Here is a 144,179-nt window from a genome sequence, read left to right as displayed (position 1 = left end):
AAGTGTGGACATTTTTTTAAATGCATGTACGCTATGTTACAAAAAAGAAAAAAACAAAATGAAAAACAAATATATACCAAGTAATTTTTAACCTAGAAAAGTGACCCTATGAACATTCAGCGGTTTAACTGTTTGTGCTACTTAGTGCTTACTGCGGCAAGTAGATGATGACTATACTATGAATTCACATTCTGTGTGCACTGAAAAAAGAGGAAACTAAAGTTACAGTGGGTTCGATGAAAAAAGTTCCCGGGCACCACGGTAAACTTGTGGTACCTCGAGGCACATCACAGTATACCGTGGTTATCGTGTGGAGCAGCTGGAAGTGTAAAACCAATACTCTCTGTTTTAAATTAATTTGTTGATAACCCAAATATCAAACAAAGCTTTACAGTGTTAACTGTAGCTATTCCATTGCTCCCTTTTTTTGAAAACCTCACTTGCACAATAAATACGTCCCAAATAGTGTGCTGCTGTCGAATACTGGCTTTGAATCACGTAAAATGTAGATATTCTTAACACATGGATTTAATCTAATCCTCACCATCACTGGGGCATTACATTCCCTGTCATAGCTGGTGGCTATGAAGGCTAAGGATATGATGCAGTCAATAGCTCGGTACAGCCCGTGGATGGAGACAAGCACTCCAGGTAATGACAGGGCAGCAGTGTGGAGTAGTGGTTAGGGCTCTGGACTCTTGACCGGAGGGTTGTGGGTTCAATCCCCAGTGGGGGACACTGCTGTTGTACCCTTGAGCAAGGTACTTTACCTAGATTGCTCCTGTAAAAACCCAACTGTATAAATGGGTAATTGCATGTAAAAATAATGTGATATCTGTATAATGTGAAATAATGTATAATGTGATATGTTGTAACAATTGTAAGTTGCCCTGGATAAGGGCGTCTGCTAAGAAATAAATAATAATAATTGTGGCAAAGTGCCCCGCCCCTGTGTGCATTTGTGTGTTCTGTGTTGTATGTATGGTGCGTATGTTAATGTTGGTGTATAGATTGGTACACGGGATATAAACGGGTCTGTGTTTCACGTGTGTTTAAATTGTATATTTGTATTTAGGCACGGGATTGCACATCACGCACGTGCATTTAAAATATAATATGTGAACACGGGGTTTCACGTAATGAATTCACGTGCTGGGATTCAAGTGAGTAATTAATTAGTAATTGAATTCCAGCACAACAGTATATATAGATGCACGTTTCTGTCACTCGGGGTTGGGTGTTCAGAAGAGGAGAAGGAGAAGGAGAAGGAGAAAGAAAAGCAAAGTAAAAAAGTGTTTGTTCTCACCGTGTTTGTTTGTCTCTCCGTGCACCATTTGTTTAGTGTGAGTCCGTTTTGTCTGTCTGTTTATTTTGGCTACAAGTGCCGTGTCCTGTGTTTTTGTTACAACCTTTTTATTTTCTGTTCTGTTTATTAAATACCAAAACCCCAAGTCTCTCTGTATTCCTTCCTGCTTCTGGTCTGACGCCACCCACTCTGGCCGTCTTTGTGACATAATAATGAACTGCCTGTTTGATATATTCCCCACCACACTCCAGCACAGCATTGCAGCTGCAATTCTTTGAATAGTCACTGCCCTTCCATCAGTCCTCTGCGGCCTTCAGACACATGACCTGCATCGGCATGGTGTTCAGGCCCCCATCGTCCAATGAAAGAGAAGAGCTGCAGTTAGTGTAGGTTCCTAACAGTCTGGCTCCTTATTGTTAAGAATGGAGTGTTTATTGGATTGCTGGAGAGCTGACAGTAGTGTTTTGGGGCTCCGATTTAAGGGTGACTGCACATTGTTAGGCATGGTGATTGCTGTGTATTCAGAAGGTACCATTACCACAATCTTCTATTTTAAATTTTTGGAGTGACATTTGATTAAAACATTCCCCATCACAAGCTTACAGCATTCGAAACAATATGCAACGGTGGTGTTTCCATGAGCGTTTTCTTTTTTAGCTCGAGACATTTGCTTGAGAAGAATGTCTCATGTAAAATGCTTTTTTTGGGTTTCCATTCACTCAGTTTATTTTACTCGAGTAAACCGGGCTTTTCACCCGACGTCATGCAAATGAAGGGGAAAGGTGGGGGTTGATATGTAAATTAGCTATGCATAAAGTACTCGTGCTGTTTTTGAAGATTACTAGTGAAATTTTGTGAAAATGTGGTTTCCATGTGCAGAGAACTGGTACACGAGTGAATCTAAGATGCTGTGGTAAAGCAAAATACCTCGTGCCTGGTTGGTTTAACAATGTGTTTTACTGCTTTTGCCCAAATTGTTTTTCAAATGTCATTAGTGGGGTGTCATGTCGTTAGTAGTGAATACTGTTTCAACTAATTTATCTTACGACTCATTAATTAAAATGAAATTGACCAACAGGTATTGCAGATCACCATGGTTGAAAACCGGTGGAGACATTATATATATTTCCCTTTCATTCAGGCAATACAGCATATAGGGGATCAGGTGATGCTGCGTGTACTACCCTGGCTTAGAAACCCTACCCGTCCGGACGGCTGACAGCTGCTGAGGAAGCATTCAACACCACGCTTGGGCAAATACGGGTAGTGGGCACTTGAGAGGGAGGTGATGGATACCGATGAAACGGACTGAAGTGCATTAGTTTCTTCCCCAAATTGCCACTGCCTGTTGTATCCTGCACAAACTCTTGTCAACAATAAAACAAGGTGTTTAGGAATCAGTGGCTGCCTGTGAGACAGACAGGGAAGGTTACCACTGCCTTTCAAAACAAGCCCAAAACAAGCACAACCTATGTTAGAGTAAGGGTGTTTATACACATTGTTATAAGCAGACTTGGCAACTGTGAAGGGTACCTCAGCCATCAGTTTCAATTGGACAGCAGCGATCTGAGGAGGCTCGTGCTGTCAGAGATTCTCTCCTTTCTTTTAAGTTGTGTTGGATTTCTTGTTGTGTTAAATATTAATCATGCAAACCAAATAAAACACAATCAGGACGTTCATTTGCAATTGTATTTGGTCAGTTCTGAGAGGGCATCAACAACTTGTTGGCATATATGTTGTTGCTCTGTTTTGGGTGATTGAGCTGGCTCATGACATCCATTTCACCTATATTCATTAACATGGAGGGCAGACACTCGTTGCCTTCAGACATAGCTGGGATCAAAAAAAGGACGGGAATTAAATCAGTTAGACTTTTAAGCAGCACACTTGTTCTTTGTGTTTAACTTTAGCGTAGTTTTTATAGCAAGGGTATTCTCAAACAACTGTTTTAATACTATAACAAAGGCATAATGCAGTTCATGGTAAGTTGTTTTATACAGAACTGTAAACCCACAAGATATCTATAACATGACAGGCCAAACACAGCAAAAAACAATAATAAAAAACGTTTTGCTACAATAGAACCATCCTTTAAAATGCCACTGCACGGTTTGAGGGACCACTATGATTGTCTTGCGACATTCTAGAAGGGGTGGTTTAATCTCTGTGAACTCACTGGCTGCTGCGTGAACAAAATACTTAATGCTATAAGTCTCAAATGTGCAGTTTTAAAAGAAACACATGTTATAGCAACATGCTTTCCTTTCAAAACTTGATATCTGGTTCTGCACCAGGTTAAAGAAAATTGTTTTGAAGCCATGCTTTTGACTGTCTTGTACTTCTTGGGTCATTTCACCTGGAGAGTAACATTGTCCCCACCCCTTCAGCGCTTCTTTTCTGACAATAACCAATCACATGCTTCCCCTATTGACTGACAAACCTTTTCAGCCAGTAACATGCTTTGACCCAAAAGACACTGAAAACAGATAACCCAAGAAAAAGGAATAGAAATTGAGAGCTTCCTTAACAAAAAGTAGCACCAGATACCAAGTTATAAAATAAACGTGTGCTATGTCATGTGTTTCGTTTAACTCTGCACACCTGAGATGATGGAAGGTACAAATGGCTATTATTTATGGAATTCATTTGTTAGTTACAATTACTTTAACACAGCACTCCACACTAAAATTCTATGAACTGTTAAAAGAAACTCAATTTAAAATGATGCAGCTACTTTCCTGTACTGATGTCCTATGTATTTTGGATTAAAAAGGAAGGACGCGTTTTAATATAATTCTAATCCATACCTTCTAACACTCCAATCATACATTGTGAAGTAAAACTAAAAAGTCAAACTGTAAGTCTAGTCTAATTTTAGAACCGCATTTCTTTTTCGTTTTGAATATTTTATTATGGATGGAAAATTTGAATAAACATAAACAAACTAAAAAAAAAAAAAGTGTTTACTAAGTGGTGCCTGATTTTCTGCACCTTATCACAACGGAGAGAGTTTCTCCAGGGCAGGGTGTGGTCTCTGTACTTACGAAATATCAGCATTGTCAATTTGGCACCATTCACCAGCACTCAAATCCATCACTTTTATTAAATTCGGCAAATCCAAATATTTTTCACAAACAACTCCATTAGCATCTAGTGCTTGAGTCCATCTCTGTGATGGATCTCTGTAGCCTATTGATTTTAGACACCCTGAAATAAATGTGGTTTGTGACACAAAGGAAGGATATTTCAGGCACTTCATTTGCTTCTTACATATTTTATTCTTGTTGTCTGATATCTATTATTAATTTGATTATTATTGGAAGGGCTCTTCCCTGTACCATGTGCATAACATTGGTACCATCTACAGCAGGGGTCCCCAAGCCTGGTCCTGGAGATCCCCAATCCTGCAGGTTTTATAGGTGTCTTTACATCATCAATGGCTAAAGATCTGGAACTTAATTAGTTAATCTTGACTAATTAAGCCAATAATTGGTTCCATTACATAACTAAGAGGTCATTGAAATGAAAACCAGAAGACACTGTAGCTCTCCAGGACCAGGGTTGGGGACCCCTGATCTATAGCATTGCTGTAGCATTGATGTGCACTGGGGCAATATTCACTTTGGCTATTTTGACACAGTGTTAGCCAAAACCAGCAATAAAACCGAAGTCAATGCGATATGCATGTGGCAGAAGCCATGCTGTTGTAAATAGTGTGTGTGTGGGGGAAAGTAAGGTTGGCAGTGATGGGGTTAAAAACATCCCTGCTGGCAATCACAGGCATGGCCATTCCCCAATTAAGTAATTGGTGTTAACTGGGGAGTGGCCACATGTATAAAAGGATCCAGAAATGCTTTGTTAGGGAGAGGAGTTTATGCTGTGGTTTTTGTATTGTATTTGTAGTGAAGGCTAATGCCCAGCCTATAAGTGATTTATTCTTTTGTTTGAACATTTTATTTCGGCCCTGTGTTTGTGTTTGTTTTGTTAATAAACATGCAATTTGTAAAAAGGTGATAAGCTAACAAATTAGTAACTGTGTGGGTTTGTCATAAACAGAACATTATTGTACCTGTAAAGTGCAGGCATTGTATTTAAATTTCTTTTTATGTGAAATGTACATACATTTTCCAAAAGTGTAGTGTACAGATAAGTGAAGGCGACATTAAAAAAACAATGTCATCAAAACATACATGTAAATTCACATTCTGATGTGAGCGGGGGGAAGCAATTAATAAATACCCTTTTAAAAAAATAACAGAGATATTTTGCATGTTACTTTGTGACAACTGTCCTTCCCTCACTCACCCCTCTTTCTACATCAAACACCATACACCTCCTCCCTAAGTGTGAATCGCTGCTTGATTAAGGCATCATTACTACTGGGGCTCAGCCTTCACCTCGCAGCTTGAGATTGCCCATAATACATTGTGTGCCTGCACTGCCTCAGCTTATCCGTGTTTCTGCTGGGTCTTAGTGCTGACTCTGTACCAATTATACAAATACATTACAGCAGAGTGTCAATCATCCAAACTAATTGGGCCGATAGTAGTTCACATAATCAATTTGTATGGATAATCAAACAGGTATTAATCACAATTACTGCACCTTTAATAACACCGTGTAACAATTATTATTTTTTTGGTTCCTAGGTAGTAAGTGTTATTTCCTAATTGCTTATGCATCAAAAGTATAGAAAATGGCTATTATTCCGCACAAACTTTGCTTTTGTGACCAGGACAGTGATATTTTGAAATTTACCTATTTTCCAGAACATTCCAGATAGATTCAGTGCTTCTAGAACTTTCAGTTCAGTTTCTAGAACTTTCCAGTAATATAAATAGTAGTATAAATACAGGGGCCTTAAGCCCACCAGTTCAGTTTAGTTCCAGCTGCCTAAGTGGATACATATCTGCATTTTTCTGAGATGGCATCAAGAGGCTGCAAGCATCCGGCAGACGCATTTTGCTATGTCTGCGGCCAATTTATCAAGACAAGAACGAAAAAGTACTCCGTGGAAGCATCTGCTAAGATGTGTGAGGCCTACAAGGCATATTTCGGCATGCCTGTCGGGGATCAAGACAAACCCTGGGCACCTCATTTCACCTGCGAGCACTGCAAAAAAACTCTGGCAGGTAAGATGGACAATTGTTGCTCGGAATTTTGTTATAAAATTTGTTAAAATTTTTAAAATTGTAAAAGTTTTTAATTTGAAAATGTTTTACAATTTTCAATGTTATTGAAAAAATATATCATATATGAAAAATGTTGCGCGAATCTCTTACACATTAGTCATGGGTGAAATAAATGTATTTTTGTAGGATGGTACAGAGGGGAAAAGAGAGCCATGAAGTTCGCTATCCCAAGAATTTGGCGGGAACCCACTGACCACTCAAGCAACTGCTACTTCTGCATGGTGGACCCTTCCAAGCGGACTGGGTTCTCTGTGGGGAGGAACAACATCAAGTGGGAGCCACTGGTGGACCCCCGGAAGGTGCTGATGCCACCACTGCACATCAAATTGGGCCTTATGAAACAATTTGTCAGAGCTCTAGATAAGGAGTCGGCAGCCTTCAAGTACCTTCAAGACTTCTTCCCTAAGCTGTCTGAGGCAAAGGTCAAAGCCGGTGTCTTCGTCGGACCACAGATAAAGAAGATCCTGGAGTGCAATGAATTTCCCAAGAAGCTCACTAGTAAGGAGAAAGCGGCTTGGAACAGCTTTGTCGCAGTGGTTCGGGGCTTCCTGGGCAATCACAAGGCCGAAAACTATGTGGAGCTGGTTGAGACTCTGGTGAAGAACTATGGCACAATGGGCTGTAGGATGTCCCTCAAAGTCCATATCCTTGATGCTCATCTTGATAAATTCAAGGAGAACATGGGAGCGTACTCGGAGGAGCAAGGCGAGTGCTTCCACCAGGATATACTGGACTTTGAACGTCGCTACCAAGGACAGTATAACGAGAACATGATGGAAGACTACATTTGGGGGCTGATTCGTGAAAGTGATTTACAGTATAATCGTAAATCTCGAAAAACTACTCACTTCTAAATCTTTTGTAGTCATTTTTGTATTACTTTAGTATAAATACATGTTAATTTGGATTCATATGTTGTTTTTTTCTGACTTTATGTGAACGAAAAGACACTAATTCGCCCGTTTTCTCTTTGGAAATAGGTAAATTTCAAAATATCACTGTCCTGGTCACAAAAGCAAAGTTTGTGGGGAAGTATTTTCTATACTTTTGAGGCATAAGCAAATAGGAAATAACACTTACTACCCAGGAACAAAAATTGTGTTACATAGTGTAATGTATAATACACAGTACTTAGTACACATGGTCACTGAAATCGTGAATCAGCGAAATCTTGGAAATGGATGTAAAAACACTTTTGATTAGGAACTTCCTTTATTTCCTTTATAAAATGCAGTATGTCATGCACGCTTGTGTATGCTGATGTAGTTAAAACTACATTATTTGGTGAACATTCCTTGAATTCTTGTTTTTTTTTGCCACACCTTGTCCGTGAAATGGAATAAGAATTACCATGCCAAAATCGTAGCCTTACTGATGATATATAGCTAGTAACCTATTCTATCACATTAAGCACGCAAAATGCTTTACAAATCATTAAATTAATGCAATTCAGTAAAACATTAACATCTACAGTTAAGGTAATGAAATACTGTAATTAAATGTACTGTAGCGATCCGTGTATTGTGTTTGTGTACTGTATTCCCTCTTGTTTCTACTGTCTGTTAATGCCGCTGTATTGGGTTCCTCTCCCCCCCGTCTGTATTACCTGTAGCTGCGGGGTCGCTCGGTCTCTGTGGCTGTGCGAGCTGTCCCTGTCATTAGCTGGTTGTTGTGTGTGCCTATTGGTCCTGGTGTGCGGCTGGGGACCAATGGGATAGCTGTTCGCTCTGGCACCCGATTAGAATAAAGGGGCGGGGCTAAGGTATAAAAGGGGGCGTTGCATGCTCATTGTGGTCGGTGCAGAGCAAGTGGCTAGAGCAGTTCTGAAAGAGATTCATAAACAAAGCGTTGAACTTGGAAACGGCATGTTGTCTCCTTCTATTCTGCACACTGCGTGAAACGCTACAGGACCATATAGCAAACTTTGAAAATCATCAAAGAATACTGCAACAATTTAAAGCACACAATGCTCCATCTAAGGTTTTGGTGGTCTGGATAATTCTGTAGCTTTCATTTGCCTCAGTCTGCTGGTCTTTTTTTTTGGCAGCTAAATCTCGTAGCTGCAGAAGCTGTGTGCGTAATACACTACACGTAATTCATCACGTGATTACAGTTGCGTTTGGTTGATTAGACAGTAGGGTTGATCAAAGATCGGATAATTGACTGTCTACTGTATTGAGAAATAAAAGTTTTAGTACTGCTGCAATGTGAGGGGGACATTTCCCCGTCATTGAAGAAGTGAGAGGGACATGTCCCCCGTGTAGATTACGCCTGTGGTTAGACTTTACAGTAGACCTGCTCATATTCATCCATGTAAGATAAGAGACCCTTAACCGATGGATCTGGCATGTGTGATTTGCACCACCAACTGAACGGCACTGATGGACACTCAATGCACATTTTTATTATGGGTCTAAAACAGTAAATTCAGCTGTAGGACAGAAAGGATTCAGTTGCAGATAAAAAACAAAAAAGAGGATGTGTTTGAGAATTCAGTTTCACTTTTTACATGATGTCACTTCACGTAACTGCCCAGTTTAACCATGTTAAATAAAATAACATTTTTGCTGGACTGATCATCTCCTGTACGCTTAAAAAAAGGTAGGTGTTTTGTGGGGTGTTTATACTTGTAAGCAATTTTTATACAGCCTGCTGTATTCATTTTAGTTCAATAACTACAACTCCTCCCATTTTGAACGAGCGCCAACAATCAATTGATGCCAGAGCATAACTCCAAACCATGTGGAGTTTAGCTAGGCTCTGACCAAATGCACGATTGTCTTTAAAGCTCAGTGTTTAAGTCTCACTCCTTACTGTTTAATGCATTTTCTGCTCTTTTTTGCCACCAGGTGGCAGAACTAATGAAGTGCAGGTGATACACGTATATCTACATTTTTTAGATATAAGTGTAGATTGGCCATTGCGTTTCGACCTGACTGTTAAAACCTCTTGCTGTAAAGCAGTACAGTTTCAAAGGGCCACTCACCTTCTCCATGCTGACCCATACTGGTAATGAACACACCCTTTTGTCTTCTGTATAGGTAGGGCGTGTGAGTACCGCTCTGCTCCTACCATCTTACTGATCCTGGCACTCACACTTTACGTTCTTTAGTTTAGCGCATGGACGTTTCAATGCCACTTGACACCTACAAGCCTGGCGGTGGATACAATCCCTTCGTCACAGGCTCCCATTCATACACAATCAATTATTCAATTTAACATTCTGTCAAGCCTATCTGATTAGCCTCATTAACAAGCTATGTGAGAATCCAACAATCCATCTCCCATTCCTTGCATTCTCATGTAGACTCAGCTTCACTGGAGAGAGCTCTCAGCTGACTCAAAACACATCCATGTGAGTCAGCTCCACCCTCCCCTGCAGAACCTAATACTCTGAACGTGTTATGTCCCATAAAACTCTATTTGCACCATAAGGCTACTATAAAATCCTGATGTTCTTTTTTTCACCAGCAAGGAATGCTAAAATGAGTTTATTTTTTCTGCGTGGAATTGTAATAAGAATCAAACGTAGTATCAGAAGTACACTGTAAGAAGCCAATGTAGTTTGAATTGAGAATCATGCAGTGGTTGGCACAATGATCTTCATAAACAAAGGAGTTTCCTATGGTGGGTGACTTCAGACTTATCGTTTGACATATTGTGATTTGAACAAAATGCTTTACTAAGATTAAGGGGGCCTGCTTTTCAAAACTTCTGAATAACAAATATGTTTTTTGCATATTTAATTTCAACCGTGTAACTAAAATATAGAATTATCTAAAAACATTCACAACTGACTTGATGGTGCTTTTCTTGTTTTTGTAAACCGTACTGTTTTCGGCATTGTGTCAAAGCATTTTTTTTTTGTTTTAGTTTTAAAAATCCACACTATTATCAGATATTCCTCACACTATCATTTTTACCATTTAAAACAGAAATGTATGTGAATTACACATAGTTGATTAACATACTAGAAAGAAAGCATCAGCATTAATCTTTATTTTTAATAATATCAACCAGTGTTGGAGAATTAGACTTACTAATTTAGTGAAAACGAATGCATTAGAAATGGGATGACAGTCAATCCTATAATGTGTTCTGTAACCAAGATTCATTACAATGGTTTACTTTGGAACAGGAAACAGTTTTGTTCTTTGCTAATTGTCAATTCAGCTACTGTAGCCAGGTGATGGGTAGCATATTTTGTGCTCTTGCCAGGAATGCTGTGTTAATCAAGTACAGTAGATATCTAAACAATAATGGGGTGATGACTGGGTAGTTATAAATGCCAATCAGCTTTTATTGATTGCAGTCGGGATTCATGGCATAGACATCCTCTGCACTTACCTTTCGACCTGAAACACAAATTAACAGAATCAATATGCGTCAACTGTAATTAAAAATGCAAGACTGGTGTTATCTCCAGCTGGCAAAAAGACCAAAGTGCTGGCTTTGTACTATTGTCTTTCCCATAATAAAACACAACATGCTCCTTTGTGATTTAGGGCTAGGCACAGATGTTCAAACAGTATATTAAGCTAATGTGTTGTTTACAAACATTTTTTGGCACTCAGGACCATTGGCTTGCACAGCTGCTCCAGCCCTGACCCAGTCCAACCTTAAATCATGCAGATAGACCTACAGCTCCAGATGACCTAACATCAGGACTGAATTAGACAGCATACATGTGCAGCTCAGTTACAACAAAGCATCTCTCAGTTTTGTTTTTAAAGTACCAGTAATACTGGCCTACTTTTACCTTTTATACATATTGGTATAGTTTAATACCAACAACACCAACTGCCTTTTTCTACGTAATTACTGTACCTGCAACAGACTCACGACATCTATCCTTTCCAAAACCTCATCAAAGTAGGGAGCCATCAATTTTAATAGTACCTCTAGTGGAGCCAGTTTAATGGCAAATGATAATATTGTCTTTTTATTCCAAAGCATTGCATAAGTGAAATAATCTGCATCTGTCAATCTTGGGAGTGATTATCCTTAGCCAGTGCAAACGCTCAAGAAGCTGCTGTTAACTCCCCTTTATAGTATGTCTAAACTACATTTAAATCATGCAACATGAATTCCAAATTAAAGTCCCTTTTGAAAATGTGTTCCTTTCTCGAAGACACAAACACTCATATTCTACAGTCATATATGCACTAAAACAGTTTAATCTAGATGGAGAAGTGATTGCAATCACAGGGCTGAATGGAACTCTTCAATTCCAGTGCACAGGTGTCTCTTTTTTATGTCTACTAAAAATGACGTCTCCAACAGCACTGGTCCTCCAACACCATTGCAGGGGAACTGGTGGAGTCCTACCCAGAGGGAAGAACGTTTTACTATTGAGCCACCAGCACCACTTCATAGACAGTTCTGCAGCACAGTCTAACCTGGATGCCTTGAAGATATCAAATCCATGAACTAGCCAGCCAAGGAGAAAGGGTGTAGTAATTAAGTGATGCACCTACCTAAATCTAAAACCTCCACCCGCTCTGACAGATTTATACTAAAGTAAAATTAATAATAACATCTAAAAACATATTTATTTAAGAGATGCATGCATTGTGATGAAAAGCTAGATGCATTTTATTGTCACTGTTTTGAATGCTATTCTAATTGGGAAGGTTTTGCTGGCAGTGACTAGCAGTGCATGGTAAATTATAGCTGCCGAGGTATATTTCTCAGTGAGTGCCTCAGTAAATTGTCATCTCTATTTAAAATTATTAAATCAGAAGACCCTCTCAAGATAAAATATCTCGTGTTCAAAAGCCTGACAGTAAAGGAGGCTGTGTGGTCCAGTGGTTAAAGAAACTGGCTTATAATCAGGAGGTCCCCGGTTCAAATCCCACCTCAGCCACTGACTCATTGTGTGACCCTGAGCAAGTCACTTAACCTCCTTGTGCTCTGTCTTTTGGGTGAGACGTAGTTGTAAGTGACTCTGCAGCTGATGCAGAGTTCACACACCCTAGTCTCTGTAAGTTGCCTTGGATAAAGGCGTTTGCAAAATAAACAAATAATAATAATAATAATAATAATAATAATAATAATAATAAAGAGTGATCCTTACCAAATACAATAAATCCTTAGGATTCTTTTTTTTTTCAGATAGTAGTTGTTGAGCAGACTGCAGTTGTATGCCATTTTCTTCTTTGACTAAGACACATGTAGAAGGGAAGGTGTAACAAAATTGTAAAGGTACACTTTTCTGTCACTACTTTAGCCTTCCTTACTAAGTAGTTACTAAGTAGTTGCATTGTTATTAATAGTCCTTAAAATCCTGTGCTGATAACTACACCTTACAAAATGTAGCCTCTGTGCATTTCAGATGAATTCTTTGTAATTGTCCCAGATACAATAGGATGGATTCACTGACACTTACTCCAGTGTTGGCACAGGCAGATTGTTTCTTAAAGGGAAAAAAAGAATAATGCTGCAAATTAAGCATGAAATGACCATTGAATTATTTATTGAATGTTTCGCTACATCACCAGTTTGTTTTTCCATTTAGCAAAAAAAGGTGCAAGTGCAGCACCGGAGTAAATGCTTATTGAATTTAGTCCATTGTCTGTTTTGTGTTAGGAATTAAAGCTGTAGTACATAAAACATGTGATAAAATACAGTTAAACATGTAATACAGCCCTGACTCATGTTTAAAAACAAATCCCTACCAACACAAATACAGGATAACATTTTAAAAACACAGTATTTTGTGTACTGGTATTTTGTTACTTCATTTCCAATAAAACTGTCTAATAAAGTGAACACCCTGTTTCTCAGGCCTGTGCACAACCAATACAGTGTTTTTTTGTAGTTTTTTTGTTTTTTAGAAATTTTCTCCAAACTGTTTTATTTGTACATGTTTTTTAAAATCAAAGTGATCCATGAAAAAAAACAAAAAATAAAACCAGTATTTGGTTGCATTTTCTCTTGGTAAAGAGCAAATTGGAATGGTGTCTCCTCAGTAGAGCAAACAAAAAAGGTATACAGAGCCTACCAACAAGCAAACACATCTACTTTTTGGTGAAATGTTGTAATTAATACAATAATAAGTAATATGAAATTGATAGCGAGTCTTTTACCTAAATTCAGAATTCATGTATAATGAATCACCTTCCAAAGGCAACCTAGACAAGGCTAAATGTTTAAACGGATATGAACAATACTGTGCTCTGTACTGGCAATTAAAGTCATTACTGCTACAGCACTCATGGTAAATAATTACCCTACCCTAAATAATGAGACACCTAATTATGGATCCCATCCTTTATGCTCTTTCCCCACTCTTTGTAATAAATGTTTCCTGTTAAGTTTCTAATTAGGTAAATTAGTCAAAGGAGTTTCAGGTTGATCTACTGCATATTGTGAAATACGCTCCTATATTCAAGGACACTGGGCAGATTTTTCATTTTTCCCCTCTACCTTTATTCATGAAAGTTTCATGCAGGAAAAGCACAGATTTTCTCCTCCACCTTTATGAATCGTTGCCTCCCTCCCTTACATTCTATTATTATTATTATTATTATTATTATTATTATTATTATTATTATTATTATTATTATTATTATTATTTCTTAGCAGACGCCCTCACGCAGGGCGACTTACAGTTGTATACAAAAAAAAAATATCAAGAATTACAGTACAATTAAGAGCAAGATACAAAATACAATGACTTCAGTCCTAATAAGAGCAAATACAAAACACAGTACGATTTGATATCAGGGCAGTTCAAGAGCAGATAACAGTGCTGATAGTTACATCAGGGTTAGATACAAGTGCAAGTGAAATACAAGCTGCTACAGATTGGGTTAAGTGCAGGATTAAATACAGTAAAATAGGGAGCAGATAAGTGCAAGTTAAAGTGCATTAAAGGCAGAGTGCTATATAGTCCGGATATAATAATCAGTATCCTAATTAATATATATATATATATATATATATATATATATATATATATATATATATATATATATATATATATATATATATATAATTAATAGCAGAGCATGCTGAAGTGGAAAATGCTGCCAATCTCACTCTTGGGTAGATTTTCTATGGAAGGTTCGCTGCCCAGAATAAAGGAAAGGAGACTATCACTCTCTAAACTAAGAGGGCTATCCTTGCCTGTTCTTGAGAAATATTATTTGGTTGCAAGGCTATATTCAGTGCAATACTGGATTTTCACAAATGTTAATGCCTAATCACATGAAACCATTTTGAAAACAATTTGACTATTCACTTCTCCTAAATGGTCCCCCAAACAATTGTTACGCATTTCAAATAAACAGCTATTTTACACACACTAATTGACTGATGTATTATATATTATTGTATTGGTATTAAAAATGTTAGGATTATTTAAAACTGGAGAATGGATATTTTGTCCACAAAATAGAAAATGCTTGGTATCAACACGCTGGAACATCAAAATGTTAAGGAGGCTTGGTGGTCCAGTGGTTTAAAGAAAAGGTGTTGTTACAGGAGGTTACTGGTTCAATCTCAGCCACTGGCTCACTTTGTGTGACCCTAAGCAAGTAACTTAATCTCCTTCAGCTCCGTCCTTCGGATGAGATGTAACAAAAAACCAAAGGACCTGTTTTATGTGACTTTGCAGCAGCAGTTGTTGATGCATTGTTCGTATCATGGCAAAGGACATTTCAATTACATTTTGTAGCACAAAAACCTGACAGTAATAGAGGTCCCCAACTCTCCCTCAATCTGACCCCTTCTATACGATACCTCACTGTAATACAGACTCAACTTTCACTTAACATGTACTGTACTCCTGTCCCCTCTGTAGCTCATACAACTGAAAACAGACTGAAACCTAATCATCAGCTTCTACATAGGGGAGATTAGTTATTCAGTGTGTTTTACGATAGATTGGGGATTTGTGAATTTTTACAAGGTTAGCTTCATTGTTCACCAGATGACAGCCAATTATCTTAACAAGAATAAAGACATGATCTTTATAGGTAATGAGACCCCCTGCTAAAGATAGTTAACTCAATATTTGTAACATGAATTCTGTAAAGTGAAACATGTGAATGTTTATTAATAAAATACTAAAACACAAGTTTGTAAAGGTATAGAGCTGAATATGGTGTTTTTTGTGCTTTTCATTCAGGTGCTTAGAGCTGGGGAACTGAAACTGAAGTGTTTCTAAACATATGACAAGAATGGAGTGTTTAGTGCTCATTATTACAATGTGCGGTGGAGTGTTTTATCTCCCATTACCATTATAAACCTAATCTCATCTTGTTCCAGTACCTTACTGAAACATTTTTCTATAATTCCCATTATAAATGTCTGGATCTCCATTTTTCCAGGTGAAGGATTAACACCTGCACCTAGATTATTTTGCATTGGCCACTTTGGTAACTTCCTCTATCAGAGTGACTTGTAAATACTGATTCAGTCAGCCTACAATCCAAACTGGGTCTAATGGAGTACCAATTCAGATGGATCTCAGTCTGCGGCAAGTGGAGATGAGCAGGATACATTTGCTCATTATTAAAATCCACAGTGGAAATGTTGCAGAATAGAGAATGCAGTGTATTCATTTTCAGTGACAGTGCTGGAGAACTGTTTATGCAAGTTATCATTCTCACAGTTTTTATTAAAGTGTCATTTTGACAACGTCAAGGGCATTGTAAGCATGTCTCTCGTTTGATTGATTATAATAAATATGACCTAAGCCTCCACTCTAATAGTTGGGTCTCTAAAAGTATACATTTGCAAAGGCTAATTAAATCATTTAATTATACTCATACACTGTTGTGTGATCCTCCAAATATTAAGTGACAGTGTTAGCAAAAAAACCTCTAAAATATCAGCAAATGTAAAGACTGTAAGCTTGAACAAGCGATAGAAACTGTTCACAAAGATTTAAGACATCAGTTTCATCACCGCAGCAACTCCTTAAGAAAACTGAAGGTCAGCTGGCATCCTCTGATCCCGTCGCCAAGGCAATCACTTCCCCAGCGATGATGAGCTTCAAACAACCAGGACACTCCTCTACGCTGCCCTGCACGCCATGTGGTCATGCCTTTACCAGGTGAGCCACTGGGCCCACATCTAGCACAATTTATTTAGTGTTCATTCTTCAAAGTGCACAATACAGGTATTCATCCCATCTCTGTAAATGTTCTAGCTTAAACATTTATGCAAAGGATAATGCCATGTATTGAATTTATACCCCAAAGTGTAATTCCTTCACTATTACTGTATGCAGACATCAAATTGCATTATTTTAACTCTATGCAGTTAATATGTACTACTGGCAATTTATATCATTACAAAGTTACGTAACTTTCTTCTTAATATTATTATACTGAATATACTTGATATAGCACTTAGTCATATTAGCACCCAGTTTTACTGGCCAAAGGTTAATAAGCGTCCATGCTTTCCAACGCACACAATTAAATGAATTAAGTATTTTGCTATGCAAGTCAAGCCTGCAAGCCACCTTTTCTTCTACAGTATGTAAAAAAGTCCATGTTTCAGCTTTCCTGTTTCATAGCTGAAAACAACAGGTGTGAGAAGGTTTAAGCTCAGAAGAAAGAGCATTTGGGGAAAGTAACCCCTACTTTATATATTTTGTGATGATAGCATATGTACAAACACAAGCAAACTGTTATTTCGTGACACAGCGTAATAGTTTTCTATTCAGTTCTCTCTGTTATTCCCCCACTTCCACTGACAAGCTTCTGGCAATGTCCTTAATTTTACCATTACGACAGTGTTTCTAAAAAGCTAAAAAGTACGTCAAAAGCTTTGTGGGGGGAAATCTATTTAAATATTGGACGGAACTAGAGAAAGGACAGAGTCACTTCTCTTGTCTTCAGTCAGGTAGTTTTTCTGCAACTTGTGTTCAGTTACTAAAACATTTTTAGTCCAGTAACCTTTGCTGAAATGTTACAGTGCCGCATTATGACGAATAAGTTATAATGCAATAAATATTCATTTAAAAGGGAGGGTATATAAAGGTTATTTGAAAAAAAACATCAGTATAAACTGTTGAAGAGGTTTGCTAATTTTGTTATGAACATGTGCAACAGAGCAGTTTCCTAATTAAAACATTTTAAAAAAGGTGAAATGTGTTTAAGTGCTTTGCTAGATAAAATAATGATTTAAAATAATGATTTACATTCACCTCCGCTAAGTGCAACTAAGTGCTTCAACTACCCAGTAACCGTGTCCCTCCCGCGGCAGGACTGGTAAAATCACTACATTAAACACAATAGCATTCATGTACAGTACAGGAGGTTTTGAGATAGGTGTGTGGCAAAAATGATATAGATTATAGAACCATTTAGCTTCACAGACTAGGAACAATGCTGTGTGTCTCACCATCCTGTCATGCTTTCATAAAGAAAAAAGGGGTTAAACTGTACAGAGGATACCTGTGTTAAATTGGTCTAATGCTTAATGGTAGTGTTTTTTTCTGCCAAATGCTAAACTATCACGTGGCAGGGCAAAAGCCCTGCAAATGTAAATAGTGTATGGGGAATGTTAGGTTGGCAGGGATGAGGACAACCCCTCCATATACAACTGAGTACAACAATATTTTATATTACTACTGTCACAATTCTATAATGGCTATCACTGTAAACTGAGTTACTGCAGTCAAATAAAAATACATTCAATGTAAGAATTTGAGAGGGATTCAGCAAGACCAGTTCAGCCCTTCCCATGGGACCTGCGTAGCACAGAATTCGAGAAAACCTGGTCTAGACACTCAAGGGTTAACTTGTTCACCCCAGCTTATAAGTAACCATCGCCATTGTCCACAAATAAATCATCCCATCAAAAACTGCAGTGGAATCCCTCGATCACAATCACCAAAGGCATTGAGGAAAATTATGTGAATAGAAAGCTGGTTTTAAAAGAGAAGTATATTCCGATTGTCCAAGGGATTGAGTGAGAGTGCTTTTCATGGTGAATAGTAGTCTTTATATATTTGTATACTAGGACTTCATTACAGGGGAGGCAAGTGATTAACCAATACAATAAATAATGAAATATTGCTAGGCAGGAGATGTTAGGATTTGAGCTCATGTAAATTGTGCATTAGCCTCCCCATATTGATGCAGTGCAGTGCCAAAGACTGGTCACCTATTCGCCCGCCTGCTACAGTTATGTATGTTATATTTCAAAAATCAATATTAACACTTTGAATAAAAACTAGATGATTTAGAAAAACAACCCCCCCATAAATGAACTATGTGACAAAGACTGACTAGAATTGTTTTTTTAGAGTCTTTAATATTAAAACGAGTTTTGGGTTACATACTCACTGTATATCACTGGAGGATGTGTATTCCACATTCATCTGATAAAATGTGAAGGATCTCCTTATGGAACACAGTAAGAGTAATGTGCTTCTGTTGATTTTGCACTTTAAACTTGCAGAGGTGTGCATGGTGATAGAGAGTCTCGTAGGCAAGGAAATACACTTTTTTTACAAGGCAAAGAATAGGATGAGCGTATTGGGCAGCAGTGTGGAGTAGTGGTTAGGGCTCTGGACTCTTGACCAGAGGGTTGTGGGTTCAATCCCAGGTTGGGGACACTGCTGCTGTACTCTTGAGCAAGGTACTTTACCTAGATTGCTCCAGTAAAAACCCAACTGTATAAATGGGTAATTGTATGTAAAACTAATGTGATATCTTGTAGCAATTGTAAGTCGTCCTGGATAAGGGCGTCGGCTAAGAAATAAATAATGATAATTGTAGGTTTAATAATCTTAAGTGGTTAATATTATTTGGTATAGTGGTTTTATTTTGTTAATTCTGAATAAAATTGACTATCTTTATTGCAGAGTCTGATATAAAGTAAGTGCTTTATACACTAATCTTGGATTACCTTACCTAAGGTAACATTAGGTAGTTGAAGATTAGTGCTAATCAGAGTCTGTGAAACCAGCTATGAGAATTATAATATTGAAAGTATATCTGCTAGAGTTCAGATTGTAGGTCTGTCGGATTACTGGGGTGTGGATTACTGCGCTGTCATACATACAGTTTGATTTATTAAACTTTAATATATTGTGTGCTCATACAGAGGAAATCAGGAATCAAGGATGCAGTGCTGTGCATATACTGAGCTATTCACACCACTGCCTAATGCACTTTTGAAGAATGTATTTATACAAAGCCCCCGCCTCCTTCCAAACCTCAAATAAAAACAAACCATCCTTCAATCCACTGATTTCTTGCTACAAGGTGTTTTTCGTTGTGCCTTTAAAGGTTCTCCCCACAGAGCAGATGCAGCCCTGAATAGAATTGTAAGGCTATGCATGTGTGCTGCCTATCATTATGAATAAACAAAGGAATAATTGCACTTTGTGTTTTGTATTTTTTTTTTTAATACATTTATGCAACCCAGTGGCAGTGATTAATTCTGTGTGAGCTAAACCAGAGCCAACAGATTATTTCATCAGAGCATTTAATGAAAGGGTTAGGCCCCCAGAACATGGATACTATTGAAGCATGCATTGTGTATTCAGCTGCATAGGACAACAGTTTTGGCCAATCTGTGAAGGTATCCATCCTCAATAAATAAGTTTGTATTTTGCATACAAATATAGAGATTTGCTTGGACTAGAAACACAAAAAGTGAAATAATAAAATGTGTAGATTTTGCAAAATTCATATAACCTTTTGTGTCAATTTTATTATTTATGATGTAATTACTGAGCTTCTAAAACACTACTAAAGCTGCTCAACTCTTAAACTACTCAACTCACTGCCTTCCACACTGCAGTCCAGCACTTAAAGCACTAAGCTACTCAACTCACTGCCTTCCACACTGCAGTGCAGCACTCAAAGCACTATTCTACTCAACTCATTGCCTTCCACACTACAGTCCAGCACTCAAAGCACTAAGCTACTCAACTCACTGCCTTCCAAATCTACTAATCCACATAGTTTCATGTACATATAACGGTATATGATTAGTAGTGAAGTTTTGGAATTGGTTACCTTAGTCATGTTGATGAGGAATCACAATCAGCTACTAGGAACCAGACAAGCATAGATGGGCTGAATGACTTCCTCTCATTCATACATTTGCATTGGAGGCCAAGGCAGTTGGTTTACTTTGTTCAGTTCTTCATGCACCACTAAAATGCATCTCTGGCAGTGTTCTAATGTTTATTTCTCAATGCTTTTTAATGTTCCTAATGTATAATCGTAAGTCTTACAGTGCTGCAAGACTTACAGAACAAAGTTCCAGAAAGTTACAAACATGCCCGGGTGGATTATCATCTACTGAGGAATGTGTTGAACTTGTATGGACTGCCGGTATACTGGATCCACAAGAACAAAAAATATACAACATTTTACTAGAGAGAGCCTTGCACTGTCCCTGTGGAATTCACATTCAGGCATTTATTATTATTATTATTATTATTATTATTATTATTATTATTATTATTATTATTATTATTATTATTATTATTATTATGTTGTGGGAAATTACATACCTTCAGTAACATCGGTATAGTACAGAGCTGAATTTCAGTACTGGTACCGAGCCATGGGGACCACCATTATTTAAAAAAACTAATTCCATAGGTGGGGTGGTTGATGAACCAATGTCTCCAAGATTGTTATTCTCTCAATAACTTGCACAAAAGAATGTCCTAACTAAGTTCTATCACAATTGATTAATATTGTGTAAAAACTGGTGGTGCCTCCATATACCCCCAAAGAAGACCTAAAGAAGACCTAAAGAAGGTCCTTTGCAAATTTCATCAAAAACAGACAAGCAGTCCTCTAGATGTATGGAAAACTTTAGTGTGACATATGCATTCACTGCATATCTAACACCACTAGATCCCCACTGCTGGAGAGATGAACCTCCAGAGGTTATAAGAAGACCCTGTCTCAGGCTCATAGTTCACAAAACCAGCCTCTGTGCTGTGCTACATTGCCTAACAATAACAGCAGACATCTTGCTTTACAACGTGAGTAATAAAATGGTTCAGGCTTCAGATATCTATAAATCACTCAACCTTAGGTCTTGCATTTCATGATGTCATCTGAAACCACTTGATTTTATTATTGCTGTATGAGGCACTCCACCATGTATTAAAGCTAAAGAATCCTAATTAACAGTCATTACCATGTGGTAGTCGACCAGGGTAGGAAGGTACTAAACAGACAAGGTCAACTACCAAAGTAATTCCCACTGATCTCTGTTTTTACACATCTATTGATTGTACAGGCAAATGAATAGGATGGTATAGGATGGTAATAAATAAACAATTTTTACACCTACAAAATCCTGTTCTTTCCAGGTGGCCAGTTCTTATGTTATAACTTTTTTCATAGTGAAGCTTATTATGTCACTTCCATAAAAGTCTTTTCTTTTTTTATCCCCATGTGATGGGGATATAGTGGAGGCAATTGCACGTAGACACTTCACATTTTTCCGTATATCTGGAGAACCACAATTGTAATGAACTTTATTTAACACAAAGTGATTGAGAATAAGATGGTGGAGGCATAGGAGGGTGGCTGTCCAGGCATTCATCCATCTGTATACCACACATACATTTTTGCATGTACAGTTTCTTGAGAACAACTTATCCAATTGTCATGAAACTTGGTATCAACATAATTTAGAATACTTTATTGACAGTATCAGATTCTGGGAATATATGGAGGTGTCTGTCTCTTCTTACATCCATCTCTCTTATGTTGTACACATTTTTGTTTATATCCAGAGAACTGCTTCTCAAATTTTGATTAAGCATTTTATTGCTGACTCTTATTCTACACTACACTTGATGTAGCCTGATTATCAACATTGTCATCATACTGGTGAGGGGTGTATATTACTAACATATTAATGGGCCTCTTGTAACCTAATGCTTTCAAATCCTGCCTAGTTTGTGATATGGTCTAATGTCCATGTGATCTAAGTCAGAATCAAACTGAGGCCTCCAGAGGTGAAAGGCACGTGAGTCTAGTGAATTAGCCTACAAACTGAGGCTGTGACCTCAAGGAACTAAATACACGAACAGAAAGGACCTCGTTGAATACACAGCAGCACAACTGAGATGGAATCATGCTTTTATTATTTCAAGAACACCCTCCTTCAAACTCAGTTCTACAAAACAGCTTGAAAGCAAGTTTATTTATATAGAAACCTTTTCTTCTTGAGCTCTGAAGGACTTATCTCTTATCCCAGTGCTACCCAGCAGTTATTTTGTTGAACAGAAAAATATACTATTCATAATAAAGCACAAACAGGTCTAAATGTAATCAAAATGTAACCAAAACATATGCAGAGCTAATATCATTCTTTGCTTCTATGCACATTCATTATTGCAGCAAGGGTTCACCTCCCGGGTACTGTACTATCTGAGAGGTGTACCATTGAATTCTGTGGAGACTTGTTTTACACCTGAACATAATAATGGTAACACAAAAATCTGCATCAACACCTTTGAAAGCAAAGAGCGTCTTCAGAAAGTGCATTACTATCTAAGAGGGGAAGACTTGGATTATTTTTTGCATTTTACTTACTAGACAGAAATTGAAGCTCGGAAAAAGAATTCTGTGTGCAGCTCTGATTTCCAAAATGTTCTTATCTTTTCAAGCTTTAAAGGAACTGAAGAAGAACAAAGGCCAAACACTTGTGTCTAACTGAAATATAAGAAACAAATAACACATTTTCCAGGAATCAGTTATTTAATATCTAAGCACATATTTAAAACAACTGCATTCAAATGTTGTTGAATACATTTATGTATGTGGCACATCATCCTTAATAGGCCATGCATTGCATACTCTATCATACCTTGTAGGTTGTTTTCTTGGTTTACCCTCCCCCACTACTGGACAGTCTACCCACCATCTGGATGAAGTTAACGCAATCATGAATCTGTGTGACAATTATAGCAAATGGGTTTTATTTAATTTCATCAGTGTGCCTGTGTTGCCAATTACAGTGGCCATAACATAGTGGCCATATTTACTCTTGCTCTAATGCAACATTGTCCCCATTTGTGGTAATTTTTAAAAAAAGCAGCTTATTTGCTAATTATATTAATGAAACTGTTCTTGTCTAAGGAGTCAATTCAGTAGATCATAATACAGCCAATGCTGAAATCAGTAAAACAGGACCCTACAAATACACAAAATTCATTGATTGTTGTTTGATATGAATAACTTTGATAGATAAAGATTTCTATGTGAATTAGCATTTAGAAACATGGTTTAGATTAATTCAGTTTCATGAATATAAAACTATTTTATTCCTAAAAACAGACTGAAAAAGATTCAAGTAACCGTCAGCTTTTCTAACAGAGACCAGTGTTTGAAAATGAAATAAGGATGTATGAGCCCTTAAACGTTTGAACTGGTTGCAAGGTATTTGTTACTTAGAGATGCTTTGAAGATGATTCTGACTGTATTTAAAACAGTTTGTTAAGTATTCTCATCATCTTACACCCCGATTTGGCTGCCTAACATTGGTAGCTAGTGCAATTTGTGATTAAAATGCTTTGTTTTATTACTAACCTATAAAGCATAAAATGGCATCCCTTCCTCTTATTTGAGGAAGGGATGAATGTACCTAGAACAAGACTGCGCACTCATGGCAATGGACCCTACTATTCACCCAAACTCTTAAACTCCAGTCCTTTTCACACCAGAGACCGTCTCAGTTCAATATTTTTAAACTTGCATATTACTAGCCACTTTTATTGAGTCTTTTATTACAGCTTCATTCAGTGTTATTTGTTTAAGTATCTCTTTTATATCTATTTTTTATTGTTTCATTTGTGGATCGTACAGTAATTGCACCCAAGTTATCGTACTGTGCATTGGCATGGTTCACAATGAAATGTACTATGGGGAAAAGAACACCTAAGAAATGTCCAGGGAATAGGTTGGCAGTAATATAAAATAGTTCACATTCACTTCAAATCAGTCGAGGTCAGTTGCATTCAAGGATGTATTCTACAGCACTGGTTATTTATAGCCTTAGAAACAATGGCTAGCACAGAGCAATAACATCTTCACATGCTGCCTAATACTGTGATTCCACCAGTGAACTCTATGGTGCTAGTCCAGGCTATCTTTACTAGTAACTGACCATTTTTGATTCACCTTTCCAAATGAATGACACAGAATACTGAATGGGATCGTGTACAGGGAGGTGCACTTTAAACTCCACATTTGAATTCAGGTTTTCTATGAAACAGACAGCTGATTAACATCTGTCACCTTCCACAGGCTTTTGCCTCCCTGCCTCTGCAGCATCTGCTGAGTGATTAAAACTGTGAACTGACTGAAAGCAGCTCAGTGCAGCTAACAGTATAGGGGGTTAACTGCTGCACTACAGTATATAACATGTTGTACAATGTTTTTATTTATTTATTTGACTTGCTAATAGTATGCATATAAAATTATGCAGGCATGTGAAATTGTTTAGACCTAAAGTCTCACTCCACCTGCAATCTGATGAATCCATTACTGATCAGTGACTTGCAATAGAGCAATGACTGGTTGTGGTGTGCATCCATGTTATGAAAGCATGATCTGACAATGTAAATGTGTACAAGTTGAACACGGTTTGGCTGGGGGGCAATATAGTAGCAATATAGTAGTGTATAGGGTTATAGTAGTATTGTAATATAGTATGCTTAGGTTAAAAGTGGACATGGAGGGTAATCAGTTTATATGCTATACCTAAATCTGTGGTGAAATGACTGTGCCCTCATATTGCAGCACCTCATGATCCCCAAGTATGATTTTTGTTCCAATTTTCAATTATTTTCTTGGAGCATTGAGAACATTTTCTAACAAATGTATATATTACAGTTTTCATGATATGTTAATATTTGTCCCAAAAATAATTCTCAGGGCAATCATTGCATTAAAATATTTGTGAAATAATGCACAACTCTTTATATTAATAAAAAGGACCCTGCCTGTGAGTTTCTTTAGTAGTACTACTACTACCACTAATAATAATAATAATAATAATAATAATAATAATAATAATAATAATAATAATAATAATGATAATAATAATAATAATAATAATAATAATAATAATAATCTAAAAACGTTTTAATGAAAAAGCTGTTGCGTTAAATGATCTGACCACAGCAAAGAATCTGCTTGAAGTGTTAGCCCTATTAATTAAGAAGTCGCCAGTTTTGGAATATGGCAGTGAAAACAGCAACATACAGTACCCTGCTTATATTGACCCATCCAAGCACCCGGAAAGAAGTTCAAGCTGGCTGGCAGACTTATGGTCCCTGTGCTTCTGTCAGCAATGAATTAGTTGATCGCATAATGCGCTGTGTTTGCTGAGATCTTTGAACGGATTCAACACCAGCGGCACCAGCAAGAATTCCAGAACCAAGGGGCAGTGGACAGCGCCCGCGGACATGTATACAGCAAAGCGAGAAAAGACTGTCCACACAGCGCCTTCACAGACTTAAACTCACATAGTGTGTGTGTGTGCGTGTGTGTGCAGCGGTTACTAGTCACACAGCAGACCGTGATGGTGAGCGAGACGTTAATAATGCACCCTATGTACAGCACGAGTTGACTCGGTGCAGCACAGCTGGTTTCTTTCACGGGCACAGAAGTAAGGTTATTCAAAGGAAGTAACAGGGAGTTCTACCTAGCTTAGCCAGATTCGGAGCAGGTATCATCGTGTATAACATTGTTCGCGCTCATGTAAAAACAAACACGCAATTACTCTATGCAGTACACGATCTTTTCTTGTGTTATCGAATGAAGATGCACCTAACATATATCGATTGACTGTATGGAAATCACCATGAAACTCGCTCTGACATTCTGCGTTCTCCTCCTAACTTTAATAAAAAGTAAGTAGACCCTTTATTTAAATTATTGTCGATCGACTTATTTAATAAACGTGTAACCACTGTGTTGAGGTTATTATATGTTTACATTTATTTTCTCTGTTTTTCTACGATTTGTTTCTAGTTAGGAATCTTTGAAAAGCTTGCAGCGGGCATACGGTGTGTGGGATGATACAGGAATACGGATTTATTTAAACGATTTATGGTTTAAAGCTATACATGTTGTATTTAAACTGAAATCTTTGCTTTCCTTATAGATATAGCCTAAACCATAGCCTAATCTATGTTGCAACAGCGAAGCTGATAACTGCCTTTTTGTACTAAATATTACGCAAGCTAATCTCTGCCACTCCAGTATAGCATGCAGAAAGTAGGTCTGAATGGGAGGGGGTGGGGTTGCTGAGCAAACGAAATAAAATGAATCTGTCTGGAGAACATACATTGACGTCATTAGGAGTGTCAAAGAGACTCTTTAAAACGACTATTAGTCTATATCCTACAAATGCATAACGTTAACATTATGTTATCTAATTATTAAGCTTGCATTTTACTTGTGTATTTGGGTAGGTTAAAGTATGTGAATATCTTTGCCTCCCCACTTTTTATAAAGGAGTTCCTGTATTCAGACCACCAACATGGAATACGAATGTCTTACTTATTTATGGAGGATAATACATTTAAAAAAAAAACTATTTTCTTAACTGTATACACACTGGGATAAATAGATGGGTAGACATGGAAATACATGCATTTGAGCAATAGCACAACAGTCCAACATTTTCATCTGTTTCTATTTGGTTTTATTCAAAGCTTGACAACACATTGTCTGGGCTGTCAAAGCATTCCTAATTGATGGTTTGTAACAGTCCTCATCCGTCAGCCAGAAAGACTTTAGAGCACCATTTGCAAAATTAGCACTAAAATTTGAAGACTAGGGGATTACATGCACACAGAAAGTACTGGTGGGAGAGTAAATCAATATTGATTTTAACATAATGAAAAGCTACAGTGAGCATTAGCTATAGGGAGTTATTACCAGAGGTTTTTTAGATGTGCTTATGGGGCTGTCGGTGACAGAACGTGGTCCTTTCTAACCCTGGGGTCATTATAGGAGTCAGCGGCTCTTTGTGCTATCACCTCTGGGTCATAGTTTTAATTCCAGCCTAGGTCTTGTAGTGAATTAAAATCACTTACAGTACATCTGGTGCTGGTCTGGGTGGCGTTGTTCAGAGTGACATTGGGGGCTCGGATTTGTTTAGCTGAGGGTGAGTGATGCAGTGGATACTGACTGCCTGGTGCCAGGCTTGAAACTGGACAGGTGACTTATAAAAGGATTTAGTTCCAGTCTAAACCTGGGTCTAAATAGCATATTGAAGTACGTTATGAGAAAGCTTTACAGAGCACTTTAAAATAATGACCACCAATTGATTTGAGGTCATTGTGATGTATATGTGTTGTTATGTAGATCTTTCAGCAGCTTTGTGAATCATCTGGGCCGCCACTGGAGAGAAATGTGTTCACAATTGTTTCTATCAGTGGAGGGATGTGAAGTGAGTTATACATAATGTTTGGGAAAGGGAAATGGCACTGAACACAAATAAAATATATGGAAATAGTGTCAAGTATACATTTTTTATAATTTTGTATTTGGTTATTGTTATCCTGAAACAGAAAAGTTCAAAATACATGTAATAGAAAAAGGCACAGCTTTTCTTATCTTCAAGCAGCAAAAATGAAAACACCTACTCTTTAGTTACTTCAAACATCAAATGGTGTATAAGCCCAATGTTCCCACGAGGTAATAACAGTGCAATTACATGGAAAGGGCCTTGTGAACGACACTTGTGTTACCTGATGTAATTACAGGCCATTTCCATGTAATTACTCATGTTTTACACTAGTTATGTAAGAGCAGGGGACGCTGGTAGTTATCCAGTTAGCACTGTTTCATTACATAGTTATGTGTGCCCTGTCAGCTAAAGTGCTACCATTTACACCAATGTCAGCACTTTAACTTGTTTTACTCTGTATAATCAGAATCGATGGCTGGTATATGCAACACTACTTTTTGACAAGCTGTAGATAGTGTTAGTAGTACCTATATAATTAGTAGTGAAAGTAGGATCAAGGGTACTCTTGGAAGTTGAAAGAGGACACACAGTGCAGTCAGGAAGCACCTTATCACGGAGAGGATAATACATTACAGTTCGGAGGCTCAGAATTAGCAAGAAGCAATTATTAGACACCAAGAAGCAAATTTAATGAAGGCAATGGACACAATGAGCAGGTAACACGTGTTCTTGGTCATTCCACTAAGATTGGACAAATGACAGACACCATTACAGATTAATAAATGATTCAGTACCACCAGCCAATCAGCTTACAGCTCTAGCAGGCTTTTATCAGACAGCAGATGCCCACTGTTACGTCACAGTATCAACTGTCAATCAGATTAAAATTAATCTACCAAAGTACCTTAGACTTCCATAATGAAAGCTCTATTGGACAGCAAATACTAAACATAGACACAGTTGGTTCAAATTTATTTTATTATCCATCGGAACCAGACAATTTATACTTTGCAACTATGAAAGCAACCAATCCTGTGCCCGCCACTTCCGCATCAGCTAATCCACAGCCTGTCAGCTCAACTGGAGCTCAGCATCTTTCACAACAAACCGAGGCACGGACAGTTCAGAAATATTGCTCCATTATTAAGACGGGTGGTAGTTTTTCCAGAATGGCTTTGTAGAGAAAGACATACAGGTGCTTCATACTATGAGAGGTCACCTATTGCATTGCCCTTAAATTCATAATTTAAATACCTTTTGCATTTGAATAATATTGATTTGTACATGTGTTCCTAATAATTTATTACTGGTGGATACTTGGCATGTTTAAAAAAGTCACCAGCATTTTGAACTTTCTTTGAGCAAACCTGAGCAAGGTGGATTTCTATAATGAGGCCAGAAAACTAAACAAACCTGACATGTTCTGTAATAATGATTTTTGATATCCTTCTTACAGAACATTTTCTTCATGGTATTTTGGTGGCTGATTTGTCAAGCATAAAAAGTCACAGAGCTTCGAACAAGTGGCTGTGGGGGTTGCTGATGTCGTCATAAATGCAACCAGACCGAAATTTAGAAGGGATAAAAAGTGCCTCAAAGTGCTCAGTGCTCCCAGTGATGTGGTTTTCTAATAGAGACCATTTTGTCAGCTTACTGCTTTTGTCGATAGTTTAGTATGGTATGCATTGCTTATAAAAAAAGAAGACTTTGTTGTCTACATGGTTTAAGGCACAATAAAAAAATAGAGTGGTGTGTTTACCGCAGAAAAAACTGCAAAACAAAAAATGCCTCTATTGAAATTTTACATTCTTTCAGAGACTACCTAAGGTCATCTAAGGAAACCAATTTCAAATAAAAAACAAATCAACACACCCTGTAGTGATAGCTGGTGAAAAGAAGGAGGCATCTCCTCATAGAAGTTATATATTACTGTTTATTTAACCCCCACTGAAAATGAAATCTCTTACAAAGAGGATATGCTGGGGTCATGTCGCACTTCCATTTTTCCATATATATCTGGAGCGCCGTTTATCCAAATGTCATGGAACTTTATATTAATGTTATTTAGCATAAGTTAATAAGAGTATCAAACTCTGAGATACAGTATATGGGGGTGTCTGTCTGTCCGTACATCTCTCCATCTGTATATCCTGCTTATATTTTTGCTTACAGCATATCTGGTGAATCGCTTATCCAATTGTCATGTAACTTTGTATTAATGTTATTTAGCATAAGTTATTGAGAGTATGAGATTATGGAGATATAGGGGGATGTTTGTACATCAGTGTGTATAAGAATTGCTTTTCAAATTGTGATTAAGCATTTCATTGCTGTTTGTATTGTGCATGAGTTTGTGTATAGACCTTTTGTTTTGGCCCTTGTGCCTTTTTATTTGTTAATGTGTTTTGTTTATAGTATATGTTTGTTATTAAACATGCTCGATGGCGCTTCACTGTAGCTTTCTGTGTTCTGTCTCTCTTCCTGCTGGTAACAGCTTGGCTGTGACGCTACCCTGTCACACTGTGGTGTCAGTAGTGGGATAGAGCCCCGTAGAAACTCAGATCCAGACATCAGCCACATTCCCACATGTTTTTGCAGGGAGGAATTTAACCCCCTCCCTGCCAGCCAACATTCCCCACACACCTGTGAACCAGCAGGGCTTTCACCTTGCCACACTGCCACAGTGTTACTAATTAATTTTAATGGTAGTAAGGTAGGTAAAAACAGATACGGAGGAAAACCATGACTAACATAATGCACAGCGATTTTCCAGGTCTTGTTCCATTAAAGGTGGTTGTACCTTGGCTCCCAGCATTCCGATAGTGTGTCAGCTCTTTCTTTTATAGTCAGGTAACCCTAACCCTAACTGTTGGGGTGCGCCCATCTGCTGCTTATGGATCCACAGCTGGCCAAACGCACAACTTTTTGCCACAACCAAACACATCAGGTAGCAAGTTTAAGACGGAGAATCTGACTCTCCTGCAAACATACCCCAGCGGCCAAGAAGCCAGTGACGAGACTCTATTACAATTAGCCCTGAGAAGTAGTCTGATTACTTTGTAATATTATGAAAAGTAATACCTTTCTGTAATAAGTTACTTAAAAAACAATCTGATTACAAGTAACTTGTTACTTTAATGCGTTACATTAAGAACACTTACTATAAGGCAGTGTATTCTAGTGGCTAGGGCCGGGGATTGGGAGGAGAGTGGACAAGATACAGATGAGGGACTGTGATGCAGTTTAGCCTTGTGGTTAGCAGTTTAGCTGTTACTGGGAGACCGTGTGGTTAGATTTGTTAATTCAGATGTATCTGACTTCAAGAGCAGATGGTGCTGTGTCAGCATGTACAATGAAAGTGAAACAGCAATAAAATCCACACTGGTTCGGATGAAATGTCAGGGTTGAAGAGTAGGTTATTACCCTAGTTTTGTTTTGGCTGTTAGTATTTGATATATTGGTGCTGTTCTATCCGAAACTGTCTTCCAAAACAGTATTTCTGGAATATCCTGGGCATTTGTAATAGGGGTGTGTGAATCAGCAGCGAGAGATTGAGAGAGACAGAGAGATTGCGGCTGACAGGTCAGCACAGACGCCCAGGTTTTATTTACAATTTATACAGGAATCGCAATAAAATTGCCGGACTAGCAATGACAATAGCTAAGGCGGGATTTGTTGAGTCCATGTGGCTATACCAACAATGATGTAGCACACAGGCCCAAGTACACAAACAAAGTGTAACAGAAATAATAAACACAAAAATGTAAAACAAAACCCAGTGGCAGAAAAAACACAGCGAACAAAACCAAAGCTGGCCAAAACAGCAGTCGTTTTCTTGAAAGTTGCTGTTATCTTGGTCTACACAAGGTGATAACGAGTAGCTCACCCTGGATAAAACAGTCATGCTTGTTCATAGCCGAGCCATAGACCTTTACCTCCAGCTTGTTTAGACCAAAGGAACTGGCTCCTCTTTTATAGCATGTGACCAGGGTTCATCAGTTAACACCTGGGCACATTCCATGCCCGTCTTATTAGGGAGGGGATTCTAACCCCTGCCCCGCCATATTTTACAAAACCTATCATTTCAACAAACTTAATTTACTAAATAAAAAAATAAAAAAAACACAAATAAACAAATAAACAAATACTGTTTACGTGTGCAGGGCCTCAGCCCTGCCACATCAATATATTACAGAATAGAATAGGATGAACAGTCTATATAACCTATGCTAACAGGTATCTAACCTGTTATCCACTGGTTTGTAACATATTTCCAAAATATTTCCAAAATCGCATATATCTTTTTTTCAATGATAATTTAAAATAAAATACTTAACATTAATCACACCTAGAAATAAAGTCATATATGTACTCTTCCTTTTTTATGCATGTACAGCAAACACTGCCCCAAAAAAAAGGCAGTGGGACAGAACCAGTAAACTGATGAATCTACAGACAAGGCTGGCCGTCATAGCGCTTATACTTTACCTAAAGGCATAGAACATAATGTCGATTAAAAATAAGTTATTTTATTTCTGCCCAGGTACAATAAAGAGTAAGGGTGCTGGTCTTTTGGGATGTTGTACTTCTACCCTTGTACGACTGTGGAGTGTTTTTTTTTTTTAATCATTTTCCTATCAGTGTATTATTGTATCAATTTTTTTTTTTATACCCCAGTATGTTGAAAGGGCTAAATAACATGGTAGACGTGCAACTTTATTTGTATTTTTTTGTCATGCAGAGGTTTTCTTAACAGAACTTGCTCTCTGCTTTTTGCTAGAGATAAGCTGATATATTATGTTACTTTTAGTTTTGTACTTGTCTATAGCGCTACATATTTTGGAACTGAGTGTTTAATACTTATAGACGGCTACAAACACACTCCAGAGAGATGGTATTACATTGTTGCTGTTTGCAGGAAGCAGCTCAGCAGATGCAGAGGAGAGGCTGATGAACAACCTGCTCTCCCAGAAACGATACAACAAGCTGATCCGGCCAGCTATTAACAACACACAGCGGGTCTCCATTCAGCTCCAGGTCTCCCTCGCGCAGCTCATCAGTGTGGTAAGGAGCCCCTATTACTTTTACACTCCATCAAAAATAAACTTTGTTGTGCAGACACATTTGTCAAGCTATTGTCCACATTGGTAAATGTGTGCCTTATTGTTACATCTGTCCTACCCTACAAAATGGGACCCCACTCAAATAAAGACAATTTCTGTGGCTACCTGGGCCAGGAAGTCATTGGTTCAAATACATGCTTTCTGCTACTATTAACAGACAAAGGATTACCTAAACAGCAAAAGCATACACATACACAGGGATGGGATGCTGGTAGGTAGAATTCCAACTTGCGATTGTTATAGAAAGTAAAACATAGACTAGCACTAATATTGCATCAGTGTTTAAAGCAGGTTGTGACAGTTTTTTTTTTTTTTTAATCAAAAGTTTTTTTTTGCCTCCATAGAATGAAAGAGAGCAGATCATGACCACAAATGTCTGGCTTACTCAGGTGAGAGTGCTGAGTGTTGGTTTTAATACTTGCCTAAAAGTGTGTGCCGTACAATAATGTTAATGAGACACACATTTTATCTGTCACATGAAAATGAAGGGACTGATTTTCATCTGTCTGTAAACTGTGTTCAATGCATTTTTATATTGTGACAAAGTCTTGCCTGTGTAGGCGGACTAGAACACAAATCGGTATGGGAGAAAATACAAGAGTCTCACCTTGGAAGCTCTTTTCCAACAGGGCAGTACCTGTATGTTTATTTGGCACTGTTTCCAGTGAGCAGCGTCGTATAAACAGAACACAGTTCTTAAAACGGTCCAAAGTCATACACTAAAAAATATCACCTTTTCTCTTGTAATCTCCCACAACACCAACCTTTTTCTCCTTCTCCTCTATCAACATTTTATCTTTTATCTGGGCTGGCCACACCCAGTGCAGGTGTGCTGACCACACCCTGTGTGCTTATCTTGGGTTCTGGTAATTGTAGTCTTTTTGGATGGCCATTTTGTCTGTTGTAGTCCTTCTCGCGGCCGCCATTTTGTGAGAGGACACAACCCCATTAAAACCTCTGTCCTTAAATACCTCCCATTGATCACACTGCCCCTTGGTTTGTCACAATATTAACAATTGTTTAACTTTATCTTTACATTCAGAGGAGCTTGATCCCAGTCTGTGTTACTGTGAACTGTTTACATTTCTTAACAGAAATGCTCCCTACTTTCGGCTGGACATTAGCAGATCTCTTAGCAGGTCCATTAATGCCTGGACCAAATGTAAAAGAATCAACACCATCTTAATTCTTACCCTGGTTGTATTGGCTGTTTCCACAGGAGTGGGATGATTATCGTCTGAGTTGGGACCCTTCAGAGTATGATGGGATTGACAAATTAAGGATACCTATTCGACACATATGGCTCCCTGATATAGTGCTCTACAACAAGTATGTATGTGTGGAGAGCAACAGGCTCAGTAATCAATTAATCTATCTAGTGATGCATTATTGGAACCTCATATCTGAAGAGGAATATGTATTGGCTATACAGACCTTTAAAATAGATTTATTTTTGTCAATAGAGAACAGTATAGCAGGTCAATTTATATTACCATTGGTTGCATAGTAATATTTTTCTTAGGTGTTTTATTATAGTGGTACACATTAAAAATCTACAAATTCTACAAATGCTGTGATGTGAGATCTATTTTGTAGAAGTGCATGACAGGTATAATTATAGGCAGGTGTTCACATAACAGATAAGCATGTGCATCAATGTTCCATGTTGTTTTTTTAAGACGCAAAGGCGTACCGACAGACCGTTTTTAACAGGAAAGCATATTTCATAAAGACAGAGAGGGTACTTACGCTTGCAAGGTCAAGCATATCATCTGGCTGTGACCCATGCCTGCTTAACCTCCAGATTTTCCCAGGAGACTCAGGGTTTTCTATTCAGTCTCAGGGTTCCAAATTAATTAAAAGTCCTTCCCTGCTAGTGCTATCATTAGCTACGTCAAGTTTTTGTTACAAAATGGAGAACGACAGGTGAAACCACTCCAGTTGATAATATCAATCATTTTCTTTTAATGGGCACTTGAAACAACCAATGATAGCAGGGATCTCTGTTGAACCGTCCATTCAGAGAAACGGGATGCAGTTACGGGGAGTGGCATTGTGAAGCTCTCTGACGCATCACTTCCCAAACTGAACGCAGATGAGAGAAGTTTAAAAGAAATACATTTACTTAAGCATTATACTTAAAATTATATATTTTTTTCCCCTCAGTAAAATACCATTGTGCCAAGCTAGCATGTTCAACAACACTAATAAAGTGACAAAATGTTTTGGTTTTTACTTTTTAATCCCCAGGGTGGGAATATGGTGGTAGGCTATGGAAATAAATAGAGAATGCGGGTGATTTGTTAAAAATTGTATAACCAGCAATACAGATGAGTGCCGTTCATCAGATAATTTTGGTGAGTCCCAAACCATTTCTGCTGGTTCTCACGTGAAAACCTAATGTTACAAGTTATGTGAACCCCTGATTATAGGGTTATTTCATAAGCTGATAACCCTTTAGTAGTCCCACCTAAAAAGAGGTAAAATGGCATTAGGATATGGGTATTAGGTATTAGCTCAAATGCTCTCCTAACCAATAAAAGACTGATGCTTTGTGGCTGTGTAGAGACAGTAATTGCCAGCTGTTGCCCTAGGTCCCCCTTCAAAGCATTTTTTTTCTCTCATAAGGACTAGTCTAGTAAGAACATTTAAAATAAATGAAATAAATAGAAATAATTAAATAAATAAATAGAAACCGTGTTCTCCCTATCTCTGCAGTGCGGACGGCACATACGAGGTGTCCCTCTTCACGAATGCAGTGGTCCAGTTCAATGGCAGTATTTTCTGGCTCCCTCCTGCTATTTACAAGAGCGCCTGCAAGATTGAGGTCAAACACTTCCCGTTTGACCAGCAAAACTGCACCCTCAAGTTCCGCTCTTGGACTTACGACCACATGGAGATTGACCTAGTGCTGAAGAATGAGGTGGCCAGCATGGATGACTTCACCCCAAGTGGGGAGTGGGACATCGTGGCACTTCCTGGACGGAGAATCGTCAATCCTCTGGATCCTACCTATGTAGACGTCACCTATGACTTCATTATTAAGAGGAAGCCCTTGTTTTACACCATCAACCTTATCATCCCTTGTGTGCTCATCACCTCCTTGGCAATTCTGGTCTTCTACCTCCCCTCAGACTGTGGCGAGAAGATGACCCTGTGCATCTCAGTCCTTCTGGCCCTCACTGTCTTCCTGCTTCTGATTTCTAAGATTGTACCGCCCACTTCCTTGGATGTCCCCTTGATCGGGAAATACTTGATGTTCGCAATGGTCTTGGTGACCTTCTCCATTATCACCAGTGTTTGTGTCCTCAATGTCCATCACCGCTCCCCCAGCACCCACACCATGCCATCCTGGGTCAAAGTAATCTTCATGGTGAAGCTGCCTGCCCTCCTATTCATGAAGCGCCCCCAGAACAGCTCAGCCAGACAGAGGCTTCGTCAGCAACAGATCAAGCTTCGCAAGGCTGCACTGGCCTCCCCCCCTCACATTGCCTTCACTTCCATCTGTTCCGCCTCTTCTGGACACTTCTACAAAAATGCCACTTACTTTGTCAACCCTGCCAGGAAAGCAGATATGCCAGATAGCTTTTCAAGCCAGCAGGACTTCCGTCAACGTGGTTCAGCACACTACGGTCCTGAAGTCCTGGAGGCTGTTGAAGGGGTCCAGTTTGTTGCTGATCATATGAGGGGAGATGATGATGACCAAAGTGTAAGTCTGCCTGGGAGGTTAATTCCAAGTGTTGGGCATTCTAACTCAATAGGTCATTTTTTTATTATTTGCATGTCAATGTATTATATTATATAAGTCATTCATGAACTCATATCTATTTAACGGTGTATGTAACTGTAATGGACTATAATTTCAATAACAACTTTACTCCAAGACATTTTGTAAAATCAGCCTCAGCACTGAGGTTACGGAGGTAAAGTCACTGACCATGTCTCTGTTTTCCAGGTGATTGAAGACTGGAAATATGTAGCAATGGTGGTGGATCGGATGTTTCTGTGGATCTTTGTTTTTGTCTGTGTGGTGGGAACTCTTGGACTTTTCCTCCAACCTCTCTTTCAGAATCACACTGTGACGATCGGCCACCCTTAAACTTCAACTGCAAAAAAAAAACAAGCAAAAAAAACAAAACAACTGACAGCCCTCTTTATATACAAAGTGCTTTCAATGACAAGATGTGTCCAACCATTTTGGTAATAGCCCATATTTAATAGCTATGGGTAGTTGGCTGTGGTGTTCTGGTCAGAAGCAATGCTATTGGTGCATAAGCAAAAGTTATCCTTAAGATTATTACTTTACACTGAAATAACATGTTATCATATGATCAATTGGGAAGCTTTATTTTTACAGTTTAATGTTGAGATGTACTTTCTTGTTATCCATGTGTACAAATAAAGGTTGTGCAAATTTCATTTATTATGTTTTCAGGTGAGAATTCAGGTGAGTAAAAAAACAAATTTCATAGCAACACCACTGTTTTTATTTAACATACAACAACCATCATAGTTGGTGTAATACCTACTATAAGGCTCCCTCTGTGTTTTACTCAAACAACAGATGTCAGGCTGGTGCACAAGACAACATACTTTGTAACAATGAATGGAGTCTATAACAGATTAAAGAACTACTGTTGTTGTAATATAAAAACGGGAATTCAATATTTGCCCACAGCTATAGATGCCACTTCCCTATGGTCAAATGAAAAATGGTCTGAAGAACACTAACAATACCTCAGGCTTCTTTATGTATTATTACATTGTGGTTTGAGGTGTGTCACTACATCATGGAAACTTCCTAACTCAGTATCTCAATAGCAGTAATAGGATTTCAGCTCTTGTGTTGTTGTGGATTTTGCAGCAGCAGTAAAAGGCTCCTTTCACAAAAAAATTCTGCTTTAATTAATGTTTAGATTCAAACATATATACTGTATGTATATATGTATATGTTGGGGGGGGGGGTATGTTCCCATTCTCAGTGTCTAATTACATTTCTCAATGTCGAATATATTGCACACTGGAGAGCAAAGGGTTAAACAACATTAACTCAGGATTAAACAATTGCATTTTACTGAAGAAGAAACATAGAAAACAACTTCAGAACCCTACTAAATATTGTTATAAGTCCCCATTAGAAAGCATTAGTAGCAAATACACTGATAACTTTGCAGAGTGTAAATTTTGCACTCAGTCAATGACAAAATACACGTTTAAACCACAACCACTATATAAAGAGATTACCTACATTAGCACAATTAAAAAGGCTTGTCATCTGTTTTTCATTGTGATTTAATAACTTATAATACTTATCAGAAAGACTGGTTCACACTGGGCAAATTATTTGATGAAGGCAAGGGTGTTTTACAGTAGTTTCAGTGACGATTCATGCTGCTCATGAAAGTGCTCAGTTTTTCATTTCTCCAATTTAAAAACATAAAGCCACCATTTTGGACAACGTACTAGAGCAGCAAGGTAGTATTTATTGCTTACCACAGGTCACCACCGCAGCATATAAAAGTTGAGATTAGACAATTCCTATCACCAGCATCATCATGCAATTCTGTGTGGTGTGGGTTAGTAGCATTTGTCCAGTGGGAACCAGCCTTAAAACCTGGATTACTGTTGTATCCACTGGTCTTATTAAAGTGCATTTTAAAAGAAAAACTTATATAATCCATGTTATAATAGCAATTTAGGAATATACTGTAAAGCTGTGTATGTATGTACAGTATACACTTCCCTTTGTGTATATATTAGGGAGTCTCATCTAGAATTTCTTTCAGTACCAAACGGATGCTTTTAGACTGTCTTACTGTTAATGGGTCATTTCACCTGGAGGGTGAAATTGTCTCCACCCCTTCATTGGCTTTGTTCCTGTCAATAACCAATCAGCTACTCCCCCTATTGAGTGACATGATTTCAGCCAGTAACATGCTTTGACCCAGTAAGATACTGCTGGGTGGAATGACCAAGGAAGTAAAGCAGTAACAGACTTCCTGGAATTAGACATATGTCTAGACATATGTAGCAAATGGAGAAGTATTATTATCATTTATTTCTTAGTAGACGCCCTTATCCAGGGCAACTTACAATTGTTACAATATATCACATTATTTTTACATACATTATTTTTTACATACAATTACCCAATTGGGTTTTTACTGGAGCAATCTAGGTAAAGTACCTTGCTCAAGGGTACAGCAGCAGCATCGCCCATCGCCCATCAGGGATTGAACCCACAACCCATTCCAGATTCCAGAGCCCTAACCACTACTCCAAGCATGAGACAAGCATGAGAGCAGCACTTTCATTCCTTATAAGATTGGATGACACCAAGAGAATAGATGGGGGCAGGGGGTGGTTTAAAAGCACACAGCTATTTCTGCTATTCAACCACTTTTATTGCTAATTGGATTAAATAAGGTTACTCATTGTTTCCATATAAGTCATTGAAGGTTTTGTATAAATGCTTCTTACTAAAATGTATTGCTGACTTTTATATATGCTGTAAGATAGCGGGTTGCGTGAGACAGCAGGGAGGGGGTTAAAACCTCCCTGCGAGAGAAACTTGTGTGGAATGCACCTTTTTGTTTGATTGTATTGCTTTATTGTTTCATTTAATTTGCTAATTGTGTTATTGTTTAATTTAATTGTTTGTTAATTGTTTTATTAATAATGATTCCCTGCACCTGGCTATTATTGTAAATTAGAGCCAGGTGCAGGGTATTTAAAGAGAACAGTCAGTGTGCTCGAGGCTGCTGAGTAGAAGGAAGCAGAAGAGAGGTGCTCTGCTTCCGAGCAGTCCAGAACAAAAAAAATAAGTAAATGCTGTGTTAGTGTGTGATGCCAGGTAAATGGCTTAGCCATCCTGCAAGTTAGTCAGGGAAATTACCTGTACAGTTAGCGCTCCAAATCAGAGTTAGGTGTTTGTTTGTATTTTGTTTTGTTTTGTGTTTAATTAAAAGTAGAGCAACCGCGCTGTAAAAATCAAGAAGAGACAGGAGTGGGAGCCAACCGAGTTGGAGCGGTTGATCCAGGTGTGGGAGCAGACTAGCGCAGCTCCGCAGTCTCCCGAGCTAGAGAGGGAGGAGCCGCCGCTTCCGGAGCCCAGAGGGGAGGAGCCACCGCTTCCGGAGCCCAGAGGGGAGAAGCCACCGCTTCCGGAGCCCAGAGGGGAGGAGCCGCCGCTTCCGGAGCCCAGAGGGGAGGAGGTGAAGAGCATACCTCCACCACAGCCCTGACAACCACCCCTACGGTCCAGTCCGGCGTCACTGCGTTCGGTCCCTCGCCCCTTGCTCCTGGACACCCTGTCGGTTGGCCTGCACCTCCCTTCACTAGACCTAGAGCCCAGGAGTCGGCAGAATCGGTCACAGTTCTCCACCTGGTCCCCTGCTCCGCTCCTCCCGGACACTAAGACGTCGCTGATCTGCTCCCAGACGTCGCTTACACTCCCCCTGGTCACTGCTTCACTCCCCCTTGGTGACCGGATGTCGCTACACTGGGTCCCAGCTGCAGACCTCTGCCCGCTGCTGCAGCCTCCAGTGCCCCGGTTGTCGTTCCGGTCGCCCCTGTCAAATGGTTGGGGTCCCTCGTCGCCGGTGTGTGGTCCCTACCTGGCTATTATTGTAAATTAGAGCCAGGTGCAGGGTATTTAAAGAGAACAGCCAGTGTGCTCGAGGCTGCTGAGTAGAAGGAAGCAGAAGAGAGGTGCTCTGCTTCCGAGCAGTCCAGAACAAAAAAATAAGTAAATGCTGTGTTAGTGTGTGATGCCAGGTAAACGGCTTAGCCGTCCTGCAAGTTAGTCAGGGAAATTACCTGTACAGTTAGCGCTCCAAATCAGAGTTAGGTGTTTGTTTGTATTTTGTTTTGTTTTGTGTTTAATTTAAAGTAGCGCAACCGCGCTGTAAAAATCCATTTCTGTTGTACGTGGTCAGTTTTTAAAGGGGCAACGAACCCGTGAGAGGTGAAATCATTTACAATGCATATATCAAAAGAAAAATGGCATAACCTCTATACCACTTTTTAAAAATGATTTCTGTTTATGACAAAATTACATATCTTCCATTTTGTCCCAAACAAGTTATATTAATAATAGATGCTTCCATCTACAGCAATAATCACCAAACTTATTTGGTGTATTAAATGTCAGAAGTAGGCGTTTGGTGCTGTCTGGTGTAATAAAATGATTGCAATAACAAATCTGCAAGGTTGTGTTTTTTATATCCTGGAGACATATATGACCATTCCTCAATGATTAACAAATGGTCCAGAATGGTCCTGTAAAAGGAGAGCGGATTTGCTTCCAATGGTGTTGAGAGAGATGGAGGGTTCTCTTTGCAAAGCTGCTACATTTTTATGGTATTGCACTGCAACAGTACCACAACAGGTAAGTAGCTGGTTTTAGCGAATTAAAGATGAACTATACAAATGTGTGGAGAAGGTTGGCTGCAAGATGACTACCTCACAATCAAAGTACATGTCATGGCTACAAGTGTTTTGCAGCAGGTCTTTTAGAAAAGTTCATTTTAAACTCAGAATTATTATTCATAAGGTTCAGGTTCAGGTAAGAGAGGTGCTATGGCAGGTGTTGAGGCAACGAGCAGCAGCAGCAGCTAAAAGCCAAGGTTTGGAAAATACGATCTGAAATGTTTGCAGTGTGGTTTAATCTGGACTGGCCAGTAAGAGGAACCACAACCTCAGCGTGTGGTGTGTGGGGAGCTACTGGCACAAGAAAGCTTAAAGCCATCGAACATGTACAAACAAAGCACAGTTCTCTTCAGGGACAACCCAACAAAAATGAAGTAGTTTTTGTTGTTGTAAGTGGGTCACAGTCCAAATACGTTTTCACCATATTTCTGTGGATTTCTATGGAGTGCTATATTTCTATATTTTTTTATTATAAATATAGATTTTTTGAGGATTTTTGTAAAATTGATGGATTTCTAAAATGACTATAAAAATACGAGAATGTTTATAAACAAGCTTTCAGAAACAGACAAAAAAAATCCTTAAAATATTTCTTAAACTTTTGAGAACTGTCTCTGGATAAAGACAGCAAGGTGGTACAGTGAAATCAATGCACTACCCTTTGCTCTGCAGTTCTGGGTTTGAAGCCTGGCAACTATGCACTTGCCAAGCTAGGTCCCAGTGTAAAAGAGGCAGGCTTGTTTGTAGAAGCAGAGATTTTATTGTTTTATTTATTGTCTCACTTGCAGGGGTCGATAACACTGGTCACAAATGAAACGTGGTAATCTTAGCTTTCAGTTAACAATAGACCACATCACAAAACAGCCATACAACTCAACACAACTGGGCCCTTGGACAGGAATGGTGACAGAACGGTTTCTTCACCCCACACAACAGAGGTGTGGCAAAGTTTGGTTTGTATCCATGCTCTGTGGACAAGGAGGGGGGGCTTACTTGTGCTGCACTGCAGTGTTTTTAAGTTCAACTCAAGAGAGACAGTAAGAGTGGTAGGTTAGTGAATTACCTTCAGTAGCAATGACTCAGTTGAATGCTGACAGGGACATAAATATAAAAATCTGAAATATGTGGTACCCTGGAGGCAAAAACCATTAGCAGGGAGACTGTTGTATCTGTCACTGCTCGTCTCTTTAGGTTACCTATAATAAAAGTACACCGTGCAAGTAGTGAAATATAACGAAGCGTTATTATAATGCAGAATACCCATTAAATTATATTCAGCTTCTAATCGTAAGTTCTCTTGATTGGTAAGTGGGTTGCAGCGGTAGCCGACTGTGCAAAGTAAAAAAAGACATCCGAAGATTTAGATGGCAATTGTAATGAATTAGCATCTCAGCCTGTTGAGTTCAATGGAAAGACAAGGGCTGGATGCGAACCGTAAAACCACACGGTTCGAAGACGAATGTCCTAACAGTCAATTAAAGAGCAAGCTCTAATCGAGAGGTAGGTAAAGGTCTTAAGGAGGCAGTGTGGTCCAGTGGTTAAAATCCAGAGCTTATAACCAGAAGGTTACCTGTTCAAATCCCACCTCTGCCACTGACTGACTCACTGTGTGACCCTAAGCAAGTCACTTAACCTCCTTGTGCTACATCCTGCGGTTGAGATGTTAAATCAATGTCCTATAATGTTCACTGTCATATAATGCACAGTTCACAGCCTACCTATATAAATATATTATTATTATTATTATTATGCTGATGTTAATATTATTAACTAATCAGCCACATTACAGTAGAACGTACCCTGTTTAAATAACATTAGTCATTCATTAGACACATGCCATTGGTTTAGTAATGACTTCCTAGTGTCAAATAACCTAGAAATGACTATGGGAAATGGCTTTGTTTGGTACTCATTAAACAGGGTTGTAGTTTAAAATGAACTCTTGGTTTCTGATGTAACTGAATGTATTGTGTATTATAAACCCTACTGTAAGACTTGTAAGTGACTTCATGTGTGTTTAAACACTCAAGACCATTCCAGATATCGTCTTGGGCGGGGTGATTTTAATCAGGGTTCAACAATACAGCTGTTCAACATTAACTCACTGACTGCGTACCGATGATATAAACCATTGAGCAAGGTACTTTACCTAGATTGCTCCAGTAAAAACTCAACTGTATAAATGGGTAATGTTGTAAAAAATAATGTGATATCTTGTAACAATTGTAAGTCGCTCTGGATAAGGGCGTCTGCAAATAAATAATAATAATAATAATAATAAAGTATGACACCCCAAAGCGGATTTATCACCCGTAAACCAAAAAGTCAAACGAAACCAATCCTGTAGCCATCTTACTAATGATTTGTAATAAGCCTCCTGTAAACAGCTGGCTTGTAATTATACTAATCCCAGGCTCTGTGGCAGTTCACATGTGCACAGGTCAATTCAAAGCAATGATGCGTCAGGAGTCAGAATATTCGATCATCGTCAGCAGGTTTCTGTTCAGTAAAAGGCAGGATTTTCAATTTAAGTACAAATTGAATGTACTCTTCAAATTGAAAATGACCTCCTGTGCCACAATGCTAACGCAGATCTACATACCTGACGTGTCTTGAATATTGATCTGAATTGAATGGGGCAGATTTTAAATATAACTACTCCTGTTTCAGCGTGAGAGGTCATCTTCTTCTGATACACAGCAGCTCTTACCTGTTCTGAACCTGTGCTGACTATGTGACTCACCCTGCACCCCATGCAGGGGACCCCTGGAGTTTGGTTTTTATTGTACTCTATGAAGTCTATTTTAATGACATAAACAGTGACAGATCTAAATAGTGTTGTATTGTAACATTTTTTCTGCTCCAGAGTTGATTATCCTGCTCTTAACAACACCTAATACAATACAAATACATCCACAGTTTATAAATGGTAAGGCTTGTATATACTGTTAGTGTACTCTTGCATAAAAGACTTCAAAGGAACGATTTTTTGTTAACTCTGTTGCTTATTGATGACTGCCTTTCCTAGATCAAATGCTTATATCATGTCCCCATCTTTATTGAAGATCACCAATCTAAAATAAATTGGGAGAACAATCAATATTGAATCAATATTACATTTCTACTGCAAGGGATGCGAGTTAAAGAGGAGGCTAATGGAACATGTTTGTTCAAGTAATATATATAATCATTCCTTGCAGTAAGCTTCAAACAAATGACTCTGGATGTTAATTGAAGAGTCCCTACATGCAAAGTTATGTCACTTGCTAGATCTACAAGAGCAGTTTGTTTTTACTGTTTGTTTTTTTTACACCATTTTGTTTTAGAAATTATCTGAACTTTTTTTTTTCTCGTACATAATAGTTATTTATTATCCTTAAGCAGATTTATTTAAAACTTGCTGGTTTTTTTTTATTACAGTATTAGCTCCTCACTGCATTTTACTGTATGTAAGCTGTACCTTTATTGCACATCTTGGCTGATTGTCATCTTGGCTGAAGAAATGCAGCTGTTTACAAGGAAAGTAGCATTGAACTTTGTAGAAAATTCTAGGCTGAAACAATACAAAATATGAATTATACTGATTTCTGTACATTAACACATTTCCTGTTCAAATTATACACAATATGAATACCATAGTGCTGAGGTTTTAACCTAATCTTAAAACTGGAGAAACCAGCTTGGTAAATTGAACACATCTATTGCAGGAAAAGAGTAGTTTGTTAATAAGCTAAAGATATAAACACAAATATAAAGACAAAATGAACCCATATCTGTGAACATGGTACTTTGTGTTGTTTTCAGTTTGTACAAAAGTGCTGATTACCGTCCCTATCTAGGAAATGAATGCCTCTCACTGAGTGAGAGGCCCAAGGTAGAAGTCTTACCATTACAAACACCTCAGCTTCCTGGGTTTAAACCATTCATGAATCCGTCTGCATGTACAACCTTGGATACCGCTTTGAGCTTTATGATTAGTCTTTCGTGCTGTCCTTTGCCAAAGTTCAGATATATTATGGGGTCTGTTTTTATTCAGCCTTCAAGTAATCTCTAGAAGTTTAGTCTTAAACAATATAATTTCTTATTATAGCAGTTAGTAGCATTTTTATTTTAACACCAAAGGTGAAATAAAGTTCATTTGGAAATTAAAAACACTGCAGTGTCGATGTCTTTGGTGCCAAGATTTTTTGTTTGCTTGTTTTTACAGTTCAGTCAAGATGTAGTGTTTAATTTATTAAGTGATATAGATATGTTAGCCATGTCAAAACTTTATCAACGTTTGCATTTACTACTACTACTACTGTGGGGCCATGTTCAGGGCCCTAGTCCAGTCCCGGATTAATTTAGAGCATGCCCACGCGGAGTCCGCTGGTGACATGGTCGACCAGTGAGCTCTAGGGGGCGTTCTCTGTACCCCCCCCCCCGTTTGTTTTAAAAATTTAATTTACAGTCCTTTTACTGTTTTCTTTTATTTAAAATTATTTAGTTGCCAGTTTTTGTTAGCACCCCCTTTTGTTTAGGGGGTGCTAAACTGAATTTTTGTCCTCCTGCCATTGGGCAGCCAGTGCACCTGTCTGCCACTGGGTGGGTGGTGTAGTCCCCCTACTGGCACGAAATAGGACTACAACTACTGATACATTTTGTAATTGTTTTTATTGGGATTTGTATTACTGCATTAGTATTATTATTGATTATATTCTTTATATAGCTACCATAGGTTCTCATTAAAGTACCTGTTTGGTTACTGGTATTTTTTGTATATACAGGTATATAATTCAGAAGCTATGTTTTGTTTTTCCATATGTGGTATGTGGTAATTTGATTGATCCCAGTTTTAAAAGTGTATTGATTATTGATGTTCTAAAGTGTAATTGTCTCTGTGTGCCTAGATATTGTCTGTTGCATGGATGAGTTTGGTCCCATTTGAAATTACCCAAAACGTCCCTTTACGTGAATGTGCTGAGACTTTTAAATGACCCCCCTGTGAGTCCACGTATCCCATATTGTAATCTCCAGACAAGTATTGATGACCTTTGTCTTTTGTTTAATTAAATGCCCAGATATCCCCTCGTCTCTCTCTCTCTCTCTCTCTCTCTCTCTCTCTCTCTCTCTCTCTCTCTCTCTCTCTCTCTCTCGCACTCACTCTCTCTCTCTCTCGTTCCTCGGCTCAGTTTTAACTGACGAGTAAATCTTCAGAATTCACTTTCTCCTGCGTTTGAGGATTGGATTTGAGATCCTTCACAGAATTACAATGAAAACCCAGTGTTTTATGGGTTTGCTAACCCTGTTCTTTCTCATATCCCTTCTTTCTGGTGAGTAAAGCAACATATTTGCTGGTATTTTTTTCTGTACCCATACCCATACATGCAGTGAAGTACAATTTTTCAAAGCAGCGAACCTCAGCTAGTTTAGTGAGCTGCGTTTATCAGTAGATTTAGGGAAAGAGACAAGAAAAAATAATAGCTTCTTTACGCCAAATATACGTGACTACTTCTGCATTTCTTTTAAGACGCTGGATAAAGACTGGGCATTTTAGCATAACAAAATGATCTTCTTTGTAACTAGGATCATGTATAATTCAATATGAGATTGGTTTGATTTTACAGTTGTGAAATGTCCACGCAAAACATGCGTCCACTGTAAATTTTAATGTGGATTTTTGAGAATACTCTTCGCAGTGTTCTGAACGTTGAAACTCCCCTGTACCACTATTATCTGAATTATTTTACATTCATATTGTTAAACCGTCTTTTTAATTTACTTCACTTTGTTTTCTTTCCCGAAATGTACTTTTTAAACATGTTTATCATATTCAAACTCATTTACAGCTCAAACACACCCTAACCATACATGCAAAGCATTCCTCCAGTTTTTAATAACTTCTCTTTTCTGTGGTAAACACCTGGTCATTTTACAGTTACCCAAATCGTAATATAATCAGTGGTTCTAATTTGAGATTTTAAACACAGACAAACGCAACATTTTGTGTTCACTTCCCCAGTGTTATGTTGCAGTTTACTGTAATCGTTGAGAGTTACAAGTGCACTGCGATTCCCATCTGTGCTGTCATTTCATTTGAGCCGTTTACTATAACACATCAAAACTCCAGAGCACCACTTATCAGAAAAAAAGGTGTGTCCTTTTTGCTCAAAATTAAAAATAAAAGGGAAAAAAATAAACATAAAAAAACTAAAAATATAATCCAAGGTCTCTTAAACAAGTTGTTTGTTTTTCAATTTTATAACATTGAAGTTACATTTTCTCCTTTAAAAACGTTAAAAGACTGGAATTTAAAATATGGCCCACATTATCTTTGCTGTTAGTTTATTGAAACCAATTACTTATGCTGACCTGACTTCAATAAAAATAAAAATCCCCATAGACCTTCACTTAGATTGTAAGTGAAGTGAAAGTAATACAAAATATATATTTTCCATTTTTATTTGTATTTGACTGTACATGCCACAGGATTGAAATTTGTAATTGTAATTGTAATACTAAGAATAAGTGGACTGAATAAACTATAACCATTCAGTAATATCAAACTATATTCAGCAGCCTACCTGAGCCAAATTAACAAGTAAAAGCATACTGGATTTGTCCATTATGCATAAAAGCAACCTGATTTATTTACTGGGCCTAACACAGGTTTATAAAATGTACTAAAAATATATGACATTTGTGAGCAATCGAATTGCATTGTAAAGCTATGGCCAAAGGTTTTGCATCACCCTATAGAATTACCCAATTTTGCATCATAAAGTCGAATTAAACCTGATGATGTTACGTTAGCATACTGAATAACATACCGCTTTGTAGTTTTCCATATACTTAACGAAAAACTGACAAAAATTGAAAAATGTGTCATTTGGAAATCTAACATGAAATATTGTACTACTATTATGGCTTCTGGTAGACTTTTGTGATAACATCTAGTAGTTTCTTTTATTACATGATGTTAAAAAAATCTTAAACATCTAGGTGAAGCTAAACTTTTGTCCATGTGTAAATGTTTGTTAAGTGAAATGAACAGATTATCTCTCTGGAGCCCCTGTTGTCTTTAGGTACATTACATTAAGGACTTCTAATTTGATCTGTAAGGGTTTTAAATATAACAGGGCTCTTGTCAAGAGCAGATGCCCCTGTATTTAGAAAGCTACTTAGAAAAGGACTGGATACTGCTGATCAAGAGGAAGATTGCGAGTTGCTGAAAAGCATCAGCAAACTGCTACAGGGGAGTGGTGGAGTGTGCTTGGGATCACAGTGATTTATGTAGAAAAACAACCAGATAGTGAAGGTGCTGTACACTGTAGATTGTAGTGGATTCTCTGTTTCTTTTGCAGGTGGCACGTGCTCAGAAGCAGAACACAGGCTATTTTCTGTTATCTTTACCAAGTATAACCAGTATATTCGGCCAGTGGAGAATGTGTCAGACCCCGTCACTGTGCATTTTGAAGTGTCTATGTCACAGCTTGTCAAAGTGGTAAGTTTCAACCTACTTATTATGATCATTTGTGTTCCAGCAGTTAGAGTTGAAGACTAGAAAACAGAGTGGTCAAGTGTTTAGAGTTGGGGTACTTTGAGGCAGTGTCCTTGTGTCTAGAGCTAAGTGTGGTTCTAGTGGTTAGAGCTGAGCTTCAAAAAAGATGGGGTTTCTGTAGTTGAGGTTGTGAGTGCTGGCGAAAATATAACCAAAACCTAAACTCTGACAACACCAGAGGGGATGTCAGAGGAAGAATTCTCAGCTGTGTTAACTTGGCGACCAAGACGTTGTGCCGGAAACAGACATTGATGACGTAAGCGTGCGTGCGGCGCTTGTAACACTGCGGTGTGCTATGGAGCAGCATCCGGATAGAGAGCCGAATTGGGATTTTTCAGAAAACACTGAAAGTTTGCCGTCCATACTTTCAAAAAAATATCGTCCAGATGCATATCACAGAGTTCTTCACTGGAAACAATTTGCAGTAATGTAGCCTACCTGTTCTGCACTTGCATTACTTTTTTGCACGTACTTTTTATTACATTCATAGGTTTTAATCAGAAAAGCTCGCTCCAAGGCTTTTATTTCCCCAGTCCACTCCTCTCCGGTGCTTCTAATTCTGCAGCCAGCTCCACTCACGCTCCCCTCCACTGCTAGTGTAAATTGCTTTCAAAATGTAGAGATGTGCGAACCGGTTCCTTTGAAATCGGGTACCCGGTTCCTGCTTTGGTACCGACGAACCGGACACAAATATCAGGGATCCAGTTCCAGTGAGTACTGTTATGTTTTTAGTAAAACTGATTATTAAAACATTCATTTAAAAAAAAAGGTCTACAAAATATTTATTACAGCAATAATGGGGTTTTTAAAGTTTTTTTTTTTTTTTAATTATATTTATTTCCTTGGAGAATAATTCAGTCTCACTTTTACATGAAGTGATGAAAACGCTTTGGGTAAAGTGAATCTTCTGCACCTCGATGGGATCATTCGCAAGACAACCCCAAGCCGAGCAACATGATTTCAGCAATCTAAAAGAGTAATTAACCACAAACCGATGGAGTCGTATTTCGGCTTGGGGTCCTAACATACACTGACCCTTTTGCACATACCATGTGGGTAAAGATTTTTTTAATTGTATAAGGTTTGTGAAATTTGCAATTAACATGGTTCACATACAGGCACACAATGGCTTTTGCTGTTGTAATAAAACTCTTACTGTGCAAATTGGATGTTATTGATTATTTCGTTAACTTTAATTATACAGGGCGATTTCATAGATTGCACAATACTGTTGGAGCTGCATCGTTTATGAATCATATGTTATATGTACAGTGTCAAATATTTTTCCTTTCAAAAACATCTTTTGGAGCGGGCGTTGGAGCGGGAGCGATGCCAGAGGCTTTTCACCCTCTCACTCCGCTAAGGCACTTTACCCACTCCGCTCCACGCTTCTAGCAAAACGATCCCGCTGCACTCCTCGCTCTGCTCACGCTCCGCTCCACTCAGGCACTTTACCCACTCCGCTCCACACTCCTAGCAAAACGATCCCGCTGCACTCCTCGCTCGACTCGCGCTCCGCTCCACTCAGGCACTTTACCCACTCCGCTCCACACTCCTAGCAAAACGATCCCTCTGCACTCCTCGCTCGACTCGCGCTCCGCTCCACTCAGGCACTTTACCCACTCCGCTCCACACTCCTAGCAAAACGATCCCGCTGCACTCCTCGCTCGACTCGCGCTCCGCTCCACTCAGGCACTTTACCCACTCCGCTCCACGCTCCTAACAAAACGATCCCGCTGCACTCCTCGCTCGACTCGCGCTCCGCTCCGCTCAGGCACTTTACCCACTCCGCTCCACACTCCTAGCAAAACGATCCCGCTGCACTCCTCGCTCGACTCGCGCTCCGCTCCGCTCAGGCACTTTACCCACTCCGCTCCACACTCCTAGCAAAACGATCCCGCTGCACTCCTCGCTCGACTCGCGCTCCGCTCCACTCAGGCACTTTACCCACTCCGCTCCACGCTCCTAACAAAACGATCCCGCTGCACTCCTCGCTCGACTCGCGCTCCGCTCCGCTCAGGCACTTTACCCACTCCGCTCCACACTCCTAACAAAACGATCCCTCTGCACTCCTCGCTCGACTCGCGCTCCGCTCCGCTCAGGCACTTTACCCACTCCGCTCCACGCTCCTAGCAAAACGATCCCGCTGCACTCCTCGCTCGACTCGCGCTCCGCTCCGCTCAGGCACTTTACCCACTCCGCTCCACACTCCTAACAAAACGATCCCTCTGCACTCCTCGCTCGACTCGCGCTCCGCTCCGCTCAGGCACTTTACCCACTCCGCTCCACGCTCCTAACAAAACGATCCCGCTGCACTCCTCGCTCGACTCGCGCTCCGCTCCACTCAGGCACTTTACCCACTCCGCTCCACACTCCTAGCAAAACGATCCCGCTGCACTCCTCGCTCTGCTCATGCTCCGCTCCGCTCAGGCACTTTACCCACTCCGCTCCACGCTCCTAGCAAAACGATCCCTCTGCACTCCTCGCTCGACTCGCGCTCCGCTCCGCTCAGGCACTTTACCCACTCCGCTCCACGCTCCTAACAAAACGATCCCTCTGCACTCCTCGCTCGACTCGCGCTCCGCTCCACTCAGGCATTTTACCCACTCCGCTCCACGCTCCTAGCAAAACGATCCCGCTGCACTCCTCGCTCGACTCGCGCTCCGCTCCGCTCAGGCACTTTACCCACTCCGCTCCACGCTCCTAGCAAAACGATCCCGCTGCACTCCTCGCTCGACTCGCGCTCCGCTCCGCTCAGGCACTTTACCCACTCCGCTCCACACTCCTAACAAAACGATCCCGCTGCACTCCTCGCTCGACTCGCGCTCCGCTCCGCTCAGGCACTTTACCCACTCCGCTCCACACTCCTAACAAAACGATCCCGCTGCACTCCTCGCTCGACTCGCGCTCCGCTCCGCTCAGGCACTTTACCCACTCCGCTCCACACTCCTAACAAAACGATCCCGCTGCACTCCTCGCTCGACTCGCGCTCCGCTCCGCTCAGGCACTTTACCCACTCCGCTCCACGCTCCTAACAAAACGATCCCGCTGCACTCCTCGCTCGACTCGCGCTCCGCTCCGCTCAGGCACTTTACCCACTCCGCTCCACGCTCCTAGCAAAACGATCCCTCTGCACTCCTCGCTCGGCTCGCGCTCCGCTCCACTCAGGCATTTTACCCACTCCGCTCCACGCTCCTAGCAAAACGATCCCGCTGCACTCCTCGCTCGACTCGCGCTCCGCTCCACTCACATGCTTTGGTTTTAATACACCTTTTTTTATTAGTGTAATGATTCTCTTAATAAAGATTTTTAACTGCATACACGTGTGTTTGTTGTGATTACTGTACTGCTGATGGGAGACACTTTGTATGTCAGGTTATTGTGTGGGAGTTTATACCGTCCATTGCTGACTGCGGGTGAATCACGTTAACACAAATGCGCCTGTTCTAAGCAGTGGCGACTGTATATGTCACTATGTCAGTCACTCACTCACACATTTTGATCCCAGGTTAACATTACGATGAAGAGTATGATCAGTTCTGTATCCCTTTTACTTCTATGACAGATTTAGAGTTCACCTCCAGATAAGTGGAGCACTGAAAAATCTAAAGTTTAGCTGCATGGTTTATCAATTTGGCCACATTGGCTCATGACTTGGCTTCAAGCCAGTGATAAATGAAAGTGTTACAGAACTCCCTGCAGTATTTGCAAGAAGCACATTACTTTAACACTGCCTGGGTTGTCCATATCAGAGCAATATTTTTTTCAACAAAAATTGCATATTTCACAGCATTTCAAGATATTTCACAATGAAACATAACATTTATTAAAGCAGAGGAAAATAATGTCATCATTTTCTCTATTTTCTATTATATCAAATGTTCCTAACTATTTAAATGCTTACCTGAAAAACAGTACATGCTAAATTGTGGAATAATTCTTTTTTTATTTCCACCTTTTAAAGACATTGGCCCCTGTGCATAAAACCTACTGTCTGCTCTATCATGCCAGTAATAGTGTTTAACATGACAGTATTTCATCGGGTGATTCATAACAGTCATTTACTGTCAAAAAACATCACTTATCATGACGTAGAATAACATGATCAATTTTCTCATTAACGTATCATATGTCTGATTCATAAATGTGTGTGGTGCCATTAATTGACCCTTACTGGCATTGTAATTGCAGTGGTGTGTCGTGACAAAATATACTGGGGTAGCAGAGTCAACACCGGCCCTCCACCCCCAATAATGCATCATTGCACTTCAGTTTATATTGTAATTTGGGGGGATAGCTAAAGTTTATTTAATATAATGTAATTACTATGTTTAATTTGTTTTTCATTTTGTTTTGCAACATTGTGTTTATGTATAGTGCTTTCATGTAAAAAACTGACCTTCATAAACATTCTGAATCCAAAATGAAACAAGGTTGCTTTGTGAGTAAGCTCAATGGGTAGATGCATTGGGTAGCTTTTTGGATTTGTGCAATTTGCACAATGTAAGGATTTGGAGCTTTATGAATAAACAAATGTAAATTAAAAAGTAAATCACCAGACTACTTGTACGCAAAATCCATTCTGCGTTCTTTCTTCACAAAGTGGTCGATCATTGTAAAATTTGTCTTTCGACTTCAGCAGCAGAAGAAGTTCACGTTCAATTGAAATAATCGCCAAGGATGAAGGCCAATCTTGTTCAGTGGTATTCCTGGATAACTCTTGATCTGTTTGAGGGCGGAAGAATATCTTTTTACCGAAGCCACAGAAACGGGAATGGTCAATATTAGGCAGGTCAGGGTGTACAATTCTGGCATGCTGTCTTTAAGTTCATTGATATGAAGAAATTGGAGCAGGTCACCTGCACGCTTTCCTTGGAAGTCCGTCATTGAATACATGAGAACTCGTTTGTTTTTTAGCTGCACTAGCAGAATGTACAGCGTAATGTACAGCGTCACGTTCAAACTTTTCTTGATTCCCCAGAATGTGAAATTCCAGCGTGTAGGTGCTACCCGTGGAAGGCGTCTTTGGCAGATTTCGTCCAGTAATTGTGTGCGCTTTATGAACCTTGAGAAAAATGCTGCCAATCCTCCAAGATCCTTGTTTGGGACAACACTAAATTAAGTGCATGGTCATAACAATGAACAGAAAGTGCTTGTGGTATAGCTTGTTTCACACAGGCTTGCACGCCATTAAGCTCGGATGACATAACTGAAGCCCCATCACAGCACTGTGCGATTAACTTGCTGGAACAGTCAAATTCCTTCAGAAAGTGACGAAAGTGGCGCACTAAATCTGAGATGTCAGATGCACGTTTATTTTTACATTTTATTTATTTATTTATTTCTTAGCAGACACCCTTATCCTTTACAAAATGTCACATTACAGATAATAGCAGTGCCATCTAACACTGCATCATACCAACGTCACTGCACACACTGCAGCACCTGACATTCATTGGGGTTTCATGTACAGTTTAAACTCTCTTAGCTTCTGAAGTCAGACATCAGATAAGAGTCCAAGGTGATATGGCAGCAAGCCAGTTTCATGCTTACTTTGCATTGATGTGTGCATTAAAAGAGCATTTGACCCTTCCGGTCAATTAAGATTTATAACAGTAAATCTACTGTACTTTGCTGGTTACTGGAATTGAAGCAGCACCACTTAAGTCACAGATAAATGCTCTGATATGTCTGCAAAGCTGGTATGTTCTTTCCGTTTGTAGATTTTTGCTTGCCATTGTAACGGTGTCTGTTTGGCTGTTCTTGTTATTTCTGTATACCCCAAGGTGTCTGATAACAAAAACACCCAAACAGACACAGTTACAATGGCAAGCAAAAATCTACAAACGGAAAGAAAAACACACCGCTCCACTGCCATATCGAAGTTGTGTCATTAACAGTTTCAATTCAGATTTTCCTCAGCAACAATGGTGTAGTGTGTGATAAATGAGAATTTAATGCCCACCCTCGGGGTGGGATGCTTGGATCATTTTTTTCCATGTAGTGATTCTGAAATATGGACTTAATATTTCCTAACAGTCTTCTGTTTTCTCTCAAATTTAATATTTTAATTCCATCCTGTTACGTTATTTACACCACCCAGTGATGCATGCTGCCAAACAACAATATAGGCGAGCCAAAGTAAATTTCTTCTTAAGTGTTTATTGTTTTGTTTGTTTTCCAGGATGAAGTAAACCAGATCATGGAAACAAACTTGTGGCTGAGACATGTAAGTAAATTGTGTTATTCTGGAACAATGTCTTTTTTGGTTTTTAACAGTCCTTGAACACATGGGACCTCACAAATGGTGTCTTCTCAGTCGTGAACATAATTTAATCTGCTTTTCTGCTTGAGTTACATTGAATTGCCCCTAGCTTCCAACAGGGACAGTACTCTTTTACACAACAAATTTCAACATCACCCTCAGATCTCTTTAACCCCGTTCACACTACTGTGCCGGCCCAGGGCCGCCTCGGATTTCGGTCTGCAACCCCGTTCACATTTGCAGTTTAAGGCGCCTTTGCATGTTTACATATGTAATTGAAAAATATATATTTTTTTCAATGCAGCACAGTAGCAATTTTATATATTAAAAAAAAACATATATTATTGACTGTTTTGACGTAATGTTATGGTGTGTAACAGGGTGACGGTCAGAGCTTACCCCCACCCACAAGCACATTATTCTCTCAAGACCAGGGAGGTATTTAGAACGCGGGAAACAGCAACTTGCTAGTGTTAACAGCAAGAAATATTTATTTTTGTAACGGATACTTCACAGATTGCAAATTACTATCATTGACTGACATTCACAAAAGCTCACACCTGTCCACTTAATACTAGTACGTCTGCTCCCTCCTAAGGAAAGACATGGCATTAAATACTGTTAAATACATTACACGTGTTTCTTCTCATTTATACATGTTTGTTTAAGATGCATGAATACTGTTTTTGTTTACAAACACGATCGTTAAACTATTATATTGTTTACTCATTATTATTATTATCTTTGTCATTATTATTCTCTAGTCCCTAAACATTACCAGTAAAGACACTTGCTCAAGAACATGCATGATACATAATAAACCACTGCTCTACCACCAGCAGAATAACATTGGCAATAATAATCACAATAACAGGCATTGAAATATTACCCCCACATGGTGCATCAACAATCTTAGTATGTATGGATGAGAACAATATTTTATGTGTGTGTAAAAGCAAGCAGCTAAAGAAATGATCAGCATTGTAATGTAACGACGCACACTTCTGTAGCTGTGTATATCATTGCATGCAAAATAAACAATGGTGGCTGAATATGCCAAGTCACCACCATTATTGACCATTATTGACAAGCTAAGCATAGTCATGAACGCACCGCAGCTCGTATATTATGTGAAAGAAACAACCTGAACGTTAACCCTCTAGATGTTTTATTTTTATTTAATATTTTTATAATTAAAGTTGTATGGTGTTGAAATAATTACCGTTCAATAATGATCCACTGCCGTCTTGGCTAGCAGAGCATTCAGCTTTCTGTTTACCTTTTGCGCGCGTGAGATATGAAGTGAGCTGTGCAACCACATTGTTCATGTGATACGGAAAGGCTGGCCCTTGTCTGCTTTGTGTTCATACATATGTAACGGCCATCCCTAGTCTCGGATTGCAGGCCCTGGGCCACATAGAAACGGCGGCCCTGAGGCGGCCCTGGACTGCCATAAATTGCAAGTGTGAACGGGGTATTTGTTACTTAAAACATTTCAGAAGTGATCCGAGATGCCTTGCATTATAAATATTTTAAGAATATCATGAGACGCAAAAAGAACGGTGTTGAAGATTCATACAGAAAACAAACAAGGTCATTAGCAAATCGGAACGCCAAATAAAGATGACTTGATTAAACTGAAATAGGCAAATGTAAATGCTTTTGTTCAGCAAATTGAAAATCCTTAGAGCGAAGTGAATGGGTAGGTGAGAAAGGTAAGCATATCCAGATCCAGTGAGAGGAGGCAATCAAATAAGTGTGTTTCAGAACTACAGCCAAGCCTGCTTTGATAAGGTAGGTTCAGGAGCCATGCTGGGACCTGATACAGTGTTCAGAAATTATGCTTCTTAAAAGTGGAGGTGTGTATAACTCTTATAGTTTTTAACTGTTATCTAAAATGTTAAACACATGTGAAGGGCTTTTTGGACAGGGCATTACATATCCATGTCCAAGCCCAGTACCTCCTTTATAAATGTTCACCACAGTAAAACAATAGCAATGTGTAATGAAGCTCATTGAAAGCATGTACTGGAGACCACAGGGCTGTCTCTCGACTACCAATAAGCAGGACATGCCCACTGGCCAATTAATCTAATGATAAAGTGCTTGTTTTCCAGAAACGCATAATCAGAATGAAAAAAATATATTTTAATAAGAAAACATTGTGTGATTTAAACCAAGTAACTGCAGAATCAATACAGTAATCAAACTCTGACTGATTATAAATAACTGCAGAATCAATGCAGTAATCTAACTCTGACTGATTGTAAGTAGATCTACTTAAATTGCGGTAAATTTAAGTATTTTTCCGCAGGTAGGTTGTGGAATAAAATTAGGATTTTGCAGACCTGTTTAAACATTAAATAAACCTAAGTAGACAATATTTCAGAGCACTATAAAAGCCTAAAAATAGTGGTACTTGCTTCCTTACTAGAACAGAGTGCTGTTATTTGTTAAAGGCAAGCGTGCAACATCCCCAGCAGTTGCTGCCGACATTCTCTGTCTGGTGTGGACTTGCCCATACGTTGAGACTGCACGTGTAAAGCAAAGTTTTGCCAAGTTATACAGATGTGGAAATTGATTAAAAACAGTCCAAAACACAATTGGCTGAGCGCTGCCCAGGTAGGGAGGGCTTAGGTCGGCAGGGGAATCCACGGCTCACCGCGCATCAGCGACCCCTGTGGCCGATAGGGCGCCTGTGGTTCTGCAGTGGAGCTGCCAGATCTGTGTTGTCCTCCGGCACTATAGGTCTGGTGGCATTGCTGTGGATCTGCAGTGCGAAAAATGACGGCTTGGCAGGAGCACGTTTCGGAGGACGCGTATTCCAGCTGCCGGGGGGGTTGCGAGCGGTGAGACGAGGATATAGATAATAATTGGGCATACTAAATTGGAGAGAAAACCGTGGTAAAAAATTGATGAAGACTAAATTTATAAAAAAAAAAAAAAATCCAAAAACTCAGTTACCCAAGGGAACCTGGCATATTTTAATAAAGGCAATATATGCAGCACGTTCGTTGCCATGTTATAATTTGTCCCATCCAATAATTTATTTTATTAGTACCGAGTCAAAACAAAGAAAACCTGCCTATTCGTGCTAGATCGTATCTGTAGTACTGATTTGATTTGGCTACAACCGACAGGAATACTTTTTGTCTGCACTGACTTTCCAGTTTGTTTTCTGAAAGCTGTTTATTTTACGTTCTGTTCAGCAGCCTCTGCAATAGCCTTTTGTTGAATGTGTAATTCTGAAGCTAAATAGCGTATCAATCGTATTTTCTCCAAAGACATATTCCATTTACCTCCATCTGCATGTACAGTTTCTTTGGGAAATATCTTGACACGATCATCAGTCGAAATATACTTTGCTTTTTTTGCTTTGTCATCCATTTCTGGTATTTTACCTCCAATGCTGAAAACTAGATCTTGGGAACCTAAATTAAAACAATGCAGCACTGACTTTGTCCCACCCCCTACTGCACAGTACAGGTCACAGAAAAGCCAGTACAGATGCACTGATTAAGGCTGATTAAAACATTGTTGTCATTGAACAGTAAACAAGAACGTTAACTGCTTTGGAGTATTTGTTTGTAAATGTTATTTATCTTAAGGACGTTTCTTTTTGCCTAAGTGCAATGCACAAAGGACAGCGAAGGAATAAAAAAAGCCTATCTGCAGAAGGAAGATACATAGTTTGCATCGCTTGCGTTGTGCAGTAGTTCATTTAAAGTTTCTTTTTTTTCTCTCCATACTTGTCCGGTATACATTGGCCCCTAAAAGAGGTGAATTTCGTGGTGACCCCTCAATTTCCCGATTTCCACAAAATCGCGATTTAGGTAGACCCCTAATTATAAGTAACTGCAAAATCAATACAATAATCAAACTCTGACTGATTGTAAGTAACTGCAGAATCAGTACAGTAATCAAACTCTGACTGATAAGTAAGTGCAGTATCAATACAGTAATCAAACTCTGATTGATTATAAGTAACTGCAGAATCAATACAGTAATCAAACTCTGACTGATTATAACTGCAGAATCAATACAGTAATCAAACTTTGACTGCTTATAGCACACAAACAGTGTGGGCAGCAGTGTGGAGTAGTGGTTAGGGCTCTGGACTCTTGACCGGAGGGTTGTGGGTTCAATCCCCAGTGGGGGACACTGCTGTTGTACCCTTGAGCAAGGTACTTTACCTAGATTGCTCCAGTAAAAACCCAACTGTATAAATGGGTAATTGTATGTAAAAATAATGTGATATCTGTATAATGTATAATGTGATATGTTGTAACAATTGTAAGTCGCCCTGGATAAGGGCGTCTGCTAAGAAATAATAAATAATAAAATAATAATAATAAACAAAAATGACTCACAGAAAAGATTTCTGTGTTCCCAGCAGTTCATTTGTAAATCCTATCAGATTTACCAATCTTGTCCACTTATGTACATGTGACAGCTTGGAGCCAGAATCCAGCAATGTGACAATGAGTTTATTGTTGAAATGAACTTTTTAGCACGAGAAATTCCAGGAAGACATAACCCGCGCATCAGTAGAATGACTGTAGCTCGCCGTCTGCATGAAAATGATTTGCACGCTCGGAGGCCGTTCAGGGTTAACATGTTGACAGCTGAGAGAAGAAATCGCCGTCTTCTGTGAGCCAGAGAACATCTGAGGTGGCTGTAGAGAGAGAGAGTGGTGGTGTTTTATTTGCAGATGAATGCCATTTTGCCCTTGACAGACCTGCCGGAAGACAACGTATGTGGAGATGTCGTGGTGAACGTTATGCTGACTGTTGCGTTGTTCAAACCAACCGGTGGGGTGGTGGAAGTAAGATGATGTGGGGAGGAATCTCCTTTAACACAAGAATGCCTTAGGTGCAGATTGAGAGTAACCTTACTGCTAAGCGATACATTGACGAAGTCCTTGAGGCAACAGTTTTTCCGTTCCTGTAAGCCAATCCGGAAGCGTCTGTTTTCAAGCAAGACAATACAAGACCACACAGTGTTACGATTACAATTGCACGACTTCAAGAAAACAATGTTGAGGTCTTGCCGTGGCCAGCTTTTTCTCCTAACCTGAGTCCAATAGAACATCTGTGGGACCAAATCGCCAGTGCCATCCACAAGAGACAACTGTGACCAGCCAACGTTCACCAGTTGGCTGCAGCTGCACAGGAACAGTGGCGGAACATCCGACAGCAGTCTATCCAGAGGCTGATCAGATCAACGCTGCCAGGATTGTGTTAATGCTCAGGGAGGTCATACCCAATACTAACTTTGTAATGTTTTCATTTTGACAGTGTCTTACGTTTCAGACTGAAAACTTATCATGATTCTTTGATCTTATTTTTGTTCACATTTTCTGTGATTTTGTGTGATCTATGTTTAAAATATTCAATTAAATCCATTAGACCTGAGTGTTGCGTTTCTTTTGTGCATCAATATATATATATATATATATATATATATATATATATATATATATATATATATATATATATATTGCTAATAACAATTTGAAGTAAAAAGCTTTGAGAATCTAGGGCTTGCGTCTATATTGTGAGATTGTAAGTTCAAATATGATAGATCAATCTATCGCAGTCAGTTTTCACTTATTTCTATATTCCAGTCCAATCGTAACAGGTGTCATGTTTCAATGCGACAGGTGGGCTAGCAAATACTACCCCCATTCTACATGCAATTTATCTGAAAATACATGAACCACGCAACACAAGGAAAACATGTATTTTGAATGGTCTGGAAATCATGTTTGCATAATCATTATTCATCTAAAACAGAAACTACAGATGTAACACCCCATTTTCTGTCTGCCCTATAGTGTATCATTTTACATATTCCCATGTAATTTACATGTTTGGAACTGCATCATAAACACAGCATTGTGTTAAATAGATTAATAAAGAAAGCTTTATTAAGACACATTTAATTTTGAACACAATAATTATTCAAATAGTTTGAACACATGCAACACATTTAAAAAACGAAATATAATGAGCCTAATCATTAAGGGAAATTGTGGGTTGTGTTAGGAGACAACATGAACAGGACAATCAATAATGGCATCTGCCCAAGCAGGAGAAAATGAAAGCATTATAGCAGAGCTAGCTTACAGATACCAAAAAAAAAACACCAGCAGTGGAGACATGAGTGTGACAAAACAGGCAGAGGCCACCCTCCCTGGTTCAGTACATACTCTCAGCAGAAGAAGAGAGGGTCATTGGAATAATGGGACTGTCTGTCACATACTCTCCCTCTTCAAACGGTACTTCAATATAATGTCTTGATGAGAAACCATGCCAAAGATGCTGCACACATCTTCTGTTAAAATTTCTATAAGCCGATGCCCTCTGTCGCTGTAGTTGTCTCTGCTTATGTCTTAAATACACAGCATGAATTAGAGAAGCCATGTTTTTCAATGATGGAAATGACTGTGATCCAGGTGGGCAGGTAAGAAGGTGTCAGAGGAATACAACCAAGTAGTGTGAGCAACTTTATATAGAAACGCTACTTCTATAATGTCTTCTGCTCCCCACGTTGTACTAGCCTGAAACGACGTCGTAGTGGTTTATTGAAATAAGCCCTTTGTCCAAAGTGTAATTTACTATGTTGTCTAGAAAACATGCTATTCCTTGATGTTTAGAACTGAGCCTTTCCTCTAACAATTGACTGGAGCTTATATTTGAGGGTGTTGGTCGCTTAGTTTCTATATAGAATTTAAGGCACCGCTGTATAAAGGCGAAACCAATCATCACAAACAAGAGTTTTTCAGGATTTATTGGTGCCACACAAACGTTCAGCAACTTTGACTCAGTTCCTGCAAATGATGGCAAGTGCCACATAAGGTATTAAACATTTTATCTAGTAGACCACAGCATACCACAACCAGGGCTCAGAAAATAACATCCTTTATCCCTTAGGTCAGTGGCTCTCAAACTTTTTTGTTCGCGGACCACCTAGATTTTGTTTTTGGATCTCAGCGGACTACATAATAAAAAGTATAGCTGACTGAAAAATAAACACATAAAAAAAAATCACTATGATACTAAGAATAACCATAGACTTGCCTGTCTTTGTTTTTGTAGCGCAGGTAAGCAAACTTTAATGTTACAGTTGGCATGAGTAACATTTCAGTGACTTACCCAAATCTCATAACTGCAAGGTTGTAACTCCATTCCTTTAACAAATATATCTATACCACAATTCATAATTGACTATTCAGTCCAGCTACATTCAATACAGGAGATGGTGCAATTGCATATCTGTATAATTCACTCTCTCTGTCCAGCTGGTTTCCAGGTCAAGCAAATTATCTTCAGTTGGACTGGCTATGCTGATTTTTTTTTTTCATTGAGGTTGTCTATTTTTAACTTGTAATTTTGCGATTATTTCCCAACCATTATTTCGGTTGTATTTAACAGTCGTTTTTTGTCATAATGTACATGCCATATCTAGGGAGGAGTCCAGCACAAGCAGGGTAGTGGTACGTGTACATTTCTATTTGGGCGTTGTGGTAATTGCATTTACAGTAAGCGTACATAATGTGCCTGTTATTAATGTGCCCCCCTTCTTTTCCAATGTCACTTTTACACCAGGGTTACGCATCTCTCTACTGCCTACAAGAAATGTCAGGGGGGTTGAATGAGGTTACTATTTATGTGAAATGTTCATATAATTATCTCCAGGGACCGGTTTTTTAAAACTTTTATCTGGATCGTTTTGATCGTTTTGATCAGTTTTTTTCAGAAAATGTTACTGCTGGATTACTTTTATCCAGATTACAAATAATTACAATTGCAAAATTCTTTTTTTTTTTTTTTTAAAGGAATATCGATCAGAAAATATAGGGTTAGAAAATCCGGATCACTTTTATCCAGGTTATGTTTTGTAGGTTATTTGTAAAATGTAAAGGACGGTTTTTAGTTATTATTATTTCCTTTAAATCATTTTATTTTTTAATGTGCATGACTGTGTGTCAGGTTGAGTCTTTTGTGAATATAAATGGGTGACCTGAGGCCCAACATAAAAATGGCTGACATACACATTTTCAGTATGATTCAATACATCTACTCACCAACACTCATTTTTCCAAAGTTAACATCAATGAATGACTAGCAATGTGCCAACATCATTCAATGCCTTTGCCATAAGAGTTAAGCAACAAGCAGAAGCTATTGGCATACATAATGACAATGAAACTTGAAGTTATAGACCAGGTCTGAACATGTCTAGAATATATTACCCGATGAGCACTGTAGCATACATCCAGTTTGCAAAATCACTCTCGTTCATATATTAATGAGCCCAGTTCCCTAAAGTTATTTGATCAAATTACATACAGGCATCAGTTTGTACAGTGCCTTGCGAAAGTATTCGGCCCCCTTGAACTTTGCGACCTTTTGCCACATTTCAGGCTTCAAACATAAAGATATGAAACTGTAATTTTTTGTGAAGAATCAACAACAAGTGGGACACAATCATGAAGTGGAACGAAATTTATTGGATATTTCAAACTTTTTTAACAAATAAAAAACTGAAAAATTGGGCGTGCAAAATTATTCAGCCCCCTTAAGTTAATACTTTGTAGCGCCACCTTTTGCTGCGATTACAGCTGTAAGTCGCTTGGGGTATGTCTCTATCAGTTTTGCACATCGAGAGACTGAAATTTTTGCCCATTCCTCCTTGCAAAACAGCTCGAGCTCAGTGAGGTTGGATGGAGAGCATTTGTGAACAGCAGTTTTCAGTTCTTTCCACAGATTCTCGATTGGATTCAGGTCTGGACTTTGACTTGGCCATTCTAACACCTGGATATGTTTATTTGTGAACCATTCCATTGTAGATTTTGCTTTATGTTTTGGATAATTGTCTTGTTGGAAGACAAATCTCCGTCCCAGTCTCAGGTCTTTTGCAGACTCCATCAGGTTTTCTTCCAGAATGGTCCTGTATTTGGCTCCATCCATCTTCCCATCAATTTTAACCATCTTCCCTGTCCCTGCTGGAGAAAAACAGGCCCAAACCATGATGCTGCCACCACCATGTTTGACAGTGGGGATGGTGTGTTCAGGGTGATGAGCTGTGTTGCTTTTACGCCAAACATAACGTTTTGCATTGTTGCCAAAAAGTTTGATTTTGGTTTTATCTGACCAGAGCACCTTCTTCCACATGTTTGGTGTGTCTCCCAGGTGACTTGTGGCAAACTGTAAACGACACTTTTTATGGATATCTTTAAGAAATGGCTTTCTTCTTGCCACTCTTCCATAAAGGCCAGATTTGTGCAGTATACGACTGATTGTTGTCCTATGGACAGAGTCTCCCACCTCAGCTGTAGATCTCTGCAGTTCATCCAGAGTGATCATGGGCCTCTTGGCTGCATCTCTGATCAGTCTTCTCCTTGTATGAGCTGAAAGTTTAGAGGGACGGCCAGGTCTTGGTAGATTTGCAGTGGTCTGATACTCCTTCCATTTCAATATTATCGCTTGCACAGTGCTCCTTGGGATGTTTAAAGTTTGGGAAATCTTTTTGTATCCAAATCCGGCTTTAAACTTCTCCACAACAGTATCTCGGACCTGCCTGGTGTGTTCCTTGTTCTTCATGATGCTCTCTGCGCTTTAAACGGACCTCTGAGACTATCACAGTGCAGGTGCATTTATATGGAGACTTGATTACACACAGGTGGATTCTATTTATCATCATTAGTCATTTAGGTCAACATTGGATCATTCAGAGATCCTCACTGAACTTCTGGAGAGAGTTTGCTGCACTGAAAGTAAAGGGGCTGAATAATTTTGCACGCCCAATTTTTCAGTTTTTTATTTGTTAAAAAAGTTTGAAATATCCAATAAATTTCGTTCCACTTCATGATTGTGTCCCACTTGTTGTTGATTCTTCACAAAAAATTACAGTTTCATATCTTTATGTTTGAAGCCTGAAATGTGGCAAAAGGTCGCAAAGTTCAAGGGGGCCGAATACTTTCGCAAGGCACTGTATCTGATTATGGGATTAGAAAAGAAGAAAGTTCAGTTTTTGTTCATTATGAGGTAGACTAGACAGACACAAGACCTCAGCAGAATGAATACAGATTACCAATTCACTATCAATTGCAAGCAATGTAATGGAGAGCCACACAGTGATCTGACGGCTTGTGTTCTTTAAGCCCCCAGTATGCCCTTATGCCCTCTGATCCCTCCATTCACTCCTTCACATTTAATAGAATATCTCCTTGCTTCTGTGTGGAGATGACATAAGGTCAAAGTAATAAACAGCTCAGTTGATGGGAATGTCAGCACTGAATAAAAATGTCAACTCTTTCCAATCTTTCCGACTGGGGCTAATGATTCATGGCTGGTCGTTTCATTTACGCACGAGCCGATTGTTTCTGGCTCCTTAACCTGTTGCGTTGATGGAGTCTGTCAGGGGAATCCCGGAGAGATTGAGCTCCTTTTCAATTCCACTCCTGACAACAGTGACTTATCCCCTGAAAACCATTCCATTACAACTGTAGAGTAATGGGGTAGCCAGGATTATTAAATAAGGCAATGTTATATTGCAGTTATAGTATACAGTATGTCTTTCCTTTGCACAGGATCAAAGCATTTTACACACACTGTGGGAACAATGGAGTGCAAATCCATTCAACAGTAGTAGTCCTTCCACTGGTCTTAGCTAGATTGGTCAAAGTAGTGGCATAAATTCTCTTCATGCATTATTTTTTTTGGACATCCATTCATTATTTATAAGGCCCTGTGAAAATCGTGGAATTTTTCTTTCAAATTCACAGCAGTGTCACAGGTAAAGTATTGTACTTTGCGGAATGTGCACAGAACTATTTTATAAATTATGTGCACAGGTTATTATGATTTTTTTAAACATCAAATATAGAGATAAATGCACTGACATCAAAATCAATGTCAAAGTTATTCAAGCACTTTACAATAGCTTTTGAAACTGTGTTGTAATTAACAGCCTGTAGGTAAAGTGTATCTGCAAGGACAGATTTCAGTTCTAGTACGTCAGATGCATGTTGACCATTTAGGTATTGCAAAACAAATACAATGTGTAACCTATACTGATCTTGGGCATCAGTTGACTCGTCAGTGACCACTGACAAGCAACCAGACTGTTTTACCAATTCCATAATCTCCTGCTTGTGTTTCATGCTTCACAGTTTTCAGTGGGCTTTTGGAACATGGAAGTCACCGTTTGTTGTTTCTTTGCAAGTAAAGCAGTTGTAGTACTGCTCTGGATTTTTCGCCTTTCTCTTTCGGTGAATACTTGAATCTAAATGCCTGTCAACAGCCAATTCTCTGTAGTTATCTACAGTAACATTGCAGGACATACAGAAGAGCTTCCCTCCATCGCTGTGTAAAACTCCTGCTGGATTTTGCTTTTTGTGATCTACTGCAGACACATTTTTAGCCTTTTAGAGACATCCATTTTCTTGTTTACAGTGTAGTATTTTAATTTCCCGCCTAGATTGCATATAGTCACATGACAATCACTGCACAGCACTATGTGCATGGCGAGTAGTACATGCAGACACACAGCAGAGCTGTACAGTTTCGTTAATGTAATTTTTTTTGTATGAAATACAAATAATAATTATGAAATAATTAATTTGTATTTCTTAAGAATATTGTAAAAAATCGCTCAGACCATGAAATTGCAATTTACACAGGTCCTTAATTATATAGGTCTCAAATGTGCAAACATATATTTTTATTTTAGAATATGATATCTAGTACATGCTTTTAGACAGTCTTGCACTTTCTGGGTCATTTCACCTGGAGGGTGAAAATGTCCCCACCATTTCACTCACTTCTTTCCTGTCAATAACCAATCAGCTGCTTTCCCTATTAACTGACATCATTTCTGCAGCAATATGCTTTGACCCAGAAGGGTGAAATGAACAAGGAAGTCAAGCAGAAACAGTCTTCCTGGAAGGACAAACAAGCTCAGTAGTGTTGTACCAGATACCTTGTTTTAAATTGAAAATACATATTTGCTATAACACGTGTCTTTTTAAAAACTGCACGTGAGACCCATGTAGTTAATGGCGTGCAAAATGGGTACTAATTATTTTGTTAGCTACAATTCATTTAATTGTATAACACTTGGACAAAACAAGTGGAACTGCTACTACTCTTTCCTGCTCGTATTGTACAGCTGTTTTATTTGCCTTTGCTTCAAAGCAGGGCCCTGTCTTTCTATTTTCTCTCACAGGGTTATTTCTATAAGCATTAGCATGCTGGTACATGCACAAGGAAAAGACAGCCTTTGGGTAGGTGGTACAGTATCAACACCCCCTGTGCACTTGTCAAGATCACAAAACCCACCCACAGTTCAGTGCAATAATCACTGCATGAGAGAGGCAAGAGAATAATACATGTTGGAAGTGCCGGCAATCAGAAGGCACGTCCAAAAATACTATTTTTTTTTTATTGAGAAAGTACCCCATTTTAAGTGATATCCTTGAAGAGAATATCCCATTCACATCTGAACTCTGTCCTAGGGGTGGATACATGGCTGTGGTTTACTCTCTACACAACAAATTATAAAATCTACCTCGCCTCACATTAACTCTCTAATCTAAACCTCAAACAAAAAAATGAATGAGATGCATCCTGGATTTAAAAAAAAAGTTTAATTATTTGCTTATCATTTTTCAAAATGTTTATTTATTTTACGATTAAAACAAGTTGTGCCCGAAATCATCCTTACTCCACGCCTTCTCTCCACAGATCTGGAATGACTACAAATTGAAATGGGACCCCCATGAGTTTGGAGGGGTTGAATTTATCAGAGTGCCGTCAAACAGGATTTGGAAGCCAGACATTGTCCTGTACAACAAGTAAGAGAAGCCTGTCAGTGTGTGATCAGCGGTCTGTATAAACATTCACATGCTAATCTGGTACCTGAAATTATTCTACGTCTATGAGGCTGCAGAATCCAAAAGTTGGGTGAATACATTTCCATATCATGATTGGAGTTACTTTAAGTAAGTGTTTCCAATGTTAAAGTATCTGAAAAAAAAATACGCCCCTGAATGAATGTTCATTTGTGTGTGCCAAAGCATAACTACGGTATAATTGCATTACATTAAGTTCCATGGTCAGAAGTAAGATACAAATCAATAATGCCTGAAGATGTCAATGTTTATTCTGCTTTCTATGGACATTTTCAAAGCGACAGACTGTTCGTAATTGTTAGAAAGACTAAGGAAGGAAAACAAGAATCTCAGTAATTTGTGTGCCCTGTAAATGTAAGACAGAAAACAGAAATTGCATTTTGCACAGATGCTGATGCAAGTATATTAGATTATTGTTTGTAATATACAATTATATCTGCACTTATACAGTATGAACTCACCCACTCACTGTAACATAACACCTCATTTGCTAACTTTGAATTAAGGTTCGGCTTCAACACGTTTCAAATGTTTCCAGTTGTTTTCCTGACACCAGCAGTTTTCTGAAAGATCATTTTTTCTTGAATCAACTTGGTTATCTTTAAGAAAAAGCTTTCCCATAACCATACTCTCTCTTCCACTTAACTCTCCCTGACTGTTTTACAACAGGAACTACTATAAATATGAGGGGGGAAGGGGGGAAGAAGAAGAAGAAGGAGAAGCCAATTTCTCGTAATTATCAGCAGTAGCACGGGGTGTTAGAGTGTTGAGATCTAGGAAGAAACACAAGTAGACTTCCATTCAGACAATTGTGGCCATTGTTCAAACTGTTCAGGAGTAACTACTGTCGTCATTTCTTTTAATGTCTTTCTAAATTTACGTATTAAAGGATTTGTCATCATTTGTTATTGAATGATTTTTTAAAAGCCTACAGTGTAATGTGTGTTATCCGAAGCCTCTTTCTGATATTTGCTTATGATTAAGGAAAAAGGTTAGTGTTATGGCAAAAACAATATGTAATAAAATTACTTGAATTAGCAAAACAAGCAAAACACATCGAAGGCTATTTATAATATTTAAGGGCTGATTCAATTCACTTTTTCACTGGGTATCCAAACATTGGAAAATAAAGATTGGAGAAAAAACTGGAGAAAAAATCAAACAGACCAGAACTGAAAGCAAAGTGGACAGTTACAACGTTTTATGATTGCAATCCGTGATCAGTGGGGTCCAAATAATATGGATCTTCACAGTTTCCATTGCATTTTTTAGAGCATTCCGGTTCAGTCATTACAAAGCTACAGCCGTTTGAATCCTTTGCACTTCTGAAGTGCGGCCCATGCCGTGGCATGACATACCAACAGGATACCCTTTTCTTGACAGTTGAAATTGTGCTTTGAAACCACAAAAATCCAAATACTGTTGCAGGTTTTGTCTCAACTGAATCCTTGAATTATTATTCCTGAGGAAGGACAGTTGCTCCTAAAGAGGGACAGTTTGTACTGCTGTAAAGGCAATCCCACATTGATTCATCTCAAACAGATGTCCATGGAGTCCATTGCCCCTGCAGAGTGCCTGCCTGACAGAGGCTCTATAATGTACATCTCCATGAATAGATGGTCAGTGGGGGGGTCAGCAGGCCTAAAGATTTACAGCACATTTCATTCAGGAATTCCAAGCCACATTAATCATCTTCTACACTTAGTCATGCTCTCTCTGGAGGACAATACGATAAGAAATAAACCTCCACTTTGTGTCAGGTTAGGTATTTGTATTGATTAGGCCTCCTTACGGAACTGCCTGCTGACTGATTGTAATTTTTTGCTCATCATTTCAGTTTGTTTTTCTTGACCCTTGCTTTGGGTGCAGGTGGGTTGTGGGCTTTTTTTCCTGGCATACAGGAATTTTGTCTGTGACGTCTTGCTTGAAATATTCCTGAGGTTGCCATTGTTCAAGCTCCCTTTGGACTATCAGAACTGCGCCATGACGTTTGGTTCCTGGACTTACGAGAAGGCCAAGATTGACCTAGTCCTCATTGTGTCCACCATCAATCTCAAAGACTTCTGGGAGAGCGGGGAATGGGTGATCATTGATGCTCCGGGATACAAGCATGACATTAAGTACAACTGTTGTGAATTCTTGCTTGAAATAATACTGAGGTTGCCATTGTTCAAGCTGGGGCTGCAAGCTAGCTCCTAATACAACCACCTTGTATTCTAATACAACCACCTACTTGATATCCTGATGCCTCACACCACTTTCTCTAAGTAAAAGTAAATATCTTCTATGCATACATGCAGTTGACTTACAGCTGTTTGAGCAGCAGTGAGGCTCCATACTGTATTTGGCTGACGTTTTTGGATATGCCCATCTGCCCCTTACCTACCATTATTACCATAGTATAAGCATATATAAGTGTAATAAAATACAATGAAAGCATGGTATAGCATAGGTGAGCATTGTAAAGTCCAGCAAGGTATGGTAAAGCATAGTCTCTTTCTAATAAGTACAGTATACAATACATATTAGAAGCAGGGGACTCAGGGATTGAATTTGAAATCTTATGGTTGCTAAGGGAGTATGTTGCTCATCTGATTAAAAGCACAACTCTTTGAATCTCATTTATAGTTTAATTGTACGTTATCATTATATTCATGATACCCTACCTTGTTTATTATTTGAAGTGTTAATAGGTTACCTACATTCTTAAACATGTATCAATATTTAATTTGTATATATTGAATAAATAATCAAACAATGTTTACGATAACATGTATATAATTGCTTCTATTATGAAAGTACTGTACATTACAAATATTGTATTTTGAGAATGTTCTCTTGAAGTGGTGATACTAACATCAGGCTGGTGAGGTGAGGTCATTATATGAAAATCCTGTTTAAAATACAAATCTTAAAACAAATTATTCCACAAAAGTGATGTAAACCAATTCTGTGCTTGCATTTCTTATCCAAGTGGAATCGTTCAGCAGAGTCGGTTTGCAGAGCAGTTGTAAGAGCTCAGCAGTTTGCCTAGTCTGAGCAGAATGTGCTGTCATCTGGGCAACACCACATTCACTGTTTCTAGAGAGGCCACTTTCTCGGTGCACTAGAAAATGATGTACCAAGTTTTACTACACTGCGAAACTAAATCAATTCATCACAGAATAGGAAAAACACAGATAACAAAAGGAAAGTAAAATGTTTGAATAAACACATTCATGTTTACAAACTATTCCATCAGCAATTCCATTGCCCTTATATTATGTCCCAGGGGGCATTAAAACACCATTTTGATTTTTTTAAGCTTCTGTAGTTTTTCTGTACTTACTGTCAGCCTTTTTGCCTCCCAGCGCTGTAGGAGACTTCCAAGTAGATGACAAGACCAAAGCCTTGCTGCGCTACAATGGGGATGTCACTTGGATCCCACCAGCTATCTTCAAGAGCTCATGTAAGATTGATGTCACCTACTTCCCTTTCGACTATCAGAACTGCACCATGAAGTTTGGTTCCTGGACTTACGATAAGGCCAAGATTGACCTAGTCCTCATCGGGTCCACCATCAATCTCAAAGACTTCTGGGAGAGCGGGGAATGGGTGATCATTGATGCCCCGGGATACAAGCATGACATTAAATACAACTGTTGTGAGGAGATCTACACAGATATTACCTATTCCCTCTACATCCGACGTCTCCCTCTCTTCTATACCATCAACATGATCATCCCCTGCCTCCTCATCTCTTTCCTGACTGTCCTGGTGTTCTACCTGCCTTCAGACTGTGGGGAGAAGATTACTCTGTGCATTTCTGTGCTCCTTTCCCTCACTGTCTTCCTCCTGGTCATTACTGAGACCATCCCTTCCACCTCTCTGGTTATCCCTCTCATTGGAGAGTACCTTCTCTTTACCATGATCTTTGTGACCCTCTCCATTGTTATCACTGTGTTTGTGCTCAATGTTCACTACCGTACTCCTAAGACTCACACCATGCCACGCTGGGTAAGATCTGTGTTCCTCAGCTTGCTGCCCAGAGTGATGTTCATGACCAGGCCAAAGCGAGAAGCAGAAAAGACCGGCCAACATCTTCACCACCAGCACTACCAGCCCGCGACTCACCACCACCAAAACCAGCAGCAGCAGAACACGGCCACACTCCAGAGGCAGAGGCTCTTTGTTAACCCTGAGCTCCCCAACTTCAACAGCGGGGGTGACAGCAAGTGCTCCTCCAAGGAAGGCTTCCCCTGTCCAAATGGGCGCTGTAACTGCTGTGGGAGGCAACGCAACACCAAGCTGCCTGCAGACAATGGGGTGGGGGCTGGTAGCCGGTGCACAGACAGCCCAAGCTCCAGCTCAGAGTCTGTGGATGCCCTGCTATCCCTCTCTGCTCTATCGCCTGAGGTGCATGAGGCCTTAGAGAGTGTCAAGTATATCGCTGAGAACATGAGGTTACAGAACGAGGCCAAGGAGGTAAGCAGATTGGGGTGCTTGATTTGATTTACCTTCTGTAAAAGATGTAGTGTTACTTTTTTTCTTATTGATTTCAGTTGGGTTCATACTAGTGAGACAGACATTAATCCAGTACACAACGTCTTGGAGGATCTTGCCAAAAGGATGTTGTTAAAGAAAATATTTTGCATAAGAGTTTTAAAAACTTAATAATATACAGTAAGAACATGTTCTAATGAGAGAAGGCCAGACCCATCTATGCTTGTCCGTTTCCCAAGTAGCTGACTAAACTCAAAACCTTGTCAAGTTGGGTCTCAAAGCATCCCTGTGATTCAGCATCAACACCCATTACATACCCTCACCACTCTCTATGTCAACTCCATTTTAAAGACTTCAATCAAGTCCCCCCTAATTCTTTTTTGTTCCAGGCTATATAGATTTAGTTATTTCAACCTGTCTTTATAGCTCATTGTTTTAAGCCCTGGGATAGTCTGGTTGCTCCTTGCAAGGAACAGACATGATAAACAGGGAGACCCAATAGGTGTGTTGTGACCTAATTCAGAGAAGTTACTAAAACTTAAAAAAGGTCAACTTTACAAGGATATTGTGATCAGTGACAGTGGAAAATGTATTTGAAAACTGTCTAACATATTTGCCTGTGTCCTGTGCATTGTAGATTCAAGATGACTGGAAGTATGTTGCCATGGTGATTGACCGCATCTTCTTGTGGGTTTTCATCTTGGTTTGTATCCTGGGGACAGCAGGCCTCTTCCTTCAACCCTTACTGCTGGGAGACGACATTTAGGCTGAGAGCGAGGCTTCTTTTTTTTCTTGTTTTTCTCTGTAAATACTGATTTGTACAGAATAAATACCAGATGAGACAGTGTCTTCTGTCCATCTGAAGAGTCAGCCTGTTCCAGGTTCCACATCTTGGGTAAACAGGAATTCAGGCTGTGCTGAAGTCTATGTGACCACACTGGAGAGTAGAACTTGAGTGTGTTAAAGCTTCTTATAAAGATGCAGGGTAGCTGAACTGGAAAGCTGAGAATAAGTGGTTTTAGTGATTATTATTAATGTGCAAAGTCACCGTGCTGGAGAGCTGAGAAAAGGGTATGTTATTGTTAATTTGCAGGAAGAGTTTTAATTGCTCTTCCCATACACATCTCAGCTTATTACAGGAACATATTCCCAGGAGATGCTGCATCTTAAAGCACTGTTATGTTTGTTTGACGACTTCAACACTTCTGTGTCTGCTTCTGTAAACCTTTTTTTCATTAAAGGTTTGTTTTAAATGTATTTGGTGTCTTGCTGTTTTTCTGCTTTTGCACCTCGCCGTAGTTGCCAGTGACACAGCTTTTAAATTATTACAAAGTCTACCCATACATTAAAGGCAGAACTTCCTGTAATATCTCTTTACACCTAGGACAAAGAAAATTGAGTTGTTATAGGAATTTGTAAGTACTTATTCAGAGATTATTTAAGAATGTGACTCATTGATCTATGAATATGCAAGTGACATGATATGGATAGCTACTAAAATCCACAATTTTCTTAAGTATGCAGAAAGACCATTTATAAAAACAAATATATATATATATATATATATATATATATATATATATATATATATATAGTGAGTAAGGTGAGTAATAAAGGCAGAGCCAACTGACCTCTCCTGAGCTGTTGTGGGGATTTTCTGTGATGGAACTTAATTGGACATTCTAAAAGGGGGCGAAAATCAGGGGTAAAATAAGTGGGCACTAAATAAAAATAAATCAGATTGCTAAAAACAACAATAAATCCATTATTGGTTACCAGTGTACAGTTATCCCGTAGGGGGAACTCATTACATTTAGGTGGGCTGCAAGTTAAATCTCTGAACACTGCATACCCACAATCGAGATAACCCTGTGCACTCTATAATATGTGCTAACAAAGGCACACTTAAGCTGTTAAAGTATATTTCTGGTGTGGAATACTCTCTATTGGATTATTTCCAAAGGAACACAATACTGCTTACCATTGAGTAAGTGCATTTGTTATTAATCTTACACAATTTATAAATTGTAAGGTTACGTGATAGTTTCCTGTGTAAATGTATGCACATTAGAAATGGTTATGTAAAGTATTTTTACTTTCAATTATGTTTCTTAAGTAACTACTCTTTCAAGCAACTTGTGGCAAAGTGGTTAGTAAGCGGAACAGGTGTAGCGGTGATGCGGTGCAGGAGTGACAGGCAGACAACGGTAATCCAGTGACAAATGCTTTTATTTATTTTAAATCCTGGTCTAGCGACCGTAAATAATAAGACCCGGCAATACACAACGATGTGTAGAGCGCGGGGATGAAAACACAGGTTAACAGTCCTGAACAAAGTAAACAAAAACACGTTCACCCGTCTCGGGTGCGTGCAGTCGTGCTGGTGGTGAGTGAATACACTTTTTATTCGGTGACAGTTCCGAGTTCGTGAGGTGGTGATCCGGCTTGTGCTGGCCCAAGGCGACAGCTCCGGATGTGCTTTAGCTGTCTGGTGGTTTCAAAAACACAGACAGTTATTTTACAGTAATAAACAAACAAAAACACACTCAACTCTTTACAGAGTAATACAGTACTTCACTCTATACCGTCCTTCTCGGTCCTTGGCTTAACCCAAACGAAGGAAAAGAACAGCGTTACCCTGGCCCCTATATGTAATCCCGCATGGTATCTAGGTAAACGGTTGCAGCTGCCTTATTACTTGCAGCTGCCCCTCGTTTACCTGTCAAATCAATACAGTCTTACAAAAGAGTCTCGCTTCCTTCCAGGCTGACCCACTTCCCGGTCCCGGAAACGAACTGTCAGGCCAGCCCTTCCAGATACTTCTCCTCCCGTTTTAGCGCCCTCACAGGTCGGGAGGAAGATTTATCACCAGAACTCATTGTATTTCTGTCACACAACTACACAATTATTTTCTGTTAAAGACCATTAACATGTAATTGGCTTCTGCAAATTTATACCACATCAGTCACACTTGGTGGAAATGGCACATTAAGTTGTTCACACATTAAATAATAGTAGATCTCCATGTTGTAGTATTATAATTAGTATGTTAATACATACTGAAAACTATGACCTAAATGCATTCAAGGTTTTGTCCCTAGACATTTTAGCTTCTAGTTCCATCAGGTTTATGAGTTTGATGTTACCTAACATTTTTATTCCCTCCACATCCTTGGGGACAAATGTGTATTATGAATTTAAAATTAAAGTTTAAGAGAACAATTCACTTTTAAAATACAAATATTTTTTTCTTACCAGTATACAAAAGGACTGGGATGGGTTACCTGAAATTGATGGTTCATCTGACACAATGGTATCTTCACAGCCACAAACAATTGGGACCTATTGAACGAGCAAGAAGGACAGAATTTCCTTTTTACCAGTCACTGTCCCAGCTCTTCAGCTTTCAGTCATTAGGTCTCATCTGTCTACTTGACTAAAAAGCTTTATTATGTTTTTTTTTTTTTAAATAAAAAGCCACATTTTTCTATAATACTTGATTTTTACCAACATAAGTCACATCATTAGAAAGTATTAATAATAACTACACTTTTAATTGTGTGGTGTCTCACCCTGATTCATTTGATATAAACAGCATCAATCCTGAAGAGGCTGGTAAAGAGGCAGTTGGCTTGGTCGGGGTATTGGAGGACACCCACTGACCCTCTGTACTCCAGGAATTGCTGAGATGAGGGAACATAATTGGGGAGAAAATCGTGGGTAAAATAATTGGGCACTCCAATAAATAAACAGCAAGAATCAAAAACGTTACATAGCCTCTTCAAAATCCTTTCACAAGTATTGTAATAATTATCAACTCTTAACTGTGCACATCATGGCTGACCAACGGATGGCTCTTTGAATTCAAAATGTGACTCTTTTGATTTAGAGGTTTGATAAAGGTAACAAAATAAATGTTTATTTACATTGTTTATATCTTCCACAGTATCTTTTTATGACAGAGCCGACTCATAAGCCTGACACAACGAGTACATGAGAAGCTGTAGCAGGGGAGACCTGTACTGACTATCTGGCACATGCATATTGCTGCAGGTAGAGGGCAGCAGTCTCCTATGATCCGCCTGTCAGTCATGGCGATGACACGGAGAGATGGGGAAGAGTGTGTGTGGGCGTTTCAAATAAAGTACTGTCTCCTGGTGTCAGTGAGTTGCCCACCACCCTCCCACAGAAGCCATTAGAGGTAGCCTCAGAAGACACAAACCTGCATCGAAATCTTTAATGCCAGCAACCATTTACAACAGCCAACACCTGATTTGCGATTCCTGCTAATCTGAAAGATCTTACAAATATATCTCCAGCTCTTTGCCGCTATTGCAGAATGCATTATTAATGAGTCATTATGCATTTTGCACTATTATAATTTACTGTTGCAGCGTCTATCAGATACACAGCAAAGGGCTTGAACAGCAGATTTCTGTTTTATTGATCCAACACAGTAACTGGATCAACTGAAGCTCGGTGGCGCAGCGGATTAATGGACTAGCCTTTTAAAATTGAGGTCTGGATTTGAATTCTAACGTAGGTACCAAGTAGTTACTACAAACCCACTAACTGGCTTAGGAGACGCCCAGTGCTAAATGACAGTATTATTGAGCATACCACGAAGCATTATACAGTGATTGTTTATACCAGTAACTCTACTTTGGACTTGGCCAGCAAAAAATACATTCAACAAAATAATGGTATTTACTAAATGTACTAATCTAAAACAAAATGTGTGGGTCTCATAGAATTAGTCAGCAACTACAAGTACTGGGTTTTTGCCTTGATCGCCTGAGTTTTAAAACACACATTTACACTCTAAAGTTAAACTGTGTTTCTGTTTTAGAATAACATTTTTCTTCTCTTTACAAACAGAAAAATGTTCATTTCTTGAACTTTTATGCCATCAATTGATAAAGGGGACATCATTTAACTTCAGCCTCAATTTTGAAAAAATATAGATCTATTTACCATGGTGCTTAAAGGTATGTTAGTAATTCAAAATATTCTACCCATCACTGGGATCTGTATAAACTGTCTGGCTGGTAATGTAGAATGAAGCACTGCTACATATTTGTCTACAAAGCCATTCCACAATGTTATCTGAATGATTTGTTAACAATTTGCAGTCCCCAAGGTACACACAGAAACTGGTAAACAAGCTTTTAGTTACGTTGTTCCCTGGTCCTGGAACATGTACAGAAAGTGCTTGGTATCCCAGCATGACTTCAAGCACATACATGATGTAATAGAATGCTGTTTTACATCATGTTTGATTGTTTTTAGTAAACTTGGAGATAACTGCCTTGATGATGCAATATGTTTAAATGCATGTTTCTTAGTGTTTGGTGGCTGCCTCTAATCAAGTTGAGAGTGTATTTCTCACACTCTCTTTGCAATGTTAAACAGTACACAATAAATAAGTATAAATATATCATATGCATACATCTGTTCTGTTGTGGTTTACACTCTCAGAGAAATTCAAAGTGTAGTTGCAGCTAATAGGTTCCAATGGGGATGTGACTTATAAAAGGATAATATGCATGTGATATGTGTGTTGATGTTTATTTTCTGTCTTGGTCAGGTCTTGTAAAATGAAATAATTAAGCACATCAGTGACTCAAACCAAGTTAGGATGGAGGTAAATTACTGGGACTGTATATGCATTTCTGAACAGAAGCTTGTTTCATTTTCACCTGTTGACATTGTTAAAAGAAAAATCAATCGAAAGACTTCTCTACATTATTTGCATTTTATTTCAACATAAAACTGGGTTACAGTAGGAGAAAAGAAAAAGAGCCTTCCATTTGCGATGTGAGCTTCTTCAGGAGAAAGTAAAGTACTGTAAAACAGGATATGTTTGCAGCAACTCAATTTCACTATTGGCCTTCAAGGTCCATTTTTGCTGCAATAAATGTATGAATAATATATTTCACGGCATATTAATTTTGCAGATTTTTAATAAACGCGAAATTAGCAAACATTTCTTGCTAGTGAAATGTTCTTGTTTTACAGTATATGATTGGTTTACATACAGAATAAAACGATTTTAGAACAAAGAGAAGAGAAAAACAGAAACAGAACATGGAAACAGCTGAAGAATGTGGGTTTTTTGTAAACCCATGTAATAATTATTTTTCCATCTAAAGTATTAAACCATTTGGTTTCAAACTAGACAGTTACTAAATAAATTCAGTAGTTTTGTTTCTCAGTTTGCTTATGCCATTCATCTCTATGATTGTAAGGGATATAAAAGTTTACCATAGTAAAAGAGTAATAAGACATAGTGATGGTAAGGCATGTAGGTAAGCATTGTAAAACAAAAAGAGGTATGGTAAAGCATATTGAAAACATGGCAAACCATGGCAAACTGGTAAATGCATACTATAACCATAGAAAAAGCTAACTCACTGTTGAGATATAAAAAATAATGAGAGGAAATAAAGGCTGTAAAAATATGATCTACATCTTTCTGTGGGACCCCACAACCAGGAACAATTTGCTTACATTGCATTCCATTTTGTTGAAGAATATAGAATCTAGGGGTATGCATGAAATCTGCAGTTATCACATTTTTTGGTCCACAATTGACCCACAACATGCCTGATCCTTTCATGTGTTTTTGTAGTAGAATCATGGTTATGTTTTTTATGTACAGGGTTTTTCAGTTGTTGATAAACATGTTCTTTAAAATAATGTACCTCCCCTAAATACTTCCTGGTAAACGCCTCTCCTCAAGTTAAACCAGAGGGAGTCAATTACTGTGTTTTTGGTTTCCCGGTACTGAGTTTTAGGACTGTACTGCCACCTGTTGGTAATATTTAAATATATCAAGCTATTAAGGATAGCAGTAGGCATTTCTATATTAAGATTTTGCATTGTGTCCACCATATGAACATTTTATCAGGTGGTTCAGAGAGAACATTTCTAATAAGTACACGTTTTAATTGTGGTCATGCCAGGATTTAACAGGCATTGTGTTCAGACATCTGACCAAGCAAAGAAAGCTATCACAAGAAGATGAGAAGAGAAAAGTTTAGCTTTTTCAAATGGGGGAAAGACAACATGTTTCACACCTAGATGGACAAGAGTCAGCTCGGACTATCCTTGAATTACAGGGCAAAAGGCCACGAGTGCTAACCACATTTTCACATCTGCTGTCCTCACCTGTGTCTTTGAGCTATTCCCACTCTTATTTCCAATGTTTTACTTCGTCACCAAATGCTGTCCAAGAATTTGACTTCTGTACTATAAGCATTATTATTGGAGGACTTGCATTTCAGCACTGAACCATTTCAGATAAAAGTATGTTATTGGTATGTTTTTAAGCAGTCAAATATAAATGACAGTCATGCAGCTCTATAGCATAGATTACAGTATTTCTAAGTGTATGACAAGCATATTATCTGTATATTCCACCTTACAATGTCGTCTATTAGGTTATGTATGTATGTCTGTGTAACAGGGCGAGCAGCCCTGTACATTGATTTGTTTATTTTTAGAACGAGGGTTCCCCCTCCGCTCCTGTGTTATTTTGTGTTTGTTTATTTTGATTGTTGTATGCATGACGGCGAGCGCCGTATGTTTGTTATTGTTTTGTTTAGTTTTAAAACATGTCCTGGCAGAGGCGAGATCGGTGCTCGTCCTCTGCCAGGTGTAATGAAAAATACTCGTGCAGAAGGTGGCCATCTCCCGAATTAAGTGATTAATTTAGTTGCTAATCGGGAGATGGTCACCTGAATATAAAAAGCCTGCAGTTCTCCAGTTCAGGGTGGGTGTTTTAGGTGGGTGATAGAGACGGAGAGCGAGAGAAGGTTTATTTAAAAACGAAACTAAAGCATAGCCTACAGGAACAGTGACAGCGACTGCCCAGCCTGACCTGTATGGTTTATTTATTTTGGATTTTGTGTTCGAGATTTGTTTTTGTTTACACTTTTATTTTGCTCTGTGAGCAAGTGTTCTTTTGTTTAAATATTTATTTTATTTTTGGATTCATTAAATAAAACGGCGCCCGCGCCACTGCACAATACCTTTTTGTTTTTGTTGTCCCTTCTTCTGCCGTGACGTCAGACCACTCAGCCGTTCCTGCCACACGTGGTGTCCTGCGTGGGATCGCAGCGCCTCCAGGACGCAGGCAGAAGAGGGTACTGCAGGTTTTTTCGTTTTTTTTTTTTTTTTTTCGTTTTTGTGTGTGGAGTGAAGAGGAGGAAGGAAGATGGGAGGAAAGAAGTGGGAGGAAGCTTCGTGGTGCCTGCACTTCACGGAGGTGAGGCACTACCGGAGGGAAAGTGCTCCACAGAGGCCACCTCTCCAGAGAAGGATGGAGAGGTATGAGAGCTGGCTGAGGGACACCAGCGCCCCGCTGTGGTTAAAAACAGAGGGGAGACATCTGCTGGGGGACAGCAACCTGGATATCCTCTTGGACTTCGTTAGGCTGGAGCCAGAAGTTCAGGAAAAAGCCATCACCAGAGGATATCCAGGGCTCATAGAGGCCTTGGAGAGGATGACCCAGATGGTCGACTGGGTCTACCAGGAGCGAGAGGGGAGAGAGCGGAAGGTGAGGAGAAGGAGGCAGAGAGGGAACACGGACCTGGAATGGGAGGAGCCCGAATGTCCTGCGCCTGAGTGGGAGGAGCCCGAATGTCCTGCGCCTGAGTGGGAGGAGCCCGAATGTCCTGCGCCTAAAAGGGAGGAGCCCGAACGTCCTGCGCCTAAAAGGGAGGAGCCCGAACATCCTGCGCCCAAGAGGGGGGAGTCGGTGCGTCCACGGCCCAAGAGGGGGGAGTCGGTGCGTCCACGGCCCAAGAGGGGGGGAGTCGGTGCATCCACGGCCCAAGAGGGGGGAGTCGGTGCGTCCACGGCCCAAGAAGGGGAAGGCCGAAGGTCCACAGCCCAGGTACCTGCCAGCAGAGGGGGAATACCTGCTGGTGCCGCCTCCATCTCCATGGGAGGACTGTGAGTCGCTCCCACCACCACCAGCAGAGGGAGAATACCTGCTGGTGCCACCTCCGTCTCCGTGGGAGGACTGTGAGTCACTCCCACCTCCGCCAGCAGAGGGAGCATTCCTGCTGGTTCCACCTCCACCGCCCTGGGAGGACTGTGAGTCGCTCCCACCTCCGCCAGCAGAGGGAGAATACCTGCTGGTTCCCCCTCCACCGCCGTGGGAGGACTGTGAGTCGCTCCCACCTCCGCCAGCAGAGGGAGCATACCTGCTGGTGCCATCTCCACCGCCCTGGGAGGAATGTGAGTCGCTCCCACCTCCGCCAGCAGAGGGAGCATGCCTGCTGGTTCCACCTCCGTCTCCATGGGAGGACTGTGTGTCGCTCCCACCTCCGCCAGCAGAGGGAGCATTCCTGCTGGTTCCACCTCCACCGTCGTGGGAGGACGACGTGTCGCTCCCACCGCCAGCAGAGGGAGCATTCCTGCTGGTTCCACCTCCACCGTCGTGGGAGGACGACGTGTCGCTCCCACCACCAGCAGAGGGAGCATACCTGCTGGTGCCACCTCCGTCTCCGTGGGAGGACGACATGTTGCTCCCACCACCACCACCAGCAGAGGGAGCATGCCTGCTGGTTCCGCTTCCACCACAACCAGCAGAGGGAACATGCCTGCTGGTTTCCCTGTCGCTGCCAGAAGGGGAGGAGCCGCCTTCGCTGCCAGAAGGGGAGGAGCCGCCTTCGCTGCCAGAAGGGGAGGAGCCGCCTTCGCTGCCAGAAGGGGAGGAGCCGCCTTCGCTGCCAGAAGGGGAGGAGCCGCCTTCGCTGCCAGAAGGGGAGGAGCCGCCTTCGCTGCCAGAAGGGGAGGAGCCGCCTTCGCTGCCAGAAGGGGAGGAGCCGCCTTCGCTGCCAGAAGGGGAGGAGCCGCCTTCGCTGCCAGAAGGGGAGGAGCCGCTGCCGCCTTCGCAGCCAGAAGGGGAGGAAGCCCTGCCGCCTTCGGAGCCTGAAGGGGAGGAAGCCCTGCCGCCTTCGCAGCCTGAAGGGGAGGAAGCCCTGCCGCCTTCGCAGCCTGAAGGGGAGGAAGCCCTGCCGCCTTCGCAGCCTGAAGGGGAGGAAGCCCTGCCGCCTTCGGAGCCTGAAGGGGAGGAAGCCCTGCCGCCTTCGGAGCCTGAAGGGGAGGAAGCCCTGCCGCCTTGGCCGCCTGAAGGGGAGGAAGCCCTGCCGCCTTGGCCGCCTGAAGGGGAGGAAGCCCTGCCGCCTTGGCCGCCTGAAGGGGAGGAAGCCCTGCCGCCTTGGCCGCCAGAAGGGGAGGAGCCCCTGCCGCCCTGGCTGCCAGAAGGGGAGAAGCCCCTGCCGCCTTGGCCGCCAGAAGAGGAGGAGCCCCTGCCGCCTTTACTGTCAGGAGGAGAGGAGCAGGAGCTACCTCTACCTCCACCACCACCATTGGGAGAAGTGGAGCTCCTGCTGCCGCCTTCATGGCCAGGGGCTCCCCTCCCGCCGTCGGCATCGCCTAGGGTCGCCTGTGTCTCCCTTGCATCTCCTAGGGTTGCTGCCGGTCCTGCGTTGCCTCCCGAGGGTCCGCTGCCGTCGCCTCCCGAGGGTCCGCTGCCGCTGCCGTCGCCTCCCGAGGGTCCGCTGCCGCTGCCGTCGCCTCCCGAGGGTCCGCTGCCGCTGCCGTCGCCTCCCGAGGGTCCGCTGCCGTCGCCTGGGGTCGCCAGGGATCCTGCTTCACCTGGGGTCCCTACACTGTGGTCGGATCCCCATGGAGGGGAGCTGCCGGCCATCAAGAAAGGGGGGGAGGTCAGGAGACCAGCTCCCCCAGCCGCACTTTCGCGGCCAGAGGTCATGTGGTCGGAGCCCCACGGAGGGGAGCTGCCGGCCATCAAGAAAGGGGGGGAGGTCAGGAGACCAGCTCCCCCAGCCGCACTTTCGCGGCAGGAGTTTGTGTGGTCAGAGCCCCACGGAGGGGAACTGCTGGCCATGAAGAGGAGGGGGAAGGTCAGGAGACCAGCTCCCCCAGCCGCAATTTCGCGGCAGGAGAGAGTGTGGAGGGAGCCCCAGAAGAGGGAGCTGCCGGCCACGAAGAATTGGGGGGTGCCGGAGATTCCACCATGGCCACCCCCCAGAAGCAACTCTCTTCCCCCTCTTCCAGGACTATGAGACTGAGGGGGAAGGTGGCCGTTGGGCCATGTGTGCTTTGCACAAGGGGGGGGATATGTAACAGGGCGAGCAGCCCTGTACATTGATTTGTTTATTTTTAGAACGAGGGTTCCCCCTTCGCTCCTGTGTTATTTTGTGTTTGTTTATTTTGATTGTTGTATGCATGACGGCGAGCGCCGTATGTTTGTTATTGTTTTGTTTAGTTTTAAAACATGTCCTGGCAGAGGCGAGATCGGTGCTCGTCCTCTGCCAGGTGTAATGAAAAATACTCGTGCAGAAGGTGGCCATCTCCCGAATTAAGTGATTAATTTAGTTGCTAATCGGGAGATGGTCACCTGAATATAAAAAGCCTGCAGTTCTCCAGTTCAGGGTGGGTGTTTTAGGTGGGTGATAGAGACGGAGAGCGAGAGAAGGTTTATTTAAAAACGAAACTAAAGCATAGCCTACAGGAACAGTGACAGCGACTGCCCAGCCTGACCTGTATGGTTTATTTATTTTGGATTTTGTGTTCGAGATTTGTTTTTGTTTACACTTTTATTTTGCTCTGTGAGCAAGTGTTCTTTTGTTTAAATATTTATTTTATTTTTGGATTCATTAAATAAAACGGCGCCCGCGCCACTGCACAATACCTTTTTGTTTTTGTTGTCCCTTCTTCTGCCGTGACGTCAGACCACTCAGCCGTTCCTGCCACAGTCTGAGATATGGAAATAGTTAAATTGGCTATCCTTTGTTAGAAAGCATGTAATCTGTATTATGCAATATTTGAACTTATTTGTATTTGATTGATTTACATCAAAACAATAAGCTTGGTAACAAGATACAAAAATGTCTATTTTTTATAAATGTGAAATGCAACTATATAATTGGTTAGGGTAGTCTTTCTGTTAAGTTACTTAGTGCTAAAATAGATTTTGAGACACAAATGGCATTATCAGGTGGTTATTTTTCTAAAACAGTAAAATAAATAGAATAAAAAAGATTGCCACATATTTTTGAAAGTCTGAAGCCACTACCCACTAGAGGGAGCGTCTGCACAGTAATTTCCACGAAGAACAAAACTATTTGTCTATTGATGTATAACTATTCAAGATCACATTTAAGAAAACAAGATACATTGTATTTTTATAGTTGCATTTTCTTAGTAACAAAACTAGCAACAGAGTTATTTTTACCAGGAGTTTTTTAATCTTCTGGCAAAATAACCATTAGACACAAAACTGTTGATACACTGTATGACACTTCATAGATTAGCCCCCCATGCATATCACCCTGCAAATTGCAGAATCCACCCTACAGAAATATTGATGTGCTGCAGAATCCTCATTTTGTTTTTAACCTTGGCAACAAGCTTAACTATACAGAAGAACAGCTTCAAGTTTATGAACATTCCTCAAGGCGGATCTGTGAGCTTGTAAATACCTCTCTGGCTTAACCCGCTCTTTTTGCTAAGCAGTGTCAAAATTAGTTTAAAAAGCTGTTTAATGTGCAAACACCAGCTCAGTATTCAGCCGGAAGTCCATTTTGGCTTTATTGTGGACGCTGAACTTTGAGTTTCAATAGTTAAAAAAATGTAAATGATTACATCAAGTCTACACATTGAATCAGCCTCGTTTCTCCCTCTCCTCCGGTCCTTTTTTGCAATTAGAAACGTTCACAGGCACAGTGGTAAAATCAACCCTATCTAAGCCACTACCTGTAGAGCTTGGGCCATTAAAATTGGAACATTGCTTCACCCTTACAGCACTCCCTGCTGGGAGTTACATCTTAGGCTAAGATGTGTTAGCCAAAGGAGGAAGCGTTATTGATCTTACTAATGATCACCTCTACCGTTCACCTTACAGGTCCTGATTCTCTGCCACAGAAGCAATACTCCATCCCATGGGAGGCTGCACCATACATACAGGAGAAAGTTAACACTGACCTACACTCTCGAGTATACCCACACTGCCATCCTTCTTGGGCCAATTATTCTAGGAAATGTATTCTTAATTCTGCACAAATTGCAGCACCATTGTATGTCCTTCTAAAGAAGGACTTTCTGTGTCAATAGACTGACTCACCAATGGAGCTAAAATACTTGTGAGAAGCATCTGCTCACTACCTTCTGGGTGATTAAACATTTGACCAATCTTACAGGTCTGACCTCACGTCTTACACTCGAGCCATTAACTGACCTCTTTTCTCCTTTCAGACAAGATTAAGGATGGAAATGTCTTGAATACACAGTTGACTCATTGTTTTATTGTTTTATTATTCTCTCGTTTTACATTGTTCTCTCGTTTTACTGCATCCTCCCTGTCTCCAGCAGCCCACAGTCTGCTATATAATGGACCTTCACATGAATGTTCTGCTAACATTCTTGTTCATAATCCACCCCCTTTTGCTCTCTTTCCCTGGCACTCACATAGACATTTCTGAGTGCATACAGGTTTTTACAGATGGGCTGTGCATCTACAAGGATAGAGAACCCCTTTGTGGTTTTCGGCCTGTACATCCACACTCTTCTTTCTGAATGTACCTCCATCTCTCGTTCTTGCAATGTTAAATCGGCACAGTAAGCTGAGCTGGCTGTTGTAGCGCATGCTTTCGAAATGTTCTCCCCAACACCACCTTGACCTCTTATCTGACTCTTCATCACGGGTGTGTAATTCCCTCACTGCATTTCTTCCCTTCTGGCTCTTTCACTCCTTCACCTATTCAGATGGCTCCCTGCTTAAACATACTGACCTCCTCCACTGCACTACACTACACTCCTTGCTTTAACCCTCCCCTCCCCACACTATGTCCTCAAAGTCAAAGCTCACTACAAATCCTCTCTATTTGCTTCCTCTAACGCTACTGCTTGTGAAACAGGGCACTCGAGAAGGGGACCCATGGACATTCCATCGGCCCTCCAGTGAAACCGTCCCTGGTGCTGCGGTTTCTGAATGTATGACATTGGGCACAACCAGACTGGACATAGCAGTCTAAAGATGAACACTTTAAGCAGGCAATTGAAACCGCAAAAGAGAATTAGTGGGAATTTGAAAATGAGAACCCACTGTCTAAATTCAAACAGATCTCATACTCCAAATCCGAACATAACAAAAATAACTGAAAGCAGAGCCAGCCTGGGTGGTACCTAAGTACCGATAAAACAATGTAAAGATTGAAAGCTGCAGGCTGGTGGCCGGAAATGCGAAAGCAAATGCACAATTACTGTGATAACTGTATAAGCATGCACACAAAACAAGTCCACTTCCTACAGGAACAACGCTCCGTTAAGACTGCAGAAATGAACAGGTCCGTGGAACGCTTTACAAATTGATTTTGTTTGACCCTTACCAAATACAAGCTGAGGTAACAAGTATACATTTTGACTGTGACAGATCTCTTTTCAAAATTGATAGAAGTGCTTCCTTATGAAAATTAACACAGCTCTAAATACGGCTAAGATATTAACTGAGCAAGTATTTACAAGATGGGGCCTACCTCTTTCTATTCAATCTGCTAAAGGTCCCCAAGTAATGTAACAATGCCTAAGAATGTTAGGGATAAAACTGAAATTTCACATTCCCTGTCACACACAGTCATCTGGGCAAGTCAAAAGAGCAAATGAGCAAATTAAAACAATGCTCAGAAAATATTGTAGCATTGCGTGTGAAATAAAGCAGACTCCACACAGGTAGGACGATTCAACAAGTTGTTAACACAGTAAACAAATACGGACGACTGTCTGCCTTGGACCACCCCAAAGTAAAATAAAATAATAAAATCTCCTTGTCACTCTCACTCAGGCAACCTCCGGTTCTGTCTTACACTCTGTCTGACACGCTGTCTGTCTGTCTGTCTGACTGACACGCTGTCTGCATGTCTGTCTGTCTGTCTGTCTGTCACTCACTCACTTTCCAACTCTCCTCTCCACGCTCTCTTTCCCTAAACCTTGCCCTCCAACCACCCTCACCAATACCGGGCATGCTATCTGGACTCCAATCTCCCAAGATTGGTGAGCCCGGACTGACAAGCATAAATTCAGCACTGTTGAGTGTTTTATAGTTATAAATGATCAGAATAATTGCAAACACAGAAAACACCACCGGGCGTCAAGACACAAATACTACTGGAACAGCACATCCTTCATATACATGCATATTACACTGGAATCAAGCTGCTTCGTTCCCTCTTAATCCCCCGGGGCAGTACAGTGGCAAAAATCTTCCTGTTAATGAACTGGGATTGCTGTCACAGGCACTTGTCATGATTCAGAGAACTCTTCTGTGGTCTCTTCAAATAATGAACTGTTGGTGAAATGCAGTCTGGAGGCTGAGGACTGTTTGTGCATTTATTGCATTCATTATACATTCTGTTTGCAGTTTTGCCAGTTATTTATCATTTCTTGATTTATTTTATAATCGACATTGATTTTGCAAGAAGAAATACTTTACCAAAATACATAAGATTAGCAGTGGATTATTTCTGCATTCTTTTTTTTTGCAAGAAAATAGTTGATTATTTTATATGCTTTTAACATTTAAATTTAAATGCTGCCACTTTTTAAGTGTTAAAAATAGGACTGAATCTTGCCTTGTACTTGAATTTGAAATACGGCTTTTGATAAAATGCATTAAAAGAATGTGTGTCTGCATATATAACTACTCTGGTAAGCAGCAGGAGCAGTGCTAGTTCAAATCTGGTTGTATGATTATTTATTAACGATGCACAGCCACAGGTGAGTGTGTGTGAAGTTAGAAGGTCTCCTTTCTTTTTTATACTAGGTTTCATTTTCATCTTTTGTGGCTGGATTATGCATGGGTTTTGACTGTGCGTTATTTACTATTATAAAATGTGTATTTTAAATACTCTTTCCTGATTGGTCGAAACAGGTCACATAGGGGTGTTGATGTTACAGCATGCGTCAGCACTTCTTTTTAAAAAGGGGCAAATCACTGGTAGATATCCATACACCACTAGAATTCTGAAAAAAAGGCAGACATACTGGAATTTATCACAATAAACATGACTGACGAGATTTGTGTAATTGTTGACCTTTTGGGAAACTGAAGTGTACATGAGATATTGAATCGGACACCAATGATTAAGTAGTAAAAAAAGCAAAAGTATTCAAATCAATTCAAAACTCGCCATTCTGATCGCTCTCTGCTCCTTCTCCCTGAACTACAGTGTTTCCCTATCCCATTTTGAAATAATAGTTTAAAAAAATATCTTAGAAGGGTCACTCTTAGATGAGACTGGTGGTTAAATGGATGTATTGTTGCCGTTGCTCCCGGTCTGTCCGTTCTCTCCTCTGGTCAGTCTGCCTGCCTGCTGTCACCGGACCCACCCCCTGCGCAGCTGTGTGGTCTGATGCAGAATATTTATAAATGCATCTCGACAATTCCTGCCGTACCTTTCTCTCCACATAAATGTGTCCAGGTACGATGGTATCATCTCTTCTCATGGGCCCAGTAGTTCTCTGCGTTGTTCAGCCGTAAACTGCAAAGTCAGTTTGATAAGTAACCGGATAGTCCATGCAAATGTCTTTCTCGCCACTGTGAAGAGGTAGCACACATCTGGTATGGATATCTCCTGTTACTACCCCGGATAACGAAGGACGATTGAAACAAACAAAAAAATAACCTGCACTCTCACCTGATATTGTTGCAGGTTTTGTGAGGAAAGGTCTGTGTGATTTAAAGGCAGACTCATTTGAGCTGTGTCTTGATGAAAATGGGCTGTAATATTTTACTTTTAAAATGTAATGAACAAACCAAGAATTACAAGAAGTGTAACTAATCAAATTCAGAAAAACTGCACTTTCAATGGCAATGTTCAATTCAACATCTATGAATTGCTTTTTTTTTAATGAATGCATTTTTGGTTTCATTTTTTTTAAAGTTACTGTATATGGAATTATTTTTTTCTCAGCTCAGCTTTAGGCGGAAGGATATTTAATAAAAATAACTTCTTCAATTTAGTTAGTTAACCCATTTTATTAGCGCAATAAGGCACTTCAGGGTGTTTAAGCTTCATTTAAAGTACCGCCATGCTTTAGTCATGCCATTGTCTTTTTATATTTGTTTGATCTTCAGAAGAGGGCAGATTCAGATAAGGACAAAAGTTAGAGACCTCTGATATACAGTAGCCATATAAATGAATATGAAAGAGAAGGTAGGCTTTCTTTTCCCAAGGGGTATGCAAAGCAGTTAGGTACCTTGCAGATGGAAGCTCTTTCTTGATTCAGCGAGGCAGGCTCTGTGCTTGTGATTAAGCCCTTGGCTGTGACTGAAAGAAGAAGCTATAGCGCTAGGGCTGTAGCAGCAGGGAATGGTTGCTGTGGAAGCTGGCTGACTGATGGTTATTTAGGCAGCAAGAGTAGTACCATTCCTTTGGCTCCCAGCTGCATCCCTGAAAGGGTGGGTGTATCTGTGTGTGAGTGTGGAGGGCAGTGGGAGACCGTTTCTTGCTGTTGTCAGAGCACTGCAATTGTTCTCTCTCTCTCAACACCAGCTCGGCTGTTCAAGCTTGTTTAACAAAGCTGCTAGATTCTCTCTTGCTTGTCTGTTTTCTGAGCTGCTAGGCCGGCGAGTGGAAGTAGGATGACGGTTTTACTGCTGATGCTACTCTGTTACTCTGGCTACCTGCGCTTCTCCCTGGGTGAGTAACCACACCGTATCACTTCCCTCCATCTCTCCATCCCTCTATCCACACTCCAGATACAGAGCAGGAGAGTAAGATAGAGCAGAACGATAAATAGATAGAAAGGCAGGCACATGGGCAGATCATTACAAATCCATGTGTAACTTGTATAATATAATATTGTCTTTATCTGAACATCTGTTTCCATTTTGTCTATCACCCCGCTCTCTGTAATGTATATGTATCTGTTTATCTATCTCTCCTCTCTATCAATATTGAATATCTGTCCATGTATGTATCTAACTATCCATCTATCTTGACTGAATATTTATCATTCTTTCATTTTCTGTATCTTTCTGTTTCGTTATGCCTGACCGAGTAATAACTCATGCTTAGCATTGGGATGGGGGGCAGAGTTCAAAGTAGTTTCTCCGACCATTTAGTGCTTTGATATTAAACACCTCAGTGAGTTCAGGACCCTTTAGAATAAACAGGGCTTTAAACCAAAATGCCACACTGTTACAAAACATTTCCATGCTTTAAACCCGTGGTTTTCAACCTTTTTAAAAAACGGTACCCCTTCTGTCTGGAGGTTTCAGCTCAAGTACCCCTTTACAAGTTTCACTCTACTGAATGGTACCACAGTTGCAATAAAAGGTAGAATAATCTGATTAACAATTTTTTGTTTGTTTATTTAATGTATAATTCATGTCACAATAGTTTGGGACTGACAAATGACTGGTTTAGGATACCAAACAATAATTCTTACTTTGTTACTTTTTGATTTATTTGATCTACACGTTTTATGGTGACATTGTGGCAAGGACTGTGCTTAAAGCATGTTATACTTCAATAGATAAAAAGGTGTTGATGCTGGCTTTGTTTTATTGACATGTTTTAACATAATAGCAACTGACTGCATGGCTTCCATCATATACTGAGGTTACAGTTTTGTTCAATGGCTTTCAGCACCCGCACTATAAAAATGGTTCCAGAGCCACTGGTTTCACACAATCAATGGAGCGCTCCTCCAAACAAACAACAAACTTGGGTATGAGTTTATCTTTGTGGCCCACACGTGAAAATCCTAACTGCAGGTAGACATCCGTAGACTCTTTTGTTTTTTCTTCCTTCGTTTTCTTTTGCAAGCGACTCAAGAAACAATGCACAGGATAATCTCTATCAAAGTGTACTCTATCAAACACAGAAAACAATTCAACCAGCCACTATTGCTGTTAATAAAATGCAGCAAAGCCTAATATGAGAGTGGAAACAAACTCATCGAAATCACGCATGCATACAGGTGGATGATAATTGTGCGTCTACTGTATAATCAGACTGTAACCTTTGAGCTGCTTAACAAAAATATAATATTTAATATAAAATATAAAATATCATTAAAAAAATCTATTCAAGGTTATTATTGTCTTTTACTTTCATTTTTATTTGTACATTTCTGAGTCGTCATGTTTAACCCCCCTGTGACCCTTAGAAACCCCCAGGGGTACACCTACCCCCGGTTGAAAACCCCTGCTTTAAACCACAAGCTTGTAGAACTGAAGGTAAAGGAGTTTCAACTGAACAAATGCAGCTTAGGTTACTGTAGATTCAAATCTGTTATTAAAATGAATAGTAATGCTCACACACAGCGGGGGCTGAGTGGACTGGGGGGTACGGATATTATTGGAAATGCACTCTTTGTGTTGCATAGATCTAATCACCAGCTTTACAAGCAAACAGCCTATGTTGTTTTTAATGCCTGTGCTTGTTGTAAAGGGAGCCACAAAGTGGTAAATATATTGTTCCTGGTTTGATCTCTTATAGAAACTTTGTGCTCTTTTTTTCATGGCATTGTGTGCCACAATGTGAGGTCATTTGTTTTATCCCAGTGTCTGCAAAAACCTTGCGGGTTGTCATACTTCACACAAGCACATTTAGGATGTGCTTGTGTGAAGTTTCTAAAGTGTGCAAGGTGCATAGATATGGCATATACAACGAATAACAAACCTTTTCAAAATGTTTGTATACTGGGGTGTGCCAAGTAACGAATACATTTCTGTATCCGAAATGAGTTCTACAACATGCAAAGCAATTTTATTACTAGTATTTTAATGCGCTTCCAGCTCTCAAAATCTAAATCTGAGGGTCAGGAATGTGCTTTTATGTTACTTACGGGTATGAACCGAGTATGACTATGATGGCTCCAAGTAAGATTAATGGGTCATACGCCCACACCTAATACTGGAGATAGATTAGAGGGCTGTAATCATAAAGATTATGTATCGGGTGTTTAACTTTAAACTTTGTTACACTTGTGCACATTTGAGTTAAGCGTTTGATAAATGGGACTCTGTAACAGAGAGAGATTTGGACTGGCCGTCTGACGCAGGCACGATGCTGCAGGAAGGGGGCGGCAGTCCCGTGGGGTCGGCCTGCCAGTCATGGCGGTGACACGGAGAGGTGGGGAAGAGGGTGTGTGCGCTTTCCCCCTCTCTGAGTGGCTGGGAGGCGGGCTTTAATGGGATTGTTTACCCTATAAAATAATACTCTGCTGTTTCCTCAAATCTGCCCTTTTAAAAGACGTACCGGGAAGTACGGGAGCTCGGGTTGAGAGCTGAGAACAGCCGGGACCGAGAGAAAACCGGGACCAAAAAGAAAACGAAAAAGATAAAGAAAAGAAACTTAATATTAGTGGGGAACCTGTGGGCAGACCCCCTGTGTAGTTCTAGAGTAGACTGAGGAGACGGTCAGAGTAGGACGGAGACCCGGGCCATGTGGCTAGCGATGGCTGGGGTAACGCTGCCGAAGTGCAGCACCTTTTATTTGTAGTTTTGTTACTGTGTTTTATTTTCCTTTTTACTTTCGCATTTGGTTTTTGAATTATTGTTTGAGCACTTGTTCTGTACCGCATCTGGTATTTCGTGGTTCTGTTTTTACCATCTTTGGTAAGCAGACCACGGTGAACAGCGCCCTCTGCGGGCTAAAAGAAAAAAATACACCCGGCACAATAAAACTGGGCACCTGTGCGGTGCTTCAAGTACACCTTCTGTCTCCTGTGTGTCAGTGAATCACCCACCACCCTTCCACAGACTCCAACTAGTATTCATACTTCATAAACACCGTAGACATGACTCAATGTGAAACATGTGCATGTAATTGACAGTTTAGCTATATTATGGCAAATACAAGTATGCCATTACAGTACTCTGGTAAACTGAAAGCTATGGACAAGCCTAAGAGAGAAGCATGCTTTACGCATAAAGCTAGAGGTGTTAAGCTTCTCAAAACATTAAACAATCTTATCGGAAGGCACAGAAACAGATATATTTAGAAACGGTCTGCATTCATAGGATCTATGGAGTCGAATCACTTAAACCAACTTCCAGATGCCGGGCCATATTCATGCCATTTACCACAGTATTAAAATTGTAAAAACAAACTGCTATTGTTGCAGAAGCAGCAAGGGATATTATTAACATTTTATTTTCTTTTATAGAAAATTGCACTTCCCAACGTGGTCAACTAGGGTTCTATTGCTTAAACAACCGACACAAAGACTACTGGGCCTATCATACTAAACTGATAATTCTTGATGTAGGATTGTTCACCCTAAATGCAAATGAGAGTACTGGTGATGATTTATCTAAATGTCTCCAGCTAGCTGTAGAAAAACTCACAACAAGAAGACTGGACAGGGTTCCGTTTATATAGGTGAACATAACAGAGCAGAGTTTCAATACACAGCCTTTACACTATTTCTGTAAATACAATGTAGAAGGTTTGTTTATGTTTGGGTCTCTACCCCCTATTAATAAACTGTCTACAGGATCATTACAGACATTTAGTTCAAGTAAAAATGCACTTCAGTAAGTAAAGGCTTTCTAAGTGCTTTTGAAGAATCCATTAATTCCCCAAACACTTATGGTGTGAGTTCATGGAGGTTTTTAGGCATAAGCAAGGCCTTTGAGATACAATATTATAGAAACATAATGCGTGATTATCTAGAGTAAAATGTCTACTACATATGCTATTTAATGTTGTACAATTGAACAAACATCTGGAGCAAGCATCTGTTTATTACCTCTATATAAAACATAATTTGATTTTCCTTTTATAAAATAGTGCAAATGGTCCCACTTCATTTTAGTTCACTACGGCAATGACATCAAAGACGAAAAATATGGTAAGTATAAAACTAATGTAGACATGTAATTATGAGTACTTAAAAAAGTAGACAATTCAAAAGTTTTTTGCTTTGATTAAGAGGATAATTTGAAAATGTTGCTTGTTACGATAAGCATATTGACATGCAGGTAGAGGTCACATTTAGGGGCATTAATGAATTAATTCATCCCCACGCAGTACAACTGTTTAATTTTCTATTTGCATTCAAAATTGTACTGGCTTTTTAATTGGAGGTCATCAATGGCAAATCAATGCATTAGAAACTTGAGGCCAATGATATGGGTTATTGGTACAATACTTACACATTGGTGTACATCACAACAGTATGAAGGCGCTGGAGATCTACTGTTGGGACAATGGTGTGATCATTGTACCAGATTCATTGTGTTGTCATTGCTGGTAATACCATTGTTCACAGACCAGATGTCTTTTTCCAGTACAGATTTATGTGTGCCTTCAGATGGATGACTCATCCTGGTAGATATTGATAGATCAAGTTCCATTAATTAGGGATTAGAAGGATTTTACAGATAACAGTTTTAATCTAATGCAATAATGCAAATAGGTATTTAGTGTTTACCTCCATTTTACCGGGGGGGGGGGGGGGGGAGGGGGGTTGTAATTTGATTTTCAAGCTACAAAAAATAATGTCTTTACATGTGTTTTTAGATGATGTTGTCCACGTACAGTCATGACTGGATATTGACTGGAATACATGCTTGTTAAATGCATCTAGTTGCTGTCACATAAATGGGTAGGTAACTAACAGAAAACCAGTGAAAGTGCATCCCCATTACACAGAGGAATATGTAATTAGAAAGGCCAAGGCTGTTCAATGTAATGCCCAGAAATCAGGGCTTTGTTTCAGTGGAATACTGTCAGTAACTTGGATTGTTTGTTTTTCCCATCTCCAACAACTATATTTATTGTATTATAGTGGTTGTGAATTGTACATTATTTAATACCTGCTGTGAGGGGCTGTGTGTGGGTGAGTCACTGATACACACAGAGCCAGAGGTGTTATTTGAAACACCCCATAGGCACACTGTTTCAATTCTTTACCAACAATGGTAGTTTTCTTTTCTTTATAATTTGTTGTCACAGTTCTTTAAGCACATGCACGTGCCAGAGAGGTTGAACATAAAACAAAACAATGAAAGGAAAACAAAACACTGTAAACAAAACTACAAATAAAAGTGCTGCTATACACAGGTTCTGGCTACCTCCGCTAGTCTGAGAGGTACGAGTTCAAATGACGCTTCTCGCTACTCATTGTCATGGGGTTGCCCAGATTCCCCCTGAGCTAGTCTATATAACATTCCAAGGACAGTACTTGCCCTGTATGGGAACGTAAACACAATACTTAAAGCGGCTTTCTTTTCCAGTCGCGTCCGCTGCTTTTCTTTCTCTCCACTGCCACCTGCTGCTGTAACGAGCACAGGCACCCTTTCTTTGTACTACCCTCGTACAATTTCCTTCTCCTTCTTTATTCCTGTTCTCCAGCCAGAGCTTCTGCAGGGTTGTATCCTGTAAGGGGGTAACCACAAGAACAGGAAAGTGTCATAGGACTGACTGTTACCCAAAGTCAAACCCCCCCCCCCCCACACACACACACAGGATCACGCATGCGTCCGATAGCCAGCACAGATCTCGCCTGTTACACCTAAGATCTTTTGTTTTGTTATTTTAATTTGAACAAAATTCTGAATGTTCTGATTGGTTATTAACCCTTTGCGGTCCATTGTCGGACCTGGTCCGACATTGCAATTATTCCTATCAGGTCCATTGTCGGACCCTGTCCGACATAATTTTAAAAACGGGTTTTAGTAATTTTTCTCCGGAAAAAGTCGAGAAAACCATTCAATGACCGAGTGGGAATGACAGGAGCCGAGACAAGCCGAAAAAAAAAAAAAATAGGCGTATCTCATGAATAGTCATACATGGCCCTGGTATCAGATAACGGGGCGGTCGTAAGTAAACAAGCTGGCTGATAGTAAGTCAGCGCACAGAGAACACTGACATTTGCAGAGCTTTTTTGAGATGTTATAGTAATAAAATAATGACTTGGATTGCATTATTGAGGAGTTTGGTGATAAAACGAGTGATCAGGAGATGATTGATCGGTATGTATGACTATTATTATTATTATTATTATTTATTTCTTACATAGGTGAAAGCTATAGCGAACGAAAGTGGGGCGGGGCTGGAGATGCCTAGTGAGTGCTTTGTTGATATGCAGGGCCATTTAAACCCGTTTGACTGTGAAAAAAATACTTTTAAACAGCGTGTCTAAAATTAACTGCGCGTGTGAAAATAAATTAGACCTGGCGTGCCTGACGCGCATTTAATAAATGGACCGCAAAGGGTTAATCAGTAACTTTGTATTTTTTTTTTACTGACTCTTCTCTTGTATCACTTTGGCCTGCTTTCAACTTAATTTGTGCCCGTTATCATTTATCCTACACAGTACTATGTAACCAATCTGACCCTATACTAATAAGCTCAATATGAAAGCTCTAGAATACTATTGCTACGTATATGCCCTTCTACTGCTTGTTCTTTGTACAGTATATCCATTCAATAAGTAATTTTGCTGGTCTGCAGTATGTCCTAATAGGTATTGTATTTCTAAGAGGTGTGTTTAGCTGTGCTAATGCTGCATGAATATACAGGGGTAGAAGGTTTTTAAATTCAAACATATGATTTAGCTTACAGTCCACCTTTGTGAAGCTGCTGAGGGTTAAACATTGAAGAAGCAGCCTCAGTACTATCCAGCATGTAGTTAATAATCATTTATCATATTGGAGCCACTTATGTGAACCGTATGTAAAACCACATACATTATATATGTAAACCACACAAACATAAATCCTTCAAATGTCAGTTACATGATGTTGAAAAGCATTGAATTTAAAAAGGTTAGCAAAATATATTTGAGTTAATAGGACTAAAGTTCATATATAAGGTCATCCAAGAGAAGAAGAATGCTCGTCTTGTCATTCTGGAATTGACCTTCATGTCTCTAATTTGCAGTAGGAAGGCCTGCTATAAATGGCTATTAGAAGCTACAGGCCATTTCTCTTTTGCATTGCTTTCCCACCTACAGCCATTGTTCTAATCTGTTTGCAGGCCTTGCTTTCACTAGAGATTGAAATTGTCCCACCCCTTCAACAGCTTATTTCTTATCACTAGCTAACCAGCTGCTTCCCCTAATAACTGACTGCAGCCAGTAAGATGCTTTGACCTCGAAGACACTGCTGAGGGGAATGACCTAGGAAGTGAAGCAGTTACAGAGTTCCTGTGATGCAAGACTAATAAACTGAGTGCATTTTTACACAGAAAAGAAGATAAATAAGGAGCCGACCTCGTCAGTCTACTTTTGTGAGGTAGAGTTAAACTCCCAGAGGTCGAGTTATAGTTCACAAATCTGCAGTGAAATACAAGCGCAGAGAAAATTGCTTTCTCATCAGCCCTGCCATGGGAATGCTCTCTCTGCTGAGGTAAAGATAACCTCAGCTCCCATGGGACCAAAACTGCCTCCGCAGGCAAGTTAATATCCTCCCACTTTAAATGGCATCCATATCCATGTGCTCTTTTCTATAACCTGTTCCATGTTCCACATCCTTTACTTCTACATGTTTGTAGTTTTACTTTAGGGTAAAACTGAATAGCTTAGTTTAACTATTCATTGTGTTGCTAAAGATTTCAAAAAGTGTTTCACTGCTCCCATTATCATTGTTTAGTGGAACTATTCAGTTGATGCTAAGGTTTTGCAATTCATGTTCTTACCTCTGCCATTTTAAGTGCTTCCCTTATCACTCAGTGCAACTCTGCCCATCACATCTCAGTATCTATGCTAAAGGTCTAACTTGGGTGCAGCTAAGTTATGGGTGGTATGGCATTTCCTGACTTTTGTAAGCTTCAAGCTGCAACCATTGAAATTAATTCAACTGCCATTTTTTGTAAGGGCTTCTGTGGCTGTTTTTGTAATGAATATCTGATTGTTTTTAGATTTTAGAGAGACATCAATGGGTTTCACATCCGGAATGGGGAATAGTAAGAAAAATTTAATTTGATAAGTTCCTGGGTTTTTCTAAACTGTTCAAAACACTTTCTTGGAAAACAAATCTATAACAATTCAGCACCGACACTCTGAAGTCCTCAGAACAATTGCAAATATTATGAAATAGGAAAGGTAAAATTGAATTTAAATCTCCTGTAAATGTAATACATCAAATAAGTATTCTTATAGGTTTCTTAGGAAACCCTGCTGAAACTCCTGGAAACAATGTCTCACAACTTTACATTCAAAAGTCAAACTAGGAATGTTGCTAGCTCAACGTCGCTGGAGCCTTTCTGAAATTGGGGGACCAAGGTCCCCTGCCCCCCAACACCCCCCAACCCTCTGACTCTGGCACCCCTGTGCCAGCATCTCAATTTGATTCTCTTCATTTGTATTTTTTTTTAATACATTAATGACCTGATCTTTAAAGAACATCAAAAAATGTTGATTGGTTTTATATTGAATTTCAGAACTCAATATAAAGGGGGTCCTAAAAATAAATGGGGGCGACTTATACACCGGTGCGACTTATACATAGTTTTTTATGGTAATTACATTTGATAAAATGCTTTTTAAAAAACCGATACATTAATAAATAAATAATAGCTTGCTGAAGCTCCTCTGTTTTGATTGAGAGTACCACAGCTTTGTTCAAAGGGAGTAAATAAAATTAACACACTGAAACAACTTACACAAGCCATGTTGAGATTTTTTGTCCCTGCATTGAGCCGTCTGCTATGTAGCAGAGGTTTGAGACATTGGGTAGTATTCTCAATTTAAACTGACACAAAGACTGATTTTCCCCCTGCTATATACCATTTCAAACGAGCAGTTGTGAAAGAAAAGCAGTATATGTTTTATCAGACATGTATTTTCATTTTAAAGTGTAATATGTAGTACTACACCAGGTTCAAGAAATCTCCAGTCATACTTTCAGGCAGTGTTGCACTTCCTAGGTCATGACACCTGCTTTCAACATTGACTGACATGCTTTGCAGCCATTAACATGATTTTACCCCAAAGACACTGCTGAAGAAAGTGTGACAGACTTCCTGAAAATAATGTTTGAAAATCTTTCTTTCTTTAACCTATTATATTATCTGTTATCATGTTTTACATAGAAAATACATTTTTGCTAGAACATGTATTTCTTTCAAAACTGCACATTTGAGACCAAGCCTGTAATTTTACTTTATATTGTTGATTAAATAATACACCATAGAGACACATTGTTGAAGATGTGGATATTGTCAAACACACCCTATTTTAATCACAATTTAAACAGCGTATTTACTGTTAAAACAATTGAACAAATGTTACATTAGATTTTTTTTTGTATCAAACTGAAGAGATTATAACATTTAAACTTAGTGGGCCTCTGGCACCCACAGGACACAGCTCTGGTGCATAATCATTCCCATCTCAATCTCAGTAATTAAATATCGCTGTTACCCACATGACTTCCAGTACCAGTCCTTCCACAGTCCTTTAGGACTTGTATACCTGTCTGTGAGAATGCCCCTATCAGTAATGGAGCAGTGAGAATAAAGATTAGATGATTTATCTCCTTGGGCATGGGAAGCCCCTATACTAAGAACCCGGCCCTATCAGCCATCCCAAGGCCCGGAACAGTGTTTCTTCCGTGGGTGGGCTTTGTTATCCCCTTATTGTGAATTGTCGTTACTCAGAGATTGATACAGAACTCCTCGCGGCTGGGAGTCAGGGCTGGGTGATTAAGTAACAGTCAAACGTTAGGAACTGGAATTGCATGGTCACATTATGAAGGGCTGCACTGATCCTCCCTCGCTGAACCAAACCACACGCCACACACTAATAATTTGTAGACTGACTTACAGAAAGAGCTACATTTTAAAGAGTGCAGTTCTTATTTTACAATTGAACAGAATATAGTTGTTTTGATATATAAAGAAGAAGTTGATCTAAATATGAATCATGGCTATTCACCAATGAACACTGTTCCCTCTATGACAAATCTTATCACCTTGTTAGGCATGCATGTTGGGAGGGTTCTTTAATAGTTACATTCCAAACCAAAGTTACCTTTAGTAACATTATGTCATTGTTTTATTGTAGCTCTATCGTAAAAGTGGCTGTTGGGACGTGGTTTTCAATCCCTCCAGCAATCCAATTCAAATCACATTAGAATAGTAAAATATAAGAAATAAGCCGTTATTAATGTGGTCTACCATGTGACTCCCCAGGCCTGACTGAGCTCACCCCCTTTGCCAAGACTGAGGATCGCCTCTTTAAGCATCTCTTCAGGGATTATCAGAAGTGGGTTCGGCCTGTGGAGCACCTCAATGGGACAGTGAAGGTCAGGTTTGGACTGGCAATCTCCCAGCTTGTAGATGTGGTGAGCATTCTTCATTATAAACCTCAGGGACACTTCATAGAAAAATTAAAACATGGGAAACCTTTATAATATTATCATGAAGACACCTTACCAGAACCATTAATAGACTACTTTATAGTCTTTATGCAATAGCACACTGGTACTAGTATTTGTTCATTGGACAAAATAAGCGCTTACAGTGTTGGCAATACATTTGCATCACATTATTCTGTCTTTCTTAATATGTTTGTGTTTCAACTCAATATCCATAGGTTTTATTGCCTAAATACCATTTCAGAAATAAACCCAGTAATATAGAGGGTTCACCATGAACATTTATTGAGTATTGTAGTTACCCTTATACAAGTTTATCATAGTATAAGCAGAGCAAAGTGTAATAAAGCATAGTGAAAGCATGGTGAAGTATAGGTGAACGTTGTGGACAGCAGAGAGGTATAGTAAAGAATACAAAAAAGGCAAACCAGGGTCAATACATATATACTGTAAACACAGGAAAAGCATGAGCAAGCTAGATTACCTTGCAAGACTATTGTGGTAAACCTTTACTGGTAACACTGTTTTTTAAGGTGGTTTTTTATAAATATATTGTATATGCTTAGTAACTATGTTATAGAGTGTTAATAAATGAGTATAAATGGTTTATAACCATGCAATAGCCATAGATGGAATTACGTTTAAACATCCCAAAGTACAATAGGTTGTTAAAAACTGCCCCCATTATAAAAACGTAATTGTGCATATGGTTATTGCATGATTAAACATCCCTAAGTAGAATAGGTGGCTAAAAGCTGTCCCCTTTATACAACTGTAATTTCGTCTGTGGATATTCCATGGTTATAAACCATCCGTAATGCTGTATTAAGACTCTATAACATAGTTATTAAGCATCTATTATATATTTATAACACATTTGTAAATCATTAATAAGCACCACCTTAATATAAAGTGTTACCCCTTTATTATTATTATTATTATTATTATTATTATTATTATTATTATTGTTATTATTATTATTATTATTTAACAGACACATTTATTCAAAGCGACTTACAGAGACTTGGGGGTGAACTATGCATCACAACTGCTGCTGCAGAGTCACTTACAATAGTACCTCTAATCCTAAGTATTCTATGAATGAGGATGGCTGAATAACCCACAAGCCAGAGCAAACTAGTAGAGAAATAGAGGGTCGAATAAGTGTGAGTGAATCTCCTCCCCCTGCTAGTCTTTTGACAGTGTTGAGACCATTTCACTAAGGACGTGTCCTTGGAATTCTCACATTAACCTCCTTCACCTTTCCTCTGACAGCAGGGCAGAACCTGTCAGTCACAGCTGCTTAGACCATGGAGAGTTCAGACAACTTTACAATCTCTGTCTGTTTCACATTTGCAAATATGATGAAATATAATCAATTGTGATGTTTTTTCCTGACCTGAATCTCAAACATTTCTGAAGATTTTAACTTCTCAAACATTTCTGAAGATTAATTTCAGTTTAGTACTTTTGAGTTCAAACTTTAAAAGGATGCTGCTACGTTTTCAGTATATTTATTTACTTTAATAATAACCTACGGTGTTTCATTCACTGTTTTTGTTTTCTTTACCTTGCCATTTACTAGCTATTTCTAAAAGCTGCATACTAAGGACAATGTTTTATCCCCCTGCAACTGTGAGGAAGTAAATGGAAAATGTAACAAATCACAATTTCTGAGGGGACAGAAATCAGACCTGCACACCCCTAGTGTTGATTTTTCTAATCACGAGGCAGAAATTCAGATTAAAAACTAACATTTTTGCTGGAGTAGTTAGTAGGTGTTGAAAGATATTGCCAGAGACGAGAAGGTTTGGTACAATTATTATTTTAATAATTACAAACATGGACTTGACTGGTGATCACCATTACAGTACTAAATCAGAGACCAGGCAGCACCTGCTCACCGGAACTACCACCACAAGTACGGTGGCCCATTGAGACACATTTAGTAGGAATGTGTGCTTACATGAGTATTCTACAGTAGGCATGGTAATTACTGGTCACCAGTAACTCCAACTTAACTAGACAGACAAAACACACACTGGGAGAGATGAATAAACGCTGCATGAGTGGGGTAGACATTAGGGTTCCCATGCCTGATTTACAAAAAAACGGGACACCAGAGTCATTTCGTACAAAAAAAATCATCATATACTTTGATGACATTTAACGTCCCGGGAAGTCTTACAGATTTCCCAGGACAGCTGCCTCAAAAAGAGAACAATCCAGGCACAACCAGAACAGGTGGCAACACTAGTAGGCATTTATTGCAGGTATTTCACCACGCTTTCTAAATATCTTGGTATTCCACACTAGGTAGTTAATCTCTACAGAAGAGTTTAAGCAAGTGTAGTGGTATCACTAATATTATTCATTTACTACCAATGTAGAATGGTTTCAAGACTTGTTAGAGACTAGTATATATTTTCATTTTAACTTTATTCATACTATACTTATTTTGTATTTCTTGGCTCGAGTGCATCCCCTCACAGTCTTCAGTTACATATGTTCACATACATTAATATTCACACTATATATACCTAGTAGATAGCAAATAAGGTTATCATATACTTAGTATATTAAATTAGCTGCTCCCATCTGTTTCTGGCTAGTAAAATAAACATGATTTTTTTCCTTTCAAAAATAATTACATTTTGGTCACCATGGGAAGCAAATAAGATTTCTCAAAGATCAACCCATAATAGTATGTGATTCATAAAGACTGAACATGCACAGCCATGCTGTTGTAAAGAATTGAACAGCATCCTTATATATATATTTGATCCTGGATTCCAGTTTTATGAGCCACTGAAGTCTTTTATACTTCTTACAGGATGAGAAAAACCAGCTGATGACAACTAATGTGTGGATGAAACAGGTAGATGTGTTTCTCTACTTTTTATTGAACAATAAGATGATACATCTTGTATAAAATGCCTCACAATGTCAGGAGCCAGTCACTGACTCTCCATCGAGAGGGGCTTTAGTTTGTCGAACATGCTTTTAAATCATTTAGAACGCTGATCAAGGCAGGAGCTGAAACGCTTGTCTGCTTGTCATTCAAATTCTTTATTGAGATCCCAATACATGTAGAAGATACATGGTCAGAATTGATTTAGAGGGACTTCTTTAAAGAAATACTCTTGGTAAGAGTTATTAAGTGGGCTTCTTTAAATTAGTGTACAACTTCATATTTTTGCTGGGTCTCAAATAGCCATGCTTAAACTCATAAGTTCATGACATCTCAGAAGATCCATAAATTAGAAACCAGCAGTTAAATATACAGCTACAGTCAAAGGCTTTGCATCACTTAGAATTTTAGGATTGAGATATAATTAATATATATATATATATATATATATATATATATATATATATATATATATATATAATATGAACATAATTTATATTTTTTATTTAACATTTTAATCAAATAAACTACACAACGATATTGCAAAAGTCTGCCAGAAGCCACAATAGTAGTACAGTATTTGTTTGCGGCGCGGGTAAAAGCGCAGCGTCTTTTATTATATATTTAAAAACCCTGTGAGGATGCATGGCTGATCAGCTACTGATTATTTAACTAGCTGACAGTCATGCATCCTTACCAAACGCGTGCAGACTCTATATAAACCTGCAGCTCTCTGCACTCGGGGTGGAGTGTACAGAGGAGAGTACGGGGAGCGGAGAGAGAAAGCGAAAAATCACGACAGTTAAAGACGACTGCTAAACAGTATTTGTTTATTCGTTTGGCCCTTGTGCCTTTTTGTTTTTTGTTTTGTTGTTTTGTTTAAATCTTTTGTTTTGTTTATTAATAAATACGCTGAGTGCCGTTGCACTCAGCTTCAACCGCCCATCCATTGTTTTGGTTTCTACTTCCTGGTCCGTGACATCACCACTGCGAGCCAGACTGCCACAAGGAGCCATTTCTTGTATTCATACACATACTCAGAGACATCTACAGATTCCATTTACCAATAGAACAGGGATAAAACTAGCAGTGCCATAAAAAATTGTGGAAAGTGTGTTCAATGAGTATGAGTGAATAGCTGTGCATGTATGTATTACTTGTACTCAAAAAATAAATAAACCTATTGATTAATGGATGCTTTTTTACCCTTTACTCGGAACACCCCTAATTTTATCCCTACAAAGGGTTTCCAACCGTTTTTAAATCTGTCTCCACTTAATTCTCAAATGTATTCTCATTTCATGAAAACCTTTTTTTTCATAACTCATTCTTTTAAACCCTGGGATTAGTCTGGTTGCTCTTTGCTATACTCCAAAGCACAATGTCCTTCTTGTATTGTGGAGACAAAGAACTGAACACAGTATCCTAAGTGTGGTCTCACCAGAATATTATAAAACCTCATCATAACCAAGCACTCTGTTAGCGGTTTGAATTGATTCTCCACACTGTCTGATTGTAGATCGCAATGCATCACTATTATAACCCTTTCTTGTGATGGGCCTCTTTTAGTTCTATACCACCAATTCGTTATTTGTTATTATTACAGTGTAAAACTTTACATTTATTAACAATTACATTTTAATTTGTCACAATTCATCCTAGTGCTGCATGTGGTCTAAATCCTTTTGAATTTCATGAGTTGCTTTCATCTACAAGCTTTCATCTACAAGGGTCCAAGCAACAGTTTATGCATCTTTATGCACAGCATGAATTAGATAGAGCTATAGGTTCAAGACCCACGCTGACTTGGTCAGTGAGCAAAAGATCTGGACTGACAGATGTCAGGGTCAGTCTGAACCCGTACATGCAAAGTAGATACATTGCGTGCTACAGTATTTCAAAGCACCAGACTGGCATGGCCCATGTGTTGCATTGCTCCGTTTTTCTCTCTCTCCCTGCTCTCCCTGCCCTTGCTCTGCCCACGTGATCCCTGCAGTGCAGGCGCCCGTCCCTGGCAGATTTATGAGCCCAGCAGTCCAAGGGGAATGGTGCTGCGCTAACAGTCCGCACTGCAATTACTACTCCAGGTCACCCGCCTGGGGTCACAAGTTCATCAGCTCCAGGGCTGCTGAATCAAATCAGGCTTTTCATGAACAACTTTAACAAGCAAAAAATATGGGCTTCACAAATGGACAAGGGGGGTGACGACCATCTGTCCTTCCCCCCTGAGTTTAGCTAACCAATCGCCATCAGTGAACAAATAGTCAAAGCAATGTATCTGTGCCTATAAACCAGTGCCGCATCTCCATTATGTTGTCAGTCTTGAGTAAATAATGTACTCTGGATATTGCAAACAGAGTGACCAAGGTTTCAAATTGTGACTGAATTGACCTTTTAGGGGCCGTACAAAAGTATCAATGTTTTCTGAAAGCGTACAAAGCATGCACAGGGAGGATGGGGGTCGAGGGCAATGTACGCTTCTTGATTTAAAAAATGACATTTTGATATAGCTTGAAATATTAACATGCCTTTTGCAAAAGTACTATAGCCACCACATTTGTGTAACAGTTCATTATATTCTTACGCATTCAATTTAAATGTCATGCGTAATTCATATTTTTTCAATGCATAAAACACCCAGTATGCAGCCTATCTGGAGGAATCAGATAAGTTATTGTGTTTATTATTTAATACAATCTTCTGCAGCTGTCATCTTGCCCTATTAGGCACCAGTTGATTCTGAATGCACAGAATCACCAGTTCTGAGGCATTTGCCATTACTAAAAGACATGTGAAATGGCAGTCCTTTCATACATTTCAGAAATATTACCTGTCATGCACTTTCATTCAGTATACACGTTTGAAATATGCAGTTTTGAATGAAACAGATATTACAGCAAACGTGTGTTTCCATTTCAAAATATGACCTCTGATACTATACTAGGTTAAAGAAAGTTCTCAGTTTGCCTTCCTTGCCTTACAGGAAGTCTGTTACTGCCCTGAAAGCATGGGGACAACTTTACACTCCAGGTGAAATGACCCAGGAAGGCAATATGAAAGCACTAGATTTCTTTAATCTGGTGCAGTACCAGATACAGTGCTACCCCGTTATAATGCGGTTGTCGGGGTCCATAATTAGGAGGCCGCATTATTTGTGTTTCGCCTTACAATGAATATTGGAATTTTTGTTCCCAAAATGATTTACAATCACAAGCCAAATTAATATTGTAGTGTATGGTGGAAAATGAAGGAAGGAGACACACACAATCTGCAGGTACTCGAATTCACAGTTTATTGGGGCTATTTTTCCAGCCCCTGTTAGTCTGGGCCACACCAAAAACAACAGCCTTGCACTCTCACAGCAGCACATTCACACAGCAGCTTGTCTCACTCGGCTCTCCCTGTGCTGATGTGGGCACCCCCCCCTGTACGCTTTCATGTCTCCCTGTTGACGTTCCTGCAGAAACCAAGTGAATAAAGCAGAGTCTAATTCATTGTCTTTAGTGCAGCACATTTTTTTTTCCTAGAGCAGCCCTCTTTGGAGTCTTATCTTATCAAGAAAACCTCTTAGTTTTTTTTCGTATTTTAGTCATCCACACAATGTAGATTGTGCAACATTTATGGGAGCCACGACCTTACCGTGTTATAACCGATTCCGCACTATAATAGATTGCGTTATAATGGGGTAGCACTGGATCATGTTTAAAATGAAAATACATGTTTGCTAAAACAGGTGTTTCTTTCAAAACTACACCTTTTAGACCTATATAGTGAGTGGATGTGCATGGCAGGGAAAATGTTGTGTCAAGCGCACCGGCTCTCTTCCCTCCTATATGAAGCGCACACAACCCCCTCACTCCCTCCCCTATGAATCTGAAAGAACAAGCAGTCCCTTAATAAACCCCAGCAAGTCTGACAGGCAATGGGATACATCAATACATAGTCACAGAGCTCTCTGTAAATTACCTCTGGAGGAAATGAAGGCCAGCAGGATTTATTATGCATTAAAATGATGGTGAGTCTGGCCATTTAATGCTGCTCTGGTATTTCATAGTATAACAGGCTTTACAGCCTTCACTACCCACATGACAAAGAGAACAATGCTTTGCTGAACACTCCTGGCATGTGGCTAGGGAAGGGGATTTGATTGGCTCTTCTGTAAGTTCTCAGTGTGTTTCTATGTAAATCGGAGTGGTTGTGAGTGTCCCCTGACTATCTGGAGAGTCTGACAATTGTAAGAGGTGCTATGCAATGTACTTCCACAGCTTATATCCCCGTAATCAGACTGGAGGGGTGTTTTCAGAAGCAATTATCGCTGGAGTAGTATGTAAGCATATAGGTATGGCTAAAAGCACCTAAAATTGCAAAGCATATTAACCTATATTATTTAACATCATGTAATCAAAGAAACAATAGTGTTTTAAAACCCTGGGTGTCAACTACCCCTTTCTAATGTAAAGGACATCTATGGAAACAGAAATACAAAAATGAAGTGATATATTGAGACCTAAATGGGAGTTTGTCTTGTTTCTGGTGCTCAGGTGTGGGTGGATGTGAAGCTAAGATGGAATCCAGATGACTATCTGGGAATAACGTCTATCGGGGTCCCCTCGGACACAATATGGATCCCAGACATTGTTCTCTATGACAAGTGAGTAACAAGTGCGCCACCTAGTGATTCAAAGCCACATATCAGATGATCTTTTTATTTCTGGTGCGCTACAATTAGCTGGATCAAGAAAAATATATTTAGTCTGAGGTTTAGAAAGGAACAAGGAACTTGGATGATTTGACCACAGCTCTGTGCTCTATACAGTGCAAAAGAATTGGGTGTTCAATTAACTGTAAACACAGGGCTAGATGCTTAAAGCTATTTGCTTGAATGGTCATTAGTAAGATTTTTTCAGAAAATAAAAACACTTCCATTAAAGTTACCAAATCAGCTCTACAAATCTCAGACATTTAATTCTAAGTTGTTCCATATTCATTTTAGAATTGTTTCAGACAAAAACAGGGATGGAAATAAGACTCCCATTGCAGAGAAGTTTGAGCCGTTCCTGGTTTTACTATGAATTTATTAAGACACAAGTCAGCTTGTTACCTATACATTGGGGCTAATCAAGCACGTATTAAAACCTGGGATGGGTGAAGTCTTATTTTCATCTCTGCAAAAATATGAGCTTTGAGAATCTGTCTGCTCTTGTTATTATGAGCCATTCAATATAATTGATTGTATTGGGACAAGGTGTCACAGAAGTTACAGGTCATGTGGTTTTAAAGCTCATATCGTTTATGCCATAACATACCACTATTTTAACAGTAACATACGTTCACTTGAAGATGATGCATATAAAGATAAAGAAGACTTCTGTCTATTTTTTGTTGCTAGCAAGTGTCCTGCTGTTTAACACTGCCAGAACTCTGTCACAAACTAGAGAGCCTATCTGTGGTGTGTCCTACCCAATGCTTTTTAACTATCCCCACTGGCATGTCACCCTTTAGAATTGTGCATATATGTCATACTTACTTTTTTACATAGATCTAAGGAACCACTTGGTAAGGACCTTTAACCGCTATAAGGCTGGTTTCACATACCCTGATTAGCACTAGTCTTGGAGTACTGTACCTAAAATAATATTAGGTTGTCCAAGACTTGTTGTGATCGGGGTCTGTGAAACCAGACCACAGAGTGTATCAGAATCAGGGGATATATGGAAATTGTCTGTCTGTCCAACCATTGGTCTGCATATATCTACATAACCACTCTTTCAAGTGTTATGAAACGTGCTAAGGACATTCTTTAGCACAAGGTACTGCATCTTGGTTGTCCATCTTTTAAGAAAACCACCTACAGCAAAAGAACAGTTCTAATGATATTTCAATTTAAGAAAGATATATTCACAACCTTATTTGGGAGGGATCTGTTAATGGTTCCAGAAAATAAAATGTCATTACATGAATGTTATCTAACAAATGCAAATCAACTGTTTACAAGGGATGAGCTTTGAATGTTCTATAAATAACAACAATACAATAAAAAAAATCACAATTTGCATTGGTTTTGTAATGCAGAGCTTTGCTGGTACATTGCTCAGCTTATTCTATCTAATATAAAATCCAAGGTCATATCTCCAGGGATGAAAAAGCTGTACCCTTTGAAGCAATTCACAAGTGGCTAGTTCAATTAACAGGTATAATTAGGAACAGCATGGTCAGCTGTTAAACTGCAAGAGCTTCATATGCTCTAACATGTTTACATAATTAATTTTCACTAATTATTAAAATAAACAAATGAGTCCTAATGGGTGACATTGGCTCTCATAATGAACCTGGAAGAGGACCCCTACCAAATTTTTCAAGTTTTGGTTCTTGCCTTTCCAATAGACAGCATAGCGAAGCAAACCTTTTCCCCCTTTGCTAAAGGAGTAAAACTATACAAAACTTAGTTAGTTAAAAAGGGTAACAAACAATCTTTTTAAAATAATTACACAACAACAATTATGGAAGGAAAATCCTGCGAAAACACTATACAGGCTAGGCTCTTAAAACATTCACTACAATGTAGACAAACAGCAAGCACATTAATTTAAAGTCTGTTGAGGGGTGAGCTTGCAATGCACTACAGAGGCAGTTACAGTGATGCAAGCTTTGGGCGTACAGTAACAAGAAAATGGCAACACTGGCTGTCACACTGAAAAAGCAGTAATACTGTTTGCAGAACTTCCAAGCATCTGTTTGCTTTATTATTCATTAATCAATGGAATTAATGACACATCTTGCACATTGCTTGTGTCTCCTTGTGAGTTACACAGCCACAGCCACAGAGACGTATTCATAGTAAACGTGAGCACTATCACTCAGACACACCATATTTCTGACAAGCCAGCTGGGATCTTAAGTATTAGAGGGAGGGGAGTCTGATTCTGTTTCCAATTTTATTAACTGATAAACTAAGCAACGTGCAAGACGCATGGCAGTTTCTGAAGGACCCCTAAACCGTTTGCTAAGTAATATAGCTGTCAGCGCTAAAAGCTTTAGGGAGCAATGTTAGAATGCCATAATATAACTGTCAACAGCGGAAATGTATATTTACACTAATACAAATGAACAGGAAAATCTACTTGCGGTATAAAAATAACTCTTCATGAATGCTCATGGAGTATCCTCAATTGTTATTTTTTTTAAATAAAAAAAACCTAGATAATACCCCTTTGGCATAGCGCCATAGCAGAACCTTCAGTTTAGAAGCGGCTACGGTTGGCATCTCTGCCAAAGACAGATAATGTAGGAGACCCTATGTTTAATTATTGATTTAGTGACATCATGGAGAGGTCAGCTTTTTCTCATGAGGCTACATTGATAGGGACTGTCAATCACTACAAGACACTTAGTTTTGGTCAGCTGTATTCTCAAATGATATATGTTTTCTTTATCTCTGCAAAGTGCTGATGGAAGGTTTGAAGGATCAGTCACCAAGACTGTGGTGAAGTACGACGGCACGATTACGTGGATCCCCCCGGCCAACTACAAGTCTTCGTGCACCATCGATGTCACCTTCTTTCCATTTGACCTGCAGAACTGCTCCATGAAATTTGGTTCCTGGACCTATGACGGCTCGCAAGTGGACATCACACTGGAGGACTTCCATGTGGACATGCGGGACTATTTCGACAATGGGGAGTGGCAGATTGTCACAGCCACTGGTAGCAGGGGAGTGAGGACTGATGGCTGCTGTTTCTTCCCCTTTGTCAACTACTCCTTCGTCATCCGCCGCCTCCCCCTATTCTACACTCTGTTCCTTATCATCCCCTGTATTGGGTTGTCCTTCCTGACCATCCTGGTTTTCTACCTACCTTCCAATGGCGGGGAGAAGATCTCACTGTGCACCTCGGTTTTGGTGTCCCTCACTGTCTTCCTCCTGGTCATTGAGGAGATTATACCCTCCTCCTCCAAGGTGATCCCTCTGATAGGGGAGTACCTGGTTTTCACCATGATCTTCGTCACCCTCTCCATCGTGATCACCGTCTTTGCCATCAACATCCACCATCGCTCCTCCTCCACCCACCACGGTATGGCTCCATGGGTCCGGCGCATCTTCTTACAGCAGCTGCCCAAGCTCCTGTGCATGCGCAGCCATGTTGACCGATATGTCCCCCCTAATGGCGGGAGCAAGGGAGCTGACGCTACATCTTCCAGGAACAGCCTGCAGGCGGCGCTGGATTCTATCCGCTACATCACCCTGCACGTGGTGAAGGAGAATGAGGTCCGCGAGGTAGGTGACACAAGAGAAGATGCTTGTTCAGTAAATGAATACATACGTCATTACAACATTTAAATTGAGGGACATTCTTATTTACTCCATGTTAATGTTGGGGATAGGTCAAAATGAGGAACAGTCACTCCTATAGATTGACATATTCTTTTCAGTGTATTATAACAGTAGCCAAAAAACAAAAGTATATCCACAAGGAATGTGAAATCTGTATATTCATCTGTCTAATCTTACTTTGGTCTTCAACCCTGTTCCTAACCCATCAGGCTCAAAGGATAGGGGGGGATTGAGAAATCCCACAGTTTAACAGTATGTGTCATAAGAAAAAAACAAAAATGCTTAATCTGTTTCAATGCTAGGCAAATTTTGTAATTAAAACAGTCGATGAACAAAATAGCATTCTGTTATCACTTCTCCCCATAATGCATTGCACAACAATCAGGGGAATTGTGGACACTGTATTTATAATTCTGCATTAATCGCATAAACAGCTTAATATAAAGGTACAGTTTACATTTTAGATGGTATGAAAAGGTACACAATAAATCTTCATCGTGTGCTGAGAATGATCCCACTCTGGATTCTTAAATATTATTATTATTATTTATTTCTTAGCCCTTATCCAGGGCGACTTACAATTGTTACAAGATATCACAAATAACCCTGTCGACACGAAATGTCTCGGGAGGTTATTAGCCCTCCGGTTCATTCAAGGGATGACCTCTATTATGCAACTGTGTGGTTTGAGGGAGCACTCTGATTGGCTAATCATGAAAGGGTAGATTAATCTCTGGTGGATGACCGGCTGCCACCTCATCACACCAATTTAACGCATCATTCTCCAATACAATGCTATAAACATATAAAAAAGTATAATCCTTTAAATGAGGCTGTCGTTAGTTTAGACCTGACCGCTCACAGTGTTCAATAACACCTAGTTGTCGACAACATTTTGCTGTCATTCAGGTTCATGATGAGCAGCTTGACATTTAGAACTGGTGAAAACTTTATGCTAATGAGGTATTCATTAATCTTCATCTTAATTCGTTTAAAATATCCCTTCAGAAACAAATGTCTTTGGGTCTTAACGGCACATGTCAGTTGTCCCTTATGAGTAGCAATGGTGGTTAAATAAGCGGCTATGGTCAGAATCCGATTATGTACTCCTGTTTTCCCCTTACGACAGCCGTTAACCCTTTATGATCCCTATGTGAGTAAACTGTATTTTGGGTGAGTAAAATGCAAGTCATGAGAACTTCCAATAAATACAGTACATACTTACTTGCTAACTTATGGGGCATGCATTAACCTTATATTTTAACTGTAATGTTAATTTGAAGTAGTGTACAAAAATGTGGTCTTATTTATTCCTCTATTAGTCCTGCCTTAATAATATTAATATTATTGTCCGAGAAATTGCTACTCTCAGTGTAGTTAGCTCTGCGTTCAGAGTCTCTTCCCACTAGTACTAGGCTGTTACAGTTTCTTTGTTTCTCTTGTGCTCTCTCTTTCCAAGTCGACAGACACACTCCCTAAAAATTAAAAAAAACAAAACAAAAATCTCCAAGAATATAATTTAAAAAACGGTACAGATTGGGCACTAATGCAAATAAAGAAACTATAACATTGCATTCCTTATTGATCACCTTGCTATAGCAATAAAGCATCCTGACTCTCTCCAAACACAGAATATTGTATTTATTATATTGATTTACCTTCCAGAAATGCGGTTGAGAGATAGGTAAAATGATAGGTTAGGTTGAGGGGGACTAAGATGGCAGCAGGAAATCCTGAAGATCAAGAAGCAGTCACAAACATGCATTGCAAGTGATTGATCGAACAGTACTTTTCTTTTTTTTAAATTAAAAACCCAGACTTATTGGTCATGTGTTTCTGGCAATTCCCATGCAGGCTACAATTAGACCCATTATCTAGCTACCACTTGCAATATATTAACAATTGACCATTGAGACTCTGGGAACCAATGAAGTACAAGAAGCTTGATAACATGCAAACTCAAGCTGTGCAGCTATGTGTATTCTTTACGCATTCAATTGAAATATCATGCGTAATTCCTATTTTTTCAATGTGTAAAACACATTGAAAATGCAGCTTATCTGGAGAGCTGTTTCCACTATTCTTTCAGAAATGGGAATTACATACCGTATAGCACAGGGGTGGGCAATTCCGGTCCTGGGGGGCCAGTGTTACTCCTGGCTTTTGTTCCAACTTTGCCCTAAATTACTTAATTGGACCAATTATTACCAATTATTGGTCTAATTAAGTAATTTAGAGCACAGTTGGAACAAAAGCCAGGACAGACACCAGCCCTCCAGGACCAGAATTGTCCACCCCTGGTATAGCAGTTTTGATTGGATGGCTAATAATACTTCCACCAATCAGAAAGTTGCATACAGTGCTTGTTACAGCGATCCCACCCACTGGCTGTGTAACCAGACTGGCATTCAGAACATGCTGCAGAAGGGAAAGAATGTTCCAGGTGTCAAAGAGGATATGAGAATGGCAATGATGAAGCCAATCAGTGCTCACTGGATTGTGCAAGCGTTTGAAAACTTTAAAAGTAGAGCGGACATTTCCATCAATGAATTAAAAACAATCTGGAGTTGATGATGTGACCAGAAACTCCCATGCTGTGTAAACTGCGCCTACTACTGTGGTAGGACTGTTCTTTATTTATGTAAACCATTTTTCAGTTATTTGTTTTTACAAAGGGTTAAGTAAGCATTTTTTTCTCTTTTTAAAAGTAACAGCCAAAATGCTGTAGTACATTTTATGGCTCCAAGATGCCGATACTCAGTTATGTATTGCAATGGATGTGTTTACTTCTAAGATCCCAATACTGTTTTCAATACTTTATTGAATTAGTTTAGTCTAGATAGTGTACTACTGCATTCGCTGGCTATTAAACCAGTGATATCTGACACTATTTGATTGTATTATTCTAGGTTGTTGAAGACTGGAAGTTTGTGGCTCAGGTGCTGGATCGGGTTTTTCTGTGGACGTTTCTTCTGGTCTCTGTCTTGGGGTCTGTGCTTCTGTTTATCCCAGTCATTTACAATTGGGCCAACATTACTGTCCCAGCTTACGTGGGGAACACTGGCTGACCCCTTATAATTTGGACACCACCTATCATCAGAGTGGACAATACTGCAAGTGCTGAGTGACCTTTCACAGAAGGGAGTCCATTCGAAAAGAAAAACAAAACCACCATTGTATGAAAAGAGGAGACTTTTATTCTACACTTCATACATTATTATTAACGACTGGAGACAAGCTTTGAAAGCTGGTTTGGTGATGTCTCAGTGGATAGTCTAAAATGCAACTGAGCAAAATTCAGATTTTACTATAATTGCTATTGCTGCTACAGTGGTTAAAATCAACTGGATTGTAAGAATGAAATCCAATACAGTCTGTTGTTAATGCTTTCCTAAAAATGAAACACATTGCAGTGTATAGAGGTAGGCATGGGTATGAAATCTGGGTATCCATTCTGGTAATGTGATGTCATCATCTTGTCGTGTTAAATTCAGGTTATTATCTTCATTTTGTGCCTGGTGTCTGAATTTCATATTTGCTGCACGTCTTTTCCCCTCAACATATTCTGTATTGTTTTCATATTCTTTTATTCACACATCATAGAGTAGGTAAATCCAATAGGGAATATGTTTTTTTCTCTAAACATCGTAGTGTATGCAGACAGTGCAGGTGCTCTGATTAAAATGAGTGGCACAGTGCAGGAACAGGAAACAAGCATTGTTGTAGGAGGGACTGCGATACACTACAATCCCTGGAAAAAAAATGATTCCCCTGGCAAACGCTCCTGAGTAAATGTATTGCCAAGTTCACTTATGATGTGTGATTTAAAATTTTAGTCAGCAATACAGCTTGTTAAAAAATGTAACAGTGCGATAACAGTAATGTAACAGGGGGCACAGCAAAGGTAATGCAACTTGGGTAATGTTTCTCATAACCTCGCAAGGTGTTTGCAGACAAAAGTATTGGCACCCTAAGCTTATTATACCACAATTCAAGGTAACAGATTAAGAACAAGCATTTAGTCAATTTGAACAGGTTTTTAATAAAACAAATAACAAAATAAATTTTCTGGTAATATAACAAATACTCTTCATCAAAAATAATAGTTCTTAACCATTATGTTAGACCTTATATTTATTTTAGCTCAGGATACACAATGCTTGGCTACAGCTTTTTGCAGATCAGTCCAAAGCATTTCTATTGGACTGAGATCTGGTGATTGCGAAGGCCATTCCGGAACTTTTATCTTCGTTTTCTTCAAGAATACCAGAGTTGACTTAGCTGTATGCTTTGGGTCATTGTCGTGTTGGAAGATGAACTGTCTGCCAATCATCCTCCGAGCAGATGGTATCATTGTACTTTGAGAAATGTTTTGATACAAGGCTGCATTCATTCGATCTTCAATCACAGAAATGTCTCCAGTCCCTGAACACCATGTTTAGCTGTAAGTACAAGGTTTTCTTCATTGAAGGCTTTTGCATTTTTTCTGCAAATGTACTGTGGTCCATTTTAGTCTCATCAGTCCAGAGAATTTTGTTAAATGCCTTAGATACCTGTTCATATTTCTTGGCAAATTGTAGACAGTTTCTTCTTTGGACATCTACTTCTTTCAAGAGTTTCAGTTGAATCTGTTCTCTAGTCATTTTCTTTGTTGTAGTTTGATACGAGTGCTTTTCTCAAACATGAACATCTGCTGTGTTGCCAAAACGTTCGCCTTCAAAAGATGTTGGAAATAATGACCACTTTTTCTGGCTGTTGACTTTATAATCCAGCTTAATTATGTGTAATGGTTTTCAATCAATTAATATATTTTTTTATTAAAGAAATATTTGAAATTGCTAAACTACTTTTGTTTTTTTTATAAAGATTGTTTGTTAAACTGTGAGAAAGTGTCTGTCATATAAATTAGTGGCAAATGTTCACTGAATGCTTGTATTTAACATGTTTTATTGAATTATCTGATATTAACTGTAGGGTGCAAATACTTTTGTCTGCGACTATATATAATTTAACAGAACTGGTTAATGTGTTTTAAAAGCTGGTGGTAATTCTGACTATTAACAGTTTGAAGAAGTTAGAAATTCAGTTCTGTTCTGAAAAATGTCACTCTCCCTTACAGAAAAATATATAATTTCTAATATATGGGCACATAATATAGTTTTGTTTTAAATAAAGGTATTTCCTGGTATGTTTTGCCAAATCTGTTACCAGCTTTAATGCATATTAATCACAGCTTTATTTTATGTTTCATAGTGAAATCTGTAGTGCAATGCATAATATATCAATATATTTAGCTATATAATAACATAATATATGATGCTTCTAACATATTATATATATATATATATATATATATATATATATATATATATATATATATATATATATATATATATATGCACATTACACAGTATTTTTCAATATATGGCAACATATTTTTATAATTAATAACTGGGTAGGAAAAATAAAGCCAGGATTACTTTGGTTTTACAAGCCGGTATCCAGATTTTCAGCCCCTTTGCCAACCAAGTGTACATCTCCTCTCATTAAATAACACTTAACACATCAAGTAAACATGATGTTATAATAACACACAAGAACCACATCAACACTATGTGAACTTAAGAGAACTATATGATTGATCAAAAATATAACTGGCAAACTCCAGCAATAGAACAATGCTGTACCTCTGTTGTGATTAGCTGTATATATGCTGTAGCAGGTTCTATAAACACATCAATCATTTTCTTTGATAAATGAATGAAAGCAATTGTAGAGGGAGATATTCAACTTCTTGTGGGAACAGGGGTCTGATGGTTGGAGTTATCCAGTTTGAATTGGTTTGAATTAATGTCCATGCTGTATACTAGTGCCAGTCAATTGTGTATGCCCTAGCTTTTAATAATCTGCTGCACTGTCATTGCTGAAATGCTTTTTATTGTAGGTTACTGCAAAATTAATTGGACTGAATGGACCTGCATAGATGATTTTAAGAAATAAATAAAAAAGGGTTGTCCTTTTATCTTTTTTCTTTTTAAAGCATTGTGTGTTTCGTGTTTCTATTTTCTTGAGAAAATAAAGTATTGTCAGAATTCTGTAGCAGCCATTCTTCCTAAAGTTGAACACATTCTGGTGTTTTTTTGTTTTTTTTTACCAAATGTGTTTAATATTTAAAAATTTGAATGAACCAACACAGATTGCACTGAGGTGCTGATATGGTAGAACACTGATATGGTACTACTGTCCTGAAGTGTATTACCAGAGTGAATTGGTTTATTCTACAGTGCTACCAGTGGTAATCAGGGGTGTAGTTAAGATTTCAAATAGCGGGGAATTCCAAGGAGATGGGGAACCTTATTTTAGGGCTGGGGATCTGGAAAGGTCTTTGTGAAGCTCTGCAATTATTTAAAACACCTCTTTTGGGTGGGGTGAAAGGTTTATTTTGAAATGAGAAATGGCTTCTATCAGTCTGTTTCTGGTCATCAGTGCTCATTTATAGTACCATTGGACCAATGTAATTAGTGATGACACCAGCAGAGATACCTTCAGTGGTAAAGTGTGCTTTAAATGTTAACCTATAGGTGAGGTTCAGGGGGCGGAGCTAGGCACCAACAACCTATCATCTGCTGTCATCAATTAAATCTACCTTATTTAAACATTAGTCACCTCTATTATTATTATTATTATTATTATTATTATTATTATTATTATTATTATTATTATTTATTTCTTAGCAGACGCCCTTATCCAGGGCGACTTACAATCGTAAGTAAATACCTCTACCTCGCTGTCTTGTGTTTTTTCATTTTGGCTTGAACCTAAGTGATTTCAAGACCCATCTACTTTTGCATACCTCAATAATGGAGTACTTACAGCAGTTGTCATCGGATTCAGAGGATTCCCAGGATTTTCTGTCATTAACAGATCATTCTCCTTCAGCTTCAATCCAGGGTCCATCCAGTCTCCGTTTTTTCTCCCCTTCTGGTATTTTAGTTACATCTGATCAGGCTCCTGATCAGGGTCTCAACCAGGTTCCAGTTCAAATGTTGCCTACCGTTCCTGCCACCCAAACATCAAATCTGCGGCGATCCAAGCGTCTTCGGCCTCAGGACGCCCCTCCGGATCGATTGTTTTGGAAGGACTGGCCCATGAATAAATTGATAAAAACCCTCCTTAAAAACAGTAATGCGATTCCAGCAGGGAGTGATAGAGAGTCTCTTTTCATTCTCTATTGCAATTCAGTCTCAGCAGAACCAGTCTTTCCTCCGAAAAAACATAATCAGCCGCGCCCAGCCATTCAGCGTCCTAAAACAGACAGCAGGCAGTCTATTCCGGATCTAACCACCCCCACAACTAGCACCGCTAACCAGCAGCCTGCCATTGAAATCCAACATTTGCAAATATTCAACGAGATAAAATCATTTATGCAGCCTTTTTCCGATACTCTATCTTCGGTCAGTTCTCAACTGTCGGATCTAGAAAAAAGGGTGTCTATTATGGAACAGGGAAATCAATCTACAGCGCAGTCATTAATTTCAGCATCAAATACTGCAGCGCCGCCTACAGCTTCTTCCGGTCCAGCCCTAATTTCAGCCAGCGAAGCAGATCCTCCAATTTACAACCTCGCTACTGCATCTACATACGGATCCTCCTCTCCAACTGCAGCGAGACGTCATACTATATCTCCACAAATCAGACGTATCATTCTCGAAGGTAAGGACATTAATCTTGTTTCACTATTAATGACGACTTCTGAATTCTTGGACCATAGAGTAGTCGATTGTGGAGAATTGGCGGTAACTCTAAAATCCAGAGATCCCAGACTGCTTAAAAATCTTACATAAGGGGAGTTTGTCCTTGCTTTCTCCATATTCAGAGATGTGTTATGCTCGGTATATCCTAACCGCAGAGCTGAATTGGAATCTTACGAATATTACATCGTGGAGCTGTCTGTCAAATACGGAGGGACTATGTTTTATGAGTATCATAAAGCATTCTCTGCAAAAGCAGCAGCGATATTGGCAGCAGATAATCACATCATCAATTGGGCAAAACCTGATCCAGATCTATTTAATAGAATTTTTGGTGGTCTAAGGGCTAACACATGTGGGGTCTGCGCTTCAACAGCTCATTCAACTTCTAAAGCACCCGGTTTCGCAACAAATTCATACAGATCTTCAGTACCTAATCCTATACATTCTTCAGCTCCCCTCGATCACTCTACAATGAAAGACAAATACGGGTGCAGTATTAGATTTTCAGGAAGAATACAAATCTGCAACAATTTCAATACTGGCTTCTGTTCGAATAGGCAATGCAATTTTATCCACATGTGCAGCAATTGCGGTGACGCTCACTCTAATACAATCTGCCCTTTAAAACGCAAGTGACTTTCCCCGATGCTCACCGTCTTTACTCCTATAAACATCCCGGCGTTATCAAGTAAATTACAGAATCATCCCGACAGTAACTTAATTAATTACCTGCTCGACGGATTAAAAAATGGTTTTTCAACCTGTCTTACTCAAATTCCTTCTTCCTCATTCCAAAGCAAAAATCTTTATTCAGCGACTCAAGAGCCACAATCAGTGCAGTCTCGCATCGAAAAAGAAATTTAAAAAGGATTTATAGTCGGTCCATTTTTAGCTCCTCCTTTTCTAGTATATAGAATTAATCCTATCGGCATTGCCACGAGGAAAATGTCAGGAAAAAAGCGTCTCATTATTGATTTATCAGCACCACGGGGGTCAAGCACCAGCAGCATTAACTCATTAATTCCCCAAGATCAATTTTCCCTGCATTACATCACTATTGCAGACGCAATACATTCAATTAAATTAGCAGGTCGTGGTTCCTGGTTGGCAAAAGCAGATATATCAGACGCATTTAAAGTAATGCCAATCCATCCTTCTCTCCGTCACCTGTTTGGTATATGCTGGGAAGGGAAGTTTTATTTTGCCACTCAATTGACTCTCGGCTGCCGCAGCAGCCCGAAGATATTTGATACCCTGTCGGAAGCATTATGCTGGATTCTTCTTAATGTCTATCATGTCCCATTCTTGCTCCACTTGCTGGACGATTTTTTAGTAATTTCTCCTCCCTCAGATGCACCAGCAGAAGCGATTTCCAATCTTAAAAGCTTATTTTCTGAATTTGGCGTTCCACTTTCAGAAGAGAAATTAATCGGTCCCCTTCATTCTTTGGAATTCCTTGGAATCATTCTAGATACAGAAAAGTTTGAAGCCCCCCTGCCTGAGTCTAAACTTAACCATATTTGTTTGCTCATTCAGGATTTTCAGATCAGTAAAACAATTTAAAAAAGGGCGCTGCTTTCATTACTGGGTTACTTCAATTTTGCAATACGTATCATTCCACAGGGGAGGACCTTTATATCTCGGCTGCTAGCGCTGGCATCAACAGCAAAAAATCTGGACTCCTATTTAAATATCTCTTCAGAAGCTAGGAAAGACATGTGGTCTGCGCTTATTCAGCACTGGAACGGTCTCTCTATGTTTTATGATGATTTCATTTCAGCTCCTCACGATATGGCTTTATTTACTGATGCCTCATCTCTGGGATTCGGAGGTCTATTTAATAATCAATGGTTTTGCAGTACATGGCCTGAGGAAATCGAGAACATATCTCCTCATCTAAAATCCACAGCTCTGCTAGAGATATACCCAATAGTAGCAGCTGCCCAGCTATGGGGTCATCTCTGGTCTAAGAAATCAATACTATTTTACTGTGATAATTCAACTACAGTGCATATTATAAATAAAGGACGTTCCTCCTCCGCTCTTATAATGCAATTGCTGCGGCGGCTAGTATGGATTTCAGTCTCTAATAACTTCCTAATACAAGCTCGCCACCTACCGGGCATTTTTAATAATGCAGCTGATGCTCTTTCTCGTTTACAGATTTCCAAATTCCACAGTTTGCTGCCCTCAGCTCTGCAATATCCAGCAGCAACGCCACAGTTCAATCAGCTGATTTTCAACTAAATCCAACTATTAATAAACTTCTTAATTCAGCTCAAGATTACATGGCATCAGCTCTTGCCCCATCTACCAGATCCTCGTACTCTACAGGTTGGGCATGTTATGTAACTTTCTGTTTACAAAGCAGGATTAATCCTACTCCATTCAACCAGGACTGGATCATGGCGTTCATAGTGCATGCAAAGGACTCTCTACATCTGGCACCAGCTACAATCAGACTATATTTGTCAGGAATTCAGCATCAATTTCGCTTGATGTCCATCAATTCCCCAACTCTATTATCAATTCCAGCGGTTCGTCTCCTTTTACGAGGAATTTCCAAGTGCTCTCCGGCTCCTTCTTCTGCTCGCCTGCCTATTTCTATAGACATTCTCAGTAACTTGATTTCAATTCTCCACCATGGCTGTTTTTCTCCATTTGATGATTTAACTATGGAAGTCAAGTTAGGGTCTGGTAGTTTGTCTAGATTTTTTTTTAACATTTGACTGGTGAGGTCTTCAGCAGTGTGATTATCACTGGTCAAATGTCGGGCTCCTGGAAATATAGTGTTGTTGATTTGAAGGCTTTGTAAATGTTCCACAAAGCAGCCTTTTAGTTTCTCCAATGTACAGTTTGTTGCATTTCTTGCAGATCATGCAATATACTATATTCCTTTAGAGGTGCATGTGAAAGGTCCATGGATGCTGAATGATGATTTAGTGATGATTTGGGTGTTAATGTATTTACATGTACAGGGTTTTCAACATAAGCTGGCGAATGGCAGAGGCAACGTAACCCTAAACTTCCACAGATGACCTTGAAATTCTAATGGAGGAGGCTGTCTCAAATTATAATACCTTGTTTGGTCCGGACTCCTCCAAAACGGCTGCTTCCAGAAAGCCGGCAATATGGGCAGATATAAAAGAGAAGGGCAATGTCCTGGGCCACCCTCAAAGGCCCATAGATAGGCTAAAAAAATGGATTGTGCTTCAAAGAAAAACTAAAGAACTAGTCTGGGGCTACAGGCCCAGGAGAAGGACCAGAAAGACAGGTGGAACTGAGCAGCGTGGAAAGGAGAATTGAAAGCATCCTCTCCCCAGAACAACTGCAAGGTGTGCAGAGTGTCGTAACACCTCGAGACTTGTGGATGATTCACAACCTACAGGTAAATTACATGGGACACAAACCACTTCACTGCTTTTCAAAGTGCATTTCATAATTATACAACATAGAACATCTTCATGTAAAACTTGTACCAATGTAATTAAATAATATTACAAAAATTCTAAAAATATCTAACATTCATTAACATTTAAGCTTAACATGACCTGTTATTTATCACTGAAGTAAGTTAATACCAAAACATAGTTATTAAACTTATAGGTAAACTGAAATGTAATTATATTAGAGGTTCCTCTAGCAATTGCGTATAGGACAGCGAGGGAGCAGACTTAGTCTATATTGACAGAAAACATTCAGAGGGTGTGTACAAGAACTGAGATTTTCTTTCATCAAGCAGAAAAAAGGTAAAACACATGAATACTGTATTTCCATATTTTCCGGTGGATTAATTTGGAACAGTGATTCAAATTGTTTGAAAGGTAACATTCAAGGTCCTTTAGCAGAGATTAAGGACCTCATATTGACCAATCAAGTCAAAGGAATCTCCAAACCATTATCAGACATGGACTTTATCATCGCCATCAATAAAACCTAGAAACGATTGTCTCTTTATACTGTAATATATTTTACTTCACAACTCTAAAATGGTTTCATTTGAGCACTTCACTAGAAAAAACAAAAATCTGCCTCAAATGATATCCGGTTGGTGTTGCACTAGTTCCCTCTGGTGGTCACTTCTGATATCGCACTTTAAAGACTTGTGCTGCTACCACCAGCCAGTAAATTTAAAGCAAAGGATGTCACCATTTCAGTTGAGTTTTACCAATGGCATAGTATTTATTTTATTACGAGGCAGTATTCACAGCTCTGACTGGTTTAACTATCACCTACCGGCAGACAGATGGGACAGAATACATCAGTTATTTGCAGGATATTCAGCTGGATTCATAGTTTATTTATTCATAATTCATATTTTTTATTCATTTATCACACTTTCATTTAATGAGTGATTCATTTTTCTTTAATGTATTCTTTGGTTTTGATATTTTGTCAGATCCCTGATGAGCAAGAGTGCACACTCACTATATACACAAGCAAAATACTGTATAATATATGAGCAAACACATTAATGAAATGAATCATAATGATATACTGTATATTAAAGTGCTAGGCCAGCAAGCTGTCAGTTTGCTACATATGGTTACATGTATTTCAATACTATGCATATTGAAAGTATACATACTAATACTTTTTAAATTAAATATAATTCAAATGGATGGTCATGTTGCTTAGTTTCCTGCTGCTTTCCTTTCTTCACCTATAAAACAATACCTTCCAAAGGGATGTTCTGCAACATGTGCTGTAGTTTAAACATCCTTATAACACGGCTTGGAAAAATGACAACCTCTGATTGGTTAAACAGCATCACATGACGGTGCGTATAGATGGCTTGCATACTAATGAGCCACTTCACACTGAATAAATCACTACGAACCACTACATTCTAAATTCCATGACAAACTGCCATTTTGTTATTAGTTACAAAACCACAGCCAAAAATGAGTGGCATTTCACTTTAAATATATCATATCCTGCATTTAAACAAATTCATTCCATTTTTTGTGAGATTGGTATTATGGTGTTTTCACCTGAGTTCAGGAATTGTGATTTATGCTAGATCAGCCAAATTGTCTTCAAGAAGAAAGAACTAGCGCCATCTAGTGATCTGACAGTTTGGACCGAGTTTCATTAAGTTTTGCTGGGAATACACTGCTGTGCATTTGATGGGACTGGCACTCACTAATACTAATCTAGCCTATGTTATATATGTCTGGTAGGCAAGCAGAACTGAAGAGCAGCTTTTGAACTCCAAGTAAAAGCACTTTATGACATGTCTTCATCTCTCTTCAAATGGCATCTCATTGATTGTGCAGAAAATGGGCCAGATGGGAGTAGATGGATGATTTGAAGACATATGCTCTATCACAGCTGAACCAGAGAGTGATGTTGTCAGGATCCTGGAGTCATGAAGGGTGGAACTTTACATTTCACCGCAATACACAGCTTTAATGTTCTCACAAGGTTCAGTAAAATGGGATCTTAGTTGTTCTTAAATATGCGCATGAGCAAAAGTCAGCTGCACAGCCAAGGGCATTACAGAAACAAATCCATATCCTCAATGTTGCTTTTTTTTCTCAGTTCTATTTGTTCTACATTCCAGCGGCTTGAAAAATGTTGCCCATTGTAGCTCAGAGAGTCTGTGTAGCTGTGATGGATCTACCTGTCTGAAAGATAAAACAACGTCTTGTCCAGGAAAGATATGGAGCTATGTTAAACAGTTCTTACAAGACCTGGATCCCTTTCTCTGACACTCCATGGTATATTGTATTTGATTCTCAAGGATTCTATATTAGGATTTGAAATCTGATAAAATCAGGTGGACACAGGCTGCTACAGTAAATGTTTAAAATATATATATATATATATATATATATATATATATATATATATATATATATATATATTTACACATGTCCTCTGCACATCCGATACACACTAAAAGGGCAATCCCAAAGGGTCTAAGAATAAGAATACAAAGAATATGCTCAAAAGAAAGTGACTATGTAAAACAAAGAAATGTATTAAAAACAAATCTTAAAAAAAGAGGATACAAAGAAAGAATTATAGAGACGGAGTTAAGAAAAGTGGATAAACTAAAAAGAGATGATCTACTAGATTATAAAAATAGAGATAAAAAGGTCAAAAGAGTCGCATTAATAATGACTTACTCTAAACTTTTGCCCAATATTTCTAAGATAGTTTGGAAACACTTGCGGATTCTACATAATTCAGAAAAATTTAAAAAAGTATTTCTTAAGGCCCCAGTTGTAGCATTCAAAAGAGAAGCTAATTTAGGTGATATTTTAGTTCACAGTAAACATAAAAGAATAATTGACAAAATAGGTTCTACGAACATATGCAGTAGTAGATGTAAAGTGTGTAAATACATAGACAAACGTAAAAATATAATTAAACATAAGAACACCACATATCCACTAAAAACTAATACCTACTGTAAAAATAGCAATGTTGTTTATGGAATAGCCTGTGAAAAATGTGATGAAATCAAATATGTTAGAGAGACTGGAACTACTTTATATAAAAGAATTCAGAACCACCTTTCATTAATTAGAAATAAAAAAATGAATGAATCAATAGTACAGCACTTCACCAGTCAGGGACATGACATAAATGATGTAAAGTTCGTAATATTAGAACAGCTCAAATTAGACAATGCGACATATAGAAGAATAAAAGAAAGTAAATGGATAAATAGACTGAACACGATTATGCCAGCGGGACTCAACAGAAAAGAATGAACTAATTAACTTCAATAAATATATAACATTTAAATAAATAAACAAAATTCATTCAAAAGTTGAGCATGCTGATGCGCTGGGGAGGCCAAATCTAGACTGATCCTCAGAGCCAGCATTGCATGATATAATAAAAATATAAATTTATATAAAGTAGTGTTAATTAGAATTAATACAGATTCAAAAATAGAAGTAAAAATGATGTCACAATATATAGAACACCATTACATCATGTAAGAATAAATCATGAATTTGAATGTAAACAATAACAAGTAGTTGTCATGCCATCAAAAACCTATAAATACCTCCAATGTTTGGATTCAAACACAGGCTCCCTTGAGAAAGATATGTACAACATATCGAAACGTTATTTTTCTATATTAACCTAATTGCTGCTCCAGTATTACATTTTTAGACTCACCTTTTACAGCTGTGCAAGCTTCCCAGCTGGGCTAGTTCAGTTAATTGTTTAGTTTAGTTTTCTTTCATTACAGGGAAGCTCACACGGGTGTCGATGGTGAGAGTAATAATCAAATGGGTCACACTCTCTTTAGTCTTACATTGAGGATGCTCACATGCTCTGTGAATCCTCTCCAGGACCAGGCAATTATTAAATGTTTATTCACACACACATTGTGTAAGAGTCCAATGGGATCCCTGTGAAACTCCTGGGTTTAAAGGGGTGATTGGCTTGGGGGTCGGAGGACTCTCTCGGACCTTCACTCCTCTTTGAGTGGTTGTTGTTGGTAGTTGCTGCAATGAGGGAACATAATTGAACATTCTTATTTGGGAAGAAAAAAAAAGTAAGTTACAAAAATTGGGTACTCTAATTCATTTTCAATTCACAGCTATAACTTCAGTACAAAGTTGATCTGATCAGTCATGAATCACCTGCAAAAGCAGCTGCATATTTTCTGACTGTACAGCTTTCACCAGAGGTGGCAGTATGGGGGCAGCTCTTCATCACCCTTGGCCATCGACTGATGTCTTCTGCTTGGTTGTTTTCTTTATTTTACCATGTCCCTGGCATGCTTTATTTAAATCACTCTGCTGGGTGTCTAAAGTAACCTTTTAAGTATCTATGTTTTAATTTTGGCACTGCTGGATGAGAGGTTAAGTCTAAAATGATACACTAGCCCAATTGGACCACCGAGTCACTCTGTGTGATATGTATCCTCTGCATGTTACTAATTTCAAATCTTTTATTTGAAAGAAACTAATAAATAACAATGCAATGCAGAACAGTGCCAGGTTGCTGCCAACAACTGTTGAATGTGACTAGATCATGCTTTGCCATATTGGGAGTTCTCTGTAGTCACTGTGCAGAAAATAAGCAACAGTTTGAACAAATGCTACTGCCTCAGTCAGTTGTTTTAGTTCCCTCTTCTTTCCAGTTGGTGTCAGTATTATTTAAGGATAGTGTAAAGAAAAATCATCAATTCAGTAGGCCCAGCTTGTAGTTGTGTTTCAGCTGGTCCCACAAAAAGGAAAGGTGTGGGTGAATAGATTGCCTTGTGTTATGTGCATTTACTAAAGTTCCCCCATGTTTAATATTCATTACCATACCTCTCTGGGCTTTACCATGCTTTCATGCTTCTTTATCACACTGTGCCAAGCTTTACTATAGTAAACGTTTGTAAGCATGATAACTGTTTTTTAAAAAAAATAATACTAATGGAAAAACTTTAAATGGTATTGCAGTTTGAAGAAATAAATCAAAAAGTCTTTTGGTTGGGAAATGTTTAAAAGTAAAACCCAACATAGATGTAAGCAAAATAATTGAAAAACAGATTACAATTGTATCTATTTTACAAAACAATAAACAGACAGCAGTGAGCTGCATTATCAGTCACATCTATGCTCTGAGGAAAGCGAATTTCATCTTTTAATAGATATGATCGACTAGTACTCTTCTAAATTTCTCATTACCTAAAGGGTTGTCTTTCTTGGAGAAAGATGTGGGCAAATTTCACATTACCCAGCTTTGTATTCACATACAAACAGGCTGAAATCCATGAACTGTTACAGTGTGGTTAGCTCAGTCTGAGTAGTCCAAAAAGAGGGGCAACTGACAGGTATATATTATTGCAACCACAAGTGAGCAGTGTTGGGTTTATTTCATCCCTGAATTCTTAGTACTGTAAAACAGTGTGAGTGTGATATGAATCTGGCTCCATTTTAAAGTTTAACAGCTCTGTTTACAAAAGAAATACTGTGCGGTATTGCTTTCTCAGTATGAATGTTGTTATGCAGGGCACTGTTACATTTTGTACTGTAGCAGAATTATTATTAACTCTTTCCCTGCTTATTTTCTATATCTGTTAGGGTCATAAAATACAACCATATCCCAATACTAAGTTGTGATACAAATACCCTCATCGCTATAGGCAAGTAGTTCAGTTTTTCAAATGTGGACTTATCATCTGTTGGTGTGTAAGTGTAGATATCTTCCAAACAAGATAATGCTTTATGGTAACCAGGCAATAATTACTTGTTTTATCATATAAGATATAAGACGGTGGAAATGACTGCCTGTGACAGAGAGCGAATGAGTCTTGGTGTTAGATCTCCCTCTCGACCTGTGAGGGCACGATGCACGAGGAACCGAGTACCCTTAATGAAATGGCACGACAATTTATTCCGTAGGGTAGATGGAAGTCGGTCATTTCGGAAGGGGGCCGGCACCCGAGCTCAGTGACCCGGACGGTAAGCGGCGTGGCATCCGAGGATTGGAGGAGCGGATGCGCTCGTTAACCTCGGGGTCATGGGCGAGGGTATAAATAGGGGGCATGGCTTGAGTGATCTGTTCCTTTGCATATGGTTAAATTACATAACCGAGAAGGAGCCCGTCTTGTGAAAATAAACTGTGAGTGTTTCGTGTTTGTGTCTTAACACTGTGTGTCTTGTGTGTTGTTTCACTGAAGATTACTGAGCACGATCCGGAGCTGCAGCCGCAGGCCAGCGAAAAACCCGGACTTCACCACTCACCTTTTCCACTACAGGAACTGTCTTTTGTTTGCACCATTAGCACTTGAATCACGCACTGTCTTTGTGTTTCTGTTTTGTGTGGGTGTCTGAACGGGACTTTTGGGGTTACGGGTCAAACCCGTGGATTACAAATAGAAGTGATACACGCCGCTGTATCACTTCCAGCACTATTATTATTTGCAGGTTTGCCTTAAGGCTCTGGACATTTATTAAATTAAATAAACACCCTTGCATCTGTACCAACGTTGTCTGTGTGATTATTCTGCATTGCATTCACCTGCACGTCGTTACCACTTTGCCACACGTGGTTGTCAGAAGTGAGGGATGGATTACGCAACACTGTCGGCGCTGCTGGAGCAGCTGGACAGCAGACGGGAGGTAGAGGAGAGACGGAGAGAGGAGAGGTACACCGCGCTGATCGAGAGGGTCGGGCTGGCAATACCTCCCACAGCGTCAGCAGAACGCGGCTTCGTAGTGCCCAAAGCAAGGACGCACAAAATGACGGCGGAAGATGACCCAGAAGCATACCTGGTGGCATTTGAGCGGCTGGCTACCACCGCGTCATGGCCCCGACAGTTCTGGGCAAGCCAGCTGGGACCCTGCCTGATTGGGGAAGCACAGGCAGCATACCAGGCGATGGGGGATGACGACGCCGCTCAATATGACCTGGTAAAACTGGCTATTCTCCGCCGTCTTAACATCACGGAGGAAACGCACCGAGTGAGGTTCAGGGAGTACAGGAGGTCCCCGAACGTACGCCCCAGGGTGGTCGCGCAGAAGCTCTGTGACCACATGATACACTGGCTCACCCCGGCGCTAAAAACAACTGCCCAGATGGGGGAGGCCATCGTTATTGAGCAGTTTTGTCATGTGGTCGGCGCTGAGCGTGGATACGGCGCCACAACCCCGACACCCTGGAAGAGGCAGTAAAACTCGCCGAGGACTTCGAGGACTCCCTGGTATCCGCCCAGACTGGGCTACTCACCCTGCCACCTCAACGGAGCAGCCGAGCCCCACCTCCTCTCTCTGCTCCACCAACCCCACCACCGGGACCGGGTCAACGACCACCGAGAGCACCGACCCCAATGGGCGACCTTGCCTCCTCTTCATGGAGACCAAGGTTGGCCCCCAGCTGGGGTAGAGGTGCTACCCCTGCCCCGTTGCCATACCAGCAGCGGGACAGACCATTTAACCCTGTACCCTCCTTTCCCCCTACCTGTTTTAGGTGCCGCCAGCCGGGTCATCAGGCTAGGTCATGCCCGTCTGCGATGGAGTGTGACGTGGCCGTCTGTAATCTGGCATCTGAAGCGGGTAAGCGAGGGAAAAATGGTCGGGAGGGGCCTTGTATTGTTAAGGTGATTTTTGGAAATGTGAAAACCCATGCATTAGTGGACACAGGGTGTGGTCAGACCTTAATTGGAGCATCTCTCTTGGGCGGTATGGTGTGGCAGCCACAAGGTCAGGTGGCGATCTCCTGTATCCATGGAGACACGGCAACATACCCCACAGTAAAAGCATATTTATCGGTCGGTCCGATTAAACGTCACCTGGTAGTGGGGGTGGCGGAAAGGCTACCACATCCCATTATTCTGGGTCGGGACTGGCCCAATTATAAAGATTTGGTGAAATTAAGGGAAGTCCCGGCAATACACGCAAATGTGGCAGAAAAAGTAGAAGGGGAAATGATTGGTAATGTTTTTCCCTTCCAGGCAGAAATGTTCTCTCCTCTGTTCCGGACGAAAAAAACAAACAAAGAGAGAAGGCTGCGGAAATGGGAGGGAGCGTTAATGAGACAAGGCTGGGGGCTGGTGGGAGCCTGCTATAACGGTGAAAAACGTCAGTCAAAGGGGGTCGGAACGCAGTGTGACCGAGAGGGCGAGGTTACTGGGCCATCAAGGGCGCTCAATACACCGGACATGTGGCACTCAAATGTGAACCTAGTGTGGGAGCAGAAAAATGACCCATCACTGGTGCACATTTGGGGACAGGTCCGGTCCATTGAAGGTAATGATGTTGAAGTCGCTGGGGCGCTGGTATTTCCACACTTCATTATCAAGGGGCAATTACTATGTAGGGTAAACCTGGCCGCGGGCACAGGACATCCTGTAACACAATTATTGGTTCCCCCGTCTTGTCGACTGGAGGTCATAAGGCTGGCGCATGATATCCCTTTTGCGGGGCACCTCGGAGTTGACAAGACAAGGGAACGGATATTGGCTCGATTTTTTTGGCCAGGTGTTTATAAAGAATTGTCGAAATATGTAGCCACATGCCCAGACTGCCAGCGAGTAGCGCCGGGTCGAGTGCGCCCTGCCCCTTTGGTCCCACTGCCGATTATTTCCACCCCCTTTGAGCGCATCGCAGTGGACATAGTCGGCCCTTTGCTACCTTCTGACTCCGGGTATACGCATATATTAGTGGTGGTAGATTACGCAACGCGATACCCGGAGGCAGTTCCATTGAGGTCCACTAGTGCTGCTGTGATAGCCAAAGAACTAGTGCAGATTATGGCAAGAGTAGGGATCCCTAAGGAGATATTGACTGATCATGGAACTAATTTCTTGTCAAATACGCTTCAGCAAGTATATAATTTACTAAAAATACGTCCCATCAGAACGTCGGTTTATCATCCACAGACGGACGGATTGGTGGAACGTTTCAATCAGACTCTAAAGGCGATGCTGAGACGATTTGTGAATCAAGAGCAAAAACATTGGGCATCGCTTCTTCCCTACCTCCTTTTTGCAGTGAGAGAGGTGCCGCAGAGTTCGACAGGGTTCTCCCCCTTTGAGCTCTTGTACAGCCGACAGCCTCGCGGCATCCTCGATCTGTTGAGAGAGGGGTGGGAGGAGCACAAAGGCTCGTCCAAAAATGTAGTGCAGCATGTGCTCCTACTTAGAGATCGCCTAGATTTGGTTGGTCGTTTGGCCCAAGACAATCTCAGATCGGCTCAGCATCGACAACAGCAGCATTACAATCAAAATGCATTAATCCGAACTTTTCGGCCTGGAGACAAGGTAATGCTGCTACTTCCCTCATCAGAATCCAAACTATGTGCTAAATGGCAAGGGCCATATGAGGTGATTCGGGCTATAGGAAAGGTGAATTACGAAATTAGACAGCCCGATCGCCGTAATAAAAAATAAATTTATCACATAAATTTATTAAAGCCCTGGCAGGCAAGAGAGGTTTTATTCATAGCCCCAGGCAATATAGAGGATGATTTAGGGCCCGAGCTGGAACCCTCTGGCACAAAGAACATTTCGATGGGGGAACAGTTACTTCCTGATCAGCAACGTGAACTACGCAGGTTAATTGAGGAATTTAGCGATGTTTTTTCTAACACGCCCGGTAGAACTAACCTTGCTGAATATGACATTATCTCTCCCCCAGGTGTCACAGTGCGAGAGAGACCTTATCGGATCCCGGAAAGTCGACGGAGTGGCGTTCGCAAAGAGGTATGGGACATGCTCGAACTTGGGGTGATTGAGCCTTCTAGGAGCGAATGGTGCAGTCCAATTGTGATAGTGGCCAATAAGGACGGCACCAACCGCTTCTGCGTTGATTTCCGCAAGGTAAACGCTATTGCCAAGTTTGATGCGTATCCCATGCCTCGGGTCGACGAACTTCTAGATAGACTGGGGACGGCAAGATTTATTTCCACTCTGGATCTGACGAAGGGATATTGGCAGATCCCGTTAACTCGTAGTTCTAGAGAGAAAACCGCATTTTCAACACCAGAGGGGCTGTTTCATTTTACAACCATGCCATTTGGGTTACATGGTGCGCCTGCTGCCTTCCAGAGACTGATGGACCAGGTTTTACACCCACTTCGTGAATATGCGGCAGCGTATATTGATGATGTGGTTATTTACAGCTCCACCTGTCGAGAGCATTTGGCTAGGATCACAGCCATCCTTCAGTCTCTAAGGGCAGCCCGGCTGACAGCTAACTTGCGAAAATGTGCGTTTGCCAAGAAAGAAACACAATATTTGGGATTTGTAATGGGGAATGGCAGGGTGAAACCCGTTGTCTCCAAGGTCCAGGCCTTGGTAGACGCGGCAATTCCCAAAACCAAGGCTCAAGTGAGGTCGCTATTGGGGTTAGCCGGTTATTACCGCCACTTTATCCCCGAGTATGCCACAGTGGTTAACCCCTTAGTTGACCTCACTAAGAAGAGCGCACCAAATTCAATTAAATGGTCAGAAGAATGTCAGGGGGCGTTTGATATTGTTAAGCAGAGACTTTGTCAGGCCCCTGCTCTCATCACTCCAGACTTCACTAAGAGATTCATCCTCCACACCGATGCTTTGGATGTCGGTTTGGGTGCAGTCTTGTCTCAAATGGTAGGCGGAGTAGAACACCCTGTTCTGTACATAAGTAAAAAAATGCTCCCTCGGGAGCGCAACTACTCCGTCGTCGAAAAAGAGTGTTTGGCCATTAAATGGGCTACTCACTCTTTGAGATACTACCTGCTGGGACACTCATTCGATCTCGTCACGGACCACGCCCCACTCAAGTGGCTAAGCACAATGAAGGACAGCAATGCCCAGATAACTCGGTGGTATCTGGCATTGCAGCCCTTCATGTACCATATGGTACACCGTGCAGGGAAAGACCACCAAAATGCGGATTATTTTTCCCGGGAGGGGGGAGTAATGGGAAAGGTAGATTTAGCCGAGTGTTCCTTTGGCTCCACTCTGAGCGGTGGGCTATGTGACAGAGAGCGAATGAGTCTTGGTGTTAGATCTCCCTCTCGACCTGTGAGGGCACGGTGCATGAGGAACAGAGTACCCTTAATGAAATGGCACGACAATTTATTCCGTAGGGTAGATGGAAGTCGGTCATTTCGGAAGGGGGCGGGGCCACGGCACCCGAGCTCAGTGACCCGGACGGAAAGTGGCGTGGCATCCGAGGATTGGAGGAGCGGATGCGCTCGTTAACCTCGGGGTCATGGGTGAGGGTATAAATAGGGGGCATGGCTTGAGTGATCTGTTCCTTTGCATATGGTTAAATTACATAACCGAGAAGGAGCCCGTCTTGTGAAAATAAACTGTGAGTGTTTCGTGTTTGTGTATTAACACTGTGTGTCTTGTGTGTTGTTTCACTGAAGATTACTGAGCACGATCCGGAGCTGCAGCCACAGGCCAGCGAAAAACCCGGACTTCACCACTCACCTTTTCCACTACAGGAACTGTCTTTTGTTTGCACCATTAGCACTTGAATCATGCACTGTCTTTGTGTTTCTGTTTTGTGTGGGTGTCTGAACGGGACTTTTGGGGTTACGGGTCAAACCCGTGGATTACAAATAGAAGTGATACACGCCGCTGTATCACTTCCAGCACTATTATTATTTGCAGGTTTGCCTTAAGGCTCTGGACATTTATTAAATTAAATAAACACCCTTGCACCTGTACCAACGTTGTCTGTGTGATTATTCTGCATTGCATTCACCTGCATGTCGTTACCACTTTGCCACACTGCCCCACTTTCTTTAGTACATAATTGAAATACCCTGCGATAAACCAGATGTCATAAAGGCTTCTTAAACCTCAGCACCGCTCCAGCACTGAATGAAACCGACAGCGGCCTGTAGTTTCAAAGCAGCTGTCAACATCATTTTGAAATCATAATAATAATACATACATGCACCTGGTCATATCTGGACACTGTACTGGTACTTCCACTTGGGAGTCTTTTATTTCCTTGTACACAACCAACTTGAAAGTTATCGCTTCACTATTACCCTAACCCTACTGTTAATCATAACCTTTGTCCTAATGAAGCATTAAGGCACGACAGGTGATGGGCAGACATGATGTGGTAAAGTGGAGTGCCTTTGACCCTTTAGTGTGCGGTTATATCATGTCAACCCATCGCCTAAAACGCAGCAAACCAATCAGAGAGCAGGAGTTTTCCAAGCAGATTTATAATGGTTATTACTGTAGCATGACCCAAAACTATAAACCAGTCTTAAGATAATCAAAAAGGCATATCTTTACACGGGGTTTCCAAATGTGTATCTTTGTTACATTGCTGATTGCACTGCTCTGTATGTGGAATCAATTGAATTGTTACAAGAATTACAATCAGTATTAACTATTAACTTTTCAATGGGGCCCTATACATTTAGTATGAATGCACTTCTGTTTGTTTGTGTGAGCTCACATATGTATGAAAATTGCAGCTTGATTTTTAGTGTTTGATTCCAGCACCTCCTTCTTAAAGAAAGGCAGCTAAACCACCTAAGCCAGCTATTGAGACTAAGCTATCCAGCAGTAACATACTGCATGAAATATCTGATGACCTTGAGTTAGCAGGACTGTTCTTTTAGTCGCACAGTAAGAATCTTGTTTGGGTGCTGAGCTCAGTCCCCACTATCGGTACTTTGCATCCTCATTTAATAAGCATTTCCAGACCAGAGGAAGAGAACACAATAGGGTCATTAATCATGGTGATGCTAATAATCCAGTCACTGTACTTAGAAACAACACATTGGAATATACTATTACTGCTTCAACTTCAATTACTTTTACAATCAGTAATCACACAGACGAAAGCCAATTAACTGTGCATGATATATGTATTATATATGTATGTGTCAGAATATACTATCAAACAATATGTCTCGAGTTGGTTTTGGGCTGTTGCTCCGCTCATGTCCAGTCCAGAACCCATATGTAATTTCATATATTGTATTCTGTGTTTTTTATAACAGACAAACATCTATTTTACCTTCTTTCTCTCATATAACGATTTATGTCTGTGAGGTCTGTCAGCAAGTCTTTTTCTGTTATTGATATGACCCTTTTTGTTCAAGAGTTATTATCATTCCATTTCTTTATTTCAAGTGTACTATTTTAAAGTAGCTTACTGTGCTTCCAACATAAGTGAAAAATGGTTTGTTTATAGAAGCTTTATGATGTAAAAAGGGTTATATTAGAGGATTATATATGAACAATTCTAAAAGCAGCTTGTATCTTAGAGCAAATAAACAATTGGAGATAAAAAAGAAATCATGGAATCGTTTTGTTTAACAAAATTTAATCTAAATTTTTGACTCATCAAAGTAGCCACCTTTTGCAGATATAACAGCGGAATACACTCGTGGAAGTTCCCACAAATGTGTTGCACTTGTAGGTTGCTTTGCTTTCACCCTTCTGTCCAGTTCATCCCAAACCAGCTCGATGGGGTTTAAGTCTGGGGACTGTGCTGGGCATTCCATGATTTGAAGCCTACCGTCTTGTTCTTTTCTTCTGAGGTAGTTCTGACATAGCCTGGAGGTATGTTTTGGGTCATTATCTTGCTGTAGGATGAACCCCTGACCAACTAGGCATATACCAGAGGGTATTGCATGGCGCTGCAAAATGCTGTGGTAGCAGTTTTGGTTCAGGGTGCCACTCACTCTGTGCAAGTCGCCGACTCTGGATCCAGCAAAGGAGCCCCAGACCATCACGCTTCCTCCTCCATGTTTGACAGTTGGTGTCACGCACCGAGGAACCATCCTTTCGCCTACTCGACGGCGTACAAAAACCCTGCGTGATGAACCGAAGATTTCAAATTTTGATTCATCGGTCCATAAGACCTTCTTCCAGTCTTCAATAGTCCACTGGCGGTGCTTCATGGCCCAAGCAAGCCTCTTTTTCTTATTTTGCCATCTTAGCAATGGCTTTCTTACTGCCACTCGACCTGTCAAACCTGCAGCTCGAAGTCTTCTCTTCACAGTTGAAACTGAGACTTGCTTACTTCGACCAGTGTTAAGCTGTGCTTGAAGCTGTTGTCCTGTGAGCTGCCTATCACGCAAGCTGTTGACTCTCAGAAACTTGTCTTCTGATTCTGTTGTGGCTTTGGGTCTGCCAGACCTCTTCCTGTCAGAGTTTCCTCCAGTTTCCAAGTGCCTTTTGATGGTGTAGGAAACTGTACTCACTGACACCTTGGCTTTCTTTGCAATTTCTCTAAAGGAAAGACCTACACTTTTAAGGGTTATAATGGTCTGTCTGTCTTCCTTTGTTAATTGCCTTTTTCTCGCCACTATGAGAGCAATATATTACTTCCTGCAGTACAATACTGTCCAAATAATGCTTAAGAGGGTGTAGTAACACAGTCTGTTCCAACACTGCTTTTATACAGACAGAGGGTTTGTAAGTAATCAACAAAAGTTGGGACACCTGTAGGAATTGTTAGCATCAACTTTCAAGACTTAATTTACTTCCTTTGCTGCAGAACAGCTGTAAGTTGTTAACCCATTACTTGTTCCCTGAAAAAGGCCTTTTTGTATAACTCTGAAATGTACATTATTTTTCAGTTTTTGGTAACCTAAACTTTTTTTTTTAACCTCTGGCAGTTTACCGCTTACCTTTGTACCATTTCAGGTTATTCGCTGGACTTGAACTGCTTAAATTTCAATAAAAACTGGAAAAATGGGGGTGTTCTAAAACTTTTGACCGGTAGTGTAAATATATATACAGACGTGCTCAAATTTGTTGGTACCCTTACAGCTCATTGAAATAATGCTTCATTCCTCCTGAAAAGTGATGAAATTAAAAGCTATTTTATCATGCATACTTGCATGCCTTTGGTATGTCATAGAATAAAGCAAATAAGCTGTGAAAAGAGATGAATTATTGCTTATTCTACAAAGATATTCTAAAATGGCCTGGACACATTTGTTGGTACCCATTAGAAAAGATAATAAATAATTGGATTATAGTGATATTTCAAACTAATTAGTTTCTTTAATTAGTATCACACATGTCTCCAATCTTGTAATCAGTCATTCAGCCTATTTAAATGAAGAAAAGTAGTCACTGTGCTGTTTGGTATCATTGTGTGCACCACACTGAACATGGACCAGAGAAAGCAAAGGAGAGAGTTGTCTGAGGAGATCAGAAAGAAAATAATAGACAAGCATGGTAAAGGTAAAGGCTACAAGACCATCTCCAAGCAGCTTGATGTTCCTGTGACAACAGTTGCAAATATTATTAAGAAGTTTAAGGTCCATGGAACTGTAGCCAACCTCCCTGGGCGCAGCCGCAAGAGGAAAATCGACCCCAGAGTGAACAGAAGGATAGTGCGAATGGTAGAAAAAGAACCAAGGATAACTGCCGAAGAGACACAAGCTGAACTCTAAGGTGAAGGTACGTCAGTTTCTGATCGCACCATCCGTGGGCTCCATGGAAGAAGACCCAGGAGGACTCCACTTTTGAAAGAAAAACATAAAAAAGCCAGACTGGAATTTGCTAAAATGCATATTGACAAGCCACAATCCTTCCGGAAGAATGTCCTTTGGACAGATGAGTCAAAACTAGAGCTTTTTGGCAAGTCACATCAGCTCTATGTTCACAGACGAAAAAATGAAGCTTTCAAAGAAAAGAACACCATACCTACAGTGAAACATGGAGGAGGCTCGGTTATGTTTTGGGGCTGCTTTGCTGCGCCTGGCACAGGGTGCCTTAAATCTGTGCAGGGCACAATGAAATCTCAAGACTATCAAGGCATTCTGGAGCGAAACGTACTGCCCAGTGTCAGAAAGCTTTGTCTCAGTCGCAGGTCATGGGTCCTCCAACAGGATAATGACCCAAAACACACAGCTTAAAGCACCCAAGAATGGTTAAGAACAAAACATTGGACTATTCTGAAGTGGCCTTCTATGAGTCCTGATCTGAATCCTATCGAACATCTATGGAAAGAGCTGAAACTGGCAGTCTGGAGAAGGCACCCATCAAACCTGAGATAGCTGGAGCAGTTTGCTCAGGAAGAGTGGGCCAAACTACCTGTTAACAGGTGCAGAAGTCTCATTGAGAGCTACAGAAAATGTTTGATTGCAGTGATTGCCTCTAAAGGTTGTGCAACAAAATATTAGGTTAGCGGTCCCATCATTTTTGTCCATGCCATTTTCATTTGTTTTATTATTTACAATATTATGTTTAATAAAAAATCAAAAGCAAAGTCTGATATCTATTAAATATGGAATAAACAATGGTGGATGCCAATTACTTTTGTCAGTTTCAAGTTATTTCAGAGAAAATTGTGCATTCTTCGTTTTTTGTGGAGGGGTACCAACAAATTTGAGCATGTCTGTATATATATATATATATATATATATATATATATATATATATATATATATATATATATATATACACACACACACACATTACTATTACTGGCATACTGGAACAGGGTATCTTTTAAGTCACAGGGTATGCTTTAAGTCACAAGGTATCCTTTAAGTGAGGCATCATAGGGTTAATGAATACTGATACTCAAATGAATGGTCACTTGATTTAACAGAGAACATCCTCAGTATAATAATCTGCATAATATACAGTATCTTTGGAACACCCTGTATATTAAATAAGAGTGCTGTAATTCATTGCTATAGGGTTGATAAACAGGCTGTAGTTTCTAATGCCTCAATTTAGTGTGATGGTAATTGCCTTAGTTTAGTTTGATGGTAATTTTAAAATAATATAGTTTGCAGTAGACATGATATATTCCAATCTCTATATCACTGTTGGGCAAATGTAACCTGCGGATTTCATTTTAATTATAACTCTTAAACAAGCAAATAAGAAAACAAACAGATGTGGTAAAGATAACGCATTACTCCTTAGGGGGCATTTTAGCAGTGTTGGCATTAAATAATTGCTAACGGTTGTCCTAGTTTTTTAATTATATAAATATAGCTGTGTCATAATTTAAAATGTAGTCCACACTCTCAAATCATGTAACAATGCAAATGTAATTAAAACAAAGATAAATTGAGGCTCCCGAGTAGCGCATCCAGTAAAGGCACTCCGTGTGGAGTGCAGGATGCGTCCTATAGCCTGGAGGTCGCCGGTTCAGGTCCAGGCTATTCCACTGCCGGCCGTTTACAAGGGCAACCCAAGGCGGGGAAGGTTAGGTCGTCCAGGCTGTCCTCGGCTCACCGCACACCAGCAACCCCTGTAGACTGGCCGGGCACCTGCGGGCCTGCCTGCAAGCGGCCCAGAGCTGCATGGACCTCCGACTGTAGCTCTGAAGGTAGCTGCATGGCGGGCCTGCAGAGTGAAAAGAAGTGGACGGTTGACGGCACATGTTTCGGAGGACACGTGTGTTCGTCTTTGTCTCTCCCGAGTCAGCGCGGGGGTTGCAGCGGTGAGCCAGGCTTAAAATTGGGCATTTCAAATTGAGGAGAAAATAGGGAAAAAACCCAACAATTGGTGATTCCAATTTGGACAAAGCAAAGGTAGTGTAACGTCTTCCTTGTACACTTTGCAGGCTTTTCTGTAACACGTTCAGCAGTTCATTATCTATTGTAATAATTCAACAAGAAGCACTAGTGGACATGACATTCCGGATATGTCTAGACACAATAACTTCGTTTCAATATTATAGACTTCATTTGCTGCATAAATTGATAATTAGGATTATGACTACGTAAGCAATGTTACTTCAACCACGCAATAGCTGCAATGTAGCATGAGTATTTAAAAAACATAACCCTGCTGTCATTGAAAGCAAAATGAGACATTCACTGCTTTAATTCTTCCAGGAGCAGCCAGGCTGCTTGATAAGCAGTGCATGTGATAACCAATGAGTCATTATTGTGGTGCAGTAACTAAAGTAACAATTATTCTGAACAAAAACCATTCCATCTTTAACTCTTTCCTCTTCCAATGCAACTTGTAAATGCATCTCTTGTTTGTATTTAACCACCAGTGTTAATTTCGTCAATGGAAATATTCGTGGGCAAGGTGTTTTAATTTAATCAACAGTGACAACGAGACAACTAAGACGAGGATGAAGAGCAGGCGAACTTGGCATGACTAAGACTAAACGAAAACCATTTAACTGCGCTTGATGAAGACAGCAAAGCATGATGGGAGACTGGTGATGACTAACACAGCAGTACATTGACAAAGACAAAAAATAGCAATTAATTGAAGTAAAAAAATGACACTGTGTATTGATTCGCTGATCTCTGACAAAAGAAATATTGTGCACGCCCCATGGATACCATTCTTAACTGCACATGACAATGAGAATGCTTTCAGTTAAAATCTGCTTTCTGGCAGCTCTTCTCTTTCAACAAACAAAATCATTTGTAAAATAATTATTGAAGTTAGAGGAAGAATGTCACTAACAGGAACAAAATAAAACCAGAGGTGCCATTTAACTCAGTGGCATGCAGGTGTTGCAGAATTAGAATTATCTGTGAAATGAATTCAGATTTAGCACATACATATTGACATATAAAGAAGCAGAAATAACAGAATATGGTGAAACACAACCAAACCAAGTAGATTTGGGTCAAGCTAGCAGTTAAATAAAGAAGGCTTTGGGGAAACTGAAGTTTTTTTGTTAAATCCTAAAAGACATCTAAACACCTATTGGTGTACAACAACTTTTACACTTATAACTTGTTTCAAAGCTATTTTTCAAAATGGCCGCTCTAGTGCACTGATAGTGTAAGGATTATTGTCCACATTGTCAAACAGGCAACAGCAATAACGATCCGTGATGTGGTACGGAGCAGAAAAGCCAGAGCACTTGTTGTTATGTTTTTTTGCTTTTAGAGTTCAGAGTTTACTACAGTGGCCACTTTGAAAACAGCTTTGAAACTGAGTTTAGTTAAGAAGTTGTCAGGATGTTAACAATGAAAAGAAAATTACAGGTACATTATTTAAACAGTTGTAGCAACAAGTGGGGACGTGTAACACTATATTTTTCGGAACCCCACTACTTACTCTTTAAGCATTCACCACAGAATTTAGTATCCCTATTTATTTTTGGGATGTACTTGTTAAATGTCATTGCAATGCTTAAAAGTATAGTTCAGAACAACACTAGTGCATCATTAAAAGCTTGCCTGTTCATATATGTCTTTGGAAATATTGGAGTACACAATTGCAATATAAATTGCTTCAAATACAAACAGAAATCATTTCAACCTTCTTAAAGCTTGGATTAATAAGACAAAAATGAGCAGCTATCTTTGTAGCACACGTGTTTCTGTATTAAATGTGCCCTCCCCCAGGCCAGGCATCTTATTGGTTTGTGTAGATAACCAGACGAGTCTGTGCCAATGGATTGGCTGGCGATTGTGTTAGTTATGCAACCTGTGCCGCTCAAGCTTAAGTAACGCCTTCTAGTTTTGGCTCATGAAAACACATCTAGGCGCACAATGTATGTACGTACAATATATGTTTAAACCAAGTTGCATCTGAAATACTTCATAGACTGTTGTGAACTGCAGTGACTCATAAGGGAATTCCATAGGGTTTTTAGAAACCAGTACTGTGTTCTACAATAAGATATTATCTTTAAAAATGCTGATTTTCAGCTCCTACAACATACCACTAATTTGAATCAGAGCAACCAACATTGTTGAAGGAAGGACCATGAACTGGATACACTGCAGTGCTTAGAAGAAAATAATCTCTTTCACTTGGCAAACATTTCTGAATAGAAGTTGAAAAAGTAATTAATTAGTTTATTTACCTATGCTGTGTGAAGAAAAAAAAGATACAAATGATCAGGAATAGTTTAATTGTTATCCATCTGTGTGTATTATGTTACTGCACTGACGAAGGCCAGTGGCCGCAACGAGTCTGCATGAATTCGCTTCATTGTTTTTTCATAATGATGTTATAATAATAAATATATAAGCTTAACAGCAGATACCTGGTGAGTGCTTGACTTTTTATGATATCCGTCTGTGTGCACATGGCTTATTTATCTTATACTCAGTTTCGAATCAATATCACTCAATTTGCATATCTTGGTCATTATCGCTTCAGCTGGTAGAGCTCCAGCTGGTTTGATTATCTGCCTGATTGCTCTGTGTCCATCTGTCTTTGGGCCTGTTTGCCTGTCTTTTAATATATATTTGCATAAAACAAATCAAGTTTGATTGATCCAGTGGTTTTGTACAAATAAGCCCTACTATGAGTCAGCTTGGCAATAATACATTGATGTATGTGGTAGATTGCAAACATTAATATCTTCCACAGTTTAGATTTAAAAAAAAAAAGCTTGTGCAGTTTCCAAATGAATAACCTAAGCACTTAATGTGCTAATGAAAAAAGTTATAACAAAACACATTGCTTATTTTATTTCCCAGGTGGCACCTGATTTCAAACAATTCTAAAAGATGAAATACCTCTTTACATCAAAACAGGGCCTAAAAGTTTCTTGATAGGAGTTTGTATTAAATGTCGGATAAGGGACAGCACAGGTTGTTTTTTTTTTAATTTAAAATAACTTTTCACGGGGCGGAGCTATGCCACCTGATAGTGTTTATTGACAGAGTTAGTAAACATATACACATGGAGAGAGGGGCTCCGCCTCTTCAAGGCCCAACATTTATTTGATCAATAGACACGATAAACACTGTCTTTGAGGTGACCCGACATACGAGAGGGGCACCG

At 39.7% G+C, this 144,179-nt stretch overlaps 3 protein-coding genes across 3 annotated transcripts; all 3 read left to right on the top strand.

The window, feature by feature from the left end:
- Positions 1–25,831: 25,831 nt before the first annotated feature.
- LOC117428381 (neuronal acetylcholine receptor subunit beta-4-like) lies at positions 25,832–37,221 on the top strand. The gene is made up of 6 exons (XM_034047294.3): positions 25,832–26,365; positions 32,852–32,997; positions 33,401–33,445; positions 34,276–34,385; positions 35,775–36,765; positions 37,012–37,221. The coding sequence occupies exons 1-6, from the start codon at positions 26,305–26,307 to the stop codon at positions 37,153–37,155; spliced, it is 1,497 nt and encodes a 498-aa protein (XP_033903185.1). The 5' UTR covers positions 25,832–26,304; the 3' UTR covers positions 37,156–37,221.
- A 9,415-nt stretch (positions 37,222–46,636) lies between these two features.
- On the top strand, positions 46,637–73,926 carry LOC117427838 (neuronal acetylcholine receptor subunit alpha-3-like). Its single transcript, XM_034046178.3, has 6 exons — positions 46,637–46,798; positions 48,830–48,969; positions 55,211–55,255; positions 68,044–68,153; positions 71,561–72,674; positions 73,330–73,926. The coding sequence occupies exons 1-6, from the start codon at positions 46,738–46,740 to the stop codon at positions 73,456–73,458; spliced, it is 1,599 nt and encodes a 532-aa protein (XP_033902069.3). The 5' UTR covers positions 46,637–46,737; the 3' UTR covers positions 73,459–73,926.
- Positions 73,927–90,091: 16,165 nt separating this feature from the next.
- LOC117427631 (neuronal acetylcholine receptor subunit alpha-5-like) lies at positions 90,092–117,575 on the top strand. Its single transcript, XM_034045797.3, has 6 exons — positions 90,092–90,424; positions 100,877–101,028; positions 103,895–103,939; positions 108,514–108,623; positions 111,416–112,244; positions 115,211–117,575. The coding sequence occupies exons 1-6, from the start codon at positions 90,367–90,369 to the stop codon at positions 115,367–115,369; spliced, it is 1,353 nt and encodes a 450-aa protein (XP_033901688.2). The 5' UTR covers positions 90,092–90,366; the 3' UTR covers positions 115,370–117,575.
- The last annotated feature ends 26,604 nt before the right edge of the window (positions 117,576–144,179 follow it).

The sequence above is a fragment of the Acipenser ruthenus genome, chromosome 21, assembly GCF_902713425.1.
Source record: "Acipenser ruthenus chromosome 21, fAciRut3.2 maternal haplotype, whole genome shotgun sequence".
In the NCBI taxonomy this organism is placed as follows: domain Eukaryota; kingdom Metazoa; phylum Chordata; class Actinopteri; order Acipenseriformes; family Acipenseridae; genus Acipenser; species Acipenser ruthenus.
This window is presented reverse-complemented; position numbering and strand designations above follow the sequence as displayed.

Coding starts and splice junctions, on each gene's coding strand:
- LOC117428381 (XM_034047294.3), top strand. CDS start 26,305: ATGGAAATCACCATGAAACTCGCTCTGACATTCTGCGTTCTCCTCCTA. Junction 26,366..32,851: donor CCTCCTAACTTTAATAAAAA/GTAAGTAGACCC, acceptor TGCTGTTTGCAG/GAAGCAGCTCAGCAGATGCA. Junction 32,998..33,400: donor TCGCGCAGCTCATCAGTGTG/GTAAGGAGCCCC, acceptor TTGCCTCCATAG/AATGAAAGAGAGCAGATCAT.
- LOC117427838 (XM_034046178.3), top strand. CDS start 46,738: ATGAAAACCCAGTGTTTTATGGGTTTGCTAACCCTGTTCTTTCTCATA. Junction 55,256..68,043: donor CAAACTTGTGGCTGAGACAT/GTAAGTAAATTG, acceptor TTCTCTCCACAG/ATCTGGAATGACTACAAATT. Junction 68,154..71,560: donor GACATTGTCCTGTACAACAA/GTAAGAGAAGCC, acceptor TTTGCCTCCCAG/CGCTGTAGGAGACTTCCAAG.
- LOC117427631 (XM_034045797.3), top strand. CDS start 90,367: ATGACGGTTTTACTGCTGATGCTACTCTGTTACTCTGGCTACCTGCGC. Junction 90,425..100,876: donor CTACCTGCGCTTCTCCCTGG/GTGAGTAACCAC, acceptor GTGACTCCCCAG/GCCTGACTGAGCTCACCCCC. Junction 112,245..115,210: donor AGGAGAATGAGGTCCGCGAG/GTAGGTGACACA, acceptor GTATTATTCTAG/GTTGTTGAAGACTGGAAGTT.